A 128,318-nucleotide genomic window follows, 5' to 3' on the forward strand; every position below is an offset into this window, starting at 1 on the left:
ATGTGCAAGGAAGAGAAAAAAACCCTAAGTTATCCAACTGTACAATTTTCCCTCTAATTTTATTGCCCCGCTTCTCACAAGGTTTTTGATTTTTGATTTTTGGGGGTACCCTTAGCAGCAAGATGGTGACAATCATGTCAGCTCCGTCTAGGTGAGCCTAGAATAAATACAAACGTGTTGACTTATGAGTATTTAAAAACACGGAATTCTATATGACAGTATGTATTTTAACTAGCCATCCATCCATTATCTGCACCGCTTATCCTCAGTAGGGTCACAGAGGTGCTGGAGCCCATCTCAGGCATCTTAGGGCAGTCAGTCGCAGGGCACACAGAGACAGACAATTCACTCGCTCATTCACACCCAGGGACAATTTAGACAAGTAATTAACCTAAATCCTGTGTGGATCAGGTGTTTGCAGTACGACAGGTGTGTGAGAAATATTTTGCAAAAGGTAAGGATGTTTATTTGGATTTCATGGACTTGGAAAAGGCGTATGACAGAGTTGATAGAGAGGAGTTGTGGCAAGTGATGGTGATATATGGAGTGGGTGGAAAGTTGTTGGGAGCATTGAAGAGTTTTTATATGAACAGCAGAGCATGTGTAAGAGTAGGGAGTGAGACAAGTGAGTGGTTCCCTGTGTTGACTGGTGTGAGACATGGCTGTTTAATGTGTACATGGATGGTGTGGTGAGAGAGGTGAATGCAAGAGTATTTTGCAGAGGTGTAGACATGATGGACAACAGTGGAACAGTGTGGCAGGTAAGTCAGTTGTTGTTTGCAGATGACACAGCGCGTGTGGCTGATTTTGAGGAAACATTGAGTAGGTTGGTAACGGAGTTTGGAAGAGTATGAGATAGGCGTAAGTTATGTGTCATTGTTGGGAAGAGTAAGGTGATGAAGTGTTCACGTGATGGAGTGGGCATGACGTTAGAGATCAGGTTGCATGGACAGCTGCTGGAAGAAGTTGAAAGTTTTGGGTACTTGGGTTGTGATGTGGCTGCAGTTGGTGGAATGGAGTGTGAAGTATTGCACAGAGTGAATCAAGGAAGCAAGGTTTTGGGTGCTCTGAGGAGAGTGATGAACAACAAGAGTATGAGTATGGATGGTAAGAGGGGACTGTATGAGAGTGTGATTGTGCCGACTGTGTTGTATGGTGCAGAGACTTGGAGCCTGAACGCAGATTTAAGAAGGAAGTTGTTGAAGATGAAGTGTTTGAGGACTATGTTAGGAGTGACAAGATTGGATAGACTGAGAAATGAAATTGTGAGAGACAGAACTGGAGTAGTCGTGGAACTGAGCAAGCGTGTTGATAAGAGAGTACTCGGTTGGTTTGGACACATGGAGAGGATGGATGAGGAGCGAATGTTGAAGAGGATCTACAGAGCAGAAGTCAATTGAAGGAGACCAAGGTGTAGGCCACGGTTGACGTGGATGGATGGTGTTATGAGTGCACTGCAGGAAAGAGGTCTAAATATAATGGAAGCTAGAGCTCTTGTTGGTGATAGAAAGGAGTGGAGAGGTGTTGTGAAAGGATAGTGGGATTGTGGACGCGTTCTTAAGAATGGGCTGGGCACCCGTATGATGCGGCAGGGGTAAACCAGTGAAAGCTGTCGGGCCCTGCTGTTGAACAAAAGAGTGTGTTGTGTCACCCTGACCCGAGTGACATGGCCGCTTTCTGGTGTCCTGTTTCATCTGGAGGGACGAAAGCATGACCAACTTGGGTGCCGAGGTGCCTAACTTGTTTGGGTGTTTGGGCAATTGGGTTGGCCATGGTCCAAAAAAATTTGTGTGGTTTTATTTTTTGCTATTTATTTCCCTTTTATTTTCTTTGGTATTGTATGTGTGTGTCTTGCTGTCGGTCACCCCTCTTGAGGGATATGACCAAGGTAGATAGATGGATAGAATTAACCTGAAATGCATGTTTTTGGAATGCAGGAAGAAACATGAGTGCCAGAGGAAACCCACCCAAGCACGAGGAGATCATGCCAACTCTGCACAGGAAGGCTAGTAGCTGGATTTGATCCCATGACCTTAGGACTCTGCTTAACTACTCAGCCGCCGTGCCGCCGTATTTTAACTTACTATTCAAATCATTTATTAATGAGTGAAGTTTTTTTTTATAACCATTCAGAGACGATACATAATACACGATGTCCCTTTAACGAAACGAGTCACACGTCACTGCTGAATTGTGACAGTACAGGATGTGAGAGTAAATATTGTTAACTACCACTAGAGGATACTATCGCTTTAAGAATGAAGTAGAGCGACATGTTGTGAATCTGCAATGCGATGTTGGCTGTTCCGTGAGTTACAAAATAAAATGTTCGTCTTCAATGAATGTGTGATTAAAAAACACTACATGTTTTGGTCCGCCGTGGTTGTTTATTTTTCCATGTCCCCCCGCCTGGAATAGTGACGTCAGTTGCCTATCGATGACATGCAGGTCGCAAAATGCGCCTTCAGGAGTTGAATTCCAAATGAGGGGATATGGATTAGGACCACATATGAAAGTGGCCTGGATCTGGTGTGAAAAAAGCAGATAGGTGCCGTTCAGGCTGACTTTACCAGATCGGATACAGGTCGCGTCCGTGCAAAAAACCTAGCTAAAGTCGCGCACACAGACAATCATGCCCACCATACACACAACGCACACACACGCACACGCACACACACACACACACCCACACACACACGCACGCACACACACACACACACACACACACACACACACACACACACACACACACACACACACACACACACACACACAGATTACTATATATTGTTATAAAGCAAGGGTTCTCAACGTGGTACCTGTCGCTACCAGGAAGCCCTCTCGAACACCTAAGTACCCCACAGACAGGCCCTGAAAATAGATCATCAGTGATGGGTCATTGTCATTTTTCTAGAAATTTGCTTTTTAACTGGAATGATATTTAAGTGTTTGACTGAGCAGATTATAAATGTACTTCTAACCACTACAGCCTGGTAATAACATAGTAACAACATAGTAATAACATAGTAATAACATGATAAGTTGTTATTTAAAAAAAAGAAACACTTCAAACAGGTAATCCTCGAGCCAATCAGTAATAAAAAGTGGCGCTTGGCTTCAAAAAGGTTGTTGACTCTTGTTATAAAGGCTGTTATAAAGTAAGCAAATAGCTCACTTCAATCAAGTTTGCTTAGGGATCTGAAAGGCTTTTCCAATTTTCAGGAGAACCACTGTTTTAATAGTGTTCAAAAAATGAAACTGTGTCTAAAAGAGCTACGTTTTGGTTGGCAAGTTCTGCCTCTGCGTATGGAAGACATAATAGAAGAGAGATTAGCAAACAAATTGCAAAAGCTGGGTTATTTGCACTAATCTCAGTATAGATGACATATCGGAATGCCAGCCAGTCACTGTGAATGTATTTCCCAATGTAGAATGTGCCACTTATGCAAATCATTCTGATTCTGTCACTACTTCTGCTCTGAGATACATCTTTTGATGGCTTGACACATTGAACCCTCTGTTGACATATCTATTTATTTATTTTGAAGGGGTCTGGATTCATGCGTCACAAACAGAATTTCCTGTCAGTCAGATTACACTCTACTGCTACAATTTCACATATAAGCTGCTGAATTTGGTAACATTTGTGTTAGTATTCTGTCCATAAATAAATGATAGATATTTGTGTATCAAGGAAAAAGGGAAGTATGTTTGACTACCCAATTTGCATGTGCCTCGTGCCCTTGACTAAACCCTTTTCCCTTTTTGTCCCCTTTTTGTCGTATGTTGAAGGACAGTATTTTTCTTATGATGTCCTTTGCATGTTTGTTGGATTTCGGATGATGATAATGTTGGTAATATCAGAGGCTAAAGAAGTTTTACTTGGATATTCTGGACACCATTGCTATGTTTACAAAATATACATTCTCGCAGTCGTTTCCAAATGGCATTTGAAGCAAGCTATTTATACTTTTTCAGAGACGTTGCAAAACTGCTGTTCAAGTTTGGAATTCTTTTTAATCATTTGATATTATCCGGCTATCAGATATAATTTCGACAGCGAAACCCTGCGCCGAATTGTCCTGAAGATGTTAAACTTGTGTACGTGAGGCGCTCTTGGAGTTTGCACAACAGTATGAAATATGGAAAAAGTTGACAACTTTATTAGTACAGTCTTCATGTCCTTTCCTAGCCAAAATGAATTTAGAAAGGAAGAGGAATTCATGGTAAAACTGTACAGTATGTCTGGCTTAGTAAAGAGTTTATAGTTTAGTTGACACTCAAAATAAAGAGAGAAATCATCGATGATTTTTTTTTTGTTGCAAGGTCAACAGAAAAGTACCCAATTCCAGTTTGTTTTAAAGGTCCTCCTCGATCCCTTTATTTCTATTAAATCTACCTGGTTACATAAAGCAGATCAACCCTATGGGGTGTGGTAATCAAAGAACGGCAACGGATGATATAAACAGTGCATAATTACGAACAAGAGTGAGAAATGATAGTCAGAATATCAAGTAACCCTGGCATCCTATGCAATCCTCGTTGCGGGTGCCCAAGAATAAAACAAAAGCAAGCAGAATGAACATATTACTTTATTAGCCTTGGGATTTTACAGTGATCGCTCCAAATCATAGCCTAACTCATTTTCCCCCCAAAGTTTGCAGAAAATTGGATTACAATACTTGCTATACTGACTAATTTCTCGACGCATATTTAGCCTTAAATATCACCCGTGAGCAGAGTGATGGTGGTAATAATTGTTTGTTTGGGATCTAAGTATACATATAAGTTTGTTTGTTTGTTGGTTTGTCTGTTTTTGAGTGTCTGTCCATTTAAGAAAAGTGGGTAATGAATTTAGATATGACCCCCATCCTTTACAGGCAGTCAGGTAGAATAATCTAGATGGTAAGTATAAATGATTATATCAAGTCTAGGCAGTCTCATTATACTTCAAATTGCTCGTCAATAAATTCTGCAGCAATTTTATCAAAGGTTAAAGTGGTAGCTGCATGCAAAGAGCTAGCATTTTTGTAAAAAAAAAAGGCAGCCGTTACAAAATCAAAGACTGAATTGGAACTCAATTTACGTGTAATAAATTACCAAAGAGATGTCACAGTTGCTAAAGCTAGGTTATATTAGGAGTTGGAAGACTTCTCAAAAAACATCCCAGGCCAATCGTTAGTGAGACCAAGTGCCTATCCTTCTGCTGAAAGGTTAATAATAGGCCATAAAAAAAAACTCTACACTCAGAGATTAGACTTGGCTCATCGTTTAAGAAACTTGTCTGAAAACGACTTACAAGCCTTTCAAAGTAAACATCCTAAAAACTCATGTACTGCAGAATGACCATGCATCTTACACACATGCAATAACTATTTACAACTTAAACAGTCAAGCAATTTCAGTTGTCAATCATTGCCATAGTTTCCTCCAGAACGGAAAAAGAAAAACACACTGGCAAATTCGGACACACAGTTTTTTAGAAGACAAAAGATGACGACAAACTAGTACTGTCAGTAGAGGATGAAGCCTTTATGGACATCATGGAGAAGAAAGTGTTTCAGAACACCTGTAAAAGTTGGGTGGTACCATTGCCATTTCGCAAATCCAGACTAAAACTCCCAATTAACAAAGAGCATCACTAAAGTCTTCAAACACCGAATCACAACCCCAAAATTAAAAAAGGCCAAGAAATGTCAGAGTGAAACATCAAGTTACATAAAATTGCCTCTCATGATCAAAAAGTTGTGGAAGCTTTTCCTGCTGATTGGAAAGCAACATTTCTGAAAGACTTGGATTTAGAACTGGAAAACTTACCACTGCAAGGAGGCTTAAGGGTGGTGTGGAATCTTGAAAATAACAGTTGGCAACCCCCCAAAAAAGTTTAAACTATCATAAGAAAGATGTGAAAACTGTTAGAGATGGAAATGTGAAAGTATTTTTGAGTCCTTACGATATGATTTACATGGCGTAACACACGTTTGATCCTCAAGTTTTTTTTATTACTGATTATATAGTGGCACAACTGTCCTGTTACAGGCAAGGAAAGTTCTTCCTCGTTATAGAAAATACGGCATAGTCTTAAGCGCCCTGTACGGTTTAACTTTCTAAATGTTTGAAGTTTAAGGAAGACCATCACAAACATGGCAACTGTGACTAGGAACAGAAGCAACACCGAAATCGCTCGTGAAAAAGATCCTCAATTTGTCGCTGCGTTGGACAATTAGCGTCCTTTTTCAATGACCTTATAAGGGTATTGGTCAAAGCAATTGCCTGAATAAACAGACGTGAAAAGTCAAGAAGTCTGCTTATTTGAAACATCGTTCACCAGCTGTCTAGTTCGGCCAAATCGGTGAAACTTGGGTGCGAGGGCAGCCAACTATGTCAACTCCATCTAGTTGAGCCACAGTTATGCAAAATAAATACAAATTTCTCAACATAGAAAAAGAAATCAAAATGCATAGTAAGTAACTTGTAAGTCAATAACGATGAAAAAAATAATTAACTAGATTACCAGGGTACTGAAAAAAAAAATGTTGTTACGTAACAGCGTTATTTATAACAGCCTTATTCCCAACAATGTAGACAAGAGGGCTTGGGATGTAACATGGAAGACAACAAATTAGCACAGAGCCAAGTGGACAAGTGTTTGAGTCGGGGTAAGGCAGAGGCGTGATAGGAGGGAAATCAAGACAAATGACCATAGCTGTGAGAAATTGGAACCTGGAAGTGAGTGAGTGAGTGAGTGAGTGAGTGCCTACAGACATCAACCAACCATGTTTAATCAGACAGCTAGATAAATGAAAATACTGACTAACTCAGTGATATTTGTTCCATGCGTAGTAATCAGATGAGGATTTAAATATTTAAAACATTTATTTTCAGGTATGTGCTTCTTTTTCTGATATACAGTTGAGGCATTCATGTATATATTTTGTCAACCACTCATAAAACATTTGGTAAAGAGACCTACCCTATTTGTCTCATTTGCACTTACAACTAAATAAACGTTTTTTTTAATAGATTGGTTTTAAAACATTCACAATTAAATAAAAACAAAAAATTGGAACCCTGTTTAAGCACTTAGCTTGACATTTTGTTTTTAACTATTTCTGTAGTATTTTCGTCATATTACTGTAGTTGATTTTTATAGTGTTTTTTTTTTTTTTTTCAGTATTCCGTAATGTTTTTGTAGTGTTTCTGTACTAGTATTTCTGTAGCAGTACTCTTAGGAATCTATAGTTGTGTAATAGTATTTCTTTTTTCTTTTCAGAATTAAATCAAAAGAATGTATTATGTCTCTGTTATCAACAAAATTTGATATTTAGTTATGTTGCACTTTTATTTTACTTCTGATTTAGTATTATTTTAGTAGACATACAAAAGAAAATGGGGAAAAACTGTCACTAAAAAAATAATTTTATATTAGTAGTACTAGATTTACGAATAACTGTATGATCACGATATTTTTACCATTGCCGTTTGGCATGCTGGATTGAAAAGCCTGATGGGCGAATGTGGCGATAGATTGCCCGTGCCTGATTTATAGAATCTTTTTTCGTGATTCCTTCAAGGGTTGGCATGTGTTTAAATTTGAAAACGAAATTCCAGCCGCACCCAGTACAACTATTAAAACAGTGGTCCTGATATACACTAGATGCCAGATTTGGCACACAATTGCCCACAGTGTACCAGTTACCAAAGCCTGGCTTGAATCAAGTAAGCCATGATGAGGCCTGCTGTGCACTAATACATGGCACACTTCCAAGCGTTTTCTCTGCATGACTTGCTCTGTCAATGACATTACAAGGTCACTTGATAGCAGCCAGGTGGCTGTCGTGACAGTTCCATTTGCTTGTGTGCAGTCAGTGATGTTGCTCAAGAAAGGTAGTTGATGAACTAATTGCACTACCATCTGCCCTGATGCCATATGTTAAATCTCAAAATGAAGACTTATCCTAATACAGTGGTTGTCAACCACTAGGCTGCGAACCGGTACCGGGCCTTACAGAAAGAATTTTCTTTACCTATTAATGGTTTACTGACACGTCTACCTTTCGGACTGAGTTTGAACCGGGCATCTGAGGTCGTACGTTTGAATTAAAATCAGTGTGGTCCACATGGGGGCGCAGTTACCTATCGGACAGTCACGTTGGAGACAAGGATTCCTGCCCGCTGAAGGTACAGAGAAGAATGAATCAAACATAGTTTTGCGGCAATTACTGTGGAGAATGGTCAAGTACGTCATGCTAGATTTAAACAAACTTGCCGCCATGGGAAAAACATACAACATTGCTACAAAGTTGGAGGATGAATGGATCCCAAAGTCAATACTACACAGAGAACACATAAAACCAACAAGCTTTTGTAGGGTTGGTTTATTTGGTAAGTTTTTGTTTTTAATTACTTGGCATGCGGCTCTGCCTGCCGTTTTGCGCTCATTTTTTATGTGTGTTTATTATGAGCGTGTTGCTAGTAGCACATCTGCCTCACAGTTCAGAGGTTCAATTTGAGCTACCGGCTTACTTGTGTGGAGTTTGCATGTACTCCCCGTGCACTTGCAAGCTCTGGTTTCTTCCCACATTCAAACACATGGCTGGGATGGGCCCAGAACCCTAGCAACCCTCCTTAGGATAAGCAGTTCTGAAAATGAATGAATGTAATTTGTGATTTTACCAGGACATCTATATGTTCTACTTGACTATATAGCGGATTTAAGTTCATTATTATTATTATTAATGTTCTTATTATTATAAATGTTATCATTGTTGTTATTATTATCGTTATTATTTCAAAAAAGGACAAACATTTTGATGTCGCCCTTGGGCTAGGCCGTGAAAATGTTGTCAGACTACAAACCGTTCTATGGTGTAGAAAAGGTTGCGACCACTGTTATAACAGAATTTAAAATTGGAGTTAAATTTTAGTCTTTTTGAAAATTTACAGAATACGGTGAATCAGATAATTAGCAAAGTTGCATTAATAAAGCACAGAGACCAGACTGCGTTCATCACAAATTGTGTCAACTGTCAAGCAAAGGCAATAACAGTGTAAAAGTATTAAGGTCCTCGGTCTTTGCAATCCGTCTTCCCGTTATGCCTATTAACCGCTACAACCCCGAGCGCTCCAACAAATGACACCTTCTATCCATCAGCTTCTTCGCTGCCACATATCGTATGCGGCAAGAAACTGCAGAGACAGCAATTTTTTAATGCATATGATACAGATTTGGTGTGCAGAAGGTCTATACCTATGTGAGTGAAATAAAGAAGAATAGATACAAACGGGTGGTGTTTGGGACTCAGGGCTGGGGTTTGCGGGTATGTTTAAAAGCAAAGAAGATGGATTACCACATCATGTCACAAAGATGCCATCTTCCAATACAAAGCACAAGAGATAAAGCAATGCAGTATATTGTAGAGAAGAGGTGGGCAACCTGGTCCTCGAGGTCCGCGTGTCCTGCATGTTTTTGGAGGTTTCTCTTCTTTCAGAGTATTCCAATCACCAGGAATGTTAAGAAGCTCCTACCAGCTTGCCAACAAACTGATAATTTGCATCACCTGTGATCACTACCTCCAATTGAAAAAGAGGGACTGGGGTATCTTGGCCAGTGTATATAGTAAGAGCACATAAATATTTTGGAATAAGATATTGGTAAAATTGCATTTGAAAAACCAAACTTGCCTATTCCAAATAGAAAACTTGAGAGTTAATGCTTAATCACAGAAAAAGCTTTAACTACATTAGATATCAGTGCAACCATACAGAGAATACATATCAATAAGCCATTCAAAATTGTCTGTATTGTCATTAACATAACATCAATGACATTTTCATTGCAACCCCAGTGTTGAAATAGATTATGCATATACAACAAGAAAAAGACTATGTTCCTACATTCTGTGTTTTATATCTAGATCAAGGTGCAACTGAGAAGAAAAAATGTGTTGGGCTGAAGCTCACAGCCTATAAGTTATTGTCCTGCAGTTACAGAGGGGATTGGTTGACTTGACAACTTTGGTCAAAAAGCTGTCTCTCAGTCTGTTTGTGGTGGTGCGCCTGTTCCTGTACGCTGTCCTTATGGAAGCTCCTTGCAATCCTGACCACCCGTACCAGTTGTTTCTTCTCCGTTGTTGTATAACTGCCACACCACACGGTCACATTGTTGCTCTGTAAAAGCTGAGGATCAGCCAGGGGGGGACACCAGCCAGTTAAAGTTTCCTTTGTAATTCCTAGGTAATCCTGGAAGGGGATACCACATGTGCGGTCCCTTCTCAAGGTTTCTTCATTTTCCTCATGTTGAGGTTTCGAGTTTTTCCTTGCCCTCATGTTGGTTCCACATCAGGGGATGGTGTGATAATAGTCTTAAAAAATATTCTGCGTTATAACTTGTGAAGCCCTTTGAGACTCTGAAAAGACCGAAATGTTAGTTATTGGTCGATCTAAATGCCGTGATTTATTCTCTAAAACTGCTGTGAACATTGACAAATGTCACATCACACAGAGTGACTCACTTAAAAATTTAGGTGTCACATTTGACTGTCCTTTTAAACACATGTGAAGAAAATTACTAGAACTGCTTTCTTCCATCTTTGTAACATTGCTAAAATTCGTCCTATACTGTCTCAGTCGGATGCAGATTATAATTCACTCGTTTGTTACCTCCCGTCTCGATTACTGTAATGCACTACTCTCCGGTCTTCCGATGACCAGACTCAAGAGTCTTCAGCTGGTACAAAATGCCGCAGCGAGGCTTTTAACTAGGACAAAAAAGTCCGATAACATCACCCCAATTTTGGCTAACCTGCATTGGCTCCCTGTTAGCCTAAGATGTGATTTCAAGGTTCTCTTATTATTATACAAAATCATACATGGACTTTTCCCCTCATATCTTTCAGATCTGATTTCCCCCTATGTTCCGGCCCGAAGCCTTCGCTCTCAGAGCGCCGGTCTTCTGGTGATCCCAAGAGCCAAGAAGTGTTCCGCTGGTTCAAGAGCGTTCTCCATCCGGGCAACGGTGCTGTGGAATGCTCTTCCCCCTGAGATCCGATCTGCAACCTCAGTGGAAATGTTTAAATCCAAGCTTAAAACTCACTTCTACTCTATAGCATATGAATAACCTAAACTTCTCATGTGTAATAACCTGTGAAGTCCTTTGAGACTCTTTGTGATTAAGGGCTATACAAATAAAAATGACTCGACTCTTTGTGATTAAGGGCTATACAAATAAAATTGACTTGACTTGACTTAGGAAGAAGATCCTCTGTTGAGCCTTTTTCACCAGGTGGCAAGTATGTAGACTACAGTACTGTACATTATTAAGATGTTAATCACTTTAAGAAATATATACCTTAATCCCAATCAACCAATATAGACCTTGCTAGAAATAATAAATGGTGTCTATTTTCCAGTTGAAAAGATGCAAACCTTTTTTATCCAGCTTAAATCTGTTTATTAGATTCCTCGAAGGATGCCTAGATTTCTACTCTACATTGGAAGCAATTTTACTACTTCTTTGTTTATTAAATTCCATTGGCCATGTAACATATGCTTGTATGGGTATCATGAGCCTCTACTACAGGGATTACCTTGTGACTTTCGTGAGAATATTTTATACAATCAACAATTTTCTTATTCATTTGCTGTTAAGTGGCATACATGTCAGTAGATTCAATGGGAAGATAGTAACACAATTTTTCCATCATTTCCACAATATACTCTCATACAAATGTTTTTAGCATGTGAGGTAAGATTAGATTTTTACCTCTTGAGTGTTTTGGACAGTCCTCTTTTGTTCTCCTACCTAACTCAAAATTCATTGATGTCTCCTTTTAATTTTTGTATCCATCAAACTGTCTTATTGTTATTTTCTTGGTCAGCTCATGTCTATTCAAGGATTAAATGCCTAACTGAAACAGAGTGAAACTCCAAACGTCTAATGTAGTTTGAGTGCGCTATCTGTTGGGCAAATGTGTGTATTGCAGTGAAAGTAATCAAGTCAAGTCAAGTCATGATTATTTGTATAGCCCTTAATAACAGAGTCTCAAATGGCTGCACAGACCACGGATTATTGCAAACCACAGACTATTATGACACCATCCCCCGATCTAAAAGCTACATGAGGGCATATTATACACAGATATTGTGAAGTCATTCAACTGCTGTGCCACAACTTTTTTAAGTACTTTAGAAAAAAACGGTAGGTTAATTAGTCAAAGTATTATGTATTAGTACAAGTCTTACATTATATTTGTACCGTTTTTGTTCAAGCCAACACATTTTCATCCTCGTAGAAGAGACCCCGAAAGCTAAAATCTGATTGGATAAGGGGGTCAAACGTTGTCGTAATTGGGACATTGAATAAATGAGTTGCAGTTTTTGCCCGTCTCAATTACTGTAATCACTACTCTCTGGTCTCCCGAAGTCTAGAATCAAGTCTCTTCAGCTGGTACAAAATGCTGAAGTGAGGCTTTTAACTAGGACAAAAAAGTCCGATCACATCACACCGATTTTGGCTAACCTGCATTGGCTCCCAGTTAGCCTTAGATGTGATTTCAAGGTTCTCTTAGTATTATACAAAATCAAACATGGACTTGCTCCCTCTTATCTTTCAGATCTGATTTCCCCCTATGTCCCGGTCCGAAGCCTATGTTCTGAGAGTGCCGGTCTTCTGGTGATCCCAAGAGCAAAGAAGTGTTCTGCTGGTTCGAGAGCGTTCTCCATCCCGGCACCGGTGCTGTGGAATGCTCTTCCCCCTGAGATCCGATCTGCAACCTCAGTGGAAATGTTTAAATCTAAGCTTAAAACCCACTTCTACTCTAGGTTACTAGTTCAGACAAAAGTTCAGCGAATTCGTCTAAGAAAGTTGTGTATGGCCCTGGTGCGCGATAGATAGTTACTACATAAATTGACAATGGAGAGGACCGCATAATAAGTGCCTCGAATGCCTTGTAATTATCAGAGGTATGAGGAGTAAATTTGACCCTTTTTTTTCAGAAATTAGCGCGACACCGCCACCCTTCTTCAACGTGCGTGCTACATGGCTACTCACGTAGTCTTGAGGAGAAGCGACATTTAACGGTAGAAACTCATCCGATCTCAACCAAGTTTCACAGAGACCTATCAAGTTAAGTTTGTCTCATCTCATTAGCTACGCTGCTTATCCTCAGTGGGGTCGCGGGGGTGCTGGAGCCCATCCCAGCAATCATCGGGCAGTGGGCAGGGGACACCCTGAACTGGTTGCCAGCCAATCGCACGCGAAAAATATTATCAACAAGTAAAGCTTTAGGAGCAAGCGATCTAATATTTAAAAGACCAAATTTTACCTTTACTGAATCATTCGACTTAGCTGAAGTCTTTGTAGTCTTTGTAGAGATTGTCACAAGATGTCGCCGTTCGGGTGCGTTGAGTTTAAAGCGTCGGTTGACTGGCAAGACCGATAAGGAATTAATGGTGGAATTAGTCACATCTTCGTGTCCTTCTTGCTCCTTCGACTTCGCACGCTTCACACATTTCCCCGCACGGCAACCCCGCTTCTGCTTTCTATCTTTACGGCACCTCCGTCATTTTGTAGGTGGAGTAGCTGACCACAGAGATGCCGGATCTCTTTGTAGCTCATTCGGGATATCATAGGCGGTGTAAAAAGTGCCCGAAAAGTCGAAATTTAGACGCCCACCCAATTGAATAAGTTCCTCCCGACTTTAAGTCTTATTGGCAACGCATGTGTCCAAAAAAGAAAGCAAAAAAGACAAGAGAACGGTAGTAAATAGAAGATTAGCTGGAGAGCATCGAGCCGCAGCATCCATTATATGCGCAGCCACGTGACAAGCGAAGATGGAAAAAAGCTGTTCTAGTACCGTATTTTCCGAACTATAAGGCGCACCTAAAAGTCTTAATTTTGTTCAAAAGCTGACCATGCGCCTTATAATACAGTGCGCCTTATATATGGATCAATATTAAGTCGCAAAGTCTTGCAACTAATGCAAGCAGCCGCCGACTAGATTTTCCCCCGAACGCATGCTGGGATTTATATACCGGCGTTTCATTGGCTAACCAATGTGTCAATCATCATTTGAACCGATCACTATTGGCTAAACTTATTCGGAGGTAAAGGGGGCAGATCCTTTTTATCATTTACAGGCTCGCATAGACTAAAGGGGCAAAACAAAGCCTGCAATTGGCCGAAAAAGATGTGTCAATCATCAGTTGAATCGATCACTATTGGCTAAAGTTATTCGGAGGTAAAGGGGGCGGATCCTTTTAATCATTTACAGGCTCGCATAGGCTAAAGGGGCAAAACAAAGCCAGCAATTGGCCGAAAAAGATGAATGTGAATAGCACGTTTGGTTGTCTACGGAGGAAACATGTTTTACCATTCCGTATTTGTAAATATTTTACTATCCTGGATTTATTACACTCACGGATATAAGAGGACCATGGTTGCACATTATTATTGAACGCAACGACTTTGGTGAGCTACTCCGGCTATATATTTTCCCAGTATCTTGTTTCAGAGTGATCTAGATGTTTCTGTGATGGGTCTTTTTAAAATTAATCTCAATTCCAAGTGTTTATTGTCATATGCACAGTAAAGTTGCGAGCGAAAAAGAAATTAGAAACTAAGGTATGGTTGGCATTTCTTGAATCCCAAGACTTTAACCTTCCGAATGATATTTGGAACGATGCATTTGAGTGACATCGTACGGACACCGCATCCGCACGTGTCTACGACACGTATTTGCTTCTTTGCAAGCTTTCGGAATGTTAAGGGGGTAATTAGTTAGACTGAACTATCTGACTGTTTTGTCGACGTTCCCATTGTAGCGCCTTATAATCCGGTGCGCCTTATGTATGGAAGATATAGGACCAAAAACTATTTTTGGGGGGTGCGCCCTATAACCCGGTGCGCCTTATAGTGCGAAAAATACGGTAAATGGAAAGAGACCAAGAGGAAGGCCACAATAGACGTGGATGGATGGTCTTATAATAATAATAATAATAATAATTTCCTTGTATTGTCATTCTGTGTAACAATGTACACAGAACGAAATGTCGATTGCACCTGACTCGTTGTAGCGAGCCGATGCAGCCGCAGCCAACAGAGGGCGCCGCCGACCACTTTTTAAGTCTTAGGAATGACTCGGCCGGGGCGCGAACCACCGACCTCCCAGTCTCAAAGCGGGCGCCTTACCATCTAGGCTACTGAGCGCACTGCAGGAAAGAGGTCTAAATCTAGTGGAAGCCAGAGCTCTTGTTGGTGATAGAAATGAGCAGAGAGGTGTTGTAAAAGGATAGTGGGATGTTTGGACGCTTTCTAAGGGATGGACAGGGCACCTGTATGATACGGCAGGGGTAAACCAGTGAAAGCTGTCGGGCCCTGCTGTTGAACAAAAGGGTGTGTTGTGTCACCCTGACCCGAGTGACATGGCCACTTTCTCGTGTCCCGTTTCTTCTGGAGGGACAAAAGCATGACCAAGTTGGGCACCGGTATAGGCTAATGCGGGCTGAGGACCGAGTAGCGAAGCCGTGATTGGCCGAAAAGTTCAGAGGTTAACGGCCTCTCGAAAATACTTTTAGAGGTCTGTTTAGTCGTAAACGGGAATTAGGGAAGAGATACTTTTCGACTGATTTTTTTTTATCCATCGGTATTATCGTGTGTTTTGGAGTAAACCTTTTTACACGCTTGGATTCACTGGACTCACCCGGATGTGACTTACTATCATGGAACTTCATGGCTGCAAGACCATGTCCTTGGTGAGCTACGTCAGATTTAGTATTTCTGGGATGAGTACATTATGAAATCTGGATATTTTGAATGGCAAGAGTTAAAGCATTGGACTCATTTGAACATTATTAGTTCTTATTGTTAAAGGGGGAACGAATTGGGCTACTGATGGGTCACGTTCTGTATATACTTAACAGTTCATATTTCAGTTTAATGTTGTCTTACAATGCGGTCATGGTGATTTCCAGTCTCAACTTCATTTTGGTCCAGGAAAATCCAAGTCCCTTTTCTGTTTTGTCTTGACTTAACACATCGTTAAGTTTCGGTTCTGGCAAAAGTCATCACTCATGATTTCTGACTCTTTTAGGGCCAAAATAACAACACATTTCCAAATGGCTTTCAATTATATTTTTTTGGTTCAGAATCTAATTTGGTGGTTACCAATTCGGTCAGGAGGTGATGCTTTCGGTTTCCAAAACAAATTCATTAAAATATTTATCATGAAGGATGCAACTTAAAACACAATGTATTTTCAGTTTTAAATGATCGTTTTTGTATATATGTGAGGGATGCCGTCAAGCTGAAGAAGGAGTCTTATCGGGCCTTCCTGGCCTGTGGGACTCTGGAAGCAGCTGGCAGGTATCGGCTGGCCAAGCGGAATGCGGCTTTGGCGGTTGCCGAGGCAAAAACTCGGGCATGGGAGGAGTTTGGCGAGGCCATGGAAGCCGACTTCCGAACGACTTCGAGGAAATTCTGGTCCACCATCCGACGTCTTGGGGGGGAAGCGGTGTGCCATCGACACTGTGTATAGTGCCGATGGGGCGCTGCTGACCTCGACCCAGGACGTTGTGAATCGGTGGGCGGAGTACTTCGAAGACCTCCTCAATCCCACCGGCACGTCTTCCTCTGGGGAAGCAGAGCCTGGGGACTCTGGGTTGGGCTCTCGTATCACTGGGGTTGAAGTCACCGAGGTTGTCAAAAAATTCCTCGGTGGCAGGGCCCCGGGGGTTGATGAGATCCGCCCGGACTACATAAGGCTCTGGATGTTGTGGGCGTGTCATGGTCTGCAACATCGCGTGGACATCGGGGACAGTGCCTCTGGACTGGCAGACTGGGGTGGTGGTTCCCGTCTTTAAGAAGGGGGACCGGAGAGTGTGTTCCAACTACAGGGGAATCACACTTCTCAGCCTCCCTGGTAAGGTCTATTCAGGGGTACTGGAGAGGAGGGTCCGCCAGGAAGTCGAATCTCGGATTCAGGAGGAACAGTGTGGTTTTCGTCCTGGCCGTGGAACACTGGACCAGCTCTATACACTCTTCAGGGTCTTTGAGGGTGCATGGGAGTTTGCCTGTCCGGTCTACATGTGTTTTGTGGACTTGGAGAAGGCATTCGACCGTGTTCCTCGGGAGGCCCTGTGGGGGGTGCTTCGGGAGTATGGGGTACCGCACAGTCTTATCCGGGCTGTGCGGTCCCTGTATGCCCGGTGCCAGAGTCTGGTCCGCATTGCCGGCAGTAAGTCGGATTCGTTCCCGGTGAGGGTTGGGCTCCGCCAGGGCTGCCCTTTGTCACCGATTCTGTTCATAACTTTTATGGACAGAATTTCTAGGCGCAGCCTTGGCGGGGATGGAGTCCGGTTTGGGGGCCTCAGCATTGCGTCACTGCTTTTTGCAGATGACGTGGTGCTGTTGGCTTCCTCAGGCCGTGATCTTCAGCTCTCGCTGGAGCGATTCGCAGCCGAGTGTGAAGCGGCCGGGATGGGGATCAGCACCTCCAAGTCCGAGGCCATGGTTCTCAGTCGGAAAAGGGTGGTATGCTCCCTCCAGGTCGGGGAGGAGGTCTTGCCCCAAGTGGAGGAGTTCAAGTATCTTGGGGTCTTGTTCACGAGTGAGGGTAGGATGGAACGGAAGATCGACAGACGGGTCGGTGCAGCGTCTGCCGTCATTCGGACCCTGTACCGGTCTGTCGTGGTGAAGAGGGAGCTGAGCCGAAAGGCAAAGCTCTCGATCTACCGGTCGATCTACGTTCCTACCCTCACCTATGGTCATGAACTTTGGGTCATGACCGAAAGAACTCGATACAAGTGGCCGAAATGAGTTTCCTCCGCAGGGTGGCTGGGTTCTCCCTTAGAGATAAGGTGAGAAGCTCAGTCATCCGGGAGGGACTCGGTGTAGACCCACTGCTCCTCCGCGTTGAGAGGAGCCAGTTGAGGTGGCTCGGGCATCTAATAAGGATGCCTCCTGGACGCCTCCCTCGGGAGGTGTTCCGGGCATGTCCCACCGGCAGGAGGCCCCGGGCGCGGCCCAGGACACGTTGGAGAGACTATGTCTTTCGGCTGGCTTGGGAATGCCTCGGGGTCCCGTCGGATGAGCTGGAGGAGGTGGCTGGGGATAGGGACGTCTGGGCTTCCCTTTTAACGCTGCTGCCCCCGCGACCCGACCTCGGATAAGCGGAAGACAATGGATGGATGGATGGATGGTTTTTGTATATGAAATGAAATGATCTGCATTTATATAGCGCTTTTCAAGTCAATGACTTCCCAAAGCGCTTTACAATGTGCTCCACATTTCCCAATAGCGGCCTTGCAGCCATGTAAGGCGCTAACCTGCTTATTGGGAGTATTAGGGGTTCAGTGTCTTACCCAAGGACACTTCGACATGTAACACGGACGAGCCGGAATTCGAACTGGGATCCCTTAATCCAAGACGAGCGCTCTACCTCCTGAGCTACTGATATTCATTGATATGGATAATGATTGATCAGTCCAGAAGAAAATTAACATCTACCCACAAATAGTGCACGAATTTTGATTTTATTAAACCACGATGTATTCACATGAAAAAGAAAATTGAATCAAACGAAAGAATAAAGCACATTGTTGACACAAGCACTCAGTGTTAGCAAGGGGGAAGGTGGAAGAAATTATGCAACAGGTTAACAGTCCTGATGAACGAACCCGGTACTCATTTAAATGATCACGGATTGTTTTCATACCATGCCAACATGGGATATTGCCCAAAATACCAAAGACAGGTTGTTGCATCACCATTCGTGTGTACCTTTGAGAAAAAAAACTCCCTCAGGGGAGGGGTCTGTGAGAAGCAGCACATGGCCAACCAGGAAGATGAAGAAATAAAGGTTCTTATCTCATTTGGCGGTTGACTTCACGGGGATATTTCTCACCCGGACGACAGGGACGGAGAGAACCACAGGCTCTCCAAGCTTTGGGGCTCTGGTGAGAACAGGCCAAAACCCTGGGGACCTAGGTCGGCAATCTTATTATAATAATGAGAATTGTTGATAAAAGGCGAATTTTATGCAGACTCACGATGAAATAGATCATCTATCAAGAAACATGACAGATATGCAAATCATTAATCTTTTGAATCCATACGAAGACTTTGGGGTTTCAAATCTTTTTTATCCAGATGGAGAGTCTGCTCACTTACTGTGAATGAATGTGGGTTTTTTTATGTGTTGGCAAAGTCAGTGGTTGTAAAAATGTGAGGGGGAATGGTTTTGTGGCAGGTATATTCCAGCCTGTATACTTGGTAAATTAAATGTTTTTAAGCTCCCACTTTCAGTGAATTTTTGACCACAAACCGAGCAGGCAAAAGTCTTCTCGCCAGTGTGGGTTCTTGTGTGTAATTTTCGAGTGCCGATATGGATGAATTTTTCACCAAAAAGTCAACAGGTTAAAGGCTTCTTGCCAGTGTGGGTTGTCGTGTGTACATTCAATTGTCCATTTTGGGTGAATCTTTTACCGCAAACCGAACAAGAAAAAGGCTTCTCACCAGCGTGGGTTAGTGTGTGTTTTTTCAAGTTCCCACTAGCAGTGAATCTTAGTCCACAAATTGAGCAGGCAAAAGGCTTCTCCCCAGTGTGGGTTCTTGTGTGTACATTCAATTGTCCACTATGGATGAACTTTTTACCGCAAACTGAGCAAGAAAAAGGCTTTTCACCAGTGTGGGTTCTTGTGTGTACATTCAATTGTCCACCATTGGTGAACGTTTTTCCGCAAACTGAGCAAGAAAAAGGCTTCTCGCCAGTGTGGGTTCTAATGTGTTTTGTTAAGTCCCCACTACATGTGAATGTTTTACCACAAACTGAGCAGGCAAAAGGCTTCTCGCCAGTGTGGCTTCTTGTGTGTACATTCAATTGTCCACTATTGGTGAACTTTTTACCGCAAACTGAGCAAGAAAAAGGCTTCTCGCCAGTGTGGGTTCTAATGTGTTTTGTTAAGTCCCCATTCCATGTGAATGTTTTACCACAAACTGAGCAGGCAAAAGGCTTTTCGCCAGTGTGGGTTTTTTGATGTGATTTTAAGCTCCCATTCTGTGTGAATGTTTGACCACAAACTGAGCAGGTAAAGGGCTTCTCGCCAGTGTGGGATAGTTGGTGTGATTTCAAGGGTCCATTTCGGGAGAATTTTTTACCACAAACTGAGCAAGAAAAAGGCTTCTCCCCAACGTGTGTTCTATTGTGTTTTTTTAAGTCTCCACTCTGGGTGAATCTTTTACCGCAAACTGGAGAAGAAAAAGGCTTCTCCCCAGTGTGGGTTTTTTGGTGTGATTTTAAGTGTCCATTTCGGGTGAATTTTTTACCGCAAACTGAGCAGGCGAAAGGCTTCTCCCCAGCGTGGAATGTCATATGCAACTTCATATAAGACTTGCGTGGAAACGTTTTCCCATACTGAGAACATGTGTTACCACCTTCCGACTGCGAATCGCTTTCAGCGTTTGCAGAGTGGGACGTGTCGTCGTCATCAGTTTCCACGTGTTGACGGGAGCTGATGCTTAGAGGCTCCTGCCAACTGTTATCTTCAGGTTGACCTTGATCTTCGACAGTTGAATGGACCCCGGCCAGTAGAAAGACTGGAAAATCATCCTCTTCTTTAACGGCAACAGGCTCCCCATCCTCTGTCTCTTGATTAACGTGATAAGGCTTCAGATCCTCCTCAATTTTAACGGCAGGCAACTCTGGTTCCTGCCGCGCAGTAGGAAGATATTTTTGGCTGACGTCTGCAAGACAAGTCACATTTATTTGTATTGCCCTTAACTCGTTCAGTGCTGTAACGTATAAGTACGTTTACAGAAGCGTTGTTCCTGAGTGCCAAAACGCAAAAAGATTCTAAAGGCTTAGGCACTGCTGAACAGTAAGTATTAAACTTCTGGGAAATAAATCACCTCTAGATGGTAAGAGATTGATCAGATTCCTTTGTCAACACTTAGTGCCGCGTTTTGTTCCTGTAGCCGCCGTATTACTCTGTAGGGCAGAGTGGAGGCGCCGGCGTATATGCCAAGTACGCGCAGTGTGACGAAAAAAGCAAAGATATAAGTACAGAGAGTTAACGGTTCAAATCTTTAGTCTTTCTAAAAAAAAATGACCAAGGGCCTTCATTGGAATGACGTATCGTAGGACCCTGTGATCACCATGACGGCCTGAATCATGCGATCACGTCACTTGAGACATCAGCGTCTGAGAATTCTTGCAAAGTTCATGCATAAGTTTAGTGTTCAAATGTTATTTTTCGAGAAAGTGCCCTTGTGTTTATGGAAAGTATTGTTTAGATATTCCATGTATCAAAAATATCGATATTAAACAAAAGTACCAAGGCGAAACTTCTGCTTGAAACGCATCGTTTTGCAAGTTTTCCGGGAAACAAGTATTTTCAAAAACCTTGGCAATGTCATCAAATCAACTAAATGAACTGTTGTCTCATGAAAGATTACTGTTAAAGCTTTCTTTTGATGTGCCCTATGCCTGTATACCTACAGAGCTAGATTTTCTGTAATCGAAAGAAAGTTCTTTAAAGCTCAATAATGTATTTAATATAAAAATGTCGTACAAAACCCTCATAGTTTTCTTTTCTTTTCAATATTTGATACAATAAGAAACAAAACATTTATTTTTTATCATTGAAGTAACATTATTCAGTGTTGGTTCTCAGTTGAATTTGGATTTTTTTTATTTGAGATATTCCAATATATTTGTGAGTTAATAATTATATAATTGATTTTCATCAGTTTCGTTATGAAATAATAATAATTTTGAATAAGTTGCATAGTCAATTACCTGCGATGTATGCTGATGGAGATTTTTAGTTTTCCGGAGTTCCGTTTAGCGGAGTGGATGGCGTCACACGCTAAGCCAAAAGTTCGACAGAGATGGAAATCTTTGTGCCCAGGCATACACCACCTCGTGTTAGCGAGTCCACCTCCTCTCCGATTCCCGCAGCTCCGGTAGCTACCGGTTGTTCCAGGTAGCTGGCGGGAGGTTTCAGACCGAGTGCATTCATTATCTTTTCACGTTCGTTTACGCTGTCCCCCGCTTCTTCTTTCACTTCACTTGCGTCACTCGACATCCATTAGCGTCTATGAGATCGAAAATACCGCTGCCACCATGTTTGATGTTAGATCTTGCAATTAAATGAAGACTCGCACACAAATGAATGTCACTCAGCTTTACCGGAAACTTCAGTCTGTACATTGCAAGTTGGTGCCCCCATATAACCGCCCCGGGTGAAACAAATACATTGTAACAGTAGCTACCGGTTGCTTCAGGTAGCTACATGTTAACGTCCGAGATGCTAGACGTGAGCCACGTTTCCGTAAAACACAGCAACTGCACTTCCTGTGCACTTTGTTTTTCACCAGCACAGCCAGTTCGTCGGTCTTATTTGGTAGAGTTCACATTTACCATGATTACGGACGGTAAGAAGACTTACAACGCCGCTAGCCGCTAAAAAAATAAACCCCACGCATGCGCAGACGACTGGCAGCGCCAATAGCCTGTTTGAAATGGTACTTCGTCTCCATCTTGCGGTGGAATGTTTTTACGATTTTATTCTTTTTAAGGGGAAAACCGTACTTTTTGTGACGCAACCGTAACACCGTAGTGGGTTCAAGAAAACCGTACTCATTACGGCAAAACCGTAGTACTTGGCAGGTATGCCCCAATATTTTATTGCATGCACCGAGCACGTTATAAATTATTCCGTCCACGAGATGGCGTCATCGGGGACACTTCATCTTGAAGCCCCTATGTGTGTGTAAAACATTTCCCTACAGGGCTTCACTGCTGTATGGGGCTTCATCTTGCCATTACTTAACTGTCAAGAATGTTGCAGAAACTACAGTTAGCAACCTTGTCTGTTAGCCCAGAAAATAAAGTCCAGTGAAGAAGATAAGGATTTGATTTCTAAGTGGGAGAAAAATAGCAGGGTGTTCAAATACTTATTTTCTTCACTGTATGTACTTTGAAAAAATGAGCGAGACAGAAGCCCGGGCCTTATTCGAAAGGAAAGTACGGTGGATGTCGACGGCCAAATACGAGATGTCGAGGACGTTGCAGAAAGTAAAACGACCAACCTGCTCTGTTCAACACAACTCGGAGTATCTTGTAAACAGCTCCTGGCAACTCTGGTTCCTGCCACGCAGTAGGAAGATATTCGTCACCAATGTCTGCAACACACAAGTCAAATTGCATTTATTTGTGACGCCTTTATTCACAGAAACTCCAAGTGCCAATCTGAATAGTCAGAACGCTTGAACCTTGCAAACTTCTAAGCTTGTCCTTCTCCCTCAAGGACGAGGAAACAAAAGTATGAGGTTACATTTGAAGCTATTAAATGTTGGTGTGTCTTAAGTCGAGATTCGAACATTTCCTGTCACTTGGTGTTGGACAGTCCCAAACGCAGGGCACAAGGGATGTGGTGTAACCTGACTTGAGAGACGTTTATTTAAACAGCAACAACAAAAGACTACCGGTGAGAAGGGGGTGTGGCACTTGGGTAGTAGAGGAGATCTTGAGAGGGAAACTTGAGAGGAGATCTTTGAGTGGCGAGAATCTTGAAAATGGGTTACCTTTAAGAAAACTCTAGAAGTGGCAGGTCTTGGGACAAGGAGGGAAAACTAGGGGAAGTGCCTGGGGAGGAGAGAATCTTGAAAAGGAGAATTTGGAATACCCTTAAGAGGACGTTTGAGATTAGTGTCTTGAAGTGGAGAAGTTAGGAGGTGAAAGGAATTGAAGGAGGAGGTCATGGGAGGCGACCCTTGTGGCGAGTGAAAGTTTACAGGAAAAGAAACGGTTCAGCCGATCAAAAGAACGGGAGCCTAAACCTTAGTGTCAGACCCTAACCTTATTTCGGACCTCTAAAATCGTTGAAAATTCTGACATGCAGCCAAAACCCAACAAAATAACGCTTGACCTAACTTTAGACCTAACCCAGTTTCAAACTGTAACCTTAGCCTTACACCTTACGCTAGCTGTAACCCCCAGCCCTAAACTTGTTTCCATTTTATGGTAACCTACATTCCAGTGAGAACCCCGATATGGATCTCAAACCCCAGTTCATAACCCTAAACTTACACCTAACCGTAGCTGTAACCCTAGCTCCAACCCAATTTCAGACCCTAAAATTGAGTTTCATATCCAAATAAGGAGCCCGAGTTTCTACCTCTTGCCCCAATCCTATTATGCAACCAGAAAATCACTTGAAAAACCTTTTCGAAGCCCAAACCCCAGCTCTTGACTCTAGCCCACGGATCAGGACCCTTTTTAACTCAAAGAGCCAAATAAGCAAAATACTTTGGATTTTAGTAAAGTGCCGCACCATATATTTTGAGACCAAATTCAAGAAAACCGCTAAACCCACTCTCCAGGCAAAAGCTTATTGTTCAGCACATTGTTTTACTGTTTGACATTTGATCGCATCCAATAAATAATAATACGACCGAAGGCTGTCCAATTTCGACACTTCAAATGAGTCTCCCTCTATCAGTGATTGTTGAGACTCCTTTTGACTTTTATCCTAGCCCTTTACCTATTTTAATTGCTTTACCATGTTTGCGTTTTTGCTTCTTTATTTTCTTTTTTTCATTTTAGTCTATTTTGTGTTTTTATGCTGAATTGTCCCCCCTTTTAAGTAGTTTTGTGCATAGTGTTACATAACAATTAGTCATACATGCATTACATCAACAACAAAAATCTAAAGAGCCGCTTCTGAGACAAAAAGAGTTGTTTAATTTCAGTCAGAAGAGAGTCGCTTCTCTATTAAAAAGACAGAATTCCTATCACTACTACAAAGCAATATGCCGTGAGGGGCTGCTCCCTCCGTGGGGACTGATGCGCACACTGTGGGCTGAGGGGGCAGGAGAGTCCAAGCTAGAGTCCGGTGACATACACTATTATATACAAGATGACGTATGCAGTGCCCAGACTGCCCTCATTACTACCTCCACTTTTCTCTGGGTGGGCAGAGCGTGTCCGTGGGTGAGGGACCGGCCACCCCCCACTGGTAACGGCCCTGATGTCAAGGATGTAGTCCGGTGACATACACTATTATATACAAGATGACGTATGCACTGCCCAGACTGCCCTCATTACTACCTCCACTTTTCTCTGGGTGGGCAGAGCGTGTCCGTGGGTGAGGGACCGGCCACCCCCCACTGGTAACGCCCCTGATGTCAAGGATGTAGCAGAAGCGAAAATGACCAACCTGCCCCGAGCTGCTTGGAAACAGCGTCCGGTCGTCGACCTTCACTCTCAGCCTCCTCTTTGGCTCCCCGAAGCTTCTCTTGAAAAGGTCCTTCCCCACTGGAGCACATTTTCTCTGCTTTCGAACGAAAAAACGCCACGAGGTGTCGCTCCAACTCGGGAGTAAAAAAGACCAACCTTCAAAAAGGACCGCAAAGTGATACTTATGTCGAGTTTACGTCGTTTTAAGTCGACTACAGGACTTTCTGGGCATTTTCTTGTGCGGCAGCCATGACAGCTTCTCCTTCGAAACCCCACCGCAATGGATTGTGGGACAGAAATATAGACGACTGGATAGGTCGGCTTGCTGTAGCAGCCCGCTAACTAGCGTGTCTACGTGGCGGCCATTTTGGTCGAGGCAACTTCGCGCAATAGACGTACATTGAAAATAAATCACAACCTGCTCATTTTAAAACTGATTTTCACGTGGGTAACATTTTGTTATCAACGTTACGGAAAAGGAGCTTGAAAACATTTAAAAAACGGAAACAAATCTCCCTTAAAAAATCTACGTTATTAAAACAACAATTTATAAACCATTACAGAAGTTAAAATTTAACACTGCGTAAACGGGTGTCATAACAACTTTGTTTTGTTGAAATTCCTGTTGAAATATGTTTCCATATTTTGTGTATAAGTGTTCTGCAATGACGAGTCTATCAGCACCACCTGCTGGTAAGGGGTAAAGTTTAGTTTAGCCTCTGATTTTATGACCGGAATGCGGATATTGTTAGCAGTCTCCAGCGCGGTGCTAACGGTAAGCTAAGATCTTTTGGTGCTCCGCAAAAAATGTTTATTGACTACATTAAAACCACAACTGACAAATCTTGCGACTTACACAGTAATGTAATTGATCTTGTCAAGCTGTTTGGATTTATTTTCGTTTTTTTTTTTTTTTTTCCGACATTTATGTTAGTTTTGCTGTACGTTGTACTAAAATGCTAATTCCCCTTATTAATGCGGGGGTGCTAACTACATGGTGTGTGTATGTTGTATCGGTCATTGCAGGTAAATTGTTCCCGTTTTTGTACTCGTTATTGTAATTACTTTTATTTTCTCAAATATATAAAAAGGATGATGTTGGTTAAAAATCAGATTAAAAAATATGTTGAATTCATTGTAAACGTTAAAACCACTATACGATCACTTGTTGAAAGTATCTTGTTAAAATGTATGTAAAAATTCTTGTAATGGTTGATTTTGTGAACTGTATTGTATGTCAGCTGAAAGGAAACTATTTGACAGTAGACTCCAACGCGCTGCTAACGATTTTGATAGCCAGCGGAGGTGCTAACCACATGGTGTGTGTATGTTGTGTCGCTCATTGCAGCAACTGTAATAAAAGCCTCATCATCCAGTCCAGCCTGAATGTGAAATCCTTGGTGGGACGGCTACACCGCGGATATATATACTATATATAACATTTTGTGGGCAGCACAGCGGCGCAGTGGTTGGCGCGTATGCGGCCCAGTTCTGAGGTCATGGGTTCAAATCCAGCTACCGGACTTCTTGTGCACAGTTTGTATGTTCTCCCCGTGCTTGCGTGGGTTTCCTCCGGGCACTCCGGTTTCTTCCCACATTCCAAAAACATGCATTTCAGTTGAATTGGACGGTCCAAATTGTCCCTAGGTGTGAATGAGCGAGCGAATTGTCTGTCCCTGTGTGCCCTGCGATTGGTTGGCAACCAGTTCAGGGTGTCCCCTGCCCACTCCCTGAAGATAGCTGGGATGGGCTCCAGCACCCCCGTGACCCTACTGAGGATAAGCGGTGCAGATAATGGATGGAGAATATTTTGTCCCCATTGCAAGTGCTACTAACGTTGACTCAGATTATCTGAGACGGACACATAGAAATCGAAGGTTTTTTATCCTTGCCTGAAATTTGTTCTTGCAATCGAATGCTTGCAAATGAGTGTAGCATGGGTGTCCTAACAGGTGAGACAATAGCTTGAAGCCTTACCTAGTACTGTGTCAAATTTGATCCCTAACTTAAACATTAAATTATTTCGGCCATTTTTTTCTTGGACATTGCGAGAGTTGTAAACGCTTAATTGTCGTTCCGCGTTTATCCCAATTAAGCATACATGCCCATAAAAATGGTGCGTAAAATATATCACTGTGGGCGTTACGAACACTTATGATTTGAACACAATAGACACATGTTCATATCGACTTATTTAGAATCTGATTGGCCATCCAATGTGTCAATTATCATTTGACCCGATTGGCTAGAGTTCTTCGGAAGTAAAGGAGGTGTTGTCGTTTTTTAGCAATAAAGACCGATATAGGCTCATGCGGGGCTGAGGACCGAGAAGCGAAGCCGCCGAAAAAGTTGTCCATCAAAAGGTCAGAGGTTAATGGCCTCTAAAAATAGTTTTAGAAGTCTGTTAATTTGTAAACGGGAATTAGGGGGCTAAACACACAGTTAGTAACAACGCAGAGATACTTTTCAACTGATTTTTTTCTTTTATCCATCAGTATTATTGTGTGTTTTGGAGTAAACCTTTTTACACGCTCGGATTCACTGGACTCACACGGATGTGACATACTATCATGGAACTTCATGGCTGCAAGACCATGTCCTTGGTGAGCTACGTCAGATTTGGAGTTTCAGGGATGAGTACATTCTGAAATCTTGATATTTTGAATGCCAAGAGTTGAAGCATTCCAACTTTCAACTTACCTGGCAGGGGAGAAACCATTATCAAGAAGGTGGTTCACCCAGGGTGAGTATGTTAGAGCTTTGCATTGTGGCTCTGGTTTCACTCTGTTTTAAGAGGTATATTGAACACTTGTATATTACATCCTTTCTGTCTGCAATATATTGTGTTCTTATTAGCTAGAAGGAAAAAGTAAAGCGGCCGAGTCGGGCATTATGCTGGCGGGCGGAGACATAACTGCGTGCGATTCCTTTTCAAAGATGTGGGAGCTGAAGGCTGGATTTTTCGAGGAGGTTTGTTCAAAAATGTCTGAAATTTAAACCGGAGGAGATATATTGCATTATAACCCCGCCTTTTGCCAAGGGCTTTGATGTGAGTTTCGCAACGGCGGTTCTTTTGGGATCGTTTTGAGGGGGTGAGGCCCCAGTTATCTGAATTTACGGTGTAGAAGCTGACTGACAATGCTAACAAGACAGTCATTGTCAGAATGCACAATGAAATGGTGAATGCAGATGACATCTGTTTTTGGTTGAGCAGATACTGCACAATAAAATGCCAGGCTATGAGGGTGAATGATGAAGACGGAATTTGGAATTGTGCCTGGAGGGTATCCATCCAACAATAGCAAGACCCTCAGGGCTTCCAGGGACTGTAACACCCCCCGTCGATGATAGTCTTGGGGGAAAACCGAGGCTATATCCACTATCAAGGACAACCCAAACTCTGCTGCAAATGTGGTGAGCATGGGCATCTGGCTGAGATATGTGATCGAATTATTTGTGGAAAGTGCAGGACAATTGGACATTCTTTTAAGAGTGTACCAATGGCAGAAAGTGCAACCTCTGTGGAGAAATGAATCACTTCTATAGGAACTGCCCAAAATCGTTTGCTAACAAGTTGAAAGTTGGGAAGGAAGGTAACAAAGACAATGAAATGAATAAAGATATGGAAATGCCCAAAGAAAATGGACAAGACAAACAAATAAAAAATGCAGACGTCCCTCCCAAAACGCCTAGTCAGGAAGGACCTGGACGAGAGGCCAATAAATCAAATTTGGGTCAGGAAGGACCTGGAAGAGAGGCCAAAAAAATCAAATTTGAATTTTCCTCCACTACCTGAATTTAGACAAGACAAAGAAATCGAAAAGGCAACTGTCCCTTTTAAAACCCCTATTAATAAATGCAGACGTCCTTCCCAAAACCCCTAGTCAAAAAGGACCTGGAAGAGAGGCCAAAAAATCAAACTTGTATTTTCCTCCACTACCTGAATTTGAACAAGACAAACAAATCAAAAAGGCGAATGTCCCTCCCAAAACCCCTATTAGTGAGGCCAAAAAATTCAACTTGAGTTTCCCTCCACTACCTGCCATGGGAAAGAGAGGTAAAAATAGGACAAATTGGGGGTGGTGAACACACCGGAACCAAAGATTAGAGATTTAGAGGAAAACCGATTACCGATGAAAACACCCACGTGAAGTTGTGCTGGAGGAAGCTGGGGAAGGAAAAAATTCGATCCCTTGTGGGCAGGGGAGAAAGAGACTTGCCCCTGACAGGTCCTCTGGCCCACCCCCAACCCAGAAAAAAGGGGAAGGCCTGGAACCACAGACAGAGAGTCAGAGGATTCCAGAGTTTTCTCCAAATGAGGTACCGTTCTTAAGTCATGCTTTGTGCCCTAATCAGGAGTCCGACACAGGTAACACTCTCAATGACCACCAGAGAATGGACTCGGATCCCCCGGTTTTGCCCAAGTAATTTGTATACTTTAACAACACTTTTGAACATTACCTATCAATGTGAGAAGTGTGAGATCGAAGGTTAAAGCTGACAGCGTTTTATCGTTTTTAAAAACCATCTGAACGGATGTTTTGTTACTACAAGAATGCTGCATCCCCTTCTTAAAAAATTATAAACAGTGGGACGAGATTTGTCCATAACCTTCATTATGGAGTGGCTCAAATGAAAACCGTAATGATGGGGTGGCCATTTTAATAAACAACCCACTGTAATGAGAGACGGACGCGCTATCTTAGACTTTCCTATATAGGGCTCGATTTTAACGTCATTAACATATTACGGCAATCCTGACAAACACCCCAAGTACGAACTCTTAGAAGACATCCAGTCACATATGCTAGGCCATCAACCACTCATCGTGGTAGGAGATTTTAATTGAACCCTAAGTCGAAAGGATAGGAAGGGGACCGATGAGGAGTTTAAAGTAGATAAAACATCAATTTTATTACAGGACATGTGCCGGGTATTTAAAATGGAAGGTTTTGGTTTGAAACCCTTTACGCTCCGCCGGGCTGTCAGTCCGTCGAGAACGCGTGTCTGTAGGATGTCGGCATACCCGTTGCAGAAACGAGATACCCCGAAACTCTAAAGCCGGCGTAACTCACCAATAACGACACCATTATTCCCAAACACGGGGCGGCAGTAGCTCAGGAGGTAGAGCGCCCGTCTTGGGATCAAGGGATCCCAGTTCGAATCCCGGCTCCTCTGTGTTACATGTCGAAGTGTCCTTGGGTAAGACACTGAACCCCTAATACCCCCGATAAGCAGGTTAGCGCCTTACATGGCTGCAAGGCCGCTATTGGGAAATGTGGAGCACACTGCAAAGCGCTTTGGGAAGTCATTGATTTGAAAAGCGCTATAGAAATGCAGTTCATTTACCATTTTTACCATTTGAACAAATTTATTGACACTAATAACAGCAGACAAACATCGTGAGGTTTTAACAACCCCCCTCGACAATCTTAACAGCAATCAAGCATATTCACAATTTCTGACAATGTGACGTTTTAACATTTTTTCTGACATTTTTAACATCTTTGTTTGTGTCAATAGATCTGTCCAGGCCAAAGTCCCGCGATTGTTTTTTTGGTCTGAACAAATCAATTGACACCAACAGCAGCAAACAAACAATGTAAGGTTCGAACAACCCCTCTCGACAATCTCAACAGCAATCAAGCATAAACTAGAAGACTGTTTCAACTCACTACATCCAGGAGAGGAGTGCTTCACCTGGTTCAGTAGTGACAACACCAGAGCCTCTCAAATAGACTACATATTTACAAGGGGTTTAACACTTAGTGATACCAGATTAATTCCTGTCTTATTTTCCGATCACTTGCTACTGTCCTGCTCTCTCTCAATTCCTTCAGGTATGACTGTTGGGAGGGGTCTGTGGAAGTTGAACTGCTCCCTGCGGGACAATGAGGCCTTAGCCACCCAATACAGGGAGCAGTACAAGGACTGGCAGACCCTTCAAGACTCGTATGATTCACGAACATAATGGTGGGAGATGACAAAGAAACAAACGCAGAATCTTTTTTAAAAATGCAGGGAAAAATAAGAAACTTAAAGAGATGAAATGCACGTCGGGACTACAAAGAAGACTCCAACACTGTTCTACCCTAACACAAAAAGGGATTGACTTTAATGATAAAATCAGAGACATCAAAGAAGAACTAAACGTTTTGGCGGAAATAAAGAGCAAAGGCATCATACTAAGGAGCAAAGAAAGAGAAATAGAAGAAGGGGAAAAATGTACGCAAATTATGAGCAAAAGTGAGGGGCTAAAACTCCAAAACAAAAACAGGCTTCTAAAAAAGTAGTGAAATAACCGAATTATATAAAAGTAAAGAAACACATGAGAATGAAATGGGGCATGTATTAGATCATATCTCGAGATCAGTGCGTCACCTAGGAAAATTCCCGGACTTGCCAGCAGGGGAGGTCCCGGACGCACAGTACGTGCTTTACGAGGTGAGTCGGTCGAAAAGGTCACAGAACGACTTTGTCAAGGACTGGCTCACTCTCGCCGCCATCAAAGACACCATCTGGACCTCCAGAAACCTGCTGGTAAGGAGGTGCAGGCTCCTACTATCGGCGAATCTTTTATCGCAAACTGAGCAGGCAAAAGGCTTCTCACACGAGTGGGTTCTGGTGTATATTTTCTAATGTCCGATATGGATACAAAATTTTACCACAATGTCAACAGGCAAAGTGTGGCAATGTGGGTTCTCGTGTGTTTTTTTAAGTCTCCACTCTGGGTGAATCTTTTACCACAAACTGAGCAGGCAAAAGGCTTCTCCCTAGTGTGGAATTTCATATGCAACTTCATATAAGACTTGCGAGGAAACGTTTTCCCATACTGAGAACATGTGTTACCACCTTCCGACTGCGAGTCGCTTTCAGCGTTTGCAGAGTGGGACGTGTCGTCGTCATCCGTTTCCACGTGTTGACGGGAGCTGATGCTTCGAGGCTCCCACGAACCGTTATCTTCAGGTTGACCTTGATCTTCGACGGTTGAACGGACCCCGGCCAATAGCAAGACTTCTTTAACGGCAACAGGCTCCCCATCCTCTGTCTCTTGCTTAATGTGATAAGGCTTCAGATCCTCCTCAATTTTAACGGCAGGCAACTCTGGTTCCTGCCGCGCAGTAGAAAGATATTTTTGGCTGACGTCTGCAAGACACAAGTCACATTTATTTGTATTGCCCTTAACTCGTTCAGTGCTGTAACGTAACATTTTCAAAAGCATTGTCCCCGAGTGCCAAAACGTAAAAACATTCTAAAGGCTTAGGCGCTGCTGATCAGTAAGTATTAGGCCTCTGGGAATTAAATCAGTATGATAAATCACCACTTGATGCCAAGTGTTACTTTGTTCAGATCGTCTTGTAAATTGTTCCAAAGTGTGACTCCACACACAGACACACACTTTTCCTGGTGGTTCTCACCTTTGGGATTATGGATTTACGACAGCCCCTTAAATTATAACTTCCCTCTTTCAGAGTGAATCATTTTTGGATGTTTTCTGGCTTTCTGTTGACCTTAAATAGCAGTTGTGAAGTGAAAAATTTTACTAAATAATCCAATTTTAATAATTTGGACTGCAGGAATAAAATGGGAGTATGATGCAGATATCCTAACCTGTGTATGGTTCTAATTGCACGTTTTTGGAGGATAAAAAGGGGCAGTAGTCAAGTCAAGTCATTTTTATTTGTATAGCCCTTAATCACAATTAGTCTCTAAGGGCTTCACAAGTTATTACATATAAGAAGTTTAGGTTATTCGTATGCTATAGAGTAGAAGTGAGTTTTAAGCTTAGAGTGAACTTTTGTAATTATTGCCCCAGACTTCTGCGCAATATGTTAAATATGGCAGAACTAGAGAACAATATAATAAATACAATGCATTATAACTTAAAACAAATTTGGCTTTATTAATTATTGAAATGCTTTTAGATACCTTAGTTTGTATGTGTCTGATGTGTGTTTTCCAACTTAATTTATTGTCTATTATGACCCCTAAAAACTTAATTTCTGATACAATGTCTATTGCAACACCATCCATTTTTACTTCAAAATCTTGATTTGCCTTATGATTACCAAAGAATATTACTTTGTTTTAATTTAAATTTAAAATAACCTACATATATTACAGATGTAGCTCAATGGTTTCGCAATGCTATTTATAATTTGCTTAACTAGTACCATATCGATGTCAAAACAATCCATAGACGTTTTGTTTTTACAGTTGTTAACCACGTCTAAGATTTCTGATTCCGTAACCCCAGATAAAAACATAGTCTTGGAGTTCATTTTTATCAGTGACTCAAATTGTTTACCACTGCACTCTGGAATATTTGCAGCGAGCTCTGGTCCAACATTTACAAAATAACTGTTGAAATTCTCCATGACTTGATTTAAATTATAATTTTCACTGTTCTTATCAATAAAATAGTTTGGATATGCATTACTTACATTCTTTCCTTTTATTATACTATTTAATATATCCCAAATACCTTTGATATTACTTTTGTTATGTTGTAATAAATTGGTATAGTATAATTTCTTGCTTGCTCTTAATATTCCTGTCAATTTGTTTTTATACGTTTTATATTGTTTTGTATTATCTTCGATTTGAATCGTTTGTGCACATATATAGCTGCTACTCCTCCTATTTTGTTTGTTCTATTAACATAGTTCAAATTATAGTAGTTTAATTCAAAATGAACACCCCTTTTCTCACTGAACCAGGTTTCAGAAACTGCAATCACACTAAACGGGTTCTCAAATTGCTGTAAGCATTCAGTGATGTCATCAAAATTTGTTTACATGCTTCTACTGTTATAGTGTATTTTTGAGAATTTCGCTTCAGTTTTAACAAAAGTATATATTCATTTCCAGAATAATATTTGCAATTGTCTGAGCTAGTTGATAGAGATTTGCGGTCAGGATCGAAGTCATCTAATCTTGAATTATTGGAGTCAGTGTGATCAACAATGCTCAGTTCCGGTAGATCATGGCCTAATCTATTATGATGGATTTTTTTATTGTGATCTGTAATAAAGGTGTCCATATTGTCAGTCCAGGATGCCATTGTATCACTTCAGGCAAATCGGTCCAGCTCTCCAACTTTACGTATACTCTACAGTTTGAAGTCCAAGTTCCTTGTATCTTGTTTGTTTTCCTCAAAAATCGAGCCTGTCTTGCAATGTCAGAGGTTTTTTTGCTTAGGTGTTCATTTAAATAAACATTTGTCCCTTTTAGTTTTTTTCCTTGCTTAAGGATTTCATGTTTTCGTTTCCTGTTGACAAATGTCACAATGGTTGCCTTAGGTCGGTTCTCACCTCTTGTTAATTGATGGCATGCTTCTATGTCCTCAGCATTGATGGATATCCCTTTTTTGCTCATAAAAGCAATGACCTGTTGCTCAGCAGAATCTTGATCAGCATCCGTTGCAAAACTTTTATTTGCCACAGCCTTGGCATAGGTCCGAGGTTTGATGTCCAGACCGGTGATAATAATGTCATTGATCCTGGTGTACTGCTACGCGTCCTTCTAACGCAATAATCCTCTTGTCTTTCTCCATGTTTTCGTTTTTTAGGTCTTTGATTTCAACCATTAAACTCATGATTGTGACTTTTTAATTTCCTCGAGTTCTTTATCCCTGCTCGGCATCTTGAAAATTCCATGCTTCTCTTACGGCACTGTCCGCTGATCGACTCACCCAATCGCCCTGACTCTCAGGTCGTTATTTTGCCGGACTTAGTTTCCCCGGACTTTGGTCGCTTTACAAAGCAGCGCCGCCATGTTTGCGAGCGTCAACAATAGCCAATCTCAGAAAGCAGGACGAATCGGCCACCTTCCTGCACTGGTTTTCGAAAGAAATCCGACGAGTCAACGGCAACTCCGTGCTTTATTTCCTTTTCGAAACCCACAGACGTCAAAATCGTGGCATTCAAGTTGCCATCGCACATTAGAGGCTACGCTAGCTTCGCTCTCGGTGTGGTGCGGTGCGTTCACGTGCAGTCACATATGCAAATCCTGAATCTTTTGAATCCATATGAAGACTTTGGGGTTTCAAATCTTTATCATACAGCAGGAAAGTCTGCTCACTTCCTGTGAATGAATGAGGGTTTTTTTTTGATGTGTTGGGAGAGTCAGTGGTTGGAAAAAGGTGGGGGGAAATGGTTTTGTGGCAGTTATGTTCCTATAGATGGCCTGTGGAATACTCGGTCAATTACGCGTTTTAAAAACCCCCACTTTCAGTCAATGTTTGACCATAAACTGAGCAGGAAAAAGCCTTCTCGCCAGTGTGGGTTCGAATGTGTTTTGTTAAGTCCGTCTCCGTGTGAATCTTTTACCACAAATTGAGCGGGAAAAAGGCTTCTTACCAGTGTGGGTTCTTGTGTTTAATTTCTAGTGCTGATATGAATTAATTTTTCACCACAAAGTAAACAGGTCAAAGGTTTCTCACCAGTGTGGGTTCTAATGTGCTTCTTTAAGTTTCCACTCACGGTAAAACTCTGACCACAAATTGAGCAGGAGAAATCTTTCTCGCCAGTGTGGGTTAGTTGGTGTAATTTCAAGTGTCCATTTTGGATGAATTTTTTACCACACACTGAGCAGGCAAAAGGCTTCTCGCCAGTGTGGGTTGTCGTGTGTATTTTTAAGCTCCCACTTGTAGTGAATCTTTTATCACTAATTGAGTAGGCAAAAGGCTATTCGCCAGTGTGGGTTAGTGTGTGTCGTTTTAAGGTTGAACTCAAGGTGAATCTTAGACCACAAACTGAGCAGGAAAAAGGCTTCTCGCCAGTGTGGGTTAGTTTGTGTTGTTTTAAGGTCCAACTCAAGGTAAATCTTAGACCACAATCGGAGCAGGAAAAAGGCTTATCGCCAGTGTGGGTTTTTTGGTGTGATTTCAAGTGTCCATTTCGGGCAAATTTTTTACCACACACTGAGCAGGCAAAAGGTTTATCGCCAGTGTGGGTTCTAGTGTGTATTTTTAAGCTCCCACTTGTAGTAAATCTTTGACCACAAACTGAGCAAGAAAAAGGCTTCTCGCCAGTGTGGGTTCTAGTGTGTATTTTTAAGCTCCCGCTTGTAGAGAATCTTTGACCGCAAACTGAGCAGGCAAAAGGCTTCTCGCCAGTGTCAGTTAGTCTATGTTTTGTCATGTTCCTACATTCTGTGAATCTTTGACCGCAAACTGAATAGGCAAAAGGTTTCTCGCCAGTGTGGGTTAGTGTGTGTCGTTTCAGGGTCAAACTCAAGGTAAATCTTCGACCACAAACTGTGCAGGAAAAAGGCTTCTCGCCAGTATGGGTTCTAGTGTGTAGTTTTAAACTCCCACTTGTAGTAAATCTTTGACCACAAACTGAGCAAGAAAAAGGCTTCTCGCCTGTGTGGGTTCTAGTGTGTATTTTTAAGCTCCCGCTTCTAGTGAATCTTTGACCACAAATAGAGCAGGAGAAAGGCTTCTCGCCAGTGTGGGTTAGTGTGTGTTGTTTTAAGGTACAACTCGAGGTAAATCTTAGACCACAAACTGAGCAGCCAAAAGGCTTCTCGCCAGTGTGAGTTCTAGTGTGTATTTTTAAGCTCCCACTTGAAGGGAATCTTTGACCACAAACTGAGCAAGAAAAAGGCTTCTCGCCAGTGTGGGTTCTAGAGTGTATTTTTAAGCTCCCACTTGTAGTGAATCTTTGACCACACACTGAGCAGGCAAAAGGCTTCTCGCCAGTGTGGGTTAGTCTATGTTTTTTCATGTTCCTACATTCTCTGAATCTTTGACCGCAAACTGAGCAGGCAAAAGGCTTCTCGCCAGTGTGGGTTAGTGTGTGTCGTTTTAAGGTCGAACTCGAGGTAAATTTTTGACCACAAACTGAGCAGGAAAAAGGCTTCTCGCCAGTGTGGGTTAGTGTGTGTTGTTTTAACGTCCCACTGAAGGTAAATCTTCGACCACAAATTGAGCAGGAAAAAGGCTTCTCGCCAGTGTGGGTTTTCTGGTGTGATTTCAAGTGTCCATTTCGGGTGAATTTTTTACCGCAGACAGAGCAAGAAAAAGGCTTCTCCCCAGTGTGGGTTCTAATGTGTTTTGTTAAGTCCCCACTATGTGTGAATGTTTTCCCACAAATTGAGCAAGCAAAAGGCTTCTCTCCGGTGTGGGTGAGTTGGTGTGATTTTAAGTGCCCATTCTGTGAGAATCTTTTTCCACAAACTGAGCAGGCAAAAGGTTTCTCACCAGTGTGGAATTTCATGTGTTTTTTTAATTCCCCAAACTGTGTGAATGTTTTACCACAAACTGAGCAAGAAAAGTGCTTCTTTCCAGCGTGGAATTTCATATGCAACTTCATATAAGACTTGCGTCGAAACGTTTTCCCACACTGTGAACATGTGTTAACACCTCCCGACTGCGAGTCGCTTTCAGGGTTTGCAGAGTGGGACGTGTCGTCGTCATCCGTTTCCACGTGTTGACGGGAGCTGATGCTTCCAGGCTCCCGCCAACCGTTATCTTCAGGCTGACCTTTATCTTCAGGTTGACCTTGATCTTTGACAGTCGAATGGACCCCGGCCACTAGCAAGACTGGAAAATCATCCTCTTCTTTAACGGCAACAGGCTCCCCATCCTCTGTCTCTTGCTTAATGTGATAAGGCTTCAGATCCTCCTCAATTTTAACAGCAGGCCACTCTGGTTCCTGCCGCGCAGTAGGAAGATATTTTTGGCTGACGTCTGCAAAACACAAGTCGCATTTATTTGTATTGCCCTAGACTCGTTCAGTGCCGTAACGTATTAGTATGTTTTCAGAAGCATTGTCCCCGAGTGCCAAAACGTCAAAAAATTCTAAAGGCTTAGGCGCTGCTGATCAGTAAGTATTAAACTTCTGGGAATTAAATCACCACTAGATGGTAGGAGTGGCTTTGATCAGATTCCTTTGTCAACACTTAGTGGCCGCATTTTGTTCCTGTTTTCGCCGTATTAGTCTGTATGGCGGTGAGTAGAAAAGCAAATATATAAGTACATACTGTTAACGCTTCAAATCTTTGGTCTTTCTAAAAAAAAAAAATGACCATGGGCTTTCATTGGGATGACGTATCGTAAGACCCTGCGATCACCATGAAGACTTGAATCGTTGATCACGTCACCCGAGAAATCGGGCTGAGAATTCTTGCAAAGTTCATTCATAAGTTTAGTGTTCTTGCAATCAAATGTTATTTTTCAGGCAAAGTGCCGTTGTTTTTATGGAAAGTACAGTATTGTTTAGATATTCTGATATTCTAGTAAAATATCGATATTAAAATAAAGCACCGGGGCGAAACTTCTGATTAATAGATAGATGTCTAAATATCTAGATGTCTAGATAGATAGATATTTTATTCATCCCCGTAGGGAAATTCACACTTCCAGGAGTATCCTTGTGTTGAAAATAAAATAATAATAAAATAAAGGAAATACAATGCATAAATACCCAAATTAACGTGTTGATATACAGTATCTAAATTGTGGTACAGAAAATACTCACTGTAATAAAAATAGGGTGATATGCAAATGTGGGGTTGGAGTTTAATGTGGGCTTTTACTCCCACGGGTGAAGTTAAAGAGCCTCATGGCACGAGGAGGAAATGATCTCCTCAGTCTGTCCATGGAACAAGACTGTGACAGCAGTCTCTCGCTGAAGCTGCTTTTCTGTTTGGGGATGAGGCTGTGTAGTGGATGTGATGAATTGTCCATGATTGGCCGCAGCTTGTTCAGTGCCTGTCTCTCAGCTACAGTTGTCAGGCTGTACAGCTCTGTGCCCACAACAGAGCCCGCTTTCCTCACCAGTTTATTAAGACGAGAGGCATCCTTCTTCTTAGCGCTGCCTCCACAACACGCTGCCGCATAGAAGAGGCGCTTGCCCCAACAGTCTCATAGAACATTTGTAGGAGCTTTTTGCAGATGTTGAAGGACGCCTGCCTTCTGAGGAAGTACAGTCGGCTTTGTCCTTTCCTGTACAGCGCTTCTGTGTAGGCAGTGCAGTCCAGTTTATTGTCCAGCTGGACACCCAGGTATTTGAAGGTCTGGACAAACTCTACACATTCTCCTTTGATAGTAACAGGTTATGGGTGAGTTCTAGTTCTCCTGAAGTCCACCACCATCTCCCTGGTCGTGGTGGTGTTCAGGTGCAGGTGGTTAGCGTCGCTCCATTGGTCCTGAATCGATTTTCTGTACTTCTCCTCCTGCCCACTTCTGATACATCCCACGATAGCAGTGTCATCAGCAAACTTCTGCACGTGGCAGGACTCAGACTTGTACTGAAAGTCCGACGTATACAGGGTGAATAGGAACGGAGAAAGCACGGTCCCCTGCGACGATCCCGTGCTGCTGACCACAGTGGCCGATGGTTGAAATACATCATTTTGCAAGGAGCCATTTTTCTCAGAAGTTTTCCGGGAAACAAGTATTTTTTTAAAAATCTTGTTCAAATGTTGTCTACTACACAATAGTAAAAGCGTCATTTTTTTCCAATGAAAGATGACTGTTAAAGCTTTCTTTTGGTGTGCATTGAATGCCTGAATAGCTACAGAACTAGGTTTTCTGTAGGCCATCAAAATGAGTTAATAAGGCACCGGCACTTCCCATTTCAGAGAAATGTCTGGCGTGTCATTACCACTACCGCTTCCGGGTTATCGAGTAGAGGGTACAAGATCGATTCAGATACCTGCTATATTCACATGGCACCCGCCGTGGCAGACATGTTTGCTCGCTCCACGCATGCTTGCCGGCTTTTCGCTTTTATGCTCTTGTGTTTTCATTTTTCTTTGAAAAATACCACGCATTGGTAAGATATACCAGGCAGGAACTACTCAACTTTGGCAACTCACACAGTCAACTGCTTTTTACCGGCTTTATATCACCCGAGCTACAAGTCATTGTTCACTCCAGTGGCTAACACCTCCACCCTCACGAAGGGCCCGCTGCACCGAGGTCGAGTGGGAAGGCTGATCGGTGCTCCGGAGACGGCGACGCAAGCGAGGGAAAAGGGCCGGTCTCCATGCTAGGCTAAAGCCCGAGCTAGCCGGCCACCGCTACCCAGGCTCCTACTCGCTAAAGTGCGTTCACTGGAAAACAAGCTAGATGAGCTGAGAATGAGGATTAAATTTTGTCTATCTATCTACCCTGGTCATATCCTTTGAGAGGGGTGACCAACAGCAAGACAACAACATACAAAAACAAAGAAAATTAAAAACCATCAGCAAAAAACACACGCAAAAATGTTTTTGGACCATGGCCAACCCAAATGCCCAACCACCCAAAGTTAAGCACCTAAGCACCCAAGTTGGTCATGCTTTCGTCCCTCCAGATGAAATGAGACACAAGAAAGCGGCCGTGTGTTGATAATATTGTATCCACCCTAAGAGTCAGTCATAAGAGTCTGCTATTGGTACACTCCTCAAAAGAATGTCCAATTGTCCTACACTTTCCACAAAAGATTCGATCACATGCCTCAGCCAGATGTCCATGCTCACCAGATTTGTGGCAGAGTTTGGGTTGTCCTTGATAGTGGATATAACCTCGGTCTTCCCCCAGGACTATCATCGACGGGAGGTGTTTCGGTCCCTGGAAACCCTGAGGGTCTTGCCATTGTTGGATGGGTAACCTCCAGGCACCATTCCAGACGCCGTCCTCATCCCTCACCTTCATAGCCTGGCCTTTTAGCGTGCAGAACTTGCTCAACCAAAAACAGATGTCCTCTGCAATCACCGCTTCATTGAACATTCTGACAATGACTATCTTGTTAGAATTGTCAGTCAGCTTCTCCACCGTAAAAGCAGAAAACTGGGGCCTCACTCCCTCAAAGCGATCCCAAAACTCACCAAAAAGGGCCGCCGATGTGAAACTCACATCAAAGCCTTTGTTAAATGACATGGTTATAACTGCGTTTAAATCCTCCGTTTCAAATTTCAGACACTTTCGAATAAACTTCCTCGAAAAGTCCAACCTTGACATTTTGACGGAATCAGCTCCCACATCTACAAAAAGGAAGCGCACGCTGTGAGGTCTTGGCCGCCTGGCCATGACCGCAAGGGGATGTTGCTCCTTCAGCAAGGACTTGCGCTGAGGATCACTGCAGTAATACGTGACAGCGTTGCAGGAAAAGGGAGATTTAGAGGAAAACCGATTGCTGATGAAAAAGCCCACAAGGGAATTGTATGAAGTTGAGCCGGAGGAAGCGGGGGAGGAAATAAATCTGATTCCTTCATTCGGGTCTAGAGTTGGTAAAAACAAGCGCAGCAGAGAGCATGTTTTTGTTAAAATAAAACAAATAAAATAAATAAAACTAAATATTTTACAATGTGTTTTAAAGATGTGTAGATAAATCTGATTTAAATTATATTTATTTGGTTAAGAATATAATCCGGTGGTTACAGATTTGGCCAGCAGGTACAGTAGTACTCACGCTCTCCCATTTTAATTAAGACGAAATAGCCTCTTATTGTCTAGCATTTATCATGAATCAAACAATACTCTAAACATTCACTCTTTCAGGTTATTGACTTGAAAGAATGAGCGAGAGAGAATCCCGGACCTTATTTGAAAGGAAAGTACGGTCGACGTCGACGGCCAAATACGAGATGTCAAGGATAATGCAGAAAGTAAAACGACCAACCTGCTCTGTTCAACACAACTCGGAGTATCTTGTAAACAGCACCTGGCAACTCTGGTTCCTGCCACGCAGTAGGAAGATATTCTTCACCGATGTCTGCAACACACAAGTCAAATCGCATTTATTTGTGACGCCTTTATTCACAGAAACTCACAAAGGGACGCACAGAACACAGCAGGGTTCCGACAGCTTAAGCCAAGTTAAATTCAAGACTTTTTAATGCCTTTGGATGTCTAATTTAAGAAAGCTGACAAAGAAAACACACGATTCCGGTACCTAACGTAGGAAACAAGGCAACGATTTCAAGCATTTAAAGTTGCTTCGTATAAAAGTTCAAAGTTTCAAAAAGTTGAGTTCACTGGATTGTGAAAACAATAAATGGTACTAAAATTTAGTAGAAGAGATTCAAAAAAATTCATTTCAAGCAAAATATTATTCTTAGTAATATACTTAAAAAGGGGACCTCAAAATATTTTTCTTTGCTTTTATTGCCGATTATTTTCCTGCTTTTCATTTTTTTAGTTGGCTTTTTCTCTTCCTTTCTTCTCTTTTGTATCTTGTTTTTCTTGCTTTTCCCCTTGCTCTTTTTCCCCTCTTTTTAGTACAGTAATCCCTCGGTTATCGCGGTTAATGGGGACCAAAACCACCCGCAAAAAGTGAAAATCCGCGAAGTAGCGACGCCCCTTCAAAAATGCTTACAAAAAATTATATATATATTTTTTAAATTAGTTTTTTATTTTTATTTTTTTAGACCTGCGAAGCTCTGAACCCGCGAACGTGGAACCTCCATTTAAGTATCCATCTATCTATCTATCTAATGTGCGTAAACTATTTTGTTTTGCTATGTACCACTTGTTTTATAATAAGATGTCTTAAAATCCACTGATGGGGGAGGATTTTTTAAGGGTTATTGTTCTGTCTTCTTTATTCATTATCCGTTATCGGTCATTTCATAACACGCTGCAAAGCCTAGGAGCCGGGACTCTTACTCTCAGCCAAAAGGCCAAGCTAAGGTCCTAGCCTTAAAGCCTTGCTGCGATCATTGCGAATGCACCGTTCCCGGAGGTACTGCAATACCGGGCCGATGCGTGGAGTGGACAGAGCAAGCTCTTATTCCATCTCCGGATTGCAAAAATCAATGATCATGGCTGCGAACAAGCCAGCCTGGCGGTAAGAGAGAAAAACCTAACGTTCATGATCTTAAAATCCACGGATAACACTTCTAAAAGTGAAGTGATAAAAATAGTGATTTTGTATTATATGTCATACAAAAGAATATTAGAATACAGTACACCTTTTACGCACGGGAGTGATGCGTGACATATATTCATCCGCGAAAAGTAGTCCTGGCCCAGTTAAGTGTTGTACCTGTGATATTATTCTCATCACGACCCATGCCCTACCTAATCAATCATGGACCCAATACTTTACCACCAGATTTTGGATTATAAACTCAATGGAGTTTATCCAGATAATTCAAACAAGGCGACAAAGAATTGTTTCCGCAAGAAGGCGAATAGATTCTGCATTGAAAGTGAGTTAAAAACAACCAATTACATTTTTGTGGCTAAACTTTTACCATCCCCCACAATTAACACTCTTATGGTTTCCAGTCGTACTATAGCGTATTAAATGGATGCATTTTACATTTAATAAGATATGGAAGGCCGTTTAAAATATGTAATGTGATATATTGGGCTTTATAAACAAAAAGAAGAAAAATAAGATATGAATGTTTTTTTCTATGCTAGTGCAAAAGATACAACAATGCACGCACAATTCATCTTTGCATGGTTGGATTGGTGATACTTGTTGATATAGACTATTATTATTTTCTGCAGATGGAGAACTCTACTATGAACAAAATAAAAACCTGTCTACTGCCTGTAAAACTAAAGTCGTCTGTGGTGCAAAACAGGCAAATCATCTTTTCAACGAGTTCCACAGCAGCAACATTGGTGCTCACTGTGGACAGCGCAAAACCAAAGATGCAATTTCTATTCATCGAAACATGGGTGACTAACTATTATAACAACTCAAATTTAGCCGTACTATAAGAGAATATGGGCAAATGTTGTACACTCCTTGCAACTTTTGTACATATTTTTATTTATCAGTGTAGTACCTTAAGACAATTGTTGCCTACATTACATCTGTGTTCTGAATGTACTTATTTAAACCATTTGTCAAGTGAGCATTTATTGAACTTTTGACATTTTAAATGTTGGTGTTTTATTAAAGGTGACACAGTCAGACAGAACATCAATAAAGGCAGACACCAAAATCATTCCAATAACAGCAAGTTATATTTTCTATTGTCCTCTTTTTCAACGTTATGTTTAGGTAAATATGTGTGAATATACATACTGTATGCATTATAAAACATAGCAATAAGACAGTTACATTTTCAAGGGTAAACTTATCATTTTCTTCAATTCTATTCTAAAGGTTAAGGAGCCTTTTGAATTGGTGGGGATGGACTTAGCTGGTAAGCTGTCCCTCACTGAAAATGGAAACCAATACGTTTATGTAATGGTTGACTACCTTACCAAATGGTCTCAAGCCTATGCCATCCCCACCAAAAGTACAAAAGACGTCACTGGCTGTCTGTTGAAATTTGTTCACCAGTTTGAGGCACCAAAGAGAATCCTCACAGACCAGGGGACGGAGTTTGTAAATGCAGTAAGTTTGATAATAATTGTTTTAAAAAAATAAAAAAATAAAATGGCATTAACTGTTCGCATGTGTAAAAATGTATTTACAATCTACAGTTAAACAAAGAGGTCTGCGATGTTCTAAACATCAAAAGAAGTCTTTGTGTGCCCTATCACCCCCAAACTAATGGGTTAGTGGAGAAGATGAACGGGACAATCCAAAGGTAGGAACTGCAGGTTTAAATTAGAATGATAGAGTTATGAAATGTTGTGTTTTTAGTGGTGGGGGTTGAAGTGTAGATGGAGTGCCAATTTGTCATTTTGAATGTTATCTTGCTATAACCTTAGGGAAATAATAAAGACAGTAATCCACGTGGTAGACACATATTGAATTGAAGTCAACATGATTTAACACAAATATGACGGCATCATGACTGTCTGATGAACAATTCTTCTGATTAAATGTTACCAAACATCTAAATAACCTAATATTTACAATAAAATGAGTGATGGGCGGGTAAAAACCTTCAAATATATGAATAATCTTTAATCTATGTCATGTCCTCAGATCACTGTGCAAGCTGGTGGAGCGACAGCTGAAAGAATGGGACAAACACCTGGATGCCGTCATGTTTGGTTTGAGAACCAAAAAACAAATGACAACCAAGTTCTCACCATTTCTTCTAATGTTTGGAAGAGAGGCACAGTATCCATCACAAATCCCAGAGCAATACAGGGTTAGTCCTGGGTTTGGGGAACTACAATAATTCAATATTACTCAAACACAGACACAAAAACAACACAAAGAATGCATTGGTAGTAATGATGATAGTAATTAAATACAGTTACAGTTCGAAGAAAAAATGTCAAGAAAAGTGGCTTTAAATTCTGTGACAGAGGGTAATATTGAGGCTCAATATTTAGGGTGTGTTGTAATGTATTGTATGCCAAGGATTTGGAGCATCATTGTACCAGGCAATAACAAACCTGGTATATGTAATTAGCTTGCTTGTTTTCAGGAGGGAAAAGTACAATCAATCCCTTAAGCTTTAAATACCGATGAATTGTCTGAACTTGACACTAAATATCTTTCCATAAATGTACCTTATTTTCTAGATTGATGGCAGTGTCGAGGAGACGATGGAGAGGGAAGAGGTGACTGATGCTCTTAATATCCCTGAGCTGCTTTCAAGAGCAAAGGAAAACATCATGACAGCCCAGGGAAAAATGACCAAAAAAACAAATAATTATTCACCTGTTGAATATCATGTTGGGGACAAGGTGTGGAGGATGAACATCCGGAGCCAGCAAAGAAAGGGGGAGAAACTGGATCCAAATTACATGGGGTCCTACACGATTACAGCGATTAAAAGCAAAAGTGCAGAGTTGGTAGATGCCAAAGGGGTTGTGTTAAAAAATATTAACGTAGACCACTTAAAGATATACATTCCAACACTCCCTCGCATACCAAAAAGACTTAAAAAACATGCCAGACACCACCCCATCCCCTGCACCACCATCGTCTCAGTCCACCGTAACACCGGCAATTACACCACCATCGTCAAAGAACAACCCAACACTGGCGCCTGCATCTCCCTCCTCAAAGACCAACCCAAAACTGACACCTGCACAACTCTCCTCTACGACGACCCCATCACCGGCAATTACACCACCATCCTCAAAGAACAACCCAACACCGGCGCCTGCATCTCCCTCCTCAAAGACACCTGCACAACTGTCATCTAACGCCACTCCAACACCTACAACTCCATGTGGATCGACATCCCAACGTATGTTTTGAGAGAGTGAAAAAATGGGAGGTTGTGAGAGGGCTAGAGAAGAGAACAAGAGAATGTATGTCATTTTCATGAGATTGATACAGGAAAGAGGAGAGGGAGGAGAGAGAGCAAGAGAGAGTGTGTGAGAGAGAGAGAAAAAAAAGGGAGATAAAGAGAGTCAGGGGAGATGGAGAAGGACAGGGAGGGACAGAAAGAGAAAGGGAGAGGGGAAACGAAAGTGTAAAAGTGAGAGTGGGGTGGAGAAGAGAGAATTTATGTGGATATTATGACATCGATGATATAACACTGTTGCTTTGACACATTCTAAATATTATGTTCATTTGCAGGAATAGCAGAGGCGTGGGCAGGAAAGTCAGTATATGTCTTGCTTTCTAAAATAGGCCACATAAAATACAGGGCCCCATCCCAGTCATCCTCTTTAGTGCAGTGCACTTGTCCTGTCCCATGTGCAGAAAAACACCCCAAAGCATGATGCTTTCTTCACTGTATGTGTGGGTGAATTTAATATCTGCATACACTTCTACTAATGCATTTTATATTATTAAAATCAGATAATGATCCCACCACAAAAGAGGGCCCTCTTTCTAGATCCTCTTGGGGTTTTTTTTTTGGTTTGAACAAATTTATTGACACTAATAACAGAAAACAATCATGACAATCTCAACAGCAATCAAGCACATTCACAATATTATATTTCAATATTTTTGGTTTGAACAATTTTATTGACACTATTAACAGCAAATAAACAATGTAAGGTTTGAACAATTTTTCTCGATAATTTTAGCAGCAATTTTTTTTTTTGGTTTGAACAAATTTATTGACACTAATAACAGAAAACAATCATGACAATCTCAACAGCAATTAAGCACATTCACAATATTATATTCCAATATGACGTTTTAAACAGCAAACACAAAGTGAGGTTTGAACAACTCTTCTCGAAAATCTTATTAGCAATCAAGCATATTCACAATTTCATTATATAACATCTTTGTTAGTGTCAATAGATCCGTCCAGGGCAAAGTCGATTGTCCTCGGTCTGAACAAATTGACCGACACCAACAGCAGCAAAACAAACACGACAATCTCAACAGCCATCAAGCATATTCACAATTTTTTTATATCTGACAATATGACGTGACAATATGACGTGACAATATGACGTGACAATATGACGTGACAATATGACGTTTTAACATTTTTTCCTGACATTTTCAACATCAATTAAACAATTTCAGAGTTATTTTCTTTTAACAGTAGTTAACCAGCGTGTAAAAGGCAATACTATTGGGTAATCCAAGGACCAAATAAAAAGATGCCAAAATGTTACAAGGTATATATATACATTCACTCGTTTAATGTCTGTTGTAAATGTTGGTTACACTCACAGTCACTTGTTTAGAAAGAAGATACAGTTTTGAATTCTGTTCATTACAAGTACAATAACATCCTATATGAAATGTAAGTATTGTGTCAGTTGCTAAAAAGCATCTGCTAAATAAGTATTGTCCATTAGGACAAAGATCGAAAATGCATTGTAACAGTGCTTTGTTATTTCTCAGAGCGTTCATAAGAGCTCAGGGGGTCAACATTTCTCGATGGACATGTCACACAGTCCCACACCCATGCCAGCCAAATGCCACTTCTTGTGGTCCTTTTGTATTAAAGGTAAGTGCCAGTGGATAGTGCTATTATTTAGTTCTCTTATTTCCTGTCAAAGCTGCGATTTGTGGTTCCAGACAAGCTGTGTTCAGGCTTGCATTGCCACAAGTCTGTTTTACTGTCCTGCGTGTATTTTTGACCGAGAAGGCCTGGACAAACAGTAGAATAGAATATGCCTTTATTGTCATTTTTACAACATGGGATATATTGTAACAACGAAATTGGACGTCTCCAGTTCCACATTTTACAGTGAGGATAATGAAACAAAGAGATAAAGGAACAAAGAACATGTTTTAACTGTCTTTGTTGTAAATAGGATCTGCTTCCTCCGTAGAGGGGTGATGAGGGGGTTGAGGGACAGACAGAAATGGTGGATCCAACTGGATGTTTGATCTTACAGTACACACAGTCCAGTGTTTTTCCCGAATTGCTCAGTCCACGTATTGAATGGATTTGGGAAGTACAGTCCATAAACATGCCCGATTAAAGTCGAGATTTAGCGCTATGCTCACGTTAGCATCCGGTGAAACGTTAGCGGTGGACCGTAAACAGCAAGCACAATGACCACAGTTAGCTCTCCCGGCAGATAGAAGTGTCTGCACGATACTGCTAGAAACTCCATATCGAGTAGTAGTATCCAGTATCCAGTAGTGGCTGGATAACCTTGATCATGTCTTTTATTTATATATGTATGTTATTTATTATCATTTAATTATTTGTTTTTACAAGTTCTGTTCAATAGCTGATGACTGATGCCCACCTCATACTTTTCTTGAGACACTCTGTGATTGAGAGCTATATAAATAAATGGGACTTGACAAGTTCTATGTGTTAATTTATAAATAATTGCATTTTTGTTACAATCTCGTGAAACATTGAAAAGAACAAACCAAAAGAAAACAAGCAAGTATACTTTTGCATTTGTCTTATTTTTGGACACAATAGTTTACACAGTAATAATGTGGAATGATGTTAATATGGAGGAATTGAGTAACAAATACAAGCACACCACATACAATTTATCCTACAGTTTTTTAAATAAATCAAATAGTATCATACGATATACTCTTAGGTATGCTATTAGGTTGGCTTAGCAGAAAGCACTACACAATATACATGACCATCTCCATAAATAGATAACACGTTAGGCTCTCTACATGGGACTTAGGTGCACTTAACTGTAATAAAAATCTATGTGGTTCAATTTACAGGGATCAGAATTTTCCGCGGATTTCCGCTGTTTTTGAACCCCAAAGGCATTCCGACTTTTTCACTTTTTCTCTTGCGTAGCAAACAAATTCAAAATCCAACTGTCTCACTCTTTCCTTTATTGCTCTGGCGCACCTTGGCGGCCGCCCTGGTTTATTCCTGGACGCTGGCTATTTCAGCTGAAAATGAAAATCTCCAATCTGATCCCTGAATTTAAGAATTTAAGTTCATTTGCTGCCTTAAAAAGTATGAGTAAACACAACTGAAAGATAAGCTTTGTTCTCACACACAAGGTTCAGTCAAACAAGTTGTTCAAATAATGATCATTTGTTGTTTAAACCTGACACTGAGTCAAAACAACTCATGTTACATTATTCATTTAAGAAAAGTTGCTTTATCTTGTTGAACAAACAATTTAATATTATTTCAACTCACAATTTGGAGTTCAGATAACTTGCCATATTCAAAACAATTGCCATTACAAGGTGTGTTAATCATTTTTAAGGCAGTACATCAAATTACATTTTTAAATTAAGTGGACTAATGTTTTTATTTTTTATTGCTAATCATGGCTCTTCAGTCGAGTATGCTCCATGAAGTCATGTCACACACACCACAACATTTTAGCCAGAATAAATAGGCGAAAACCCGTTGCGGAGTGCTCAGAAAACTGACCTAAGTGATGATAATACTGCAATGAAAAGCTGGAGGTCAAAAATTGTAACAATAGTGCAATGAAAATAAGTACTATGGCATTTAGCACCAGCAATTCAAAAACAGAATTCTCAAGGGATTTATTTTTACAGTTTCGTGTAAAAGTATATATTATTTTCACAGTTTCATTTTAGTAACAGAACAGAACATTGGAGTTTTTTGCAACACATGGCAGTCACAAGACAAATGAGTTTAAATACGTACGATTACAAGATGTGTTTATTTTCCCATTGTAAATGGAATCATCCCTGGGTCATGAAAAACGGAGATGACACACTGCGAAAGAAGGTGCGTATGGAAAAGACAGGACAGCACAATATACATTATGACCATGCGAAATTAAGTACATACACTGAAAATACAATGGTCGCCTGGTTACCAAAACAACCAGCGATCAGTGAACAACTACCTACAATAAAAAAGACATTACATAAGGCTATTATAGTACATCAAATAAAGGCTATTTGTGTACAATTAGTTGTGATCGTGGAAATCATAGCGTACATTGACGTTGGTGACTTTTTCATCCGCGTTGACAAACGAATTTTGTAGAATTCGATCGCGCTTTATTGTTTTAATAAACGTGTTATATAGACTACGATCGCCCAATTGTTTTAGTTAGGTCGCTTAATTGTTTTAATAAGCTTATTATGTAGAAAACGATCGCTTTTGTCGGAAGCGTACCGTATTTTCCGCACTATAGGGCGCACCGGGTTATAGGGCGCACCCCCAATAAATAGTTTTTGGTCCTATATCTTCCATAGATAAGGCGCACCGGATTATAAGGCGCTACAATGGGAACGTCGACAAAACAGTCAGATGATTCAGTCCAACTGATTACCCCCTTAACATTCCCAAAGCTTGCAAAGAAGCAAATACGTGTCGTAGACACGTGCGGATGCGGTGTCCGTACGATGTCACTTAAATGCGTCATTTCAAATATCATTCGGAAGGTTAAAGTCTTGGAATTCAAAAAAATGGCAACCATTCCTTAGTTTCTATTTTCTTTTTCGCTCGCAACTTTACTGTGCATTTGACAATAAACACTTGGAATTGAGTTTAATTCACTCAACTCATCACAGCAACATCAAGATCGTTCTAAAACAAGATACCGGGAAAATATAAAGCCGCATAACTCACCTAAGTTCTCACGTTCAATAATGATACGCAATCAAGGTCTTCTTACAACCGTGAGCGTAGTAAATCCAGGAGAGTAAAACATCTACAGATACAGACTAATGAAACATGTTTCTTTATGGCGTTGTTTAGCAAGCTTGCTATTCAGTCATCTTTTTTGGCCCTCTAGCGTATCCAAGGCTCCGAATAACTTCAGCCAATAGCGATCGATGTAACGGATGATTGACACATCTTTTTCGGCCAATTGCAGGGTTTGTTTTGGCCCTCTAGCGTATCCGAGGCTCCAAATAACTTCAGCCAATAGCGATCGATTTAACGGATGATTGACACATCTTTTTCGGCCAATTGCAGGGTTTGTTTTGGCCCTCTAGCGTATCCAAGGCTCCGAATAACTTTAGCCAATAGCGATCGATTCAAATGATGATTGACACATTGGTTAGCCAATGAAACGCCGGTATATAAATCCCAGCATACACCGCGGACTACTCCACGTTCGGGGGAAAATCGAGTCGGCGGCTGTTGCGTAAGTTGCGAGACCTTGCGAATTTTGATAATGAGCCATATATAAGGCGCACTGTATTATAAGGCGCATGGTCAGCTTTTGAAAAAAATTAAGACTTTTAGGTGCGCCTTATAGTGCGGAAAATACGGTACTTTGATGTTGGTGACTTTTTCATCCACATTAACAAACGCATTTTGTAGAATTCGATCGCGCTTTATTGTTTTAACAAACGCGTTATATCAACTACGATCGCCCAATTGTTTTAATTAGCTCTCTTTATTTTTTAATAAGCTTATTATATGGAATACGATCGCTTTTGTCGGAAGCGCAGGAGAATGCGCGTTCACGCGAGGGGGGGAGGATTTTGCATGGGAGTCGGATTCGGGCACAACACCGGCCGACCCCCGCTGGTAACGCCCCTGATGTCAAGGATGTAGCAGAAGCGAAAATGACCAACCTGCCCCGGAAACAGCGTCCGGTCGTCTATGTTCTCGCTCGGTCTCCTCTTTGGCTCCCCGAAGCTTCTCTTCCCCACTGGAGCACATTTTCTCCGCCTTTGAAGCTCAACGAAAAAACGCCAACTCGGGAGTAAAAAGGACAAACCTTCGAAAAGGACCGCAAATAGATACTTCTGTCGAGCTTACATAGTTTTAAGTTGACTACAGGACTTTTGATGGTTTTCACGACATTTTCTTGTTCAGCAGTGGTACAGCAGCCATGACAGCTTCTCCTTCCAAACACCGCCGCAATGGATTGTGGGTACACGGAGCACAGATCGCATGCTGCATTCATGAAAATTGGTGTGTCGGGAGATCCTACCAGATACGACCGAAAAGCGTCTCAAGAATGTGGGAAATCGGGGTTTGATTTGAACAGTTTTATTGACACTAATAACAGCAAATAAACAATGTTAGGGTTGAACAATTTTTCTCAACAATCTTAACAGGATTCAACCATATTCACAATTTCGTTATATCTGACAATATGACGTTTGTACAATTTGTTCCGACATTTTTAACATCAATTAAACACACAATTTCGTTATATCATATCCCAACAATATGCGTTTTTTATCGACACTTTTAACAGCAATTAAATACATTCACAATTTCATTATATCATGTTCTAACAATATGAGGTTTGAACATTTTTTATCGACACTTTTAACAGCAGTTAACCAATGTGTAAAGGGCAATACTAGTCTTTGCTTAACTTTCCTTGTCACATCGTCCCAGCTGGTCTCGCCTCCTCCATTCGCATTGAATTTTATCCTTAGAATTTTCTGGTCTGTCTTTAACACAGTCAGTGGGAGTCCTGCCTTTTCTGTCTCTGTCCACAGCCCATAAAACTTCGCTTGTGACTTTTCTCTATTGAGCCTTTACCCACGGCCCTCCCAAACAGGTCAGTCAAGTCTAGGGCTCTTCTAACGAATAAGAGGTCAGTACATAAAATATTAAAATCATCCATGTACAAAACACACTTAGTAATTTGTCCCCCACTTCCTGGGATATTGATCCCTTTGACAAATCTATCTTCTTAAAATTTGTGCCAAAGGTTCAATGCAAAGAACATAGAGAAGGGGAGACAAAGGGCAACATTGACGTACACCGCAGTTGATCTCGACTCCTTCCGATAAATTCCCGTTAATCATGAATTTGCTGTAGATGTCTCGATATAGCAGTCCCATCCACTTGATGTATTTTTGGGGAAAACCACATTTTTCCAGTACCCTGAAGAGGTATTGGTTCGAGACTCGATCAAAGGCTTTCTCAAAGTCTAGGTTTAGGACCACTAGTCGCATGTTTCTGTCTCTCGCATAACAGATGGTATCACGGATCAGCATGAGACTGTCGCTGATCTTCCTTCCCACGATGGCACAGGTTTGGTCCGGATCAACCAAGTCTCCCAAGACTACAGACATTCGTGTTGCTAAAAGCTTGCTGAAGATTTTACAGTCCACGTTTGAAAGCGTTATGGGTTGCCAGTTTTTAAAGTCAGTTTTGTCTCCTTTTTTGTGCAATAGAGTAACTATCCCTATTCTGAAACTGTCTGGCATGTTATCTCGACTGGAAAATTAGTTAAAAACAGTAATCAGATCCGGTGCTAAAATATCCCAAAAAGTCCGATAAAATTCGAGGCTGAGCCCGTCCTCCCCGGGTGATTTTTTAAAAGTCTTTAAGCAATCATTCAGTTGGTATTGGGTAAAGTCTGATACTAAAAAGGGGTCTTGACGCACTGATCTCGAGATATGATCTAATACATGCCCCATTTTATTCTCATGTGTTTCTTTCCTTTCATATAATTTTTTGTAGTAGTCTTCGACTAATTTGGTTATTTCACTACTTTCCTTTGTTATTCGCCCGTTTTCGTTTTGGAGTTTAAAAAGCCCCTCACTTTTTCTCATAATTTTTTTTTTAAAATAGCGCGTACATTTTTCCCCTTCTTCTATTTCTCTTTCTTTGCTTCTTATTATGATGCCTTTGCTCTTTATTTCCGCCAAAGCATTTAGTTCTTGTTTGATCTCTCTGATTACATCATTAAAGTCCATCCCCTTTTCTGTTAGGGTGAAATAGTGTTGAAGTCTTCTTTGTAGTCCCGATGTGCGTTTCATCTCTTTAAGTTTCTTGTTTTCCCCTGCATTTTTAAAAAAATTCTGCGTTCGTTTCTTTGTCATCTCCCACCATTGTGCTCGTGAATCATACGAGTCTTTAAGGGTCTGCCAGTCCTTGTACCGCTCCCTGTATTGTGCGGCTAAGGCCTCATCCTCCAGCAGGGAGCAGTTAAATTTCCACAGACCCCTCCCAACAGTCATGTGAATTTCCCTTCGGGGATGAATAAAGTATCTATCTATCTATCTACCTGAAGGAAATGAGAGAGAGCAGGACACTAGCAAGTGATCTGAAAAAAAAAAATCCAGTCTTGACATTCTTTCCGAATCAGCTCCAACATTTTTGAACAGGAATCATACGCAGTTATGTCTCCGCCCGCCGTCATAATGCAGGACTCGGCTGCATTACTTTTAGCTCTGTCAAAAATGATTCTAATTGTAAAATCAATAGTTAATAACGCGCTCAAAACTGACACGAGTGTGAATATAAACGCAGAGGACAAGCAGTGCTAACCTGGTCTGTCCGCCATGTAACCTTTGTTCAAGCGGGGTTTTCCAACCCACAACCGGGGAAATATCATTGGAAGGACACTCGAGGTGGAAGGTCCGAGTTTCAAAGTCGGGGTACATACCATTTCTCCGGGTCGGAGGTTGGAAAACTCAGTTAGCGTCTTTTCGGGAATGCAGCAACAGAAACACATAGAATACTAGATAGGTCGGCGCAAAATATCAATCGAAGCTTGGAGTTAAGTGGACATTGTAAACTTGGCAGAAGTTTAATGCGACGTATTATGCGAATTTAAACAAAGATAAAGTGTAACGTGACCTAGGTGAATGGGCTCGCTGCAGATGGTGTTACACGTTTGTTTAATATATTTTTGTTGTTGTTGTTTTAGCTCATCTGCAAAATAGATGAGAAATGTCAGTCTCACACGACACTATTTAATTGTTGGCATTAAGGTTCATTTATTGAGCAAGTCTGACGAAATCACGTGAGGTCCCGCGAGACTTGGCCCAAGCACCCTTCTCTGATCTGTGAGACTTTGCCATCTAGCGGTGATATACTGGTACTTCTCTTACCCTTTCTGCTATACCAGGGGTGGCGAACAAGTTTGCCACAAACAGCCTTAATTTTCAACTGTGAGGGTCAAAGAGCCACATCACGCACTGACCTGCCATGACAGACAGACACAAACAATTAAAAAACTATTATTTCACATAACACTCTCCTCTCCTTACAATACAACAAATATTGTTCTTGTGTTGATTTCAAGGAAAGTGTGAAAATATTATAAAAATATTCACACAAGCATGTTCAGCCAGGTGTTTTTTCCAAACTACACGAGGGCAAAATAAAAATGTCACGTAAATGTTTATTGGAAGCGAAACACAATAAACAATTTGAATGCATGATCAAATGTTGGGATTTTTTCATCATTAAATTTTGATACTTAAAACATTTTTATACTAAGTTTTGAATGAGTATTGCTGGAGTGATGGGATGATATTCTCATCTGGCATCTCTAGTTTCCGGTAATCCTCTGCAAATCAGGTTTGTCGTCAGTTGTTGCCGCTCGGAGTAAATGGTAAATGGTCTGCATTTCTATAGCGCTTTTCAAGTCAATGAAGAGCTCTTAAAGCGCTTTACGATGTGCTTCACACCTACCCATTCACACACACACTTACATACCGATAGGGAGTCAGTGTTTTGAGGATAATCAAGATGGTAAATGGTAAATAGTCTGCATTTCTATAGCGCTTTTCAAGTCACTGAAGACTTCCCAAAGCGCTTTACAATGTGCTTCACACTTACCCATTCACACACTCACACACCAATCGCGGCCATGCAGCCATGCAAGGCGCCGACCTGCTTACGGGGGGCATTAGGGATTCAGTGTCTTGCCCAAGGACACTTCGACATATAACAAGAGAGTTAAACACAAAGTTTTTGGAGTCATATGTATTTTTTGTAGGCATTTTTGTTGTTGTTATGTTTATCGATTTCAATTAACTTTTATCATTTATTTGAGCTGCAAAAATCTATCGAAAGTCTAGTGGGCTGCAGCATTTCTCCACGTGATTAAGCAAGAGCTCTCCTTCGCTCTTGTTGTTTGGCTTTTATTTTGTGTCCCAATGATTGTTGTTGGAATTTATCATATTTACCATGTTCATAAAATATGTTATATTATAAGACAGCTTGTTTTTTCTCTGCTTAAAATACAACGGGATGAAAAAAATGCAGGCCATGACATTTTCTAAGTTTTGAAACGTATATCCTGAGTCCTCACAAATAAAATAATACATTTGGGGGGTTTTCGGGCTAGTCCTGCAAAATCAAGTTCATTAGTCCGACGGTGGCCTAGCAAAAATTAATTTAGGGTTTGTTCCTGGCGCGGTCCTGTCATTCATGTTACTCCGTCGGGTTTCAACACTTGGGGTGAGGCTGGATCTTTTGGGGCCCGTGTTGACCTCTAAACAGAACTGTTAAATGAGTTTACCAGCATTTCTTATGGAGAAAATCAATTCAGACCACGACAAAAGCGAACCTAAATTTCCAACCTGGAACGGATTTAGTAGAAAAGCTGTATCACTTTTGTCATGTAGCAGATTTGCTCAAAACAAAACACTGAGTAACATATTCCCAATTGTCGGGTTAAGTCTTTGTCCCATTATTGATTTCACGTGTTTCAAGGTAGAAAACAGGGACTCGCAGACATATGTTGACTAGAACATTGAGAGAGGCTCTTTTTACACATGGGTGTTTTTCAGTCGACGCGGTTCTCCAAAACGTAACAGGGCCTTCTTTGAAAATAGATTTTAGTCTGTGATCTTCGCGTAGCTCAATCAACTCCAGTTGGGATTTCAGGGAGTCAATCTCTGCATCAAAAGGGTTGATGAGGAAAGTGATCTGTGGTTGTTTCTGCTGCAGGTCCTCAAACCACGAAGTTCCCGTGCAGATTCACAAGCAGTGTCACATACTGCGGTGTATTCATTTGAATGGCAGCCTTCTGCTGTGAGCTACGCAAAGAAGGAAAGTGGCATAAATTGCATACCTGTTAAGCTCCAGGGCTCCATGCCCTTACAAACGGTCGTGTTTTTCCTTTTCTTAACTTCTTTATACAACATAATCATCCGTACTATAATGCATCAAAACAGGTGAGCCGTTTGAGAGCCGCCTCTCTGTAATGAGTTGAGCCGAAAAAGCCGGTTCTCTAAAATACTTCCTTTCACTACATAACTACCACATGAAATCCGAGGCGGCAGATGCATGCGCACAGTAGCATCATTTCGTTTGCAACGGGAAAAAAAACACACCGAGATAGAGGCTACTGCGGCAAACTCGTTTGACTTGATTGATTTGCCGTTTTGTCCTAGTCGGTGTGTACCGGATGGTACCCATAATTGACAAATTTTCGTTTTTCCGTACATTTTTTTCTTGTACGTCGTACACGTCTCAAAATTCATAATAAACGTACTTTGTACGGCAAAAACGTACAGGTTGACAGGTATGGAACTGACAACATTAAAACCACAACTGACAAATCTCGCAACATACACAATAATGGAATTAATGTTGTCAAGCTGTTTGGATTTATTTTTGTTTTGTTTCTGTCACTATTTATGTTAGTTAATATTTGGTAAGGAGAGGAGTGTGTTATAGGAAATATGTTTTTAATTGCGTGTGTTTGTGTGTGTCTGTCTGTCATGGCAGGTCAGTACGTGGTGTGTCTCTTTGACTCTCACAGTTAAAAATTTCAGCTCTTTGTGTCAAACTCTTTGTGTCGCTCATTGCAGCAACTGTAATAAAAGCCTCATCATCCAGTCCAGCCTGAATGTGGATCCTTGGTGGGACAGGTACACCGCGATTACATATATATATATATATTATAAAATTGTTAGGAAAACAATACATTACAAATGTAGCGTTTACCAAATTGTTCGAATTAGTTATCTGACTACATTAACCAAACACAAACTTAACTCTCCTCGCATTGCATGCTCGTTTCTTTACGGAAAAATGCACAAGAATAGTCGATATTTTCACAAGTATAGTGAGTATAGTACTAATTGAATTCCATCGAAATTAGCCTAATTATTGTCGAATTGGGGGTTTTGGGGTTTTTAAGGGTTATTTATCTATCTTCGTTATTCATTATTCATTATCCGTTATCGGTCAGTTCATAATACGCTACAAAGCCTAGGAGCCGGGACACTTACTCTCAGCCAAAAGGCCAAGCTAAGGTCCTAGTCCTAAAGCCTTGTTGCGATCATTGCGAATGCACCGTTCCCGGAGATACTGCAATACCGGGCCGATGCGTGGAGTGGACAGAGCAAGCTCTTATTCCATCTCCGGAATGCAAAAATCAAAGCTAAAAGGCCAAGCTAAGGAACTAGCATCAAAGCCAAAAGGCCAAGCTAAGGACCTGGCATCAAAGTTAAAGCTGATTTAAAAGCTTCTACTTGTGTGGAATTATTGGCCCTGAAAAATCCATATTGGTCGAATTAGTCTAAATAGTCTTCTTCGAGCCTCCCTCTCATTCTACATCTGATCTCCTGTCTCTTCTTTTGTCTTCTGCCCACGTCTTTTCAAGAGCCGGTGCTCGCCTGAATTTGTTTTTGCAATCAAATGCCTGTAAATGAGTGTAGCATGTATCTTAACAGCTGAGACGATAGCTTGAAGCCTTACCTGGTACTGTAAAAAATTGGATCCCAAACTTACAAACACATTTTTCTATGGGTATGTTTAGGTGTTAGCAAAAGTGGCTATTTGGAGAAGACCAGTTTACAGTTCGAAAACCTCTGCAAATGTGTATTTTATGTCGGCCATTTTTTCTCAGACATTGCGAGAGTTGTAAACGCTTAAATTCTCGTTCCGTGTCCATCCCAATTCTGAATACGTGCGCATAAAAATAGTGCATAAAATACATCACTGGTGGCGTTACAAACACTTATTTCAGCGTTTGATTTGAAACCAATAGACGCATCTTTATAGCGACTTATTTCAAATTTTATTTCCTTTATTTTGATTCTTAAAGAGGGAACGAATTGGGCTACTGATGGGTCACGTTCTGTATATACTTATAACAGTTAATATTTCAGTTTAATGTTGTCTTACAATGTGATCATGGTGATTTCCAGTCTCAACTTCATTTTGGTCCAGGAAAATCCAAGTCCCTTTTCTGTTTTGTCTTGAGTTAACACAAAAAAGTGGCTTAAGTCATCACTCATAACATTATTTCTAACTCTTTTATGGCCAAAATAACAACACATTACCATATGGCTTTCAATTATATTTGTTTGGTTCGGAATCTAATTTGGTGGTTCCAATTCGGTCAGCAGGCGATGCTCTTGGTTTTCAAAACAAATTCATTTGAAACAGCCTTTGTCTAGAATTGATCATGAAGGATGCAACTTTAAACACAATGTGTTTTCAGCTTTAAATGATCCATTTTGTTGTTTGTTGATATGGATATTGATTGATCAGTCCATAAGAAAAATAACATCAACCCACAAAGAATGCATGCAGTTTGATTTTATTAAAAGTTTTATTCACAGGAAAATGAAAATTGGATCAAACGAAAGAATAAAGCACATTGTTGACACAAGCAGTCAGTGCGAGCAAGGGGGAAGGTGGAGGAAATGATGCAACAGGTTAACAGTACTGATCAATGAATCCGGTTTTAAGATAATAGACTCATTTCAATGATCAGGGATTGTTTTCATAGTGTGCCAACATGGGATATTTGCCCAAAACACCAAAGAAGTTGTTGCACTAACCCTTTTTGTGCACTTTTGAGAACAAAAAGTCCCTCAGGGGAGGAGTGTGTGAGAAGCAGCACATGGCCAACCAGGAAGATGAAGAAATAAAGGTTCCTATCTCTTTTGGCGGTGGACTTCACAGGGATTGTTCTCATACTGATGACAGGGACGGAGAGAACCACAGGCTCTCCAAGCTTTGTGGCTCTGGTGAGAACAGGTCCCAACCCTAGGGACCTAGGTCGGCGATCTTATTATTATAATGATTATAATTGTTGATAACAGGCAAAATTTTACGCGGCACACGATGAAATAGATCATTTATCAAGAAACATGACACATATGAAAATCATGAATCTTATGAATCCATATAAAGACTTTGAGGTTTCAAATCTTTATTATACAGCAGGAGAGTCTGGTCACTTCCTGTGAATGAATGTGGCTTTTTTGATGTGTTGGCAGAGTCAGTGGTTGGAAAAAGGTGAGGGGAAATAGTTTTGTGGCAGTTATGTTCCTAAAGATGGCCTGCGTGATACTTGGTCAGATAAGTGTTTTAAGCTCCCACTTTCCTAATGTTTGACCACAAATTGAGCAATAAAAAGGCTCCTCGCCACTGTGGGTTAGTTGGTGTAGTTTCAAGTTTCCTAATTGGGAGAATTTTTTACCTCAAACTGAGCAGGCAAAAGGCTTCTCATCAGTGTGGGTTCTGGTGTGTGACTTCTAATGTCCGATATGGATGAATTTTTTTTTCCCAAAAAGTCAACAAGTCAAAGGTTTCTCACCGCTGTGGGTTCTAATGTGTTTCTCTAAGCTTCCACTTTTAGTGCATCTTTGACTGCAGACTGTTCAGGCAAAAGACTTATCGCCAGTGTGGGTTCTCGTCTGTATTTTTGAAGCTCCCACTTATAGTGAATCCTTGACCGCAAACTGAACAAGAAAAAGGCTTGTCGCCAGTGTGGGTTAGTTGGTGTAGTTTCAATAGTCCATTTTGGGTGAATTTTTATCGCAGACTGCGCAAGAAAAAGGCTTCTCCCCAGGGTGTGTTATTTTGCGTGATTTTAAGCTCTTATTCTGAGAAAATATTTTTCTTCAAATTGAGCAGGCGAAAGGCTTTTGGCCAGTGTGGGTTAGTTGGTGTGATTTCAAGTGTCCATTGCGGGTGAATCTTTGACCGCACACAGAGCAGGAGAAAGGCTTCTCGCCATCGTGGGTTCTCGAGTGTACATTCAAGTTCCTTGTTGGGAGAATCGTTTTCCACAAATTGAGGAGAAGAAAGACATTTTTCCAGTGTGGGTTACTTGGTCTAATTTCAAGTGTCCATTTAGGGTGAAATTTTTACCGCAAACTGAACACGAAAAGGCTCGTCGCCAGCGTGAGTTAGTTGGTGTAATTTCAAGGTTCCATTTCGGGTGAATTTTTGACCGCAAACTGAACAAGAAAAAGGCTTCTCGCCAGTGTGGGTTATTTGGTGTGATTTCAAGTTTCCATTTTGGGTGAATGTTTTACCACAAACTGAGCAGGAAAAAGGCTTCTCACCAGTGTGGATTCTCATGTGGTTTTTTAATTCCCCACTCTGGCTGAATCTTTTATCACAAACTGAGCATGCAAAAGGCTTCTTGCCAGTGTGGGTTAGATAATGTAATTTCAAGTGTCCTTTTTGGGTGAAAGTTTTACCACAAACTGAGCAGGAAAAAGGCTTCTCACCAGTGTGGGTTCTCATGTGTTTTTTTAATTCCCCACTCTGGCTACATCTTTTATCGCAAACTAAGCAGGAAAAAGGTTTCTCGCCAGTGTGGGTTAGTTGGTGTGATTTCAAGTGTACATTTTGGGTGAATCTTTGACCGCAAACTGAGCAAGAAAAAGGCTTCTCGCCAGTGTGGGTTCTAGTATGTACATTTAATTGTCCATTTTGGGTGAATCTTTGACCGCAAACTGAGCAGGCAAAAGGCTTTGCGCCAGTGTGGGTTCTAGTGTGTACATTCAATTGTCCATTTCGGGCGAATTTTTTACTGCAAACTGAGCAGGAAAAACGCTTCTCCCCAGTGTGGGTTCTAGTGGGTTTTTTTAAATTCCCACGTGCAATGAATCTTTTACCGCAACCTGAGCTGGAAAAAGGCTTCTCGCCAGTATGGGTTCTCGTGTGTACATTCATATTTTCTTGTTGGGAAAATTGTTTTCCACAAATTGAGCAGGAGAAATACTTCTTGCCAGTATGGGTTATTTGTTTTAATTTCAATTGTCCATTTTGGGTGAATTTTTTATCGCAAATTGAAGAGGCGAAACGCTTCTCACCAGCGTGGATTAGTTGGTGTAATTTCAAGCGTCCATTTTGGGTGCATTTTTGAGCGCGAACTGAACAAGAAAAAGGCTTCTTGCCTGTGTGTGTTGTAATGTGTCTCTTTAAGCTTCCACTTGTAGTGAATCTTTGACCGCAAACTGAGCAAGAAAAAGGCTTCTCGCCAGTGTGGATTAGTGTGTGTGTTTTTAAGTCCCCACTCTGGGTGAATTTTTTTCCACAAATTGAGCAGGCGAAAGGCTTCTCACAAGTGTGGGTTCTAATGTGTTTATTTAAGTTTCCACGCTCTGTAAAACTCTTTTTTCCGCAAACTGAACAAGAAAAAGGCTTATCGCCAGTGTGTGTTAGTTGGTGTAATTTTAAGTTCCCATTCTGTGAGAATTGTTTTCCACAAATGGAGCAAGCGAAAGGCTTCTTGCCAGTGTGGGTTAGTTGGTGTAATTTCAATAGTCCATTTTTGGTGAATTTTTTATCGCAAACTGAGCAGGCAAAAGGCTTCTTGCCAGTGTGGGTTCTCATGTGTTTCTTTAAGCTCCCACTTGTATTGAATTCTCGACCGCAAACTGAACAAGAAAAAGGCTTCTCGCCACTGTGGGTTAGTTGGTGTGATTTCAAGTGTCCAATTTGGGTGAATCTTTGACCGCAAACTGAACAGGAAAAAGGCTTCTCGCCAGTGTGGGTTCTCGTGTGTACATTCAAGTTTCCTTGTTGGGAGAATCGTTTTCCACAAATTGAGCAGGAGAAAGACTTCTCTCCATTGTGGGTTATTGTGTGTCTTTTTAAGTCCCCACTCTGTGTGAATTTTTGACCACAAACTGAGCAGGAAAAATGCTTCTCACCAGTATGTGTTCTCATGTGTCTTTTTAAGTCCCCACTCCGTGTGAATGTTTTACCACACACTGAACAAGAAAAAGGCTTCTCGCCAATGTGGGTTTTTTGGTGTAATTTTAATTTACCATTCTGTGAGAAATGTTTTCCACAAACTGAGCAAGAAAAATGTTTCACCCCAGCGTGGGATTTCATATGCAACTTCATATAAGACTTGCGTCGAAACATTTTCCCACACAGAGAACATGTGTTACCACCTTCCGACTGCGAGTCGCTTTCAGGGTTTGCGGAGTGGGACGTGTCGTCGTCATCCGTTACCACGTGTTGCCGGGAGCTGCTGTTAAGAGGCTCCTGCCAACCGTTATCTTCAGGTTGACTTTGATCTTCGACGGTTGAACGACCCTCGGTCACTCGCAAGACTGGAAAATCGTCCTCTTCTTTAACGGCAACAGGCTCCCCATCCTCTGTCTCTTGCTTAATGTGATAAGGCTTCAGATCCTCCTCAATTTTAACGGCAGGCAACTCTGGTTCCTGCCGTGCAGTAGGAAGATATTTTTGGCTGACGTCTGCAAGACACGAGTAACATTTACTTATATTGCCCTTAACTCGTTTAGTGCCGTAACATATTAATACGTTTTCGAAAGCATTGTCCCCGAGTGCCAAAACGTAAAAAAATTCGAAAGGCTTAACCGCTGCTCATCAGTAAGTATTAAACTTCTGGGAATTAAATTAGTATGATAAATTACCAATAGATGCCAAGAGTGGCTTTATTCAGATCGTCTTGTAAATTGTTCCAAAGCTTGACTCCACACACAGACACACACATACTTTTCCTGGTGGTTCTCACCTTTGGGAATATGGATTGACGACAGCCCCTTAAATTATAACTTCCCTCTTTCAGTGTGAATCATTTTTGGATGTTTTCTGGCACTATGTTTTTGTTGACCTTAAATATCAGTTGTGAAGTGAAAAATTCTACTAAATCATCCAATTGTAATCATGGACTGCAGCAATAAAATATGCCGTTATCCTAACTTGTGTATGGTTCTACGTTTTTGGAGGATAAAGAAGGGCTGTACTGAACTTTTTTAATTATTGCCCCAGACTTCTGCACAATATGTTAAGTATGGCAGAACTGGAGAACAATATAATAAATACAGTGCATTATAGTTTAAAAGGAATTTTGCTTCATTGATTATTGAAATGCTTCTAGATACCTTAGTTTGTATGTGTCTGATGTGTGTTTTCCAACTTAATTTATTGTCTATTATGACCCCTAAAAACTTAATTTCTGATACAATGTCCATTGCAGCATCATCCATTTTTACTTCAAAATCTTAATTTGCCTTGCGATTACCAAAGAATATTACTTTGGTTTTATTTAAATTTAAAGATCATTTATTTATATCCATCCATACTTTTAGGTTAATTAATGCACGATTAATGCAGGTTACCAAATCAATATAGTTATCATTTGAATAGAAAATGTTAGTGTCACCTGCAAATACTACTAATTTTAATAGTTTTGAAACATTAAAAATATCGTTAATATATAAATTAAATAACTTTGGACCCAGGATAGAACCCTGTGATACTCCACAACAGATGTACAAGTATTCAGATGATAACTCTCCCATTTTTACATATTGCTTCCTCCCCGTCAAATAACTTTGAATCCATTGCAAAGCCACGCCCCCGATGCCATATCGTTCCAGTTTTTTTAATAGTATGTTATGATTATTATTGAATCATCGGAAAAAAAAAACACAGGGGTTTGCGGTTTTGCTATCGCATTACGTCACATCGCGATATGGATTTGATTTCGGTTCATCGTGCATCCCTACTTACCGCTGTCATTTGGTATAAACCCAAAATAAACCAACTTGGGAGACTGCGCCTTAAGGGTGTGAATATACACTTCGGAAAAAATACTGAAGCGTTGTTTTGAAGCTAAACGTCTCGCCGCCATGATGACCACATAACAGAATGCGACTGTTGCCTTCAGTTTGCGCGTCGCGACGCGTCAACGTCAATTTCTCGACAATTCAGACAAATATGTCGTCTTCGAAAATGCCTCAGCGCACGTGACTGAATTAGAAATAAGGTATGTATTTTGAAAGAATGAGCCAAACAGAAGCCCGGACCTTATTCGAAAGGAAAGTACAGTGGACGTCGACGGACAAATACGAGATGTCAAGTGTTGTGAAAAGTAGATAATAACTCAGGATAAGGGAAGTTGAACCTGAAATGAACTTGAAGCAAACAGTCTTGGAGCTGACAATAGCCGATTGTGTGTAGACACCTGGCGGAAGTCATGAGCCGGGGGCGGGCAACCATCACGAGTTGTTTCGAGCAATGCAATAAGGAGTGTTCCCTTTTTGCCATATCTCCTCTCTGCGTATTTTTGGGGGCGACGCCCAACGACGTTCCCTCCAAAATAAGGACGTTGCAGACAGTAAAATGACCAACCTGCTCTGTTCAACACAATTTGGAGTATCTTGTAAACAGCTCCTGGGAACTCTGGTTCCTGCCACGCAGTTGGAAGATATTCTTCACCGATGTCTGCAACATACAAGTCAAATCGCATTTATTTGTGATGCCTTTAATCACAGAAATTCACAAAGGGACGCGCAGAACGGCAGTGCAACATCAACCTGATCTGAAAGCTACATGAAGGCAAGGAAAAACTCTAAAAGGTCAGGATGCGAAAATGAAGGGACCGCACATGGGGTAATCCCCCTTCCAGGATGACCAAACGGAAATGGATGTTGCAAGGGCCTTAGCGCTTAATACACAGCCAACCTCACCATTAAACATACAGGAAGTAATATAAACAAGGTTCATACATCTTTTTCATGGCCAAATCCGAGCACTTTTCAAGTACTTCAAAGCCATTTTTAAAATTTTTCTCCAGTACCTCCAATGGAAAAAAAAAAATCCAGCAGCCATCAGAAGAAGGTTTCTTTTGTTGTCATCTTTGATGACTAAAATAAAGCGCTCTCTTGATCCTAGCACATACTTTGAGCTATTTTAGGATGTTCCTATCCATGACCTACGATCTTTGTTCTTGAAAGGGCTGCTATAAACTGACATAAATTCTGCCATTGTGCTTCAACAATGCCCACACAGCTTGGCAACATCACACTTGTTTACAAACACAGAAAGGGCTCTGAAGGTGTTGCAAAATGATGGAGTTCCTTAAGAAAGGCAAAAAAAGGAAGAATGTAATTGTGTATAAAAAGCAGAAAAATGAGCCAAATTTGGACTCATTTTTATGATCCGGTTTGCTCCGAAGAAGAGTGCCTTCAATCTTTCAATCGACTGCTGATCTTTTGCTTTTTGTTTTACTTATTTGAATTCGTATTTTTTGTGTGCTTTTCAATCGTCTAAATCGATCAAGATAGAATTGCAAATTATTTTTTGTGTTTTATCGTCTATTTTAGCACTGAAGAGGTAATATTTTCAATGAATATGTTCATGTTTTGCATTTATAGGGATTTTGTGTTCAGCGTGTAAAAACCTTCAATTGTTTTGTATTGTACAATTTGTTTTGTAGATCTGTGAATATTTTGATTTAATGTGTCATTTGGAGATCCTCTGCAAACGTATATGACTAACTGTTGAATAATTTGGTGGATAATGTAATATTATTGAGAATATATCATTTAAAAAAAAAAACTCGGAGGAGCCAGGAGAGCAGACACTTCTCAGTAAACCGAGCCAGAAGAGCCAGTTTACGAAATACAGTTGTCCTCTTGAGCCGCTTCTTCATTTATTGCATAGTTTATAGAGACAGACTGCCAAGACAACAATTGCAACAATGGCGACAATTTCAAGCTCTTCACCCAAAACTCAAGCTTTTCCCCAACCTCGAAAACACAACATGAAATTTCAAGCATTTTCAAGGCTTTCAAGCACTCAAACGAACCCCGCATATGGTTATATAGCAATAACCGATATAGTATTTACTAATACGCCAAAAGAAAAGGCAAACAAGGGCCGAGTCCCCGAAAACGTGAACATTTTATTTAACAGTGCTGTTGCCATTGGTGGAAGCCACGGCAACCAACTCGTGTCGTTCGTGACCGAAGGGTCTCCATGAGCCAACTCTTGGAAGTGAACGACGCCCGATTCCCTTCTTGTGATTGGCCGCTGTGCATTTTTAGGAGATGCTGTGTAGTTGACTTTAAACGTGTTGGTCATAAAAAAAAAAAGGTTACAATTGTTTTGTATTTTTACATTTTTTGTAGATTTAGAAATATTTTCTTCCATTTTCTGTGTTTTCCAGTGTTGATGTGTCAAGTCCCATTTCTTTGTTTGGCCCTTAATCACAATATGTCTCGTTGGACTGCACAGAATTACAACGACAGCATCCCCTGATCTGAAACTCAAAATCTCAGCACGAGGAAAATAAATGTTGTTTATTCTTTCATCTCTTTTTCCTTAATTATATTTTTCCCCTTTGTTTCTTTTATTCCTGGTTGTTTTCATTTTCCGAGCACAATGTTGCAAAATAATTGGGAATGTAGGGGAAAAAGCAACAAAAACAACCTAGAGAGCCGTTCGGGCTTATTTTGTATCGTTTCTCATTTGCATTTTGCCATTTCGTTTTGGAAACCGGAAGCTCGATTTTGAAAGGAGATTGGAAATTGGCCAGAAAAAGATCACACGCACGACCGTCTCGTGTCTGTGAGAGATAGGACGAGATAAAAGCAGAGGACCGTCGGCACGGATATTCGGGAATTCAACAGGCCGATAAATACATTTAAAACCCAATTATGTAGGCTCAGATGCAGCGAAGCCTCCCTCTCCCTGTCGCTACCCGCGGATAAGCGACCGGGGGCGAAGGCGCCGAAGCAGAAAGAATAACGTTAGAGGGTAGTCAACGGTGGCGCCTCTGCTAACACACACCCGTGAATCAAGACCGCTGATAATACTGAGTTTTTTTCAAAATCCATTGTAGAAAAGCACTTGTGTGATTTAGAAAAAGCGTCAATATTGTAGTTAACTTGTTTGAGGGAGGGAATTTCAGGTGGAGACTGCTATATTAGCTCTTATCATAACATTAGTTTGTGTGCGTTTATTATTGAGAGCGTAAAAAGCACGCTAAAGCGGAAGCGATGAGCTGTTGCCATAACATTTGTTCGTCAAACCGGCTCTGAAACGGGAGTGCCCACACTTTTCGATTCCAAAGCTCAGTTGAAATTGCGATGCACTTTTTGTTTTTGTTGGTATTTATCATTTGCAGGGTTGGGTAGGGTTACTTTAACTTGATTACTTTCAATTACTTTTGGATTACTCCAATACCAAATATGCTAATAAAAGACAAAAGAAATGAAATGAATAAAATTATGACTCACAAGACGTCGTAAGCTTTCTCTCCTGACTTTGATCTCTGGCAAAACTAACATAACATGCGACAGAAACAAAATGAAAATAAATCCAAACAGCTTGCCAACATCATTTTTGCCGTTCCATGTATTCCGTTACTTCCCAAGCCTGCACAAAATTTAGTGATTTTAGAAAAATGTGTAAAATTATTTCTTTGTTTTTGAGTTTGGGAACCAATTTGACACAATATGTTTAGGTGTTATCAAAAGTGGCTAGTTTACAGTTTGAAAACCTCTGCAATTGTGTATTTTATTTTTTTCTTGGACATTGCGAGAGTTGTAAACGCTTGAATTATCGTTCCGCGTCTATCCCAACTCTGCATACATGCGCATAAAAATGGCGCGTAAAATATATCACTGGTGGCGACACTTATTTCAGGGAATAAATTTGAATACAACAGACACATGTTCATATCGACTTATTTCGAATTTTATTGGCCAACCAATGTGACGATTATCATTTGACCCGGTCACGATTGGCTAGAGTTCTTCGGAGGTAGAGGAGGCGTTTTCGTTTTTAGCAATACACACCGGTATAGGCTAATGCGGGCTGAGGACAGAGAAGCGAAGCCGCGATTGGCCGAAAAGTTGTCTGTTTACTTGTAAACGGGAATTAAGGGGCTAAACTCACAGCTAGTAACAAGGCAGAGATACCTTTTGACAGATTTTTTTTTATCCATCGGTATTATGGTGTGTTTTGGAGTAAACCTTTTTACACGCTTGGATTCACTGGACTCACGCGGATGTTACTTACTATCGTGGAACTTCATGGCTGCAAGACCATGTCCTTGGTGAACTACGTCAGATTTATAGTCTCAGGGATGAGTACGTTATGAAATCTTGATATGTTGAATGGCAAGAGTTGAAGCATCGGACTCATTTGATCATCACTCTATACTCTATAGTTATACTCTTTAGTTTTGATTGTTAAAGGGGGAACAAATTGGACTACTGATGGGTCACGTTCTGTATATAATTATAACAGTTCATATTTCAGTTTAATGTCGTCTTATAATGTGGTCATGGTGATTTCCAGTCTCAACTTGATTTTGGTCCAGGAAAATCCAAGTCCCTTTTCTTTAACATATAGTTAAGTTTCGGTCCTGGCAAAAAAAAAAGTGGCAAAAGTCATCACTCATAACGGGATTTCTGACTCTTTTAAGACCAAATTAACAACACATTTGAAAATGGCTTTAAATTATATTTATTTGGTTCAGAATCTAATTTGGTGGTTACCAATTCGGTCAGCAGGCGCTGCTCTCGGTTTTCGACACAAATTAATTTGAAATAGCCTGTGTCTAGCGTTTATCATGAAGGATGCAACTTTAAACACACTGGATTTTTAGCTTTAAATGATCGATTTTATAGTTCGTTGATATGGATAATGATTGATCGGACCAGAAGAAGAATAACGTCGACCCACAGATAATGCACGCAGTTTAATTTTAACAAACTACGTTTTATTCACAGGGAAAAGAAAATGGTATCAAACGAAAGAATAAAGCACATAGTTGTCACAAGCACTCAGTGTTAGCAAGGAGGAAGTCGGAAGAAATGATGCAACAGGTTAACAGTACTGATCAATGAACCTGGTTTGAAGATAATAGACTCATTTCAATGATCAGGGATTGTTTTCATAGCGTGCCAACATGGGATATTTGCCCAAAACACCAAAGAGGTTGTTGCACTAACACTTTTTGTGTACTTTTGAGAACGAAACGTCCCTCAGGGGAGGGGTGTGTGAGAAGCAGCATATGGCCAACCAGGAAGATGAAGAAATAAAGGTTCTTATCTCATTTGGCAGTGGACTTCACGGGGATATTTCTCATCCGGACGACAGGTACGGAGAGAACCACAGGCTCTCCAAGCTTTGGGGCTCTGGTGAGAACAGGCCCCAACCCTAGGGACCTAGGTCGGCAATCTTATAATAATAGGAATTGTTGATAAAAGGCAAATATTATGTAGACACACGATGAAATAGATCATCGATCAAGAACCATGACAGATATGCAAATCATTTATCTTTTGAATCTATATGAAGACTTTGGGGTTTCAAATCTTTATCATACAGCAGGAGAGTCTGGTCACTTCCTGAGAATGAATGTGGCTTTTTTGATGTGTTGGCAGATTCAGTGGTTGGAAAAAGGTGAGGGGAAATGGTTTTGTGGTAGTTATGTTCCTAAAGACGGCCTGTGCTATACTTGGTGAATTAAGTGTTTTTAAGCTCCCGTTTTCAGTAAATGTTAGACCACAAACCGAGCAGGCAAAAGACTTCTCACCAGTGTGGGTTCTGGTATGTGATTTCTAGTGGCCAATATGGATGAATTTATTCTACCACAAAGTCAACAGGTCAAAGGTATCTCACCAGTGTGGGTTCTAATGTGTTTCTTTAAACTTCCACTTTTAGTGAATTTTAGACCACAAACTGAGCAGGAAAAAGGCTTCTCGCCAGTGTGGGTTCTGGTGTGCATTTTTAAGCTCCCACTCTCGGTGAATCTTTTACCACAAATTGAGCAGGCGAAAGGCTTCTCGCCAGTGTGGGTTCTAATGTGTTTTTTTAAGCTCCCACTCTCGGTGAATCTTTTACGACAAACTGAGCAAGAAAAAGGCTTTTCGCCAGTGTGGATTCTAATGTGTTTTTTTAAGTCTCCACTATGGGTGAATCTTTGACCGCAAACTGAGCAGGAAAAAGGCTTCTCGCCAGTGTGGGTTCTAGTGTGTAGATTCAATTCTCCACTATGGGTGAACTTTTTACCGCAAACTGAGCAACAAAAAGGCTTCTCGCCAGTGTGGGTTGTGACGTGTTTTTTTAAGTCTCCACTCTGAATGAATCTTAGACCACAAATTGAGCAGGCAAAGGGCTTCTCGCCAGTGTGGGTTCTCATGTGTTTTTTTAAGTCTCCACTCTGAATGAATCTTAGACCACAAATTGAGCAGGCAAAGGGCTTCTCCCCAGTGTGGGTTCTAGTGTGTACATTCAATTGTCCACTATGGGTGAATTTTTTACCGCAAACTGAGCAGGAAAAAGTCTTCTCACCAGTGTGGGTTAGTTGGTGTGATTTCAAGTGTCCATTTTGGGTGAATTTTTGACCGCAAACAGAGCAAGAAAAAGGCTTCTCGCCAGTGTGGGTTAGTTGATGTAATTTCAAGTGTCCATTTCTGGTGAATTTTTTGCCACAAACTGAGCAAGAAAAAGGCTTATCCCCAGTGATGGTTCTAATGTGTTTTGTTAAGTCCCCACTATGTGTGAATGTTTTACCACGAACTGAGCAGGCAAAATGCTTCTCCCCAGTGTGGTATTTCATATGCAATTTCATATAATACTTGCGTCGAAATGTTTTCCCACACTGTGAACATGTGTTACCACCTTCCGACTGCGAGTCGCTTTCAGCGTTTGCAGAGTGGGACGTGTCGTCGTCGCCCGTTTCCACGTGTTGACGGGAGCTGATAATTCCAGGCTCCCGCCAACCGTTATCTTCAGGTTGACCTTGATCTTCGAAGGTTGAACGAACCCCGGTCACTCGCAAGACTGGAAAATCGTCCTCCTCTTTAACAGGCTCCCCATCCTCTGTCTCTTGCTTAACGTGATAAGGATTCAGATCCTCCTCAATTTTAACGGCAGGCAAATCTGCTTCCTGCCGCGCAGTAGGAAGATATTTTTGGCCGACGTCTGCAAGACACAAGTCACATTTATTTGTATTGCCCTTAACTCGTTCAGTGCCGTAACGTATTAGTACGTTTTCAGAAGCATTGTCCCCGAGTGCCAAAACGTAAAAAAATTCTAAAGGCTTAGGCGCTGCTGATCAGTAAGTATTAAATCCTGGGAATTTAATCACCACTAGATGGTAGGAGTGGCTTTGACAAGATTCCTTTGTCAACACTTGATGCCGCTTTTTTTTCTGTATTCGCCGTATTATTCTGTATGGCGGTGAGTACAAAAGCAAAGATATAAGTACATACTGTTAACGCTTCAAATCTTTAGTCTTTCTAAAAAAATGACCAAGGGCCTTTGTTGGGATGACGTATCGTAGGACGATCACCATGACGACCTGAATCATGTGATCACGTCACCCGAGACATCAGGGGCTGAGAATTCTTGCAAAACTCATGCATAAGTTTAGTGTTCTTGCAATCAAGTGATATTTTTCAAGCAAAGTGCCCTTATGTTTATAGAAAGTATTGTTTAGACATTCAAGGAAAAACTAAAAAAATCCCAGCATGAGGAAAAAAAAGAAACCTTGAGAAGGAGCCACACACGAAGTCATCCTCTTGACCAGCCTAAAAAGGATGATGCAAGGGCATCAACAGAAAATACACAGTATTTGCCATAACATAGGAAGAGTCTGGCTGGCTGGCTGCTGGGGTTTAATTGGTCCCTCCTGGGTTTCTAAAACGTGTATTATTAAAAAAGTATTACTTGAAATAGAAATTAGTATGAATTTCATAAATATAATGAAGTTATTACATTATATAAGTAGGAGAAACACAGCCAGATGGCTCAACTAACAGGAAGTGACTGAACTCCCAAAGGGATGGATTAGCCTAGTGTCAACCAATCATGTTGAAGTCCACCTCCCACCTATAAAACGCACGCTCCAACTTCACTTTTCTCGCTTCTGGCCGGCGATCACGCTCAACACCAGCTCTCATGCCATTTTAAGTTCTCCCATTATTGGAGGAAACGTTGTTGGGCGTCACCCCAAAAAATACGCAGAGAGGAGATATGGCAAAAAGGGAACACTTATTATTGCAGTGCTCAAAACAAGTCGCGATAACTCGTGATGGTCGCCCGCCCCGGCTCACTTGGCAAACAGCTTGTGACTTCCAGCAACATCAACATCCCATGACTTCCGCCAGATGTCTACACACAGTAGGCTCTTGTCAGCTCCAAGACTGTTTGCTTCAAGTTCATGTCAGGCTCAACTTTCCTTATCCTGACTTATTATCTACTTTCTACAACAATATCTCACTATTCCATTCGTTTATTAGCCAGAACCCTTATTTTATTTACGTGAAAAGCAAAATTTGGAGACTGAATAGAACCCCATTGTTGTCATTACACAGCGTCATGAAATTCAAATCCGCCTCATTTCGTCCACCTATACATATAGAATTTAGAGTAAAACAGAATTTAAAAGTTACATCGAATTAAAAAAAAAAACATTAAGTTTAAAAGTAGGGCAATTACCAATGTGCTCCCAAATAGTTTTGAATGTACACAATGTAAAACGTAGGTAGGCAGAAACTGTGACAAAAGCTAGGGGGGAGGTGATTTTAAAGGTTGGGTGCGACATTTTAAAACTTAAGCCGGTAATTATGACTGAGCCGGGAGATGGCAGCACAGCAACACATGTTTTAAATTTATTTTTTAGACACGCTCAAATGAACTTGTTTTTCATATTTTTGGGGGTTTGTTCCTTCCTAAACAGGCCTAATAAAAGTAACAAACCAGCAGATAGGCGCAATGGAAAACAGCATAGGGCTCTTTAAACTCAGTTGAGGATTGCTCACACATCCTTAATAGAGAAAGTATTGAACTTTTAAGAAAAACTCACCCCATCTTCAAGTCTAGAATCGAAACATGGTCGTGTAAAATCCCCACACACACGAATAAAGCAAAATCATCTCTACAATAACTTTCATCATTTATTACATGTAAAAATATACGCCTTTGAAAAAATCAGCGAGGGAGAAGCGCGGGTCTTATACTTCGACAGCCAAACGTTAGGTGTCAAGTAGTAATGTGCCTGTCAGTTTGAATCCCAGAAGCGTGTGCCGAGTATTTTAGAGGAGTGGTTCGCGTAGCGCGAGCCAATGTGTGTGTTGATGACGTAAGGTGAGTCATTTGAACCCCCGCAAAACGCGTGTGCCACGTCATCGGTTCAGAGAATGATTCGCTAGCAAAGAGTGTCGTTTGAAGTAAAAGCGCCCAAGTAACGCTGTATTTTGGAAAATAACATCTGGAGTAAGCACTTTGTTTTACCTCCTTATTTGGCATTTTCACTTGTTGCATTAGCACAAACAGACCGAGTGACACAGAATAATTCATGTGAAAGCACTCTTTCAGAGAATGATTGACACCCCGATATTTTATTGCATGCAACGAGCATGTTAAAAATTATTCTGTCCATGAGATGGCGTCATCGAGGACATGATTCATCTTAAAGCCCCTACGTGTGTGTGAAACATTTCCCTGCAGGGCTTCACAGCTTTATTGGGCTTCATTTTGCCATTACTTAACTGTCAAGGATGTTGCAGACTCTACAGTGAGAAACTTGTCTGTTAGCCCAGAAAATAAGGTCCAGTGAAGAAAATAAGTATTTGAACAACCTGCTGTTTTGCTATTTCTCCCGCTTAGAAATCATGGAGGGGTCTGAAATTTTTATCGTCGGTGCATTTCCACCGTGAGAGAGAAACTAAAATGAAAATTCCAGAAATCACAATGCAACTGCAAATAAGTATTTGAACACCTGTGTATCATCTAGAATTCTGACCCTAAAAGACCTGTTAATCCGCCCATTAAAAGTCCACCGGCACTTCATGTATCATCCTGAATAGGATGCACCTGTTTGAGGTCGTCAGCCGCATACAGACACCTGTCCACCCCACACAATCAGTAAGACTTGAACTTGTAACATGGCGAAGACACCAGAGACAAAATTGTACACCACCGCAAGGCTGGAAAAGGCTACGGAGCAATTGCCAAGCAGCTTGGTGAAAAAAGGTCCACTGTTGGAGCAAGCGTTAGAAAAGGGGACAGGCAAAACATGACGGTCAATCTCAAGTGTGAATCCCCATGCAAGATACCTCCTTGTGGGGTCAAGGACAGGACAAGTGCACTGCGTAAAGAGAGGATGACTGGAGCCGTGTATTGTGAGATTTGAGGGAACAACCTCCTCTCGTTAGTCAGATCATTGAAGACGGGTCGTGGCGGGTCTTCCAACACCGCAACGACACGAAGCATGCAGCCAGGAAAACCAAGGAGTGGCTCCGTAAGAAGTATATCAAGGTTCTAGCATGGCCCAAACAGTCTCCAGACCTGAACCCAATCAGAAATCTTTTGAGGGAGCTCATACTGTTTCTCAACGACAGCCCAGAAACCTGACTGATCTAGATAGATAGATACTTTATTCATCCCCGCAGGGAAATTCACATTTCCAGCAGCATCCCTGCGCTGAGAACAATACAATAATAAAGCAAAAGGAATACAATATACAAATACCCAAAGAGAAGATCTGTGTGGAGGAGTGGGCCAAGAAATATCCTGCAGTGTGTGCAAAGCTGGTGAAAGACTACAGGAAACGTTTGACCTCTAATAGTAGACAAAGGCGACTGTACCAAATATCAACATTCATTTTCTCAGGGGTTGAAATACTTATTTACAACTACATCACACAAATAAATCGTTGAATGAATTGTGATTTCTGGATTTTTCTTATTAGTTTATCTGTCTCACAGTGGACATGTAACTGTGATGAAAATTTCAGATGCCTCAATGATTTCTAAGTGGAAGAAGTAGCAAAATAGCAGGGTGTTCAAATACTTATTTTTTTCACTGTATGTATTTTGAAAAAATGAGCGAGACAGAAGCCCGGATCGTATTCGAAAGAAAAGTACGGTGGACGTTGACCGCCAAATACGAGATGTCAAATGTTGTGCAAAGTTGAAAATAACTAAGGATAAGAAAAGTTGAACCTGAAATGAACTTGAAGCAAACAGTCTTGGAGCTGACAATAGCCTATTGTGTGTAGACATCTGGCCGAAGTCATGAGCCGGGGGCGGGCAACCATCACGAATTATAGTGAGCAATGCAATAAGGAGCGTTCCCTTTCTGCCCTCTCTGTGTAGTTTTTGGGGCGACGCCCAACGACGTTCCCTCCTGAATAAGGACGTTGCAGAAAGTAAAACGACCAACCTGCTCTGTTCAACACAACTCGGAGTATCTTGTAAACAGCTCCTGGCAACTCTGGTTCCTGCCACGCAGTAAGAAGATATTCTTCACCGATGTCTGCAACAAACAAGTCAAATCGCATTTATTTGTGACGGCTTTAATCACCGAAACTCACACAGGGGCGCACAGAACACAACAGGGTTCCTACAGTTTAAGGCAATTTAAATTCAAGACTTTTTGAATGCCTTTGGATGTCAAATTTAATACAAAGTTGACAAAAAAAAAAAAAACACACACAATTAAATAAATCATAAACCACGACATGTATAAGAGGCTATTTTAAACAAATGTTTGTTTTATTTCATTTTTTTTAATTACATTTTGGTCCAGTTGAGAGACGTTTATTTAAACAGCAACAACAAAAGACTTTACAGGTGAAAAGGGGGTGTGGGACTTGGGTAGTAGAGGAGGAAATCTTGAGAGGGAAACTTGAGAGGGGATCTTTCTGTGGCGAGAATCTTGAAAATAGGTTACCAGGTAATACCTTGAAGAAAACGCTAGAATTGGCAGGTCTTGGGATAAGGAGGGAAAACTTGATAGGGAGACCTGGGGAAGTTCTTGGGGAGGAGAGAATCTTGAAAAGGAAACTTTGGAATACTCAAGAGGAAGGTTGGAGTGAGTGGTCTGGAGTGGAGAAAACTGGAACGTGGAAGGGATAGATGGACGACGTCGCGGGAGGCGTAGCTTGTAGTTTTGGTGACTGAAAGTCTACAGGAATCTAAACGGTTCAGCAAAATGAGGTGGGAGCCTGGGGTATTTATCGGAGAGGTGGGTGATTGTCTAATTGCAAAATTTGGAGGGGCTGGAACATGTGGTAAAGCTACCATCTTTTGGATATAAGGACTGAAGGCGCCAAACCCTGACATTTCCACATGGTTATGTAAAATCTGCACATTTGAAATTGCAATGCACTTTTTGTTTTAAGTCATGTAGGTATTTATGATTTTTTTTATCGTAAAGATATCAGGGAAATATTGAAGTTTTGATGCGACTTCATACGAGTTGTTGCTAAACTTCATTCTAATTCATGCACTTTTGCTTTTTAGTTTGAGTGAAAATTTTCAGGGAGCCATTTAAGTTTTCATGTTACTTTATACGAGTCACTCGAGAGCCTCATTTCATTTCCTGCACTTTTAGTATTTGCTCGAGGTGAAAAATGTGTCATTTACAGTAAAAGGGTGCAAAAACTGTATTTAAAAGCACTATTCTTTCTTTCTTTTAAATAGTCGAATTTTTGGGCCAGCCTGCAAAAGTTAAGGAAGCATTGGCACTGTGGCAGAGGCGAAAATCCAAAAGTCCAACCTGCCCCGAGCTGCTTGGAAACAGCGTCCGGTCGTCGACATTCTCGCTCGGTCTCCTCTATGGCTCCCCGAAGCTTCTCCTGAAGAGGTTCTTTCCAACTGGAGCACATTTTCTCCGCCTTTGAACAAAAAAACGCCAGGAGGTGTCGCTCCAACTCGGCAGTAAAGATGACAAACCTTCGAAAGGGACGGCAAAGTGATACTTATGTCGAGCTTATGTCGTTTTAAGTTGACTACAGGACTTTTGGTAGTTTTCTTGACATTCTCTTGTTCGGCGGTGGTGCGGCAGCCATGACAGCTTCTTCTTCCAAACGCCGCCGCAATGGATTGTGGGACATAAAGATAGACGACTGGATTTGTCGGCGTTTCGTAGCAGCCCCCTAACTAGCGTGCCTACGTGGCGGCCATTTTGGTCGGGCCAACTTCGCGCAATGGATGTACTGTACATTGAAACTAAATCACAACCTGCTCATTTTAAAACTGATTTTCATGAGGGTAACATTTTGTTTTCACCGTCAACACTTGCTCTTATTGCGGAAATATAGCTTAAAATATATATAAAAACTAAATATTGCTTCTGAAAAAAAAACAATTTATAAACCATTATAGAAGTTAACATTTAACACTGTGTAACGGAGGCGTGTTCAGGAGAGTGAGTGATTGCTATCGCGAGCTATCGCTAGCTTCTGAACGGCCAGTGATTATTGAGCGCTCGCGTGCCCGAGTAATCACGGGAGAAAGACCGCTTACTTTGATTTCCAACATGGCGTCGACAGTGCAGAAGATGGAGGATCTCACCCTGACGAGTGCTGTTGGCGATGTAATATATCGTCTTACATTGCCTGGTAATGTTTGTGAACAATGCAAGACAGGTATGACCCTTCCACTGCGTTTAGGATAACCTTAACTGTGTCAATATGCGAACTGTCGCTCATATCAGCCAACTCGCTCAAAGCAAGCTGTAGAACGAAATCCATTGTACTGTCGTCGGCCATTTTGGATCAGTAAGGCAATCACAGTGAGCGATTACAACCGTTCAGCAGTGCGCGGCAAGCGATTAACAAGAGACTACATGTCTGATCACTCTCCTGAACACGCCTCGGGGGTGTCACGATAAGTTTTGTTTTGTTGAAATTCCTGCTGCAATATGTTCGTATAAGTGTCCTGCAATGACGCATCCAACAGCGCCACCTGCTGGTATGGGGTAAGGTTTAGTTTAGCCTCTGATTTTATGTCCGTAATGCGGATATTGTTAGCAGTCTCCAGCGCACTGGCTGCGGCTGCATCGGCTCGCTACAACGGGTCAGGTGCAATCGACATTTCGTTCTGTGTACATTGTTACACAGAATGACAATACAAGGAAATTATTATTATTATTATATATATTGAAGTATTTTTTATTTTATTTAATTGATTACAAAGGATTTAATATAAAACAAATAAAATTTTGTTGAATATAGTGGGGATTTTTCACAGAAGGCTGAAGGTCACGCCGTTCGAAGTGTAGAGTGTTTTGGCTGGGGAATTTTGATTGCGGGGCGCTGACGAGGGAATCAGGCCTTGTTTTGATAAACGCTTGGCATTGCTTTGAGCCCTCCAGACATGGCGGCGTCTTTTGGCGAAGAGGCGGCGGCGCACCCATGGGAGGAGGACTACATATATACATATATACCAGTATATACATATATATATCTATATATATATATATATATATACAGTGCATCCGGAAAGTATTCACAGCGCTTCACTTTTTCCACAGTTTGTTATGTTAGAGCCTCATTCCTCATCTCATTAGCCGTACCGCTTATCCTCATTAGGGTCGCGGGGGGCTGGAGCCCATCCCAGCCATCTCCGGGCAGTGGGCAGGGGACACCCTGAACTGGTTGCCAGCCAATCGCAGAGCACACAGGGACAGACAACTCATTCGCTCATTCACACCTAGGGACAATTTTGGACCGGCCAATTCACCTGAAATGCATGTTTTTGGAACATGGGTGGAAACCGGAGTGCCCGGAGGAAACCCACGCAAGCACGGGGAGAACATACAAACTCCGCACAGGAAGTCTGGAGCTGGATTTGAACCCACAACAGGTTCCCATGACATGAACTGTGCCGCACAAACGCTAACCACTGCGCCGCCGTGCTGCAGCCTCATTCCTAATTGTATTAATTTAATCTCTTATCTCAAAATTCTATACAAAATACTCCATTATGACAATGTGAAAACGTTTTTTTTTACTTTTTTTGAATTTATTAAAAATAGAAAACTAAGAAATCACATTTACATAAGTATTCACAGCCTTTGCCATGAAGCTCAAAATTGAGCTCAGGTGCATCTTTTTTCCACTGATCATGCTTGAGATCTTTCTACAGCTTAATTGGAGTCCACCTGCAGTAAATTCAGTTGATTGGACATGATTTGGAAAGGCACACACCTGTCTATATAAGGTCCCACAGTTGAGTGTGCATGTCAGAGCACAAACACCAAGCATGAAGTCAAAAGAACTGTCTGTAGACCTGCGAGACAGGATTGTCTTGAGGCACAAATCTGGGGAAGGATACAGAAAAAATTCTGCTGCTTTGAAGGTCCCAATGAGCACAGTGGCCTCCATTATTCGTAAATGGAAGACATTTGGAACCACCAGGACTCTTCCTAGAGCTGGCCGGCCTTCTAAACTGAGCGATCGGGTAAGAAGGGCCTTAGTCAGGGAGCTGACCAAGAACCCGATGGTCACTCTGTCAGAGCTCCAGCGTTCCTCTGTGGAGAGAGGAGAGCCTTCCAGAAGGACAACCATCTCTGCAGCAATCCACCAATCAGGCCTGTATGGTAGAGTGGCCAGACGAAAGCCACTCCTTAGTAAAAAGAACATGAAAACCCGTCTGGAATTTGCCAAAAAGCACCTGAATGACTCTCAGACCATGAGAAACAAATTCTCTGGTCTGATGAGACAAAGATTGAACTCTTTGGTGTAAATGCCAGGCGCCATGTTTGGAGGAAACCAGGCACTGCTCATCACCAGGCCAATACCATACCTACAGTGAAGCATGGTGGTGGCAGCATCATGCTGTGGGGATGTTTTTCAGCAGTAGGAACTGGCAGACTAGTCAGGATAGAAGGAAAAATGAATGCAGCAATATATAGAGATATCCTGGATGAAAACCTGCTCCAGAGCGCTCTTGACCTCAGGCTGGGGCGAAGGTTCAGTTTTCACCAGGGCAACGACCCAAAGCACACAGCCAAGATCTCAAAAGATTGGCTTCAGAACCACTCCGTGAATGCCCTGGAGTGGCCCAGCAAGAGTCCAGACTTGAATCCGATTGAACATCTCTGGAGAGATCTAAAAATGGCTGTGCACAAACGTCTCCCATCCAACCTGATTGAGCTTGAGACTTATTGCAAAGAAGAATGGGCAAAATTGCCTAAAGATAGGTGTGCTAAACTTGTGGGATCATATTCAAAAAGTCTTGAGGCTGTATTTGCTGCCAAAGGTGGATCAGCAAAGTATTAAGCAAAGGCTGTGAATACTTATGTAAATGTGATTTCTTAGTTTTCCATTTTTAATAAATTCAAAAAAAGTAAATAAAAAAACTTTTTCACATTGTCATAGTGGAGTATTTTGTGTAGAATTTTGAGATAAGAGATTAAATTAATACAATTTGGAATGAGGCTGTAACATAACAAAATGTGGAAAAAGTGAAGCGCTGTGAATACTTTCCGGATGCACTGTATATATACAGTATATATATATATATATATATATATATATGTAACGGGTGTAATAATAACTTTTATTTTATTGAAATTCCTGCTGAAATATGTGTATAGTTTTTGGTAAATGTCCTGCAATGATGAGTCCAACAGTGCTATCTGCTGGTATGGGGTGGGGTTTGGTTTTGGCTTCTGACATGTGACCGGCAGGCGGGGTTTGTTGGCAGTCTTACCAGAGAGAACTGCAATGGTAAGACACATCTTATGGTGCTCCACAAAAGAAGTTAATTTTAAACATTATAACCCCAGCTGACAAATCTCTCAACATGCACAGTAATGTGATTGATTTTGTCAAGTTGTTTAGGTTTATTTTCGTTTTGTTTCTGTTTTACTAAATTATGAATTACCCTTGTAGAGATCAAAGAGATCAAAGCCAACAGAAAAGCTAATGTTGTGACTCATCCGTTTGCAGGTAACTTGTACCCGTTTTTATACTCATTATTGTTTTTATTTCTATTTTTTCATATACATTAAAAAAAGGATGATGTTGGTTAAAATTCAGACGAAAGAAAAATATGTTGAATCCATTGTAAACGTTAAAAATCCACTATACGATCTCTTGTTAAAAGTATCTTGTTAAAATGTAAAGATGTAAAAATGTATTGTGATATTCTAAAATGTATTTTCTGTAAAGTGAAAAGAAAGCTCTTTGATATGCTTTGTTGGCAGTCTTACCAGAGAGAACTGCAATGAGATCAAAGAGATCAAAGCCAACAGAAAAGCTAATGTTGTGACTCATCCATTTGCAGAAACTGTAATAATAAAAACCTCATCATCCAGTCCAGCGTGAATGTGGATCTTTGGTGGGACACGTACACCGCGGTTACATATAAATATATATATATATATATATATATATATATATATATATATATATATATATAAGGTTATTTTTTTCCTCGCCTGAATTTGTTTTTACAATCAAATGCCTGCAAATGAGTGGAGCATGGGTAGCTTAACAGGTGAGACAATAGCCGAAAGCCTTACCTGGTACCGTGTCAAATTGGATCCCAAACTTCTATCTATCTAGCTACCTTGGTTATATCCCTCAAGAGGGGTGACCAAAAGCAAGACAAGCATATACAATACCAAACAAATTAAAATCGGGAAAAAATAGCAAAAAACACACACAAACATTTTTTTGACCATCGCCGACCCAAATGCCCAAACACCCAAACAAGTTAGGCACCTCGGCACCTATGTTGGTCAAGCTTTCGTCCCTCCAGATGAAACGGGACACAAGAGAGCGGCCATGTCACTCGGGTCAGGGTGACACAACACACTCTTTTGTTCAATAGCAGGGCCCGACAGCTTTCACTGGTTTACCCCTGCCGCATCATACGGGTGCCCTGCCCATCCCTTAGAACGCGTCCAAACATCCCACTATCCTTTTACAACACCCCTCCACCCATTCCTATCACCAACAAGAGCTCTAGCTTCCACTAAATTCAGACCTCTTTCCTGCAGTGCACTCATAACACCATCCACCCACGTCAATCGCTGCCTTCCTCTTGGTCTCCTTCCATTTACTTCTGCTCTGTAGATACTCTTCAACATTCACTCCTCATGCATCCTTTCCATGTGTCCAAACCAACTTAATACTTTATCATCCACACGCTTGCTCAATTCCACTACTCCAGTTCTGTCTCTCACAATTTTATTTCTCAATCCATCCAATCTTGTCACTCCTAACATACTCCTCAAACACCTAATCTCAGAAACATTTAATTTCCTTCTTAAATTTGCATTCAGGCTCCAAGTCTCTGCACCATACAACACAGTCGGCACAATCAGACTCTCATACAGTCCCTTCTTAACATCCATACTCATACTCTTGTAGCTATTCACTCTCCTCAGAGCACCCAAAACCTTGCTTCCTTGATTCACTCTGCGCAATACCTCGCACTCCATTCCACCGACTGCAGCCACATCACAACCCAAGTACCTAAAGCTTTCAACTTCTTCCAGCACCTGTCCATGTAACCTTATTTCTAAAGTCATGCACATTCCATCACGTGAACTTCATCACCTTACTCTTCCCAACATTCACACATAACTTATGCCTATCACATACTCTTCCAAACTCCATTACTAACCTTCTCAATGTTTCCTCAGAATCAACCACAAGCGCTGTGTCATCTGCAAACAACAACTGAGTTACCTGCCACACAGTTCCCTTGTTATCCACCATCTCGACACCTCTGCCAAATACTCTTGCATTCACCTCTCTCACCACGCCATCCATGTACACATTAAACAACAATGGTGACATCACACACCCCTGTCTCACACCAGTCAACACAGGGAACCACTCACTTATCTCACTCCCTACTCTTACACATGCTCTGCTGCTCACATAAAAACTTTTCAATGCTTCCAACAACTTTCCACCCACTTCATACATTAACATCACTTGCCATAACGCCTCTCTATCAACTGTCATAAGCCTTTTCCAAGTCCATGAAAGCCAAATAAACATCCTTCCCTTTTACAAAATATTTCTCACACACCTGTCGTACACCAAACACCTGATCCACACATCCTCTTCCTTTCCTGAAACCACTCTGCTCCTCCATCCACCACCTCGTCTGTTCTTCCTCTCACTCTCTTAATCAAGACTCTTCCATACAGCTTACCCGGCACAGACAACAAACTGATACCTCTCGAATTGCTACATTCATACTTATCACCTTTACCCTTATACAATGGCACCACGCATGCACTACACCAATCAACAGGAACCACACCACTTAAAAAGCATACATTCAACAAGCGTACTAACCAGTCAATCATAACTGTGCCGCCTTTTTTCAGGCATTCAGCAGTACAACCATCCAACCCAGGTACATCCCCCCTTTCATTTCTTTCACTGCCTCTTGCACCTCCCATGTTTCTGCAGGATCCCCAATTTAAAAGCTGAATAGTGCATTTTACACATTTTTCTATGGGTATGTTTAGGTGTTTCAAAAAGTGGCTTTTTGGAGAAGACCAGTTTACAGTCCGAAAACCTCTGCAAATAGGTATATTATTTCGGCCATTTTTTCTTGCTTAAATTATCGTTCCGCGTCTATCCCAATTCTGCATAGGTGCCCCTAAAAATGGTGTGTATCACTGGTGGCGTTACGAACACTTATTTCAGGGTTTAATTTGAATAAAATAGACACATCTTCTTATCGACTTATTTCGAATTTTATTGGCCAACCAATGTGTCAATTATCATTTGACCCGGTCACGGTTGGCTAGAGTTCGTCAGAAATCAAGGAGGCGTTGTCGATTTTTAGCAATACGGACCGTTATAGGCTAATGCGGGCTAAGGACCGAGAAGCGAAGCCGCCGAAAAAGTTGTCCATCAAAAGTTAATGGCCATACACAGCTAGTAACAAGGCAGAGATACTTTTCGACTGATTTTTTTTTTATCCATCGGTATTATGGTGTGTTTTTGAGTAAACCTTTTTACACGCTCGGATTTACTGGACTCACGCGGATGTTACGTACTATCATGGAACTTCATGGTTGCAAGACCATGTCCTTGGTGAACTACATCAGATTTAGAGTTACTGGGATGAGAACATTCCAAAATCTTGATATTTTGAATGCCAAGTGTTGAAGCATCGGACTCATTTGAACATTATTAGGTTTGTTTGTTAAGGGGGAATGAATTGGGCTACTGATGGGTCACGTGCTGTATATACTTATAACAGTTCATATTTCAGTTTAATGTTGTCTTACAATGTGGTCATGGTGATTTCCAGTCTCAACTTGATTTTGGTCCAGGAAAATCCAAGTCCCTTTTCTGTTTTGTCTTGAGTTAACACATCGTTAAGTTTCGGTTCTGGCAAAAGTCATCACTCATAACATAATTTCTGACTCTTTTATGGCCAAAATAACAACACATTTCCAAATGGCTTTAAGTAATATTTACTTGGTTCAGAATCTAATTCCGTGGTTACCAATTCAGTCAGCAGGCGGTGCTCTGGGTTTCCAACACAAATTCATTCGAAATAGCTTGTGTCTAGCATTTATCATGAAGGATGCAACTTTAAACACAATATATTTTCAATTTTAAATGATGGATTTTATAGTTCGTTGATATGGCTAATGATTGATTGGACCAGAAGAAAAATAACAACGAGCCACAAATAATGCACGCAGTTTGATTTTATTAAACTACGTTTTATTCACAGGACAAAGAAAATTGAATCAAACGAAAGAATATAGTACAATGTTGACACAAGCACTCAGTGTTAGCAAGGTGGAAGAAATTATGCAACAGGTTAACAGTACCGATCAATGAACCCGGTTTGAAGATAATAGACTCATTTAAATGATCAGGGATTGTTTTCATAGAGTGCCAACATGGGATATTTGCCCAAAACACCAAAGAGGTTGTTGCACTAACCCTTTTTGTGTACTTTTGAGAACAAAACGTCCCTCAGGGGAGCGGTGTGTTAGAGGCATCACATGGCCAACCAGGAAGATGAAGAAATAAAGGTCCCTATATCTTTTGGCAGTTGATTTCACGGGGATTGTTCTCGTCCGGACGACAGGGACGGAGAGAACCACAGGCTCTCCAAGCTTTGTGGCTCTGGTGAGAACAGGTCCCAACCCTAGGGACCTAGGTGGGCAATCTTAGGTGGGCGGCAGTAGCTCAGGAGGTAGCGCGCTCGTCTTGGGATCAAGGGATCCCAGTTCGATTCCCAGCTCGTCCGTGTTACATGTCGAAGTGTCCTTGGGTAAGACACTGAACCCCTAATACCCCCAATAAGCAGGTTAGCAATAAGCAGGTTAGCGCCTTACATGGCTGCAAGGCCGCTATTGGGAAATGTGGAGCACATTGTAAAGCGCTTTGGGAAGTCACAACCAGCTCTGTAGCCTAGATGATAGGGCGCCCGCTCTGAGACAGGGAGGTCGCTGGTTCAAGCCTCGGCCGAGTCATACCTAAGAATTACAACATTGGTACTTATTGCCTCCCTGCTTGGCGCTCAGCATTAAGGGTTGGAATTAGGGGGTCTGGTCACCAAATGACTAAAATGGCTGCGCCCTGTTTGCCTGCGCCCAGTTTGCTGCGGCTGCATCGGCTTGACCAGCTCGATAGCCTAGATCAGGGGTCGGGAACCTATGGCTCGCGAGCCATATATGGCTCTTTCTATGAGTACCTGTGGCTCGGAGACAAATTTGATTGCATGCTAATTTTCTCCATCTCGTCCAAAACGTAAGCTACTAATCCTGTTCAGGTACACACAAAGCCACACCAAAGCTGATTTCGGAGTAGTGCTTGGCAGAATATATAGGGCACGTTTTTCACTACAATTTACAGTCAAGGTGTCACACGAAAAAAAAAAAAAAAAAAAAAAAACCTCGTTCTGGCTGTACATCGCTAAAGAATCCGTTATATAAAACCTCACTATATTATCTGTCTTCAGTGTTCAGATACCTTATGATGAATCCACAGAACACACTGTAAATACGCCAAAACACCGGAAGAGAATTTAAAGTTTTTTGATTGGGTGAGTGGGAGGGATGGGTGGAGCTATGCAAAAAGTGCAAGCCTCCCTCCCATCTCTCGCCCTACGCCGTCTGCACCATAGATAAGCACATCAGGCTCCCTTTTTGCAGAATGTTGTGACGTTTTTACAAAATAACTGCTTACATCTGGTTTTGAAACCAATATGTATGAAAAAAAAGGGTCAAGTCAAGTCAAGTCATTTTTATTTGTATAGCCCTAAATCACGAAGAGTCAAAGTGAGTTTAACCGATCTTAAGTAATTGCAAGAAGTTTAAAGTGGTATGTTTGTTGATTTTGGGACACGGGCTCTGGCATTATTCTCTTTTCATAATTTTTATCAAATCATCAAAAATAAATGTGCTGAAGACTAAGTTTTTGTCTGGGGCGCGTGTTTAGCATTATAGTAAATTTGTCTCATAATATATGTCTCTTTCCCAAAATAAAATTAATATATTTTGTTTTTATGGCTCTTTGAGTCAAAAAGGTTCCCGACCCCTGGCCTAGATGGTAGGGCGCCCGCTCTGAGACTGGGAGGTCTCTGGTTCAAGGCTCGGCCGAGTCATACCTAAGACTTACAACATTGGTACCCATTGCCTCCCTGCTTGTCGCTCGGCATTAAGGGTTGGAATTGAGGGGTTTGGTCACCTAATGACTCCCAACACAGCAGTTGGGTCTAAAAACCCGGCGCCGATCGAAGGCGACGAGTCACGTCGATAGCTTCGCGTGACAAAATGATTTCCGGTAGATATCATGTTGGTGGTTGATACTGGCTGAATAATAATAAAATACAAATACAAATACAAAAAATAATAATTATACTTGTTGATAACAGGCAAAATTGTACGCGGACACACGAGGAAATAGATCATCTATCAAGAAAAATGACACAAATCATTAATCTTTTGAATCCAGATGAAGACTTTGTGGTTTCAAATCTTTATTATACAGCTGGAGAGTCTGCTCACTCCCTGTGAATGAATGTGGGTTTTTTGATGTGTTGGCAAAGTCAGGGGAAATGTTTTTTTTTAGCAGTTACGTTCCTATAGACAGCGTGATACTTGGTCAATTAATTGTTTTTAGTGAATGTTTGACAACAGACCGAGCAGGCAAAAGTCTACTCGCCAGTGTGGGTTGTTATGTGTGTCTTTAAGTTCCCACTTGCAGTGAATCTTGGACCACAAATTGAGCAGGAAAAGGGCTTCTCACCATTGTGGGTTCTGGTGTGTAATTTCTCGTGTCCTATATGGATGATTTTTTTTTTTTACCAAAAAGTCAACAGGTCAAAGGTTTCTCACCGGTGTGGGTTCTAGTGTGTTTCTTTAAGCTACCACTTTTAGTGAATCTTTGACCGCAGACTGAGCAGGAAAAAGGTTTCTCCCCGGTGTGGGTTATTTCATGTGATTTTAAGCTCCTATTCTCAGAAAATCGTTTTCCACAAATTGAGCAAGCAAAAGGCTTCTCACCAGTGTGGGTTCTAATGTGTAACTTCAAGTTTCCTTTGTGGGAGAATCTTTTATCACAAAATGAGCAGGAAAAAGGCTTCTCGCCAGTGTGGGTTTTTTGGTGTAATTTTAAACTCCCATTCTGTGAGAATTGTTTTCCACAAATTGAGCAGACGAAAGGCGTCTCGCCACTGTGGTTTTTTTGGTGTGAATTAAAGTTTCCTTGATGGGAGAATCGTTTTCCACAAATTGAGCAGGAAAAAGGCTTCTCGCCAGTGTGGGTTCGTATGTGTCGTTTTAAGACCCAACGCAAGGTAAATCTTCGACCACAAACTGAGCAAGAAAAAGGCTTCTCGCCAGTGTGGGATCTAATGTGTTTCTTTAAGCTTCCACTTTTAGTGAATCTTTGACCGCACACTGAGCAGGAAAAAGGCTTCTCTCCAGTGTGGATTCTCATGTGTTTTTTTAAGTTTCCACTTTCGGTAAAACAATGACGACAAATTGAGCAGGCGAAAGGTTTCTCACGACTGTGGGCTTTTTGGTGCGATTTTAACTTCCCACTCTGTGTGAACGTTTTACCACAAACTGAGCAGGAAAAAGGCTTTTCACCAGTGTGGGTTCTAATGTGTTTTGTTAAACTCCCACTTTCGGTGAATCTTTGACCGCAAACTGAACAAGAAAAAGGCTTCTCGCCAGTGTGGGTTCTGGTGTGTATTTTTAAGCTCCCACTGTTAGTGAACCTTTGACCGCAAACTGAGCAGGCAAAAGGTTTCTCCCCAGTGTGGGTTCTAATGTGCTTTTTTAGGTCCCCACTCTGTGTGAATTTTTTACCGCAAACCGAGCAAGAAAAAGGCTTCTCCCCAGTGTGGATTAGTTGGTGTGATTTTAAGCACCCATTTAGGGTGAATTTTTTACCGCAAACTGAGCAGGCAAAAGCCTTCTCACCAGCGTGGAATTTCATATGCAACTTCATATAAGACTTGCGTCGAAACGTTTTCCCACACAGAGAACATGTGTTACCACCTTCCGACTGCGAGTCGCTTTCAGGGTTTGCGGAGTGGGACGTGTCGTCGTCATCTGTTTTCACGTGTTGACGGGAGCTGATGCTTTCAGGCTCCCGCCAACCGTTATCTTCAGGTTGAACTTGATCTTCGACAGTTGAATGGACCCCGGCCACTAGCAAGACTGGAAAATCGTCCTCCTCTTTAACGCGAACAGGCTCCCCATCCTCTGTCTCTTGCTTAACGTGGTAAGGCTTAAGTTCCTCCTCCTCCTCCTCAATTTTAACGGCAGGCAACTCTGGTTCCTGCCACGCAGTAGGAAGATATTTTTGGCTGACGTCTGCAAGAAAAAAGTCACATTTATTTTTATTACCCTTCACTCGTTCAGTGCCATCACGTATTAGTACGTTTTCAGAAGCTTGTCCCTGAGTGCCAAAACGTAAAAAAATTCGAAAGGCTTAGGCGCTGCTGATCAGTAAGTATTAGGGCCCTGGGAATTAAATTAGTATGATAAATCACCATTAGATGCCAAGAGTGGCTTTGTTGAGATTGTCTTGTAAATTTTTCCTAATTGTGACTCCACACATATTTTCAGAAGCATTGTCCCCAAGTACCAAAACATAAAAAAAAATGAAAAGGCTTAGGCGCTGCTGATCAGTAAGTATTGGGCCTCTGGGAATTAAATCACCACTAGATGGTAGGAGTCGCTTTGATCAGATCTTTGTCAACACTTAGTGCTGCGTTTTGTTCCTGCATTCGCCGTATTACTCTGTATGGCGGTGAGTAGGCGCCGGCGTATATGCCAAGTACGCGCAGTGTAACGAGAAAAGCAAAGATATGAGTACAGACTGTTAACGCTTCAAATCTTTATTTTTTCTAAAAAAATGACCAAGGGCCTACGTTGGGATGACGTATCGTAGGAACCTGTGATCACCATGACGACCTGAATCATGTGATCCAACACCCGAGACATCAGGGGCTGAGAACTCTTGCAAAGTTCTTGCATTTCTTAAGGCTTAGGCGCTGCTGATCAGTAAGTATTAAATCCTGGGAATTAAATCACCACTAGATGGTAGGAGTGGCTTTGACAAGATTCCTTTGTCATTTGCCGCTTTTTTTTCCTGTATTCGCCGTATTATTCTGTATGGCGGTGAGTACAAAAGCAAAGATATAAGTACATACTGTTAACGCTTCAAATCTTTAGTCTTTCTAAAAAAATGACCAAGGGCCTTTGTTGTGATGACGTATCGTAGGACGATCACCATGACGACCTGAATCATGTGATCACGTCACCCGAGACATCAGGGGCTGAGAATTCTTGCAAAACTCATGCATAAGTTTCGTGTTCTCGCAATCAAATGATAGTTTTTCAAGCAAAGTGCCCTTGTGTTTATGGAAAGTATTGTTTAGATATTCAAGGACAAACTAAAAAAATCCCAGCATGAGGAAAATGAAGAAACCTTGAGAAGGAGCCACACATGAAGTCATCCCGTTGACCAGGCCAAAATGGATGATGCAAGGGCATCAACAAAAAACACACAGTGTTTGCCATATAAGAGGAAGAGTCTGGCTGGCTGCTGGGGTTTAATTGGTCCCTCCTGGGTTTCTAAAACGTGTATTATTAAAAAAGTATTATTTAAAATTAATGTGAATTTCATAAATATAATGAAGTTATTACATTATATATGTAGGAGAAACACAGCCAGATGACTCAACTTACGGGAAGTGACTGAACTCCCAAAGGGATGGATTGGCTTAAGGTCAACCGATCATGTTGAAGTCCGCCTCCCATCTAAAAAACGCACGCTCCAAATTCACTTTTCTCGCCTCCGGCTGGAGAACATGCTCGACACCTGCTCTTATGCAGTTTAAGTTCTCCCCTTTTTGGAGGAAATGTCGTTGGGCGTCGCCCCAAAAAATACGCAGAGGAGATACGGCAAAAAGGGAACACTCTTTATTGCATTGCTCAAAACAACTCATGATAACTCGTGACAGGCGCCCGCCCCGGTTCACTCGACAAAAAGCCTGCAACATCATCATCATCCCATGACTTCCGCCAGATGTCTACACACAATAGGCTCTTGTCAGCTCCAAGACTGTTTGCTTGAAGTTCATTTTAGGTTCAACTTTCCTTATCCTTACTTATTATCTACTTTCTACAACAGTATCTCACCATTCCATTTGTTTATTAGTCAGAACCCTTATTTTATTTACGTGAAAGCAAAATTTGGAAACTGAATTGAACGCCCTTATTGTCATTACACAGAGTCATGAAATTCAAATCCGCCCCATTTCGTGCACCTTTACACATAGAATTTAGAGAAAAACAGAATCTAAAAGTAACATTTAATTCAAAAAATAACATTACATATAAAAGTAGGGCAATTACCAATGTGCTGCCAAATAGTTTTGAATTTACACAATATAAAACATATTTAAGCAGAAACTGTGACAGGAGCGAGGGGGGGTGTTTTTAAAGGTTGAGTGCGACATTTTAAAACTCAAGCCTGTAATCATGACTGAGCCAGGACATGGCACCACGGTAAAACACACGTTTTGCATTTAATTCTTAGACACGCTCAAATGAACACTTTTTTTCATATTTTGGGGGCTTTGTTCCGCCCTGAACAGGCCTAATAAAAGAAACATACCGGCAGATAGGGGCAATGGAAAAAATAATTAGGGCTCTTTGAACTCAATTGAGCATTGCTCACACATCCTTAAGAGAGAAAGTCTACAATCAAACACATGGTCGTGTAAAATCCGCACACACACAAATAAAGCAAAATCATCACTACAACAACTTACATCATTTATTACGTGTAAAAATATACGTCTTTGAAAAGAATCAGCGAGGGAGAAGCCAGGGTCTTGTACTACTCGACAGACGAACGTTAGATGTCAACTGGTAATGTGCCTGTCAGTTCGAATCCATGAAGCGTGTGCCGAGGATTTTAGGAGTGGTTCGTGTAGCGCGAGCCGATGTGTGTGTTGATGACGTAAGCGGAGTCATTTGATGCCCCGCCGAACGCGTGAGAAGAGAATGATTCTCTAGCAAAGAGTGTCGTTTGAAGTAAAAACGCCAAAGTAACGCTGTACCTTGGAAAATAACGTCTGGAATAAGCATTTTGTTTTACCTCCTTATTTGGCATTTTCACTTGTTGCATGAGCACAAACATAGACCGAGTGCCACGGAATAATTCATGTTAAAGCACTCTTTCAGAGAATGATTGACACCCCAATATTTTATTGCATGCACCCAGCACGTTATAAACTATTCTGTCCACGAGAGGACACAATTCATCCTACTTGTGTGTGAAAAATTTCCCTGCAGGGCTTCACTGCTTTATGGGGCTTCATTTTGCCATTAATTAACTGTCACGGATGTTGCAGAAACTACAGTAAGTAACCTTGTCTCTTAGCCCAAGATATAAGGTCCAGTGAAGAAAATAAGTATTTGAACACCCTGCTGTTTTGCTATTTCCCCCACTTAGAAATCATGGAGGGGTCTGAAATTTTCATTGTCGGTGCATGTCCACCGTGAGAGAGAAACTAAAGAGAAAATTCCAGAAATCACAATGCATGATTTTATAACAATTTATATGTTTGAACAGCTGCAAATAACGATTTGAACACCTGTACATCATCCAAAATTCTGACCCAGAGGTACCTGTTAGTCCGCCTATTAGAAGTCCACCTGCACTCGATGTATCATCCTGAATAGGATGTACCTGTTCATCAGCTGCATAAAGACACCTGTCCACCCCACACAATCAGTGAGACTTTAACTGGGAACATGGCAAAGACCAAAGAGCTGTCCAAAGACACAAGAGACAAAATTGTACACCTCTGCAAGGCTGGAAAGGGCTACGGAGCAATTGCCAAGCAGCTTGGTGAAAAAAAGTCCACTGTTGGAGCAATTGTTCGAAAATGGGAGAAGCTAAACATGACGGTATGTCTCAACTGGAGTGAAGCCCCATGAAAGATACCACCTCGTGGGGTCTCAATGATTCTAAGAAAGGTGAGGAATCCGCCCGAAACTACACGAACTGAGTTGATCAATGACCTGAAAAGAGCTGGGACCACCGTTTCCAAGATTACTGTAGGAAATTGTAAAGTAAGCTTAAACATATTTTCTCAAGGTGTGTATTTCTAATCAGTTCTATGGCCCTTTTTGGCACCCCCTGGTCTTCCTGTCTTTATTTACGTTTCCAGGGGTGGTGGTCTTTTTCTTTTTGTCTCAACATTCCCGTACCTGTGACTTCAATAAAACATAGGGGCAGTAGGAGGGAGAGTCCGAGGGAGTTTCGACTAGCAAGCAGAGAGCTAGTAAATGGAGCTCCCTGCATTACAGAGAGGATGACTGGGGCCGTATATTGTGAGATTTTGGGAAGCAACCTACTCTCCTTAGTCAGATCATTGAAGACAGGTCGTGGCGGGTGTTCCAACACTGCAACAACCCGCAACAAGCACGCAGCCAGGAAAACCAAGGAGTGGCTCCGTAAGAAGCATATGAAGGTTCTAGCATGGTCCACACAGTCTCCAGAGCTGAACCCAATCAAAAATCTTTTGAGGGAGCTCCAAGTCTGTGTTTCTCAGCGACAGAAGATCTGTGTGGAGGGGTGAGGCAAGAAATCTCCAGCAGTGTGTGCAAAGCTGGTGAAAGACGACTGGAAACGTTTGACAAATAAATCTTGAGAAAATCATGCATTGTGATTTGTGGATTGTTAGCATTAGTTTTTCTCTCTCACAGTGGACATGCACCTACGATGAAAATTTCAGATGCCTCAATGATTTCTAAGCGGAAGATGTAGCAAAATAGCAGGGTGTTCAAATACTTATTTTTTTCACTATATGTATTTTGAAAAAATGAGCGAGACAGAAGCCCGGACCTTATTCGAAAGGAAAGTACGGTGGATGTCGACGGCCAAATACAAGATGTCGAGGACGTTGCAGAAAGTAAAACGACCAACCTGCTCTGTTCAACACAACTCGAAGTGTCTTGTAAACAGTTCCTGGCAACTCTGGTTCCTGCCACGCAGTAGGAAGATATTCTTCACCGATGTCTGCAACAAACAAGTCAAATCGCATTTATTTGTGACGCCTTTATTCACAGAAACTCACAAAGGGACACACAGAACACCACAGGGTTCCTACGGCTTAAGGCAAGTTAAATTCAAGACTATTTGAATGCCTTTTGGATGTTAAAGTTAAGACAAAGTTGACAAAAAAAACACACAATTGAAACCAACAAAAAACACGACATGAATACGAAGCAATTTAAAACAAATGTTTTATTTTATTTGTTTTAATTACATTTTGGTCCAGTTGAAAACGTTTGATCTGAAAAACAGCGCTCTCCAGACTTTAAGACATTTAAGCAGGTTACAATGGGTGTTTGCAAGCTTCCTGTCTCAAAATTTCAAAAGATGCAGCAGGTTCTACAGTACCATGCATCTGCTCCAGGTGCCAATCTGAATAGTCAGAACGCCTGAACCTTGCAATCTTCTAAACTCGCCCTTCTCCCTCAAGGACGAGGGAAAAAAAGTATGAGGTTACTTTTGAAGATATTAAATGTTGGTGTGTCTTAAGTGAGATTCGAACATTTCTTGTCACTTGGTGTCGGACAGCTAATTTAGCTTATTGTTCAGCACATTTTGTTTTACTATGTGACATTTGATGATTTGATCGCATCCAATAAATAATAATACGACCGAAGGCTGTTCAACTTCAAATGAGTCTCCCTCCATCAGTGATCGTTGAGACTCCTTTTGACTACTTTTATTTGTATCCTATCCTTTTACCTATTTTAATTGCTTTACCATTTTTGATTTTTTGCTTCTTTTTTTTTTCATTTTGGTCTATTTTGTGTTTTCATGCTGAATTGTCCCCACTTTTAAGTCGTTTTGTGCGTAGTGTTGCATAACAATTAGTCATACATGCATAAAATCAACAAAAATAATCTAAAGAGCCACTTCTGAGACGAAAACAGCCGTTTGCTTTCGGTCAGTCAAGCTGAAAGAGTCGCTTCTCTTAAAAAATAAATAAATAAACAGAATTCCTGCCACTAATACGAAGCAATGTGCAGGGAGGGGCTGCTCCCTCCATGGGGACAGATGCGCACACTGTGTGCTGATGGGGCAGGAGAGTCCAAGCTAGTGTCTGATGACCTACACAATTATATAATAGATGGCGTATGCGCTGCCCAGGCTGCCCTCATTACTACATCCACTTTTCTTTGGGTGGGCAGAGCGTGCCCGTGGTTAAGGGACCGGCCACCCCCCACTGGTAACGCCCATGATGTCAAGGAAATGACGGACCTGCCCCGAGCTGTTTGGAAACAGCGTCCGGTCGTAGACGTTCACAATCGGTCTCCTCTTTGGCTTCCCGAAGCTTCTCTTGAAGAGGTCCTTCCCCGTTGGAGCACATATTCTCTGCCTTCGAACGAAAAAACGCCCGAGGTGTCGCTCAAACTCGGGAGTAAAAAGGACAAACCTTCGAAAAGGACTGCAAAGTGATACTTCTGTCGAGCTTACGTCGTATTAAGTCGACTACGGGACTTTTGGTAGTTTTCTCGACATTCTCTTGTTCGGCAGTGGTACGGCAGCCATGACAGCTTCTCCTTCCAAACACCGCCGCAATGGATTGTGGGTACAGGGAGCACAGATCACATGCTGCATTCGTGAAAATTGGCGTGTCGGGAGATCCTACCAGATACGACCGAAAAGCATCTCAAGAATGTGAGAAATCGGGGTTTTCCAACCCCCAACCAGGGAAATGTCATTGAAAGGACACTCGAGGTGGGAGGTCCTGGTTGCAAAGTTGGGGTACATACCCTTTCTCCTGGTCGGAGGTTGGAACACTCAGTTGTCGTCTTTTGGGGAATGCAACGCTTGCTCTGTCCACTCCACGCATCGGCCCGGTATTGCAGTACCTCCGGGAACGGTGCATTCGCAATGATCGCAACAAGGCTTTAGGGCTAGGACCTTAGCTTAGCCTTTTGGCTGAGAGTAAGTGTCCCGGCTCCTAGGCTTTGTAGCGTATAATGAATTGACCGATAACGGATAATGGATAATGAATAACGAAGACAGAACAATAACCCTTAAAAACCCCAAAACCCCCCGCAACAACAGAAACACATAGAAGACTAGATAGGTCGGCGCAAAATATCAATCGAAGCTTGGAGTTAAGTGGACATTGTAAACTTGGCAGAAGTTTAACGCGACGTATTACGCGAATTTAAATAAAGTTAATGTGTAACGGGACCCAGGTGGATGGCCTCGCCCCAGCTGGTGTTACACATTTGTTTTGTATATTTTGGTTGTCTTTTGGTTGTCTTTTGGTTGTTTTTTTACCTCATCTACAAAATAGATGATAAATGTCAGTCTCACACGACACCATTTAATTGTTGGCATTAATGATCTATTATTGAGCAGGTCTGACGACCTGGCCCAAGCACCCTTCTCTGACCTGTGAGACTTTGCCATCTAGCGGTGATATACTGGTACTTCTCTTACCCTTTTTGCAATACCAGGGGGTGGCGTACAAGCTTGAAACAAAGAGATGACATTTTCAACTGTGAGAGTCAAAGAGCTACACCATGCACTGACCTGCCATTACAGACAGACAGACCGACATGAACACACACAATTAAAAACGTATTAGGAAAGTGTTAAAATATTCTTAAAATTTTCACATAAGAATGTTCAGACAGTTTTTTTTTCCAAACTACACTAGGGCAAAATAAAAATGTCACGTAAAAAGAAATTTTATTGGAAGCTGTTGGAATTTTTACTTTATCAATACACACTTTCCGGTAATCCTCTGAAAATCAGCTTTGTAGTCAGTTGTTGCCACTTGGAGTAAATGGTAAATGGTCTGCATTTCTCCAGCGCTTTTCAAGTCAATGAAGAGCTCCCAAAGCGTTTTACAATGTACTTCACACTTACCCATTCACACACACACTCACACACCAATAGCGGCCATGCAAGGTGCCGAACTGCTTATTGGGGGCATTAGGGATTCAGTGTCTTGTCCAAGGACACTTTGACATACAACACGAGAGTTAAACACAAAGTTTTTGGAGTGATATGTATTTTTTGTAGGCTTTTTTTTTACTTATGTTTATCGATTTCATTTATCTTTTGTCATTTATTTGAGCTGCAAAAATCTATTGAAAGGTCAGCAGTATTTCTGATTAAGCAAGAATTCTCCTTCGCTCTTGTTGTTTGGCTTTTATTTTGTGTCACAATGATCGTTTTTGGAATTGATCATGTTTATCATGTTCATAAAAGTATCTCATCTCATCTCATCTCATCAGCTGCACCGCTTATCCTCAGTAGGGTCGCGGGGATGCTGGAGCCCATCCCAGCAATCATCAGGCAGTGGGCAGGGGACACCCTGGACTGGTTGCCAGCCAATCGCAGGGCACACAGGGACAGACAACTCACTCGCTCAGTCACACCTAGGGACAATTTGGACCGGCCAATTCACCTGAAATGTATGTTTTTGGAATGTGGGAGGAAACCCACGCAAGGACGGGGAGAACATACAAACTCCGCACAGTAAGGCCGGGAGCTGGATTTGAACCCACTCAGGAGGTTCCCACGATCTCAGAACTGTGCCGCACACGCGCTAACCACTGCGCCGCCGTGCTGCCCCTCATAAAAGTATGTAAAGTAAAAATGTGTAACATATTCTCAATTGTCGGATTGAGTCTTTGTCCCATCATTGATTTCACGTGTTTCAAGGTAGAAAACAGGGACTCGCAGACATATGTTGACGAGAACATTGAGAGAGGCTCTTCTTACACATGGGTGTTTTTCAGTCGACACGGTTCTCCAAAACGTAACAGGGCCTTCTATCAAAAGAGATTTCAGCCTGTGATCTTTGCGTAGCTCAATCATCTCCAGTTGGGATTTCAGGCAGTCAGTCTCTGCATTAAAAGGTTCGATGAGGAAAGTGATCAGTGGTTGTTTCTGCTGCAGGTCCTCAAACCACAAAGTAAAGTTCCCATGCAGATTCATACTGCGCTGTATTCATTTTAATGGCAGCCTTCTGCTGTGCGAAACGCAAAGAAGTGGGATAAATCGGATACCTGTCAAGCTCCAGGGCTTCATGCCCTTACAAACGGTCGTATTTTCCCTTACAAAATACAAAATAATCTTACACCATATTTATTTTTCAAACGTGTTCATTTATGTCGTTTAACATGTTATATGTGTTTCATTATATCATATCTATTGTTAATTAACATTTTATTGTGAGATACTGAATTGCTCGACATGAATGAGGTTTATTATCAAAAAAGTTCAAAAATGAAGTCGCTTGGACGTTCACCGTAGAAGGAAAAAATACATGCAAATCGAATTAAGTAGAATAATACATTTTCGTATTCAAATTATAAATTGATTTTCTGCATTAAATTATTGTTGGTAATATACTTATTGAAGGAGATAACCACAAACCTGTTTTTTTTATTTTCTCCTTTTGTTTTTTTTTTTGTTTTTTTAATATTTTTATTTCTCATACACACTATGACAGATGTTTGATTCCTCCATCATACAGCAAAACAGACAAAAAATATATACAATTGACATACCCATAAATCGCAAAAGAAACAACAACAAAAAATGTTAGTAAAATAAATAAAATAAAATGTGAGGTGTTTAGAAATCAAGCAAAAATGGTGTGATAAGCTTCCATCTTTTCTCGAATTGATCTAGTTTCAATTGAAGTCAGTGATTTTTGCCATAATGTACATTTGGTTTAATTTGTCTCTCCATTGTTTTATGTCAGGAGGTTGTGGTTTCAGCCAGGACACTGTGATCATTTTCTTTGCTACCAGAAGCATAACCCTTAATACATATTTATGTTGAACAGTCAATAATTCTTCTGGCAAAATTCCTAATACGTAGGTCACTGGGTCCAACCGCAACTCCCAACCAATAATTCATTTTATTTCTGTCCGAATACTTCTCCAGAAATTTAATATTACAGGGCAATTCCAGAAAATATGCGTAAAATCTCTGACCCTCCCACAGTTACGCCAACATAGATTTGAGGTATTTTTATATTTTGAAGTGATAGAGGGTGTATCGAAGAATCGCATTTTTACTTTCCATTCAAACTCCCTCCATGTCGGACTACTGGTTATGTTGTGTCCCTCTTTCAAAGTTTTTTCCCATTTGTCATCTTTTATCACTACATTAGCTTCTTGTTCCCATTTGTCCTTAACCACCATGTCATTATTACAGAGATCCATTCGCAGAACTTTATACAATTTTGAGATAACCCCCTTTATTGATTGTCCTTTTGAGTATGATATTAATAATTCCTCAACCTTAGTTGGCTCTTTACATATTTTCCCCCATTCATCATGTTTCTGGAGGTAATGCCTGAGTTGCAAATACTTGTAAAAATCAATTCTAGGTAGGTTTAATTCTTGTTGGAGTTGTTCGAACAATTTCAATGTCTGTCCTTCGAACATTTTGGTAATCAACATTAATCCTTTTCGGGCCCATTTTTCAAATCCTACATCCATAACCCCAGGTTTCAAGTCTGGGGTTTTCTCTATTTTTGTAGCCCTATTCACAGCCCTTGATATATTTTTTTTGTATTGTTCACCATGTTTAAATAGTTCCTTTAATCCATTCATTCTGGATTTTTAACTTCTGCCACATCACTACTAATATGTCCACAGGCACATTTGGACAAGATCGCTGCTCCATGTCCACCGATATCGTATATTTGTCTGTAGTCATCCACAAAATAAGAGCTTTAATTTGAGCGGCCCAATAATAATATCTAATATTGGGTAGCTCCAGGCCCCCTTTTTCTTTGGAAGCTAAAAGCGTTTTGTATTTTATTCTCGGTTTCTTATTTTGCCAAAATAATTTTGATATCAATTTATTTAACACTTTAAATGTGGATCAGAATAGGAAGGGACTGAAACAGAAAGAATAGTCTTGGAAATATGTTCATTCTAATTGTTTCTACCCTTCCGATAAGGCTTAAGGGCAAAATTTCCCATCTTTCCAAATTATTTCTTTCATCAACATTCCGTAATTTGCATCAAACAGCTGTGTGGAATGTGGTGTAATAGTCACCCCCAAATATTTAAACCCTTTATTTGTCCATTTGAAATCAAATCTTTCAATCACATCTGTTAGACATTTTCCTGATATCATCATTGCTACTGATTTGCTCTCATTATTTAAATACCCAGCTACTTCTCCATATATTTTAAGGTTCTCCAACAGTGGTGGTATTGATAAAGAGGGCTCTTTCAGCATTACCATCAAGTCATCTGCAAACAGTGATATTCAATGTTCTTCTCCTCCTTCATCTAATATCCCCCATTATTTGCTCATTTTGTCTTATTGATTCCGCGAGTTGTTCTATGCTTACTGCAAACAAGAGTGGACTTAAACAGTCCCCTTGCCGGACTCCCCTTTTGATATCAAAGAAATCTGAGCAGTGACCATTTACTCTAAAACGAGATTTAGGATTTTCATAGATTATTTTCACCCATTCTACAAATTTTTGATGGAAGCCAAAAGCTATAAGTGTTTGATGTAAAAAGCTCCATTTCACCCTATCGAAAGCTTTTTGGGCATCCAAGCTCAGTAACATCGAGGGTTGGGCTTCAGATTTTGTGCTCGAAATTATGTTTACTATCCTCCTAATATTGTTTGCACCCTGCCTTCCCGGAATAAACCCTATTTGATCCGTTTTATTAATTTCGCTATGAATTTCTGCATTATTTTTGCCAGTATGCTTGTAAGAATTTTTAAATCGTTACACAGTGAATTTCCCTGCGGGGATGAATAAAGTATCTATCTATCTAAACTAACTGGTCTATAGCTTTCACACAACATTGGATCTTTTCCTTCTTTATGCAGGACTGTTATGATGGCTTCTGACCATGATTTGGGCGGATCTCCTTTTGTTAGCGCATAGTTAAATACTTTATGCAGTACTGGTGTTAATTCTTCCTTAAAGCTTTTGTAGAACACCCCTGAGAATCCATCCGTTCCTGGTGATTTATGTATTTTCAAGTTGTTTATTGTATCTTGTATTTCCAGAATGGACAAGTTTAATCCTCCAACGAACTTTGCTTTCAAAAAGCTGTCAGAATGGCTGGACTGGAGGCAGCGTTTCGAGCACTACAGAATCGCCACGAAACTAAACAAAGACGATGGACCTGTTCAAGTAAGCTGCTTGAAATACGCAATGGGAAGCGAGGCGGAGAATGTATTCAAGTCTTTTGTTTTTGCTAATGACAGTGAAGAGAAGAATTATGACCTTGTGCTAAAGAAGTTTGACGACTACTTCGTTCCGCGGAGGGATATCATCCACGAACGCGAGTTTTAATCAGCATTTTCAGAAGCCTGGGGAGAGGGCAGAAAGCTTCATAAGGGTTGTATATGAACTCTCAGAGAACTGTGATTTTGACACGAGCCGTGAGGAAAACATCCGGGACCGGATAGTTCTTGGAATATCGGACAAGGAAGTGTCGCGTAGGCTTCAGTTGATAGAAGGCCTGACTTTGACTTAGACTGAGCAAGTAGTTCGACAGGTGGAAGAGATTACTGCGCACGTCAACATGCAAAGAGAAGCAGTGACGACGGTGCATGAAGTTACAAAGCAGAGCTACAGATACCCAAAGTCTAAACCACAAGGTGGGGAGAAAGAATGAAAAAATGTATTAAAGGTGGAAAAACACAGCATAGGAAAGATGAAAGCTGCCCTGCCAAGATATGTACCTGCCATATCTGTCACAAAGGCTAGAGTGTGCAGGAATGAAAAGCAAGTGAATGAGATTAGTGAGCCGGCAGAACATTCAGGACAACCCGAGCAGTCAGCCTACTTCCTTGGTGCTGTGACACATGTGGAAAATGTAAAAGAACAGTGGTCAGTTGTGCTCCAGCTAAATAATAAGCCAATAATGTTCAAAATCGACATCGGGGCAGATGTGAATGTAGTCAGTGAGGCGACATACAACACATACACTCCAGAAAGTGTGTTAGAGCCACCAGACATTCCACTGGACGGCCCAGGTGGAGAGCTACATTGTCTAGGGAGGTTCCAGGCCACAGTAACTTACAAAGGAAAATCATATCCACCAGCAGCCTATGTAGTAAGGGGCACCACTCTCAATAATCATTTAAGACGGTCCATATCGGTGAAAAATAATCTTGTGAGGAGAATTGACAAAGTCAGTTTGAACACTGAGCAACATGGAGACTATGGGACATTGAAAATAGAGCCGGTTAGAATACAGCTTAAAGACAATGCCCAGCCGTATGCTGTACATAGTGCACGCCGAGTACCACTCCCTATGCTCCAGAAGGTAAAAGAAGAGCTAAAGAGAATGGAGAGTAATGGCATCATTGAGCCCGTGACACAACCTACTGGGGGGTGTGCACCTATGATGCCTGTCTCAAAGAAGAACACAGATAAAGCTCACATGTGTGTTGATCTTAAAAGACTGAGTGAGTCTCTCAAATGGGAGTGATACATCCTACCTACTGTGAATGAAATAACAGCCAAGCTAAGTGGAGCAACCATTTTTTTATCACTCAGTGCAGCCAGCGGGTTTTGGCAAATTTCACTGCATCCAGACAGCTGCAAGCTCATCGCCTTTATAACTCCATTCGGTCGGTACAGTTTTAAACGCTTGCCTTTTGGAATTATTAGTGCACCTGAAATATTCCAGAGGAGGATGATAGAAACTTTGCAAGCTGGGAGGTGTGGAGGTCTTCATGGATGATATTTAGGTCTACAGGACCAGTATGGAGCAACACAACAGACATCGCAACAAAGTGATGCGTCACATTTAGTCAGCCGGACTTAAGCTGAATAAGGAGATGTGCTCCATCAGGCAAAGCCAACTAAAGTTCCTGGGGAATCTCATCGACAAGTCAGGGATTGGACCTAATCCTGAAAAGGTTGCAGCAAATCAGAAAATGACTTCTCCAGGATATGTCACTGAGCTAATGCGAATCCTGGGATTGGTGACTTTCAACAGGCAAGTATATCTTCACTGTGGGGCAGCCGCTCCATGAGTTGCTGAAGGACAAGAATAACTGGACATGGGGACATGCTCAAAAGACAGCTTGCGAAAACATAAAAGAACTACTGCCGACTGCACCGGTGCTGGCCTACTATGATGTCACCAAACCCATGGCAGTGTCAGCAGATGCTAGCAGTTTTGGACTGGGGGTGTGCTGTTACAACTTCATGGAGAACGGTGGAAACCAGTGGCATACTGCTCCAGACGACTATCTGATGCAGAAACATGTTATGCCCAGAAAGAGGAGTGTCTGGCAGGCATGTGGGCATGTCAAAAGTTCAACAGATACCTAAATGGCCTTGAATGTTTCAGGTTAGTGACAGATCACAAGGCGTTGGTACCTCTTATCAACAGTCAGAGCTTGGAAAATGTCCCTCTCAGATGTCAGCGTCTACTGATGAGGCTCATGAGGTTCAGCTCTGTGGCCGTGTATGCACCAGGTAAAACCCTTGCGGTAGAGGACACACTATCGGCAGCCCACTGACATGCAGCGAAGGGGACGTGACACACTGTGATGTAGCCAGCTATGTAGCCACAGTAGTGGGGGAATACCAGCTACACCAAGGAGACCTAAAAACATCAGAAATGTCACTTCAACTGACACAGAGTTACAGTGAGTCAGTAAGCTTTCCAGGTCACGGTGGCCTGAACACATAACTAGGGTCCCTTTGGATGCGAGGGAGTTCACCAAAGTGAAGTCAGAGCTCTCTGTTGAAGGCGGCCTAGTCTTAAGAGGGTTCAGGGTGTAGAGGGAGAGCCAAGACATCAGTGTGGTGGCCAGGGCTGTCCAAAAAGTTAAAGGACACATGCCAAATGTGTCTGGAAATGAGAAGGAAACAACAAAAAGAACCTCTCATCTCTACACCACTACCCGATCGACCTTGGCAAATAATTGTATTGGACCTGTACGAACACAACCACAACTGCCAGATCGTATCAGACTACGACACCCGATTCCTGGAAATACTCCACCTGTCCTCAACCACCAGTTCACACATAATTCAGAAACTGAAAACTATGTTTGCTAGATTTGGTGTCGTGTACCAGGCCAGGAGTGATAACGGTCCACAATTTAACAGTGCAGTGTTTCAGGATTTCACAAAGGAGCTACCAGCTCCACAACCAGGAGAAGTGGTCTACACCAGGCTGGACCAAGAAAAGTCATGGTCTAGATCAGCCGTTGTCTCGGTAGAGGCTGCTACAAATAGATCTTACAACATCACCACCCAAGACGGTGCTGTTCTACGGATGAATCGTTGTCATCTCCTGACATCGTCATCTTCACGCAGCACTCAACCATCGTCTCCAGAAAGTGCTGAAGTGCAGTTACATTTTTTAAAAGACTGTTCAAATAATACCAGGCTTAAAAGTCGGAACCATGCATTTTCAGCTTACCAAATATGAACCTGCTTTCTAGAAATTTGGACACCCCCGATTTTTAAAATAACTTCTCTTGAAAAAAAAGAGTGAATTAAAAAAATCACGAAAACTGATGAGGGGCGGTAATGCAACAAATAATGGATGCTGACCGCCGTTAAACTTGAAGAAGAAGAGTATACCACAGGTATAGAGAGGACTAGGTAGGACGTGCCCGTTTGAGCTGCGTGCCCACTGCGAGCCTCAGCTAGTCATGTCAAAGTATCAGAAAGTTCCATTGCACGTGGACGGAGCCAAAAAAAAATCTAAAAGAGAATGCCGGTTAATTGAGCTTCCCATGAATACACTCAACATCGTAACGTAAAGCCCCGGAAAACTGGAATGAACTTGGTTTGCCTTGATTTTTTTCATTATTCAATTGTGTTGAGAGCTCCAGTCCTTGGTAGCCGACATTGTTTATAAAAAATAAAACTGCGTCACAACGCCAGATTCACTTCCCTTGATTTACAAAGTGAAAGTACAAGAAAAAGTCTTGTAAAACGGTCCTCTCGATGGTTTCCGGAACTGTGTTTTAACCGTTCCCGTAGCAAGTGATCATAATCTATACGGTCACTTCAGTAGACGTCAGATGAATCATTTCCTTTAACTTAAGAGTTTTTAGTTTTTAGAAATATATTTATACATGGATGATTTTTGCAAGTGATATATATATATATATATATATATATATATATATACATTCAGTATGTGGTAATTCATCGACCTTGATTTGCAAAAAAAAAAAAAAAACATTGTAAAAAAAAGGTTACGCGATTTTTTTAAAGTCTCAAAATGTCCTTCTTACACCGATTTTTTAGGTTTCTCTCAGCGTTTTTTTATACAGTGTTAAAATTTAACTTCTGTAGTGGGTTTTACATAATACACCCACGGAACCATTGTTTAGTTAGCGAGTTCCTAGGGGGACTCTTAATTCGGCCGGCTCGAGCCACTCTCGTGTTTGTTTTGTTATTGCAAGTTTAAATGTCATTAAAGCAGCTGGCACCTTTGTTTGACACTCCGCCTACGACTCCCGTCTCTGCTCGCTACACTTCTATAATTATTTATATATTGTTGTTTTAATAACTTGGGTTTTTTTTACCGAAGAATGTTTTAGTTTTTAAATGTTTTCAAGCTAATTTTCCGTAACGTTGATAACAACAAGTTACCCGCACGAATATCAGTTTTAAAATAAGCACGTTTCTTTTCAATGTTCATCCATTGCACGAAGTTGCCCTGACCAAAATGGCCGCCACGTAGGCATGCTAGTTAGCGGGCTGTTACAAAACACCGACCTATTCAGTCGTCTATATCTGTGTACCACAATCCATTGCGGTGGGGTTTCGATGGTGAAGGTGTAATGGCTGACGAACAAGAAAATATCAAGAAAGTCCTGTAGTTAAAACTATATAAGCTCGACAGACGTATCACTTTGCAGTCCTTTTCGAGGGTTCGTCCTTTTTACTCCCGTGTTGGAGCGACACATCTGGGCGGTCTTTCGTTCAAACTTGGAGAAAATGTGCTCTAGCGGGGAAGGGAAGAGATGCTTCGGGGGAGACGAAGAGGAGACCGAGCGAGAACGTCGACGACCGGGCGCTGTTTCCGGGGCAGGTTGGTCATTTTCGCTTCTGCTCCATCCTTGACATCAGGGGTGTTACCAGTGGGGGGTGGCTGGTCCCTCACTAACAGACACGCTCAGCCCACCCAAAGAAAAGTGGATGTAGTAATAAGGGCACTAGCTTCAGTCCCCACGTAGGGAGCGGCCCCTCCCTGCATATTGGCGTTCTCAACCGAATGTAGGTTTCCATAAAATAGAACCAGCTATAGAGCTGGGGTTACAGCTATATTAAGGTGTAAGGCTAAGGTTACAGTTTGAAACGGGGTTTGGTCTAAAGTTAGGAGAAGGGTTATTTGCGAGGGTTTTGGCTGCAAGTGAAAATTTTCAACGATTCTGAAACAATGTTGGGGTCTGACACTAATGTTTAGGTTCCCGTTCTTTTGATCTGCGCCTAATTTCCTTCTTCAATGGTCCTTGCGAAATTGGAAAATTGGCTTTGAAAGTCCTTAAAAAGTGCTTGAATTTGTCCATGAAAAAGTTGTAGTTCGGTCCGGAATAGTCCCAGGCTCTTTGTAGTGATTCTTTAAAACATTTAGGAGAGACCGTGTACACTTGTATCATGGGGACACCAGCAGCACGTTGAGCTTGTACACTCAAAGTTTGACCCATCGGAAGAGATTTTTTGGATGCCGTTGATAAATGATACTCTCCTTTCCATTTTGACCTCACACAAGAGGTTTGAAGACTCTTGAGTGACAGCGTCTCAATTGATTTTCTTTATATATGAAAGCCATATCCTCAAGTGGGAGGAGGCTAGAGTTAAGAACACACTCGCAGTCACCAAAAAATCCAATCCACTTGGCTCTTCCCAACCAAACACCGAACTTTAAGCCCACTGCACAAAGGCTGAGGTAGTATAACATGCAACCCTTCATCAGCATACACAGGTTTACCAACCTAAGCATTATATGGTTCCTTTCCACCTCGGGCCCCCTCGCCTGCCAAGCAGGCCACCCGGGAGCCCAGGTGTCTTAATTGTATGGTCCAAAAACACAATTGCGGTAAAATTTCCACCTTTTTCTTTCTCGCTGTTTTGTTTTTGTATTTTCAATCTGCTGAAGATTGTCACATTTCTGGAGAGTGGATCTTATGTCCACATTCTTGGCTTCAGTCCTATAAGGTTTTTTTCATGCTAGTTAAGAACCACATAAATGGAGAGGGAGAAAGCAGAATGTTACAAATGTACCAGGTCTCCTCTATATGAACGTATTTGTACTTTATACATGAAAACTTCTGTAAGTGGTTGTAGTGATCTTTTTGCCGTATTTTTGTGTGTGCGGATTTTACACCACCATGTGGAAATGTCAGGGTTTTGTGCCTTCAGTCCTTCTAATCTCCAAACCATGGCAGCTTCACTCCATTTTCCAGCCCCCTTCACTTTTCCTCTCTCCAGGTGTTTGCTTTTTTTCCCTCGTCCTTGAGGGAGAAGGACGAGCATAGAAGTTTGACAGGTTCAAGCGTTCTGAGTATTCAGATTGGCACCTGGACCAGATGCATGCTACTGTAGAACCAGCTGCATCTTTTGAAATTTTGAGACAGGAAGCTTGATCTCTCTATACTTTAGAGTCTATAGCATACTCTATATTTAATGTTTAGTTTGAGGCCCTTGCAAAACTCATTGCAACCTGCTTAAACGTCTTCAACTCTGGAGAGTGCTATGTTTTTCAGATCAAACGTTTACAACTGGACCTAAATGTAATTTAAAAAAATAAATAAAATAAAACAAACATATGTTTAAAAGTGCCTCTTATTCGTGTAGTGTTTAATGTTGGTTTCAATTGTGTGTTTTTTATTTGTCAACTTTGTCTTAAATTTGACATCTAAAGGCATGAAAAAAGTCTTGAATTTAACTTGCCTTAAGCTGTAGGAACCCTGCTGTGTTCTGTGCGTCCCTTTGTGAGTTTCTGTGATTAAAGGCGTGAGAAATAAATGTGATTTGACTTGTGTGTTGCAGATATTGGTGAAGAATATCTTCCTACTGCGTGGCAGGAACCAGAGTTGCCAGGAACTGTTTACAAGATACTCCGAGTTGTGTTGAACAGAGCAGGTTGGTCATTTTACTTTCTGCAACGTATCTCGTATTTGGCCGTTGACGTCCATTGTACTTTCCTTTTGAATACGGTCCTGGCTTCAGTCTCGCTCATTCTTTCAAAACACATAAAGTGAAGAAAATAAGTATTTGAACACCCTGCTATTTTGCTACAATCTCACTTAGAAATCATTGAGGCGTCTGAAATTTTCATCGTAGGTGCATGTCCACTGTGGGAGAGATAAACTAATAAGAAAAATCCAGAAATCACAATGCATGATTTTTAAACAATTTATTTGTGTGATATAGCTGAAAAGAACACCTGAGAAAATGTATGTTAATATTTGGTACAGTAGCCTTTGTCTGCTATTACAGAGGTAAAACCTTTCCTGTAGTCTTTTCCAGCTTTGCACACACATCAGGAGATTTCTTGGCCCACTCCTCCACACAGATCTTCTGTAGATCAGCCAGGTTTCTGGGCTGCCGCTGAGAAACACAGACTTGGAGCTCCCTCAAAACATTTTCGATTGGTTTCAACTTTGGAGACTGTTACGGCCATGCTAGAACCTTGATATGCTTCTTACTGAGCCACTCCTTGGTTTACCTGGCTGTGATCTTCGGGTCGTTGTGTTGTTGGAAGACCCGCCAAGATCCGTCTTCAATGATCCGACTAAGGAGAGGAGATTGTTCCCCAAAATCTCACAATACACGGCCCCAGTCATCCTCTCTTTATGCAGTGCATTTGTCCTGTCCTATGTGCAGAAAAACACCCCCAAAGCACCCCCATGCTTCGCAGTAAGGATTGCACTCCTTATTCTTCTGCCTCCAAACACGCTTAGTAGAATTATGACCAAAAAGTTCTATTTTGGTCTCACCTGACCACAAAACCTTCGCCCACGACTCCTCTGTATCATCCAAATTGTCATATGCAAACTGAAGACGGGCCTTGCCATGTGCTGGCTTAAGCAGGGGAACCTTTGTGCCATGTGTGATTTCAAATCATGACGTCTTAGTGTATAACATACAGTAATCATGGAAACTTTGAGTCCCGCGATTTTAACTGGGGGGGGGGGGGGGGGGGATATTTTGTAGAGGTTTATTGTTCTATATTCTTTATCAATTATCCATTATCCGTTATCAGTCAAATCATAATACACTACAAAGCCAAGAGGCCGAGACACTTGTTTCCAGCCACGAGACTGAGTCAAGGTCCTAGCCACAGGACCAAGCAGCGATCAGTGGGAATGCACCGTTCCCGGAGGTACTGCAATACCGGACCGATGCGTGGCGTGGACAGAGCAGTTCAACAACCACAGCCGGCAAAATAACCGGAAAATGATACCGGTACTTAATATATGATGCTGCAGAGTCCAGATCCCGTTTAGAGTAATCCAAGGAAAAAAAGTGTATATTTCCAAAGGTAAGGGTGGAAAAAATATATATCCACTTTTGTCTGCTGTGTCTACAAACAATCACCTTTACCTGTCCCCACTTCCCGTCATCCCCCGTGTCTGTTACGCCCCTTCTTTTTAATTGGTCAGTGCAAGACTTATCAGAATAAGTGTCCAAAATAAATACAAATAAATACATTACAAAAATATACAGTTGCAAATACATATTATACATGGTTACACATATTTACAAAGAAAGATGGTACACCGAGAGAGTTTTCAAAGCTTTAATAATAATCTTATAACTTTCATTCCAAACTGTTTCTGTGAAGGGTAGCAAAACGCTACTAGCAACACGCTCTCTATACAGTTAACGGGTCTGTCAAATAAACATACCGTGCATGTAGAAGTCACGGCAAACCGTTCTCATCTTCCTCCCTATAACTGTCGTTATCAAAGTTGTCCTTCTTTAATATGGGAAAGAGACTTTGTCATATATACGTCGTTGCACGCTCCCTTATTCAAATACACGCTAGCAACACGCTTGCAAGGTAGTGAGTGCAGTAGCTCTGTTTCCTTCTTTATCGGACTGTTCGTTTGCGTTTAGCTTGAAAGCTGCATCATGTGCCTTGAACTCGACCGCCGCTGGCGGCTGTTAGGAAAATTACATAAATTGGCCGCATCACTGAATAAGCCGCAGGGTTGAATGTTTGGGAAAAAAGTAGCGGCTTATAGTCCATAGTTTACGGTAAATTGTTTTAAAATCATGCATTGTGATTTCTGGATTTTTCATATTAGTTTATCTCTCACACAGTGGACATGCACAGACGATGAAAATTTCAGACCCCTCCATGATTTCTAAGCGGGATAAATAGCAAAACTGCAGGGTGTTTTCTTCACTGTGCCTTATTTTCTGGGCTAACAGACAAGGTTGCTCACTGTAGTTTCTGCAACATCCTTAGAAGTTAAGTAATGGCAAAATGAAGCCCCATAAAGCAGTGAAGCCCTGCAACGAAATGTTTCACACACATGTAGGCGCTTTAAGATGAATCATGTCCTCGATGACGCCATCGCGTGGACAGAATAATTTATAATGTGCTTGGTGCATGCAATAAAATATTGGGGTGTCAATTATTCTCAAAAAGAGTGCTTTAAAATTAATTATTCTGTAGTACTCGGTCTGTTTGTGCTCATGCCACGTGAAAGTGGCCATACAAGGAGGTAAGTGCTTATTCCAGACGTTATTTTCCAAAATACAGCGTTACTTGTGCACTTTTACTTCAAATGAAAGTCTTTGCTAGCGAATCATTCTCTGAACCGATGACTTGGCACACGCGTTACGCGGGGCTTCAAATGACTCAGCTTACATCATCAACACACAGATTGGCTCGCGCTACACGAACCACTACTCTAAAATACTCAGCACACGCTTCAGGGATTCGAAGTGACAGGCATATTACTACTTGACAGTTGACATCTTACGTTCGGCTGTCGAGTTGTAAAAGACCCGGGCTTCTCCATCGCTGATTCTTTTCAAAGACGTATATTTTTACACGGAATAAATAATGAAAGTTATTGTAGTGATGATTTTGCTTTATTCGTGTGTGTGCGGTTTTTACACGATCTTGTTTTTGATTCTAGACTTGAAGATGGGGTGAGTTTTTCTTAAAAGTTCAATACTTTCTCTATTAAGGATGTGTGAGCAAAGCTCAACTGAGTTCAAAGAGCCCTCATGCTGTTTTCCATTGCGCCTATCTGCTGGTTTGTTACTTTTATTAAGCCTGTTCAGGAAGGAACAAACCCCCCAAAAATATGAAAAAAACAAGTTCATTTGAGCGTGTCTAAGAAATAAATTTAAAAGATGTGTTGCTGTGCTGCCATCTCCTGGCTCTGTCATAATGACAGGTTTTAAGTTTTAAAATGTCGCACCCAACCTTTAAAAACACCCCCCTCGCTCCTGTCACAGTTTCTGCCTACCTACGTTTTACATTGTGTTAAATTCAAAAATATTTGGTAGCACATTGGTAATTGCCTTACTTTTAAACATAATGTTATTTTTTAAATTCGATGTTACTTTTAAATTCTGTTTTACCTTAAATTCTATGTTTATAGGTGCACGAAATGGGGCAGATTTGAAATTCATGACGCTGTGTAATGACAATAATGGTGTTCGATTCAGTTTCCAAAATTTTCTTTCACGGTTCTGGCTACTAAACGAATGGAATAGTGAGATATTGTTTTAGAGAGTAGATGATAAAGAATGATGAGGAAAGTTGAACCTGAAATGAACATGGAGCTGACCAGAGCCTATTGTGTGTAGACATCTGGCGGAAGTCATGGGATGATGATGTTGCAGGAAGTCACAAACTGTTTGCCGAATGAGCCGGGGCGGAATACCATCGCGGGTTATCGCGAGTTTTGAGCAATACAATAAAGAGTGTTCCCTTTTTGCCATATCTCCACTCTGCGTATTTTTTGGGGCGACGCTTAACGACGTTTCTTCCAAAAATGGGAGAACTTAAAATGGCATGAGAGCTGGTGTCGAGCGTGATCGCCGGCTTGAAGCGAGAAAAGTAAATTTGGAGCGTGCGTTTTCTAGATGGGAGGCGGACTTCAACATGTTCGGTTGACCCTAGGCCAATCCATCCCTTTGGGAGTTCAGTCACTTCCCGTTAGTTGAGTCATCTGCCTTTGTTTCTCCTACATTTATAATGTAATAACTTCATTATATTTATGAAATTCCTATTAATTTCTATTTCAAATAATACTTCTTTAATAATACACGTTTTAGAAACCCAGGAGGGACCAATTAAACCCCAGCAGCCAGCCAGACGCCTATGGTATGACAAACACTGTGTGTTTTCTGTTATTGTCCCTGCATTATCCATTCTGGCTTGGTCAAGGAGATGACCTCATGTGTGGCTCATTCTCAAGTTTCTTGATTTTCCTCTCGCTGGGATTTTTTTTTAGTTTTTTGAAAATACCCGGAAAACTTCTGAGAAAAATGTCTCCTTGCAAAATGATGCATTTCAAGCAGAACTTTCGCCACGGTGCTTTTTTATTTTATTTTTAATATTTATATTTTCGATACCTAGAATATCTAAACGATACTTTCCATAAACATAAGGGCACTTTGCTTGAAAAATATAATTTGGTTGCAAGAACACTAAACTTATGCATGAACTTTGTAAGAATTCTCAGCCCCTGATGTCTCGGGTGGCCCTACAGTGTAATACGGCGGATACAGGAACAAAACGCGGCACTAAGTGTTGACAAAGGAATCTGATCAAAGCCCCTCCTACCATCTAGAGGTGATTTAGATAGATAGATACATACTTTATTCATCCCCGTAGGGAAATTCACACTTCCAGCAGTCTCATTGTGTTGAAAATAAAACAGTAATAAAGTAAAAGGAATATAATACATAAATACCCAATGTAACGTGTTGATATAGAGTATTTGAATAGTGCTACATAAAATATACACTGTAATAAAAATAGGGTAATATGCAATGTGGGGGGTGGTTTAATGTGGGCTTTTACTCCCCCGGGTGGAGTTAAAGCGCCTCATGGCATAAGAAAGAAATGATCTCCTCAGTCTGTCTGTGGAACAAGACTGTGAAGCAGTCTGACACTGAAGCTTCTGTTCCGTTTGGAGATGATGCTGTTTAGTGTATTTCATTCACAGAAGTTTAATACTTACTGATCAGCAGCTTCAAAGCATTTAGAATTTTTTTTACGTTATGGCATTCGGGGACAAGCTTCTGAAAACGTACTAATACGTTATGGCACTGAACGAGGTAAGGGCAATACAAATAAATGTGACTTGTGTCTTGCAGACGTCAGCCAAGAATATCTTCCTACTGCGCGGCAGGAACCAGAGTTGCCTGCCGTTAAAATTGAGGAGGAGGAGGAGGAACTTAAGCATTATCACGTTAAGCAAGAGACAGAGGATGGGGAGCCTGTTGGCGTTAAAGAAGAGGACGATTTTCCAGTCTTGCGAGTGACCGGGGTTCGATTAACCGTCAAAGATCAAGGTCAACCTGAAAATAACGGTTGGCAGGAGCCTCGAAGCATTAGCTCCCGTCAACACGTAGAAATGGATGACGACGACACGGAAGGTGGTAACACATGTTCTCAGTGTGGGAAAACGTTTCGATGCAAGTCTTATATGAAGTTGCATATGAAATTCCACGCTGGGGAGAAGCCTTTCGCCTGCTCAGTTTGCGGTAAAAGATTCACCCAACAAGGACACTTGAAACTACACCAACTAACCCACACTGGCGAGAAGCCTTTTTCTTGTTCAGTTTGCGGTAAAAAATTCTCCCAACAAGGAAACTTGAAATCACACCAACTAACCCACACTGGCGAGAAGCCTTTTTCTTGTTCAGTTTGCAGTAAAAAATTCTCCGAACAAAGAAACTTGAAATTACACAAACTAACCCACACTGGCGAGGAGCCTTTTTCTTGCTCAGTTTGTGGTCAAAGATTTACCTTGCGTAAGGTCTTAAAACGACACACACTAACCCACACTGGGGAGAAGCCTTTTTCTTGCTCAGTTTGTGGTCAAAGATTCACTGAAAGTGGAAACTTAAAGAGACACATTAGATCCCACACTGGCGAGAAGCCTTTTTCTTGTCCAGTTTGTGGTAAAAGATTCTCCCAGAGTGGAGACTTAAAACAACACACACTTATCCACACTGGTGAAAAGCCTTTTTGCTGCTCAGTTTGTGATAAAAGATTTATTGACAGTGGGAGCTTTAAAAGACACACTAGAACCCACACTGGGGAGAAGCCTTTCGCCTGCTCAGTTTGTGGTCTAAGATTAACCACGAGTTCGGCCTTAAAAAAACACACCAGAACCCACACTGGGGAGAAGCCTTTTTCTTGTTCAGTTTGCGGTCAAAAATTTACCCGAAATGAACACTTAAAATTACACCAACTAACCCACACCGGGGAGAAGCCTTTTTCTTGTTCAGTTTGCGGTCAAAAATTCTCCCAAAAAGGAAACTTGAAATTACACCAACTAACCCACACCAGCGAGAAGACTTTTGCCTGCTTGGTTTGTGGAAAAGGATACATCCAGCGTAGGGACTTAAAAATACACACACTAACCCACACTGGCGAGAAGCCTTTCGCTTGCTCAATTTGTGGTCTAAGATTTAGAGAAAAAGGGAGTCTAACAAAACATATTAGAACACACACTGGCGAGAAGCCTTTCGCTTGCTTAATTTGTGGTAAAAGATTCGCGGAGAGTGGGAGCTTAAAAATGCACACCAGAACACACACTGGCGAGAAGCCTTTTTCCTGCTCAGATTGTGGTCTAAGATTCACTAAAAGTGGGAACCTAAGAAAACACATTAGAACACACACCGGTGAGAAACCTTTTGTCTGCTCAATTTGTGGAAAACGATTCATCCAGAGTGGGGTCTTAAAAAGACACATGAGAACCCACACTGGCGAGAAGCCTTTTTCCTGCTCAGTTTGTGGTCAGAGTTTTAGCGAGAATAGAAACTTAAAGAAACACATTAGAACCCACACCGGTGAGAAACCTTTGACCTGTTGAGTTTGTGATGAAAAATTCTTTCATATTGGCACGAGAAATTACACACACTAACCCACACTGGGGACAAGCCTTTCCCCTGCTTAATTTGTGGTTAACGATTCACAGAGAATGGGAGCTTAAAAAGATGCACACTAATTCACACTGGCAAGAAGCCTTTCGCCTGCTCAATTTGTGGAAAACAATTCTCATATAATTGGTCCTTTAAATCACACCAAAAAAAAAAAACATACTGGTGAGAAGCCTTTTGCCTGCTCATTTTGTGGTAAATGATTCACCCGAAATGAAAATTTGAAATTACACCAACTAACCCACACTAGCGCGGAGCCTTTTGCCTGCTCGATTTGTGGAAAACAATTCTCATGTAATTGGTCCTTAAAATCACACCAAAAAACCCATAGTGGTGAGAATCCTTTTTCTTGTTCAGTTTGCAGTCAAAGATTCTTTACAAGTGGGAGCTTAAAAATACACACAAGTATTCATACTGGGGAGAAGCCTTTTCCCTGCTTAGTTTGCGGTCAAAGATTCACCCAGAGTGGGAGCTTAAAAATACACACTAGAACCCACACTGGCGAGAAGCCTTGAACTTGTTGACTTTGTGGTGAAAAACTCATCCATACCGGAGACTAGAAATTACACACAAGAAGTTGGAGCTTAAAAACACTTAATAGACCAAGTATCACACAAGTAGTCTATAGGAACATAACTGCCACAAAACCATTAGCCCTCACCTTTTTTTAACCACTGACTTTGCCAACACATCAAAAACCCTGCATACATTCACAGGAAGTGAGCAGACTCTCCTGCTGTATAATAAAGATTTGAAACTCCAAAGTCTTCATATGAATTCAAAAGATTCATGATTTGCATATGTGTCATGTTTCTTGATAGATGATCTATTTCATTGTGTGTCCGCATAAAATTTTGCCTTTTATCAACAATCATAATTATGAATTAATAAGATCGCCGACCTAGGTTCCCAGGGTTGGGGACTGTTCTCACCAGAGCCCCAAAGCTTGGAGAGCCTGTGGTTCTCTCCGTCCCTGTTGTCGGGATGAGAACAATCCCCGTGAAGTCCACCACCAAAAGATATAGGAACCTTTATTTCTTCATCTTCCTGGTTGGCCATGTGCTGCTTCTTACACACCCTCCACTGAGGGACGTTTCGTTCTCAAAAGTACACAAAAAGGGTTAGTGCAACAACCTATCTGGTGTTTTGGGCAAATATCCCATGTTGGTGCGCTATGAAAACAATCCCTGATCATTCGAATGGGTTTATTATTTTCAAACCGGGTTCATTGATCAGTACTGTTAACCTGTTGCATCATTTCTTCCACCTTCCCCCTTGCTAACACTGAGTGCTTGTTTCAACAATGTACTTTATTCTTTCGTTTGATCCAATTTTCTTTTTCCTGTGACTAAAACTTTGTTTAATTAAAATCAAACTGCATGCATTATTTGTGGGTCGTTGTTATTTTTCTTCTGGTCCGATCAATCATTATCCATATCAACGAACTATAAAATCGATAATTTAAAGCTGAAAATTATTTGTTTTTAAAGTTGCATCCTTCATTATTAATACTAGACACAGGCTATTTCAAATGAATTTGTGTTGGAAACCAAGAGCACCACCTGCTGACCGAATTGGTAACCACCAAATTAGATTCCGAACCAAACAAATATAATTGTAAGACATATGGAAATGAGTTGTTATTTTGGCCGTATAAGAGTCAGAAATCATGTTATGAGTGATGACTTTTGCCAGAACCGAAACTTAACGATGTGTTAAGTCAAAACAAAAAAGAAAAGGGACTTGGATTTTCCTGAACCAAAATGAAGTTGACACTGGAAAGCACCATGAACACAATGTAATACAACATTAAACTGAAATATGAACTGTTATAAGTACTGTATACTGTATATGTAACTGTGGTGTAGCTGTCCCACCAAGGATCCACATTCAGGCTGGACTGGATGATGAGGCTTTTATTACAGTGCTGCAGTGAGCGACACAACATAAACACACCATGTGGTTAGCACCTCCGCTGGTTCTCAACATCATTAGCAGCGCGCTGGAGACTGCCAACAATATCCGCCTTCCGGTCATAAAATCAGAGGCTAAACTAAACCTTACCCTATACCAGTGTAACGACCCTCAATCATGCGCGACACAAGGGTTCACAGTCACTCGGTTTACTGCCTGCGATCAGTTGACAAAACAATACAAAAGTCAGGGCATCTGTTCACAACTGCAATCATCTAAAACATGAACAAAAATACAAAAACGGGACATCACTCAACATTCCGCACCTTGTGGCGTGGGTGCATTAAACCATGTTGCATCACAGTAGTCATCGTTTCAAGCTGCATTACTTTACTTTTAACGAGTGTTTTTTTTATATACAGTGGAACCTCGGTTTTCGAACGCCTCTCAGTTCGAACAAATCGGTCCTCGACCAAAAATTTCGAGAAATTCTTGCTTCGCTTTTCGTTCAAATCGGAGTTCGAACACCGGTACGCTAGGGTGTGATGCTGAGCGGCATACGGGTGTAGATCGTGCAGATTGCCCCCACCCCTCGTGAAGAACTGTTATGACGTTATGACTTATTTTCGCTTTTAATATCGGTGAACGGAGTGTTTTAGCCCCTAATTATGCCTCCGAAGAAGGTCGGTGCAAGCAGCAAAGTTGCTACAGGTAAAAAAAAAAGAAGAGTAGTGCGTACAACTATTGCATTTAAGAAATAAATAATAGCTAAATGAAGGTGTGCGAGTTTACCTTCTTTCGAGGGAATAGAGCATGGCTTCTGCAGACCACCACAAAGGTAAGAAATCCTATTCATAATTCTTTTCTTTATCCTTTAACCGCTCACCACTTTTTGTGGAGACCCGGGTGCTAAATGACGTATAAACGACCTGATTTTTTTTTATTTTTACAAGTTCATGTTAGCGTAATCTTTCGTACGGAAGATTACGCTAACGCTAACGTACGATTAGCCTGGGTTAGCTTCATGTTTACGTTCATGGTAAACATTCAGGGTGTTGGAACGGATTAAAACGATTTTACATTACTTTTAATGGGAAAAACGATTTTCGGTGATCGAACAAATCGGTTTTTGAACACGGTTCTGGAACGGATTATGGTCGAGAACCGAGGTTCCACTGTACATCATTTAGCACGACTTATATACATTTATATACAAAAAAAGCTTGTGAAAGCAGCTCCTATATCTAGCAAAATACATTAATCCCTCGGTTATCGCGGTTAATGGGGACCAAAACCACCCGCGAAAAGTGTAAATCTGCAAAGTAGCGACGCCCCTTCAAAAATGCTTACATTTTTTTTTTCTTTCTTTTTTTATTATTTTATTTTATTATTATTATTTATTAGACCCGGTTAATGGGGACCGGAACCACCCGCGAAAAGTGAAAATCTGCGAAGTAGCGAAGCCCCTTCAAAAATGCTTTTAAAAAATAAAATATATATATATATATATATATATATATTTTTTTTTTTATTTTTTTTTTTAATTAATTAATTTTATTATTATTATTATTTAGACCCGCGAAGCTCTGAACCCGTGAACGTGGAACCGCGAAGTAGCAGGTCCCACTGTATGCATTTTTACCCAAACTGATATTGGGCAAAGCTTACCTTCAGTAGATGTTATTGAGCTGAAGGTACGGCAAGCGCAGAAGCCCATAAAGTGCCAAACGAAAAAGAGAGTCGCACAAGCCCATGGCTTAACAAATGAATGCAGTACCAGCATTTTAACAGTAATGCAACAAAAGCACAGATTTTGTGAGAATTCAAACAAAAAAATCCAAAACAATCAAATTTCAACTCTGTTACACCCAGCCACACTGAATTCTGGACAAAATCTCCCTCTTGGTTACAAAAACAAAATTACTACATAACAGTCGTCATTGAGTCACACATATTAGGACCGACCTGAGAAGTTTCCCCTAAGGATGCAGTGGTCAGAGAATAACATTAAAAATTCTCCGAACCAGCCCCCGGCTATAGAATGCCTTACACATTCCACATTCACCCAAGACATATATAAGACATAAGTGAGCACAAGAACACTCTCTCCAAAACCGAGTTATTTCAGAAGAATCGTAAAGAGAAAAAAATAAATCATGCCTCAAGAGCTCGAACTATCGTGTTACGCATAGTCTAAACCAGGGGTGTCAAACTCATTTTAACTCGGGGGCCACATGATAGAACACACATTCTGTCGGGGGCCGGACTAGTAGATTAAAGAGAAAGAAAAAGAGAAATAAATAAATAAGAGAGAGGGAGGAAAAAGGAGAGAGGGCGGGACAAAGAAAGAAAAAGAGAGAGAGGGAGAGAGCGTGAGAAACAAAAGATAAAAAGTCGTGAGAGAGGGGGAAAAGAAAGGAAGAGGAAGAAAGAAATCCAAAGAGAAATAGAAAGACAGAAGGAGAGAAAAGAGAAAAAGAGCACGAAGGGTATGAAGAGAGAAAGAGAGAAAAGGATGAGAGGAAGTTAGAGCAAAATAGGTTGAAAGACACAAAAAGAGAAAGAGACAAAGAGCAACAAATGAAGAGAAAAAGAGAGACACAGAGCGTGAAAGAGACAGAGTGGTAGAAAAGGGGTGGAAAAAAAAGAGAGAAATAAATACAAGTACAGTGTCTTTGTGAGTGGCACCTGGCTTTAGCAACATCAAGTTGACATATTTCAACCTGCAGCTTGTTTTTCTCTTGCGCTTCTCTAAGTGTTGTCTCGTGGGCCGGATTCAATCTCTTAGCGGGCCTGATCTGGCCCACGGGCCGCCTGTTTGACACCTGTGGTCTAAACATTACACTGTAGGTGTCTGGTAACATTCTGTCTAGCCATAGTGTGAAGAAGCCTGCTGACTGGTCGTATAACACGACCAAGCCGTGTAGTGCGGTGTGGTGCAGGCCCTGTTTGATCAGTATGGGTAACGTCACCTACAGAGACAGCAGTCACTACAGATAAGTGTCATGCTCACTAATAGTCGAAACGTCATCCCTAACAGCAGCGTCGTGAGTGTGAGTGGATAAGAATTGACCAGAGTGATCAGAATTTTCAGAGTTCAGGCCATTCACCCACTCTCTGGTTCTCTCCCCAGACACAGATTTGAGGTCTGTGTAGTGGTCAGGGCCTGAGATGCTTACAAGACTGCGCATCATCTGCAACACATCGAGACCGGTTTGGCTGAGCAGGCAATCGAACATGAGATTCTTCGGAGACAGTGGGCACGGAGTCTGTTGAACACCAATTCAAGATGCTCGAGTGCAGAACTTTCATCAGGGGCAAAAATCAAAATGAGCGTCCAAGTAGCATAGCAAACTTAAATAGTTCTGGTCTCCGAAAATAGAAGTCATCATTCTCATGAAACTCCCTGGGTTATTAGAGAGCCCCTGTGGCAGCGTGTTGTACTCATAGACCCCCATAGGCGTAGTGAACACTGAGTGCTTCCTATCCTCGAGTAAAGGCATGTTGTAAAACCCAGACGTCAAGTCCATTGTGCTCAATAAGAAGTTGCCACCAAGTGCTGCTAAGCAATCACCCTGATGTGACAGAGGATGAGCGTCTTTCAAAATTCTCTTGTTCAACCACCTAATGTCACACACGCAAATCACCATTCTTCTTCCAGATGAGGACCAGAGGTGAAGCATATTCACTTGTCGACTTTCGAATGATCTCTTTCTCGTCCATTTCATTCAAGACTTGGCGTAATTTTTGATACTGACGACGGTGGTACCCGTCTGAAAGGCTTTTGGTCAACCAGATGGATTCTGTGAACTAAGTCCTTCACCTTTCTGCTGTCAAGGTGATTACGCGAGAAAATATCTTGGTAGCGAATGATCAGCTCTGACAACTTGTCTTTACACTCAGACGATGCATCACAACAGCCAACATCCAGTTCACCCGGGCCAATGGACTGTAGCTTCTCTTCAGCATTACTCACATCAGAGCAGACAGGGGGCAACCGCACAACTTAAGTACTCTGATGGCCACTGACCAGATCTAGATCCTCCAAGGCAACACAAGCTTTGCATTGAGTCTCAAAAACAGCGGATATTCTGTGACATTCATGACCTTTAGTGGAACCCATCCGTCTGCCCACAGAGGTGTGACGATTCTGGCGACCATTAGACCCTTGGGGGCAGACCGTGCTGACGTAGGCTCGGTCCTCGCTGCGCTCCCAGGAGATACTCGTGCAGGTTTTGACAGCTTCCTCCACAAGAGGTACTCACGGCCAGGCTCAAGGCGTGTGGCTAAAATGCAGAGCACAGTGCCTATATTCTCAGGCATTTCACCACCACTCCATCGATGCAAGCCAGCTAGCATTAAAAGGAAGTGCTCTGTTTCAGCATTAGTGGATGATGGAGCAGAGATTGCTGTCCAGTACGTACTAAACTTCTTTGACTCATTCATTATGTGTTTGATAACATTGGTCCCAATGATTAGGTCATCATGTTGTCCCTCAACAACAATTGTTGGCACGATCATCTTGCAGTTATTGATTTCCATATGGATGTTGAAAGCTGACTTTGGGCACACTCGTCGACCCCAAACACCAATGAGAGTCACGTTGGTGGAAAATTCGTCTTCTGTACGTACTGCTTCAACAGAGAGCAGCTTACGCAGAGCAGTCTCACTCACTGTACAGGTCATAGAGCCACTATCCAGCATCCCCACCCCCAGGGTCATACTGCTCCCTACTTTAACTGGTACATAAAACAAACTATCGCTGCCCCCTACAGTATGTGTGTTTTGATAAATAATATGAGGCGACTGAGATTGTGTAAAAGCTTCAGAATTAAAAACTGAATTGAAATTGAAATTGAAATAGAGTGGGTGGGAGAACTCATTTTGACCTGTACTTCCTCCCTCTCGATACAGGCCAGCTAGTTTCCCGAACTTGAACCGAGTTGGGGAGGAGCCTCATTGGAGCAATGCTGCTTGGAGTGACCAGGGGCTAGGCACTTGAAACAGAGATTATCCCATGTGCAATTAGATAGGGTGGAGTGATCAGCGCCACCACATACCTTACATGGAGAAGAGCTGAAGGGACTGGGGCGCCTCTGAATAAGCTCAGGATTGCGTGGCTCCACTCTAGCCAAAACTCTCTCAAGCATGTTCATCATTCGGTCAAGGACATCACCGTCATTTTTCTGAGCAGGCTGTTAGACATGCTTTGGTGGGACATGCTCGCATGGGACACGGACAGTCGGCGAGACATGCTGTGGGCGCTGGGCATAAAGTGGTGGATTATGTTGCGGATGCTGGACGTGCTGTTGAATACAAGAAAAATCTTTACATGGATCGGGGGTAACATGGTAAGGAGGACAAGTGGACTGGAGGCCTGTCTCTATAGAGTCAGAGTAGAGCCAACAATAAGGTTCATTGTCAAGCACTGTAGTCGGGTAATTCTTCAGTGGCGGGACACTGCAAGACCTGGTTGACGCCTCTGATTCCCTTTGATATTCATCTATCCTGAGTTGAAAGTCCTTACAGGTCCACTCATTGACAGGTTTGCATCTAAAAATGTCCAATAGCTGTGGGTCAGGACAGTACTTTGCAAACATTTGTGCTACTTCTCCGCCGAGGTTTTCGATTTTCCTGCCCAGACGACCCAAACCCTCATCAGCAGTGTCTGCAGCTTTGTTTAGTCTGATCCAGTAGTCGACTGGATTTTCCTTTGGCGTGGGTAGCGTGGTGTAAAAATCTTGCAACGGGAGAAACGATGAGGACTGACTAAAGTATCTCATTAGAATGTCATAAATGATATCTGGGTCTTGCCTCACATCAAGTGTCTCATCACTCCTGAGAGCTACTTTGACAACGTCTTTTGCCCTTCCTAAAAGCCTGCTTAGTATTTTATCAGCTTTTTTAGCTGTTGTGAATGACTGTATCTGAAGCTGGCCTTTAGTCATGGCGATCCATTCCTGAATTGAGCACCTGTCAGAACTATTTACCCTAAAACAACAATTTTCACAATTTCACGTTCAGCCTGGACATGGACAATTGCTGGTATAGTATTTTCCTGCGTTGTGTTATGTGATCTAGGGTCGTCTTCAGTCAGAACAATCACTGCTTTGTCAGTCATTGTTGTGCCATGTGCATGTGTGCGATCAATGAAACCAGAAGAGAGCAGATTAGCTAATACGGAGTTCCCTATCTGCTCTCCAATTCGGCCTAACATGTTAGTCAGGTGTTGCAGGGCGATGCTATCACTCATTGGGGTTGACGTCTGTGCACTCTCCCTCAATAACTGTTCACTTGGAGACCAGCTTAGGCTCATAACATGTCCCCTGTTCCTCCCATCACTGAAACACCCCTGCCAATAGGAAAGCCCCTGAATTCATCATTCTGACTACTATTTCCTTCAGCCATTATACTTTCAGTAGTAAAAAGATTAGGAAATAAAACAGGAAAAAAATAAAAAACAGAAATTAACTAATAATTTAAGTATTGATGACAAATGCACAGTGGCACAAACACATGAGACTAAATCAAAGCACTAATGCAGTGTAACACTACCCTCTAGTGGACACGAGAATAATATGCAGCAACGAGGGTGATCTGCTCACGGAGCTGATCCAGATGATCCAGTTGTGGTCACCGCACCAGTGTAACGACCCTCAATCATGCGCGACACAAGGGTTCACAGTCACTCGGTTTATTGCCTGCATTCAATAAACAAAACAGTACAAAAGCCAGGGCGTCTGTGCACGACTGCAATCATCTTCAGCACGATGTTATTGAGCTGCAGCTATGGCCAGGAGTCAACATGTGAGCACAATAATAGTGAAACTTTAATATTAAAAACGAACATAGCTTTCCCATGCACCTGCATTCAGTAAACAAAACAGTAAAAAAGTCAGAGCGTCTGTGCATGAGTGCAATCATCTAAAACATGACCAAAAATACAAAAACGGGACATTACTCAACATGCCGCACCTCGTGGCGTAGTTGCATTGAAACATGTTGCATCACAGTAATCATTGTTTCAAGCTGCATTACTTTACTTTTAATGAGTGCTTTTTATATACATCATTTAGCACAACTTATATACAAAAATAGTTTGTGAAAGCAGCTCCTATATCTAGCAAAATATGCATTTTTACCCAAAGATATTGGGCACAGCTTACCTTCAGCACGACGTTATTGAGTTGAAGGTACGGCAAGTGCAGAAGCCCATAAAGTGCCAAACGAAAAAGATAGTCGCACACGCCCATGGCTTAACAAATGAATGCAGTAAAAGCATTTTAACAGTAATGCAACAGAAACACAGATTTTGTGAGAATAAAAAGAAAATCAAAACAATAAAATTTCAACTGTTACACCAGCAGGTGGCGCTGTTGGACTTGTCATTGCAGGACACTCTTACACTAACTATACAAACATATTTCAGCAGGAATTTCAAAAAACAAAAGTTATTAATACATATATCAACACGTTACATTTATTCCGGCTTTTTTCTTTTTACCTATTTTTTTTTAACATACATTGCCTTAACATGGAAAAGACGACAACTGACTTTTCCAACCTCCGACCAGTAGAAAGGGTATGTATCCCAACTTTGCAACTAGGATCTCCCACCTCAAGTGTCATTCCAATGATATTTCCCTGGTTGGGGGTTGGAAAACCCCGATTTCCCACATTCTTGAGACGCTTTTCGGTCGTAACTGGTCGGATCTCCCGACGCACCAATTTTATTGAATGCAGCATGTGATCTGTGCGAGGTGTACCCACAATCCATTTCGGCGGTGTTTGGAAGGAGAAGCTGTCATGGCCGAACGAGAAATGTCGAGAAAGTCCTCTAGTCAACTTTCGAAGGTTTGTCCTTTTAACTCCCGAGTTGGAGCGACACCTCGTGGCGTTTTTTCGTTTAAACTTGGAGAAAATTGTTCTCCAGTGGGGAAAGACCTCTTCAAGAGAAGCTTCAGTGAGCCAAAGAGGAGACCGAGCGAGAACGTCGACGACCGGTGTGAAAAGTGATATAAAAGTGAGATAAAACGAGGTGAAAGTGGTTATAGTAGCTAGGGGATGCAAATCTCGGCAGGAATGCATTTCTCGGCACAACACCAGCACCGCCCCCCTCAAAAAAGAGGCAGTAGGGGCCAGTAGAGGGGCGTCAGTCCAAAGTCGAAGGTAGAAGTTTGAACGTAGTGCGGTTTGAAAAACCACAAAGCACTGCGTTTTTTTCATGTTTTTGTAGTGAGTGATGGAGTTTTGGCCAGGCACAATTGTTACTGTTCGAGTTTTAAAAGCGCCGACCAATCAGAGGAAGCTTTTAATAATAGCACGAGCCAATAAATGTGATTCAAAGTTTGCAAGCACCACACTAAGCCACACCCACCGTGTGAGCTTGTAATACTCTGGGGAGCCAAGGGAGCGCCAGCCTGCAAAAGTTTGGGAACCATTGATCTTGAGCAAAGAGCAGCCAGTTTTATATCTCATCTCATCTCATTAGCTGCAGCGCTTATCCTCAGTAGGGTCGCGGGGGGGCTGGAGCCCATTCCAGTAATCATCGGGCAGTGGGCAGGGGACACCCTGAACTGGTTGCCAGCCAATCGCAGGGCACACGGGGACAGACAACTCACTCGCTCATACACAACTAGGGACAATTTGGACCGACCAATTTACCTGAAATGCATGTTTTTGGAATGTGGGAGGAAACCGGAGTGCCTGGAGGCAACCCACGCAAGCACGGGGAGAACATACAAACTCCGCACAGGAAGTCTGGAGCTGGATTTGAACCCATGCAGGAGGTTCCCATGACTTGAACTGTGCCGCACATGCTCTAACCACTGCCCGCCTGCTCCAGTTTTATATGTATTTCTAAAATACTAACGTTTTTACTATTTGATATTATGTTATTACCAGGTTTATTATTGGAAGTAGGGCTAAAAACACTCAGTCAACCACTAAAAAAATCGTTTAAGTGGAAAATCACAATGACCCAGTACTGGTGAGCTATTTTTAGGACGGATCGGCGGGCGCCGCAGCTGTCCTTCGGGGGCACATTGGTGCCAACAGGCACCATGTTGGAGATCCCTACTCTCTACATTTTTTTGGTCCAATTTGTCTCTTACAACATTTTGGGTTGCCTACCCATGCATTATTGATTGATTGACCTGTAAGTGCATAAATTGGCCATAGACTTATTTGTATCTTTAATCTATGCTTGTTTCTGTAGTTTGTTGTGGTGTAACTGATTTATTTGTTATTGTCATCAATCAAACTTAAAATAAAGCAGACTATGGGAAGGAAACGCGCTATCAGGGGGCTCAAGAACACCTCAAACAATTGGAAACCTTTACACAATCGTTATACTGTACATTACTGTAAGGACTAAAGCTCCGTGTTAATTTCCACCAAAGGGATTTCTATTTCTCACCAGCAGAGGGTGCTAAAAGGCTTGCATATCATTCCGTTTTGAATGGAAACTGCTGAAGACAAGTCCTTGTTAGATGACGTGACACACGATGCACACTGGAATGCTGAATATAATTGAAATTAATGAGCTTTAGCTTAATCAGAAATTGAATAAGTTCAATTTGCTATTCATTTACGTCTGTGTAACTCAAGTATTTAACGTTTATTATACTGCGTAAAGGGCAGCACGGTGGAACAGTGGTTAGCGCGTGAGCGGCACAGTTCTGAGGTCGTGAGATCAAACCTCATGTGTGGAGTTTGCATGTTCTCCCCGTGCTTGCGAGGGGTTTCCTCCAGGCACTCCGGTTTCCTCCCACATTCCAAAAACGTGCATGTCAGGTTAATTGGCCGGTTCAAATTGTCCCTAGGTGTAAATGAGTGAGTGAATAGTCTGTCTCAGTTTGCCCTGCGATTGTCTGGCAACCAGTTCAGGGTGTCCCCTGCCCACTGCCCGATGATAGCTGGGTTGGGCTCCAGCGCCCCCGCAACCCTACTGAGGATAAGCAGTGCAGATAATGGATGGATGGATGGATACTTACTGCGTTAATATGAGTTTGTGCAGGGGCGGGCAAACTTTTTGGAGTCGCAGGCCCCATTGGGTTAAAGCATTTCGCCAGGAGGCCCTGGCAAAGATACCAAGACAATTTCCTTCCTTTTCACCTATGGATAAATATGCCTGAAGACATTTACATGTACATGTTGTATTTCTTTTGATATATATATTTCGATATCGATTGATTTCATCATTTGGTTTTGAAACACTCACAATTAAAGCCAAACAATTCTGTTTCGTGCACTAAATTTAATATTTGGATTTGTAGTATTTTTATAGCATTACAATATAATTTTTGTAGTATTTAAGTCGTAGTATTTCTGTAGTATTACCGTGGTAACATTTTTGGAATGTTTCTGTAGTCGCATCATTATAGTATTTATGTAGTTGTATTGTGACAGTATTACAGGAGTATTTCTGTAGTGTTTTTGAAGTAATCCTGTAGTAGTATTTTTGTAAAATTTCTGTATATCCGTAATATATTTTTTTCTTTTCAGAACAAAGGAAAATAATAAAATTCGTTTTGAGTTAAGTACCAAATTTTATATTTAGTTTGGTAAGTATTTTTTGTTTTTATTGATATCCTAATTGGGAATACTTGTCGATTGCCATTAGAGCCTTGATGAATAGGTGCATTTCTGCTATTTTTCCGATTCTAAGAGGTGACACAAAAAGTTGCAAAGATGGCATCAATAAAGTCTTTGATGAGGTCAATTCAATAGATTCAGGTCCAACTCCAATTCACCTCCCCCCTCGTCAAAAAGAGAGAAGTTTGCTCTTTATAAAGGATCAATGAAATAAATTCCCCACAAATTTATCAAATCGATAGGAATTAGAATTTTCTTTATTGTCATTGATA

At 41.4% G+C, this 128,318-nt stretch overlaps 5 protein-coding genes, 1 non-coding gene and 1 pseudogene across 10 annotated transcripts; 1 reads left to right on the top strand and 6 right to left on the bottom strand.

The window, feature by feature from the left end:
• Window positions 1–18,512: 18,512 nt before the first annotated feature.
• Window positions 18,513–26,158, bottom strand: LOC148369328 (uncharacterized). The gene is made up of 3 exons (XM_088331307.1): window positions 25,219–26,158; window positions 23,090–23,182; window positions 18,513–20,740 (listed from the first exon to the last, which is right to left on the bottom strand). Exons 1-3 carry the CDS (start codon window positions 25,325–25,327, stop codon window positions 19,407–19,409), a joined length of 1,536 nt encoding a protein of 511 aa, XP_088187433.1. The 5' UTR covers window positions 25,328–26,158; the 3' UTR covers window positions 18,513–19,406.
• A 4,076-nt stretch (window positions 26,159–30,234) lies between these two features.
• Window positions 30,235–52,258, bottom strand: LOC148369329 (uncharacterized). Its single transcript, XM_088331297.1, has 5 exons — window positions 52,172–52,258; window positions 51,985–52,089; window positions 41,854–41,946; window positions 34,552–37,934; window positions 30,235–32,384 (listed from the first exon to the last, which is right to left on the bottom strand). Exons 2-4 carry the CDS (start codon window positions 52,070–52,072, stop codon window positions 35,926–35,928), a joined length of 2,190 nt encoding a protein of 729 aa, XP_088187423.1. The 5' UTR covers window positions 52,073–52,089; window positions 52,172–52,258; the 3' UTR covers window positions 30,235–32,384; window positions 34,552–35,925.
• LOC148369330 (U2 spliceosomal RNA) lies at window positions 42,894–43,088 on the bottom strand. Its single transcript, XR_015850161.1, has one exon. It is a non-coding gene; the product is annotated as a U2 spliceosomal RNA (small nuclear RNA).
• A 6,149-nt stretch (window positions 52,259–58,407) lies between the features above and the next one.
• Window positions 58,408–58,555, bottom strand: LOC148369331 (U2 spliceosomal RNA; annotated as a pseudogene).
• A 1,145-nt stretch (window positions 58,556–59,700) lies between these two features.
• LOC148369332 (uncharacterized) lies at window positions 59,701–78,751 on the bottom strand. Of its 4 annotated transcripts, none has more exons than XM_088331284.1 (6): window positions 77,836–78,751; window positions 77,664–77,777; window positions 76,322–76,414; window positions 71,774–72,076; window positions 65,486–65,578; window positions 59,701–63,582 (listed from the first exon to the last, which is right to left on the bottom strand). In XM_088331284.1, the coding sequence occupies exons 2-6, from the start codon at window positions 77,698–77,700 to the stop codon at window positions 61,214–61,216; spliced, it is 2,895 nt and encodes a 964-aa protein (XP_088187410.1). In that variant the 5' UTR covers window positions 77,701–77,777; window positions 77,836–78,751; the 3' UTR covers window positions 59,701–61,213. The 4 variants fall into 4 exon arrangements, with proteins under 4 accessions (XP_088187410.1, XP_088187409.1, XP_088187408.1 ...); XM_088331283.1 differs by having other exon boundaries at window positions 77,660–77,777; XM_088331282.1 differs by having other exon boundaries at window positions 77,660–78,751.
• Window positions 78,752–87,853: 9,102 nt separating this feature from the next.
• On the bottom strand, window positions 87,854–96,023 carry LOC148369333 (uncharacterized). Of its 2 annotated transcripts, XM_088331305.1 has the most exons (4): window positions 95,913–96,023; window positions 95,697–95,814; window positions 94,350–94,442; window positions 87,854–89,716 (listed from the first exon to the last, which is right to left on the bottom strand). In XM_088331305.1, the coding sequence occupies exons 2-4, from the start codon at window positions 95,803–95,805 to the stop codon at window positions 88,206–88,208; spliced, it is 1,713 nt and encodes a 570-aa protein (XP_088187431.1). In that variant the 5' UTR covers window positions 95,806–95,814; window positions 95,913–96,023; the 3' UTR covers window positions 87,854–88,205. The 2 variants fall into 2 exon arrangements, with proteins under 2 accessions (XP_088187431.1, XP_088187432.1); XM_088331306.1 differs by lacking the exons at window positions 94,350–94,442; window positions 95,697–95,814; window positions 95,913–96,023 and adding an exon at window positions 90,837–90,898.
• A 9,878-nt stretch (window positions 96,024–105,901) lies between these two features.
• LOC148369334 (uncharacterized) lies at window positions 105,902–116,920 on the top strand. Its single transcript, XM_088331300.1, has 3 exons — window positions 105,902–106,477; window positions 108,439–108,531; window positions 113,743–116,920. Exons 1-3 carry the CDS (start codon window positions 106,384–106,386, stop codon window positions 115,467–115,469), a joined length of 1,914 nt encoding a protein of 637 aa, XP_088187426.1. The 5' UTR covers window positions 105,902–106,383; the 3' UTR covers window positions 115,470–116,920.
• Window positions 116,921–128,318: the final 11,398 nt, after the last annotated feature.

This window comes from Urocampus carinirostris, chromosome 3 (assembly GCF_059441175.1).
Source record: "Urocampus carinirostris isolate Australia breed hairy pipefish chromosome 3, RoL_Ucar_1.0, whole genome shotgun sequence".
Classification (NCBI taxonomy): Eukaryota; Metazoa; Chordata; class Actinopteri; order Syngnathiformes; family Syngnathidae; genus Urocampus; species Urocampus carinirostris.

Coding starts and splice junctions, on each gene's coding strand:
- LOC148369334 (XM_088331300.1), top strand. CDS start 106,384: ATGTGCTCTAGCGGGGAAGGGAAGAGATGCTTCGGGGGAGACGAAGAG. Junction 106,478..108,438: donor GGGCGCTGTTTCCGGGGCAG/GTTGGTCATTTT, acceptor TGTGTGTTGCAG/ATATTGGTGAAGAATATCTT. Junction 108,532..113,742: donor AGTTGTGTTGAACAGAGCAG/GTTGGTCATTTT, acceptor TGTGTCTTGCAG/ACGTCAGCCAAGAATATCTT.
- LOC148369332 (XM_088331283.1), bottom strand. CDS start 77,768: ATGTGCTCCAGTTGGAAAGAACCTCTTCAGGAGAAGCTTCGGGGAGCC. Junction 72,077..76,321: donor AGTTGTGTTGAACAGAGCAG/GTTGGTCGTTTT, acceptor TGTGTCTTGCAG/ACGTCGGCCAAAAATATCTT. Junction 65,579..71,773: donor AAGCGACTCGCAGTCGGAAG/GTGGTAACACAT, acceptor TGTATGTTGCAG/ACATCGGTGAAGAATATCTT.
- LOC148369329 (XM_088331297.1), bottom strand. CDS start 52,072: ATGTGCTCCAGTGGGGAAGAGAAGCTTCGGGGAGCCAAAGAGGAGACC. Junction 41,947..51,984: donor GGACGCTGTTTCCGGGGCAG/GTTGGTCATTTT, acceptor TGTGTGTTGCAG/ACATCGGTGAAGAATATCTT. Junction 37,935..41,853: donor AGTTGTGTTGAACAGAGCAG/GTTGGTCGTTTT, acceptor TGTGTTTTGCAG/ACGTCAGCCAAAAATATCTT.
- LOC148369333 (XM_088331305.1), bottom strand. CDS start 95,805: ATGTGCTCCAACGGGGAAGGACCTCTTCAAGAGAAGCTTCGGGAAGCC. Junction 94,443..95,696: donor TTCCAAACAGCTCGGGGCAG/GTCCGTCATTTC, acceptor TGTTTGTTGCAG/ACATCGGTGAAGAATATCTT. Junction 89,717..94,349: donor AGTTGTGTTGAACAGAGCAG/GTTGGTCGTTTT, acceptor TTTTTCTTGCAG/ACGTCAGCCAAAAATATCTT.
- LOC148369328 (XM_088331307.1), bottom strand. CDS start 25,327: ATGTGCTCCAGTGGGGAAGGACCTTTTCAAGAGAAGCTTCGGGGAGCC. Junction 23,183..25,218: donor TTCCAAGCAGCTCGGGGCAG/GTTGGTCATTTT, acceptor TGTGTGTTGCAG/ACATTGGTGACGAATATCTT. Junction 20,741..23,089: donor AGTTGTGTTGAACAGAGCAG/GTTGGTCGTTTT, acceptor CTTGTCTTGCAG/ACGTCAGCCAAAAATATCTT.